General features: G+C 35.6%; 8 protein-coding genes and 1 pseudogene across 11 annotated transcripts in view; 4 read left to right on the top strand and 5 right to left on the bottom strand.

Annotated features, from left to right (window-relative positions):
• LOC133857250 (uncharacterized) overlaps window positions 1–3,776 on the bottom strand; it is a 4,357-nt gene extending 581 nt beyond the window's left edge. Inside the window, exons 1-3 of the mRNA XM_062292445.1 lie at window positions 3,192–3,776; window positions 619–702; window positions 442–531 (exon numbers count right to left, since the gene is read on the bottom strand). Coding sequence (XP_062148429.1) covers window positions 442–531; window positions 619–702; window positions 3,192–3,581 — 564 coding nt within the window. The 5' untranslated portion in view covers window positions 3,582–3,776. The remainder of the gene's footprint in view (window positions 1–441; window positions 532–618; window positions 703–3,191) is intronic.
• Window positions 3,777–5,720: 1,944 nt separating this feature from the next.
• Window positions 5,721–9,187, bottom strand: LOC133857990 (receptor-like protein EIX2). The gene is made up of 2 exons (XM_062293392.1): window positions 6,128–9,187; window positions 5,721–5,993 (listed from the first exon to the last, which is right to left on the bottom strand). The coding sequence occupies exons 1-2, from the start codon at window positions 9,178–9,180 to the stop codon at window positions 5,990–5,992; spliced, it is 3,057 nt and encodes a 1,018-aa protein (XP_062149376.1). The 5' UTR covers window positions 9,181–9,187; the 3' UTR covers window positions 5,721–5,989.
• Window positions 9,188–12,883: 3,696 nt separating this feature from the next.
• Window positions 12,884–13,523, top strand: LOC133856741 (E3 ubiquitin-protein ligase ATL6-like; annotated as a pseudogene).
• Window positions 13,524–22,392: 8,869 nt separating this feature from the next.
• Window positions 22,393–24,542, bottom strand: LOC133857375 (fibrillin-5, chloroplastic). Its single transcript, XM_062292627.1, has 7 exons — window positions 24,136–24,542; window positions 23,912–24,027; window positions 23,683–23,805; window positions 23,401–23,499; window positions 23,207–23,251; window positions 22,899–22,972; window positions 22,393–22,790 (listed from the first exon to the last, which is right to left on the bottom strand). The coding sequence occupies exons 1-7, from the start codon at window positions 24,392–24,394 to the stop codon at window positions 22,706–22,708; spliced, it is 801 nt and encodes a 266-aa protein (XP_062148611.1). The 5' UTR covers window positions 24,395–24,542; the 3' UTR covers window positions 22,393–22,705.
• A 3,756-nt stretch (window positions 24,543–28,298) lies between these two features.
• On the bottom strand, window positions 28,299–33,131 carry LOC133857999 (protein BOLA2). Its single transcript, XM_062293403.1, has 3 exons — window positions 32,973–33,131; window positions 28,755–28,777; window positions 28,299–28,642 (listed from the first exon to the last, which is right to left on the bottom strand). Exons 1-3 carry the CDS (start codon window positions 33,033–33,035, stop codon window positions 28,447–28,449), a joined length of 282 nt encoding a protein of 93 aa, XP_062149387.1. The 5' UTR covers window positions 33,036–33,131; the 3' UTR covers window positions 28,299–28,446.
• Window positions 33,132–72,582: 39,451 nt separating this feature from the next.
• On the top strand, window positions 72,583–75,221 carry LOC133857221 (trihelix transcription factor DF1-like). The gene is made up of 2 exons (XM_062292405.1): window positions 72,583–72,974; window positions 73,408–75,221. Exons 1-2 carry the CDS (start codon window positions 72,709–72,711, stop codon window positions 74,729–74,731), a joined length of 1,590 nt encoding a protein of 529 aa, XP_062148389.1. The 5' UTR covers window positions 72,583–72,708; the 3' UTR covers window positions 74,732–75,221.
• A 20,722-nt stretch (window positions 75,222–95,943) lies between these two features.
• LOC133857878 (uncharacterized) lies at window positions 95,944–96,659 on the top strand. Its single transcript, XM_062293248.1, has one exon. It carries the CDS (start codon window positions 96,036–96,038, stop codon window positions 96,606–96,608), a length of 573 nt encoding a protein of 190 aa, XP_062149232.1. The 5' UTR covers window positions 95,944–96,035; the 3' UTR covers window positions 96,609–96,659.
• A 2,354-nt stretch (window positions 96,660–99,013) lies between these two features.
• LOC133858105 (uncharacterized) lies at window positions 99,014–133,309 on the bottom strand. 4 transcript variants are annotated; one of them, XM_062293551.1, is made up of 7 exons: window positions 132,958–133,238; window positions 126,704–126,733; window positions 110,752–110,844; window positions 108,763–108,904; window positions 103,222–103,531; window positions 103,003–103,057; window positions 99,014–99,305 (listed from the first exon to the last, which is right to left on the bottom strand). In XM_062293551.1, the coding sequence occupies exons 1-7, from the start codon at window positions 133,096–133,098 to the stop codon at window positions 99,231–99,233; spliced, it is 846 nt and encodes a 281-aa protein (XP_062149535.1). In that variant the 5' UTR covers window positions 133,099–133,238; the 3' UTR covers window positions 99,014–99,230. The 4 variants fall into 4 exon arrangements, 3 of the variants coding, with proteins under 3 accessions (XP_062149535.1, XP_062149538.1, XP_062149536.1); XM_062293554.1 differs by lacking the exon at window positions 110,752–110,844 and having other exon boundaries at window positions 132,958–133,240; XR_009898435.1 differs by lacking the exons at window positions 99,014–99,305; window positions 103,003–103,057; window positions 103,222–103,531; window positions 108,763–108,904; window positions 110,752–110,844 and adding exons at window positions 117,501–117,770; window positions 117,834–118,309; window positions 118,400–118,744 and having other exon boundaries at window positions 132,958–133,309.
• Window positions 133,310–142,063: 8,754 nt separating this feature from the next.
• Window positions 142,064–144,179, top strand: part of LOC133857402 (uncharacterized) — a 3,830-nt gene continuing 1,714 nt past the window's right edge. Inside the window, exon 1 of the mRNA XM_062292663.1 lies at window positions 142,064–142,440. Within this exon, the coding sequence (XP_062148647.1) occupies window positions 142,174–142,440 (267 nt within the window). The 5' untranslated portion in view covers window positions 142,064–142,173. The remainder of the gene's footprint in view (window positions 142,441–144,179) is intronic.

Here is a 144,179-nt window from a genome sequence, read left to right as displayed (position 1 = left end):
GAGATAAAATGCTTTACTGTTTACTTAAAAACTAATTGTCTGGGATGCTTTCTTGACAAACTAGCTCGCGAAAGGATGCACTGACGCACTCCAAAAGGTTAATTTAAGAGGATCAGATGTCTTGTTGAAAATGTAGTGCATAAACGAAATTATGGTATACCCCAAGAGTCACCAAACTAATGTTAGCTCTGAACTTTTCCATGCATAAACATTTATAATTAAGTAAATACATATACATCACCAGAAAATTATTCAATAGCATAGTCCAAACATTTCACCCCATCAAGACAAGATTACATCATCCAGCCAAGAAAAGCAACAGTAATGACAGAAGCAAAAAATTCAATGCAAGAAAAATGAAGAGAGAATCGAGAATGATACCTTGGCTATATAATTTCATAGTCAGCACATAAAGCAGAATGCCCAAAAATAAAGATTTACCTCCAGATGAATTGGCCACTTGATTTGTTCAGCACCACGTCCCATCAATCTTACTCCATCTTTTATCTGCTTCCCTATTGCTTTTGTATCCTATTGTAATAGTTACAGCCAGAATGAGTCAAAATGAATGAAGGAAATGGTTCAAATTTTGGAAACTAGAGAAGGAAGTCACTGTACCTTGAGCGTTTTCATTGAAATTAATTCAGAAGAATCTATCTTCCCGGCATTTATAAGTTTGGCAATTTTTCCCAACCCTACTGGCTGCCAGGATGCAAACCAAGAAGACAAATGAACCGTGGATGCAAATAAATAATGAACAAATGAAAATAAACAAGACACCTTTTGAGCAAAAGCTTCTAAGCATAGTACAGTTGAACAACAACACCCTATTGTTGGAATTGTTTTTGATAAGCAATTAAAATATCATTGAAAAGCGCAAAAAAGCAACCCAAGTACACGAGATACACCTAGCTACCATATTGTTGAAATTTTAGCATGCAACAAGGTTACAAAGTTGACAAAAAAGTTATACTCTGTATTCTCTCCCAGCATTAACCACTGCCGAGTTATGGTCCTAAGCACTAACAATGGCTTACGTATTTTAGAGTTGTATGTAACATAGCTAACCAAAAGCCTAAAAAGTGTGTCCATCCGACTCACTAAACTAAATGCATTTAGCATTTGACCTAAGTGCTTCTCCAAATGTGGAGAAGTATTGTGCATCAATGTATAAATATTTTACGTTATTCTCTCTCCCACTCTCTTTCTTTATGATTTCTATCTCCCTTTTTTCTCTTCATCTCTCCAAAAGAATGAAAAAAGAATAAGAAATAATATTTAAATAGTATAGAGAAAGAATAGATAATCGGATGAGGAATGCATTTTAAAAACCATTAGTTGAATTAGAAAAAAAGGTAACTTTGGTTAGCTATTTTAGATAAAAATTTAGAGAATCCATTGTAGATGCTCTTAGGCTCTACAGATATGTCAGATTCCTTAAACATAGAGATGATTACACAAGCATTGATTGTCAGGATGATTTAATGACTAGCCCAATGTCCAGGATCTCATGTAAACTTATAAGACTCATTCTATGGCCCAATATCCAGCAGCAATATTGGAGCAAACTCATAAATCTTAGAAAAAGTCCAAAACCCAAATTCTAATATTCCCATCATATCATGTAAGACTAAGCTGTCCCAGTTTCACTGGTTCGATTCCTAAAATGGCTGTCCTTTAGGTCAACTGATGGTCCACTAAAAAAGCACTTTTATCTACCAGCCAACCATCACCAAGGCTTAATTTGTAAAACATTGACACAAAAACAAACACCAAGAGCAACATACTACAGTATTTGCCCCATTGTCCTTACTTAAATATCAAATGTTAACTTGTATTTGAAGAGTTTCCTATACATTCCAAGTAATGTCAAAGATGTTAAGTTTATATGATTCATTTTAAGCTTTCTCGGCTTAACACCCCCAAATGTTAATGTCAAGCTCAAACCAAATACACCAGAGCAGGCAAGGCAGAATTCCACACCAAAATCACATGGTTCGTATGCTTACGAAAACAACCTATCGGACATCCCACCAACTCCAAAACTAATAAGCTTTATTTATTAACTAGTGTAACAAGAGAGACCAATCTAAAATTAAAAGTTTCATACACCAGACAAATTTACCATTGCTTTGGACAAGAAATAATGGTGTAGAAGAAAATGAGATGTTAAAGACTGGGAATCTTACTTTCGTTACACATATCCATGAGGAAGGCAAGGGAAACTAATGTAAGGACTTATGTTGGATTAATATACAAGTTAGGTAGCAAGTTGAAGGAGGTTACTCCCCAAGTCTTTTTTTATAAGTAATAAACCAATCTCAGTGAAAGCGTAAGGTGCCCCTAAGTATACAAGAAGTATACAAAATGTACCACCTAACTAAAAAGAGCAAAATGAATAAGAAAGTCACTAAAACTAATCAACAGGAAAGACACAAACACCATCATCCAAAGATGCAAAGTTTCAAAGAACATAGAAACAATTTCCCCCATAGTCCTCTCCATGTCTTCAAAGTTTCTACCATTCATTTTCCACACCGTAGCACTCCTTGGCCAAGAGAATTTGCATATTTACCAATCACTCATCTCATAAGTCATAAAAACTAATTCATGGATGTGCATATAAGTAGCGGTTCAGAGTTTCGATACCCATGAGAAAAATGCTCAGAATGCCATATTCTTAAACCAATATGTAACACTTTAAGAATTATTAACCTCAAATCAGTATTTCACGACCCCTAAGCTGGGATATACCCTCATTATTCTTCATGTTTAAATCAGTTATTCACGTAGTAATTCAATGATAAATCATTTCCACAATGCCAGAGTAAATAAAAAGCTTAGAAAAATAACAATCACGTTGTTCCTTAGTAGCGACAGTAATCAGATATAGGGGAAAAAAACAAAGAAAAAGAAAAAGAAAAGCAACAAAAACAACACTCATTTCATTTTCCTCTCTTTCACTCAATTCCAAAATCTCAACACTTCAAAATGTCGCAAAAACTATCAAAGAAAACTAAAAGCACTCAAATTTTCAACTTAACTTGCAGCCAGATTTTTCAACTTAAAATTACATTTTCCTTCAACTTAAATCGCCTGAGATTCAAGTCTAAAATTACATTTTCCTTCATATGGCTCCATTTTCTCAGTAACGAAACAAATATTACCACGAAAAAAGACCAAAAATGCACCTGAAAAGTGAGGCTGAAAGGGTTATTGAAGCCACGCTTGGGCAAGCGGCGACGAAGCGGGGTCTGACCCCCTTCGAAGCCGAGCTTGCCGGAACCTCTGGCCTTCTGGCCCTTGTGACCCCTCCCGGCCGTCTTGCCCTTCCCGGACCCTATCCCTCGCCCCTTCCTCGTCTTCTGCTTTCTCGGCACCTTGCCCCTCAGATCGTTCAGGCTCAGAAGGCTGTACGCCCTATACCCCTCCAAAACCCGAGCCCAATTGGGCTTCAAATTCGAATTAGCGATAGGGCATTGAAGGAACTGCAGGGATTGCGGTGTGGGAATGGGTTTGCTGCGGAGCGAGTGGATGAGTACTGACGTGGAGACAAGGGAAGCAAGTCTTCTTCTGAACATTCTTTTTGTTTTTGTTTTTGTGGCGAAAGTCGCTGCGGGTTTTAGCGGTTCTTGTGGGTTGTGGTCATTTGGGGGTCTAGGGTTTTGGGGAGCGGGTGGACTGGTGCGGTGGTGTTGCCATGGCCGACGAGCTTCCTGGGGTTTTAGGAGTTTGTGGATGGGTTGGGATCCAGTGCGCTACTGTTTTTACTCTTGTCGTAGTATCAGTAATTTATATCCAATACGGCAATACCCCTCCTTCTTATTATTATTCTTATTATTATTATTATTATTAAATTTTTTTTTTAACAAGCGCCGATTTAAGGAAATTTAGGGATTAATAAATGTAGTGCCACATGAGTTTAGGGTGTGTTTAGGATTACGATTTCGTAGGTAAAATGTACAATTTTAAATCAAATCGTAGAAAATGAATCGTTTGGAAATTACTTTTTTAAAAAATTGTGATTTGAAAATGCAGAAAACTGCTTTTTCAAATCGCAAGCAAGTGGTGCTTTTTTGAAAACGTAAAATTTTAAAGGGTAAACTGCGATCTTACCAAATGCTTAATTGCATTTTTAAAAATCATTTATTCAAATCACATATTTTAAAATCGTACACTCAAATAAACCTTTAGTAAAATAAGAATTGAAATAATAATATAATATGTAACATTACTCGTTAACAAAAGACTAAAGGAAATAACCGCATCACCCTTAATGTTGAGGAGATGGTGAGTCATCCTCTAAGCCTTTATACTTTTCAAAAAATATATATATATATATATAAAAAAAAAAATACACATATTTCCCTTGAACGATGGCGTGATTCTCAATATCTTTTCAAAACTATCGATTATGCTAATACTTCCAATAAGTTACAAAAATTTGCAATGTCCCTGAATAACAAAAATATCTTTAATAAAAATAAATTAAAACAACTCAGGTGGTTGAACCACCCCTAACACTTGAGAGTGGTGGCCAAACCACCCCTAGCAGGTGGATCGGCCACCCCCAAACATTTTTTTGGATGTGGCTCAACCACCTCATCTAATTCGAGGATGGCCAAGTCACTTCCAAACAATGGCTAGGGGTCAAGCCACACCCTATGAGTTTTGGAGTGGTTGTGTAATACCCCCAAACATAAGATAAAATAAATTTGTTTATTTAACAAATCACTCTTTATTAACCAACACTCTTATCTTAGTTAACATTAAAAGAATTTTATGAAGTGTGATAAACCAATTTTTTTCCCCAAAAACAAATTTGTCATTTTCACCATTCTCCTTATCCGAATGTTCATCCCACTGGAATGTTCGATGTTTACCCAATCCGAACGTTTGACATTCCACTGGAACGTTCAAGCTATTGTTTCCCTGAACATTCGATCATTCTTGAAAAACATTTTAACTTTTTAGCCACCTTAGTCAATCTTATCTATTCCCCATGACACTACACCCTCGGCCCTTCAACCCACATCCTTCATTCTTTCATTCTAGCAAACCCTAAACCTAGAGAGAGAAAAAGTGGCATTTGGTGAAGTTCTATCTTCCATAATGAAAAAATATAGTTAAATCACAAACATGATGCAATATATATCATATTCACACACACACACACACACATATTAAGTGTATTATCATTGCTTAATTCATTCTTTGACTTGTTAAGTGTATCACTCCCGCTTAATTACTGGGTTCTTAAGCGTATCACCACCACTTAACCGTTGAGTTTGTTAAACATATCACTCCCGCGTAATTTTTGGTTTGTCAAGCGTATTTCATCGCCACTCAATACCTTGGGGTCATGTCAAATCATTTTCTCCCAACCATTTTTCATTTTGTAAAAATCATACTTCTCCCGTTCAACCTCTTTATCTCAAAATTCCCTTTTTATTCAAAGTTGCAACTTTAAGGGGCGGCCTCTTACGTTCCATAACCTTGGTTTCTATTAAACGCAAAGGTATTTGGCTCCACCTGTAACTGAATGTAGAACAGGCTGTTATACATATTTATAACAGGTATAACCCTAGATTCAATAATCTCAAACACATTGTCTCTCTGAAATTATAATCAATATTCTCTAACTCAAGCATCGGAGGAGTGTCGACACCCCCAACACAGTTATTTATTATTTTGCAATTCATGAAGAACCAGGCAAATCATCAAGCAATATGTCACCATACTGAAAATTGTATAAACATCTTTAATCCTACATATATTGTCTACTCAAACCACAAACAGTACGAAGGAGCTAAAGAGCAAGCTAACTATAGGAAATCCTTATCTATCAAAAAAGTATACTCTTTTTTGTTTATTTAGAATTTTGGCACACACTACAGTAGCTACTACATTGATAGTTGAAAAACTGTCTTCACTTCACCATTCACCAAGGATCTTCACCTTGTATCTCCATCCATTCCTCAATGTTCCTTCACCTACATATGAAAATGGAAAAATATAATATATATAGGGAGAGAGAGAGAGAGAGAGAGAGAGAGCTCTTTGTACATGTCTTTCTAAGAAATTATCATCCACAAAGAAGAAAGAAAAGGCAAAAGCAATTGCTTACCAGCTCCATTCTATTGGGTTGCTCCTGGACGTTCTATTTGGCGTGGCTACCTTCTCTTTAAAGACTGAAATTGTCCTCTCCTTGACGTTATCCACGAAGCTGAAATAAGCTTCCCTCCATTTCTTCTTGTACATCATGACACCAAGAACTCCCCATAGTGCACTCACATACCCTGCAGACATGGAGATGTACAACCCTTCTATTTCAGATTCATTTCCTGCTCCGCTGTCAGCTTGAGGCGGCGGCGGCGGCTCAGAGCTTGCACACTTGGATAGTGGAAAGCCACAGAGTTGATGGTTGCCAATGTAACTGGAATTAGCAAAGGTCTGCAGCTGACTGCCTGATGGAATTTGTCCCGACAGGTCGTTGTAGGACAAGTTCAAATGGCTTAGAGAAGTTAGCACAGACATTGTTTGTGGAATTACGCCAGAGAGCTGGTTTCTTGAAAAGTCCAAAGACTCCAATGCCGTTATCTTGCCAATCATGGCAGGGATGTTCCCTGTCAAATGGTTATTGGACAAGTTCAAGCCGTGTAGTCCTGCAAGGCTTGTTAACTCCTCCGGGATAGTTCCGATCAGTTTATTATTGGAAAGATCCATGTTAATTAGGTACTTGAGTGTCTTGGTGTACTCAAGCTGTTTCCCTTTCATGAACTGAACCATGTTTTCTCCATAAGTAGTTGACCATTTGTACAGACCAATGTCACTTGTTGTTGCATACCCTGAAGTCATGCCCTTCAAATTGCCAAAGCATACAGGGATTGTTCCTGGTAGATTGTTGTCTGCAAGGTCAAGCACCCGAAGCTCAATAAGGTGACATATTTCTGAAGGAATAGTGCCCTCAAACTTATTTGATCGTAGGCGAAGAATTTCAAGGTTCAACATGCTCTCTCCAATCCATCTAGGTATATTTCCGGATAATCCATTTTCACCACCATCGAAAATAACCATGCTTGTACAATTTCTCAAGGACGACGGCAGCTCTCCCCAAAGACTGTTGTTGCTCAAATGCAAAGACTGCAGCGAGGTTGCATTTCCAATTGAGGATGGGATGACCCCAGAAAAATTGTTGACCGAAAAGTCTAGAACAACCAAAATCTTGAAGTCGCTCCAACAATCTGGGATGTCACCAAATAGCATGTTTTTGGAGAGATCAAGAACTCGCAGGGTATTTATTTTGCACAATGAGTCTGGGATAGAACCGGTTATTTGATTGCCAGAGAGAAGTAAATTGTCCAGTGTAGGCGTCATGCTGCCAATATCTTCTGGAATTGGACCAGAAATTAAGTTGTTAGTGAGATCCAACCTATTTAGAATAGAAGGAAAAGTTGGCAAGGGGCCTTCAAATTTGTTGTTACTCAAGTAAAGATTCATGTAGAAAGAATCTGGTTTGGAAAATGTTGGCAGCCTGCCACTGATCTGGTTCAAGGATAGGTCCAAATAGGAAAAGTTGAGGTTCGGAAGCCACTGCGGCAGAACATCTGCTATGCTTGTATTGGAGAGATACAAGGTAATGACCCTTTTTTGCATCCGGAGCCAAGAAGGAAATTGAGGACCAATATTGCAAGATCTCATGTTTATGTAATTGACTTGAAATTGGGGCAACCAGTCAGATTTTATTCTCAAATCCAAAGAGTTGACACCAATGTCTAATTCTTCTAATCTTGAGAGGTTGGCAAGGTGGGCTTCTGTCATGGTTCCTCGCAAGAAATTGGTGTTCATGAGTAATTTCTCAAGCAGAGAAAGTTGCCCAAATGATTCTGGAACTGTTCCATTTAGACGATTATGAGAAAAATCCAACATTCTCAAGTTGGTCAAAGTCCCATATGATGCTGGAATGGGACCATAGAATGAGTTGTTGGCGAGATCAAGGACTTTTAGGTTCGAAAACTGTGAAAACCAATCAGGCAAAGGACTTATAAGCCTGTTCCATCTCAAACCCAGTTTCTCTAGACTGCTCCCAATGCACCCAGAAGCATCTTTAGAAGGCTCTGCTATTGTTTCGTTTAACCTGTTCATGGTTAAATCCAACACTTTCAAGCTACAAAGATTCCACAAAGAACTTGGTATCCCTCCCTCTAACGAGTTAAACGACAGGTCTAGGAGTACGAGAGAACTGAGATTTCCCAAAGCATTTGGAATCTCCCCAGTTAAATTATTAAAGCCAAGATTGAGCTGCACAAGGCTTTCCAGGCTACTCAACCATGGAGGAATTGTAAAACCAAAGAGATTGGCAGAAAGATCAAGGACTTTGAGCGCAGTCATGTGCCTAATATTATCAGGGATAGGACCTTGGAGTGCGTTTACACTAACGTCAAAGTGTTGAAGAAGCGTGGAATTGACATAATCATGGAACATATTAACATGATGATCACCAAGTCCACACGATGACAAGCGTAAATCAGCCAAAAGGGTAAGCTTGTTGAGTACCTGAACAATGTCAGAGGCGTTCCGCAGGTTCACCCAGCTCATGTCAAGGCGTGTCACAGCTGAAAGACGGGAAAGCCATTGGAGGTTGCTGACTGACAGCTGAAAATCATATTCGCTTGCACCGCTGCTAAGATCAAGAGCATGCAGCCCAGACAGATTCCCAAGCTCATCAGGAACAATCCCATTAAAGCGTGCATTGGAAAGATTAAGATATCGCAATCTTTGCATTGAACCAAAGAAAGTGGGAATCTGGCTTCCCATGAAATCGTTCCAGCTCAAGTCCAAGTACTCCAAATGTTTCAACTCCAGCAAAGACGGGTTGACAGCGTTGGCTTTCAAGTGGTCGGAAACTTCAAGGATATATCCATGCGAATCTGGATAGACCGGGTTTCGGAGGTCGAGCTTGACAACATATCCGGTGCCGTTGTTGCAGCTGACTCCTTCCCATTGGCAGCAATCTTTGCCTGTCCACGAAGCGAGCGGGTTCAAGTTGCCGGAGAGGCTGTCTTTGAACTCCAGAAGCGCCAATCTTTCTGCTTCTATGCAGGTTGCACACCAGCAGAAGCGTGAGATTTCTAGGAAGAAAGCAACAGTTGCAAGGACGGTAAAGGAGTACCACCCCATGCTCTCATAAATGGTTGAATCAATCAAAAACTGGCGATATATATATATATATATCCAACCGCGATCTTGGGCCCATGACTATGATGGGAGTGGCCTAATTAACACTATTTTGAATTTTTTTTTTATTACGGAAGTCGGTCAACTTTTTGTCTGGGATGGACTTTTTACAAGAGAGACGAAATTTCGAAGTGGCTATCCTTGCTTGAAACGCAATCAAAATGTCTATTTTTTTTTTTTTTTTTTTTTAAGGAAAGTTAACACTTCCAATAAGACATTAAGAGGGTACATAAACCACCGTAAAGTTATACATCATACAACCATTAAGGTGTACAAATTCCATCACTTCAAATGTGTGCACCTAACTTAAGCCAAACAAAACTCAGACAAATATAGATAGATTGCTACACATAAACCCTAGCCAACCAAAATGATATCTCTGCGCTCACATATAACTTTGCTTGATTTGAGAGTCGGTCACACAGTCTGAGCTAAATGCACTGACCAGGCTAATAACCACAAAGCAACCTGTTAACTGAAAGACAAACAAAACAAAACAGGAAAACTCACACAGAAACTGCCATTCGAAAAAACCACCACCGGTGACGGTTCGTGTGCCACACGCGCCGCCTCAGAACAGCCCCACAACAGACTTTCACCAACATCCTCCGATCGCCACCAACCACAGCCTAAAAGAACGGAGCGTGGCCATCCACGCGCGGTCCCAAGTAAAAAAACACCTTGACCACGCACCGAACACCACACCTCAACACCACCGTAGCAAGTGAATCCCGGACCAGAAGACGGCAGCGAACACAGCTGGAAGGAGTGTGTCAAGCAGAAGGCAGTGGAAAAGTGCAGATCGAGCCTTCAAAAAAAGTGGAAAAAGAAGAATACGACCAAAATCCACCATCGACACGCCGGGACGTCCCTTCTCCATTAGGCACCTCACGAGTAAGCTTTCCTGTCAAAGCAAAGAACACAAAACAACATAGCCCAAACGGACTATGAAAAAACAAACACCCATAGCCGGATCTAATCGGGGGGACAAAACTCCACAACCCTAGTAGTTGGGAGACTCAAACCTCCACAAGGGAAACCCTAGGGAGAAACAAAAGCCCCTTAGCCCAAAGAGTCTAAGGGGAAAGGCAAAACTGAGGGAGGGAGGCTTGAACCCCCCCCCCCGCACAGATCGATCGCTTGGGGGACTTTCTGGGAAAGAAGAAGAAAGTTCGAGAGAGGAGAAGGTTCAAAATGTATGTTGATGCAAAGTGTTAACTATCTTGATTTTTTAGATTAATATATATATATATATATATATATATATATATTAACAAACAATTCTTTTTACTCACGAACAAAAAAAATTTAAAATTCATTTAACTTTATATTACATCAAAACACTTTTTTGTTTTTTGTTTTTTTTTTTAAAAAAAAGAAAGAAAAGTACACTTTACCCCTATGAAGTATCCACACATTTGCATTTTGGCGTCTAGTGTTAAAAAATCGGCAATAGACCCCCTCCAATCTAGCCAACTTTGGCAAATAGTACCTTCTGTCCATGTTGTCCGTCTCTTTGGACTCCTCCATTGAAAGAAATATTTCTCTAAATCAACAAGCCACACAATAATCTAGCTGGATGGATATGAGACTAAAGGTTAATCTCAGCCATCCTCCGATCACTCCCTGTCTAGTTGATAAGTTTTGAAATGTTCTATTTAAGACCCCTTAATTCACATGTGTTATCCTTAATTTGTGTTGTAAATATGATGTTTTTATTGTGTTTTTATGTTTTGTCTTATTTTCAAGTCTTAATTGGAAACACGTTTAAATCATCAGAATTAGACTTGAAAATATTAATTGAAGAGGTTTATGCCAAGAGAAAAGCAGACAAGTCTTAAAAGCACATGTCGATCGATCGACTTTATATCCGATCAAGCGAAAATCGATCGTGCGACACAGGACATCCGATTGAGCGAAAATCGATCGATCAGCAGGCGAATTCGATCGAGCGATTTCAAATCTTACGGATAAATCTGCAGATATCGACACAATCTTTGTGCGATTCAAAATTCAAACTCAAGTGCGTTTGAAATGAGATGTTGACACTCTTCATTTATGCGGCTGAGATGGATTGTTTGGGATATATTTGATACATCAAATTCTCTATAAATATAGAAGAGCAGAGAGAGAGAGAGAGAGAGAGAGAGAGAGAGAGAGAGAGAGAGAGAGAGAGAGAGTTTTTGATGATTAGTTTTCTTTTGTATTTTTAGTTGCAATCCTTTGATGCAATCTTTTCATTTACATTTTCCAGAGAGCTTAGATTAGTTTATTTTAATTTTGTAAGTCATTTTAATTCCGTTTTATTCAAGAAAGCTTTGATTTTGTTTGATGCAATTCTTTTCCTTATTTTATTTCAGCAATCTTTTCTTCTTTCTTTAGTGTTTGTTTCAGTTTATTTTTTATATAACTCTGGAATCCGGAAATTCCGGAGAGCTTAACCTAGTATCTTAAATGCTTTTCTTTAGTTTTTCTTTTTCCAATTCCTTGTTCTTCATTGTTAAATTTATAGTTCCTAATTCCTCTTAAAGAAATGGATTCTTCTTCTTCTATAGGAGATTCTCATTTCTTCTTCAGTAGCTAAATTAATTATAGGGTATTAATGGAACTCCTTCCGATTACTGTGGCTTGATTATCTCATTCTTTGGATTTCTATATATGTGTAATGATTACATAGTTTAGAGGTTTGCAAAACTCTTGTGAAACGTTCTTCAATTCAATAATCAATCTTGAAAAGAAGGTTTTCTTATCCATGAGAACCCTTCAATTCTTGAATGACCTCTACGTTTCTTTTTTCTGTGATTAAGGGAACGATAGCTATGTAATGATGCTCTTTGACATAATCTATGTGAACTTGATAAATCATGCTAGGGAACATGTATTACTCCACATCCTTTTAGTTTAAATGCTTTTTAGATGCTTTTCATTATAGTATAATTTTTATGTGGATGATCCATGCAAAACTAAGATGGTTTATGTTTTTTCCATAACTATATAAATTATTATTACCTTTTAACTAAAGTAGTTTCATGTTGAGGTCGTTGTGTGACTGACAATTATAACGCGCTTGTATTATACGTATAAAGGAAATCCGAGATAGACATAATTTGCCATTGGTACGAGGATTGAGTAAAATCAATTCTCTATCCCTTTCATTCTATAAATCTCTCCATTTTTATTGTTCTTAGTTTGTGTTAACTTCGTTTTTAAAATTAAAAAAAATATATATCTTTTTCAATGTTAAATTAGATAACATCTTAAGTATTCCATAAAGCAAAATAACATACACAATCCTTGTGGTTCGACACCCTCACTATAGTGCAAAGATTCATACTATTGCGAGTGGTTTATAAATATTAAAATTCACGTAGTCGTTCAAAACCGATTTAGTTTTCAAAACCAAAATCTCAATTTTTAATCATCAGTAAAAACACTACCACTAGTCCTCTTAGTTCTCTCACCGCAGTCCCACTGCGCCAATGCACAGACGATTACGGAATTAGCCTCTATGAACGGACCAAGCCATAATTTCAGCTAGTTGATGGCGGTGGTCATCGAGTTCCTCATGTGCGCCTTCTTCTCTATCTATTGCTGCGAGTGATTGGATTCATGAGCCGCCAAGGCCCACACCACTGGTCCAAGAACCATGGTCTGGACCCCAGCCATGATTGAGACCTTCCCGATCCTCGTCTACTTCGCGGTCAAAGAGCTCAAAATGGCCAAGGGAGCACTCAAGTGTGCCGTGTGCTTGAACAAATTCAAAGACTACGAAACGCTACGTTTGCTACCAAAATGTAGCCATGTCTTTCATCCCGATTGTATTGATGCTTGGTTAGCATGCTGCTCGACGTGTTCAGTTTGCAGAGCTAAGTGCCCACACTAGTTCGAGTCGAGTCAGGAGAACCCGGCATCAGAAAACGGTGCGGGAGAAAACGACAACGTTTTGATAAATGTTGAGGATGATCATAAAAGAGACTGTCCAGCGAGGACGAGAATATCCAGGAAGTTCCCAAGGTGGCACTCAACGGGTCACTCACTGGTTCAGCCGGGAGAGAACATAGAGAGGTACACTCTAAGATTTGCCGGAGGAGGTGAGGAAGCAGATCGTGGTGAGTGGGAAGCTGAGGCGGTCAAGTAGCTACGACGTTGTTTTGGGCAGGAATATTTCTCTGAATGGAAGAGGGGCAAAATGGTCTCAATGCAGCCTTAAAAGGTCACGTGAAATCGTTTCCGTCCAAAGAGATGGACAACATAGACGGAAGGTACTATTTGCAAAAGTTGGTTAGATTGGGGGGATTTATTGCACATTTTTGAATACTAGACGTCAAAACACAAATGAGTGGATACTTCACGAGGATAAAGTGTACTTTCTAAAATTAAAATAAAATAAAAAATAAGAAAAAAAAAAAAAAAAAAAAAAAAAAAAACCCTCATGCAAAGGTTATCAAACACCATTAAATTACAGTCATCCCACCCCACGTTTGTGATGCAAACCGGTTTACACATGGCTTCATGCCATCTAACAAAATGATAATCATGAAACTAAATAGTTCAATTGAAGTAAAACAAATATATATTATTTCAAAATAAAGGTAAATTTGGTCGGGTTTGAAAATCTTATTGAAAGGGTTACAATTTTTTATTTCACAAACAATTTTCAATATCAATATTTTTGCTATATCAAAACTTGCGGTCAATGGAAGTCAAAATATGAAGCAAAAATCTCGCTCGTTCAAGGTTGCGACATAATTTTCGTTCGAACGAGAGTTGCAGACAAAACATTCGCTCGAATGATTTTGGACTTGAGATAAACAAGTTGAAGCCGGAGTAGGGATTAGTTAAAGGTGAATCAAAGGAATTATATGCTATATATCCAAAGTGGGGTTGAGCCAAGTTGATGGGTGCGGTAGGTCAACTATGGCTGCCATAGATAACCAGCTGGTGCTGAGGGCTATTGAGTTCGTTGAATATGTAGCCGATTCTCGTCTGTGGAAGGATCCACAGAAGGGGTTGCATAATGATAGCAGCTTTGGCATTATACGGAAAACAAGGGCAAATTAAAGTTGGGTTGAAATTATAAATGAACCAAATTAGACGAGTGTTGACAATGCAAAAGCGCACCTTCTAGACTTGTACTCCTCTACGGTACATCCTCATCGTAAGCTCTTTGCGTCCGCTATTTGTAATTATCTGTCTATTATTCCTATATGTAAATACGAATGCGGTTAACAAAAATTATTATTCACATATACGAATGCGGATAATAATTTTAAGGTATGCGAATATAGTTATTAACCGCATCCGTATATTCTTTATATATAATATAGACTATATATATATATTATATTGAGTAATGCTAGAAGAAGGATTAGAGTCTTTCTTATGTCCTCTCATATGTCATGTATCTTTTAAAATTACCATTAAATATGAGATTATTATTATTACATTTAGATTCAATTGTAATTTTAAAAACCACATGACATTTGGGAGGGCACAAAGAATACTCTAATCCTCCTTCTTGCATTACTTTATTATACTAAATAAATTAATCAAAACGTCGTTTTAGTATATCTAATAACAAAATGACATCGTTTTTTTTATTAGGTATAGGTTATATATATTTACATTGGTTTGATTAGCTGTGTTGTTTTATCGTGTAACACTGGGCAAAAAGGAAAAATCAACATGAAATTAATATATTTTCAAAAGACTATAGCTTAAAAAAATAAAACAAGTCCAAAATACTAAAAATATGTCTAAATATTTTTTAAAATCGTTTGAAATAAGCCCTATTAGAGACCCAACGAAAACTCATTACCTAATATACAGATAGTGAATAATAAATACATTTAATAACCGTAATAGCCGGGTAAATGCGATTAGTAAAAACATGATCAAAATTTGACTGTGGGTATTACAAATAATCATATCCGCATATACACCCCTACTAAATGAGATGTCAAAGTTTTCACATTATATGGAGGTACCAAATTAATTAAGTCGGAAACCATATATTATTAAATGGATTAAATACGATTAATTATTGATTAAATTAGAAAGTTGGCATCTAGAAGTGGAGCCACGGTCCAATTTACACCATTAAGAAGAAAAAAAACTATGATTCAATTCTGTGGGTGGTTGCCGAAATTAAATAAATATATAAAATAAAATAAAATAATTGGGTGCATGGTGGTAATGCATTCCAAAGTCAAAGTAATCTGATAAAGCAAATACAGAGAAATAAATAACTTAATTAATAAGATCAAGATTATAAATCATGAGAGACCCTTACTTAAGGCACCCATCATAATTACAAGGAAGCTTCATAATTTGAAGCAAGTCCATTGTTTCTTTGACATTAGCGGATAACTCCACTATAATTGTATTCTTACAACTCCTAAACAAGATTAATGCGACTCTCCCAACTAATTTTTAGATTAATTTGTCAACAAAAATGATTGAAGAGCTATAATGGATGTGTTTGGTAAATATTTGGGTTGTGATTTTTTTTAAAATAATAATAAGAAAAAGAAGTGATTGATGTAATATAAAGTAGATAAAAGTTTTGAAATTTTAAATGAAAAGATGAAAAAAAAAAATGAAAAAGTAATTGATTTGATATAAAAAGTGAAGAAAATTGTTAAAAAGTTATTGATGTGATATAAAAAGTGAAATGTTTTGAAGTTTGACTTGTTTAGGGAAAAAAAAAAACGTGATTTATGAAGATAACCCATATTCATCGTATCAGGATTCCTTACAATTTCTTTAAAATTGTAGATTCTCAAATTAAGGAAATTTAGGTCGTTTCATGCATCGACCGACATGAAAAATGCTACATATTAAAACTGTGTAATATGTGTCATTTTAATTATGAGAATTGAGTATATTCTTATCAGGTTCTTACACTTTATGTCGTATAAAAGGTTTGAGCAAAAAATGGTCTTTTGTTTAGTAAAGAAAAAACGTTTCTGCAAAAGTGAAGAAAAAACATTTTGGAATGATTTTTTTTTTTTTTTTTTTTTGCCTCGATAACATGTCATAGTAAAGTATCATTTTTCATGTCACAGCCTAAATTAACATAATTTAAAAATCTAATTTTTTTAAAAAATTGTAGAGAATCCTAATCCACATTCATCACTCATTTCTTAGAAATTTTAACAGAGTATGTTTACATGTACATTAAGTGTTCATCAAGTATCCATTAAAAAATGAGGTGACATTTAAAATCATCATCGGGCATGTGATTAATCAAATTATAATTTTAAAAACCACTTTATTTTTTTATGAACACTTAATTAATATTTAATGTACTATTAAAATTAATCATTTCAACTTATATCGGCGTAGACTTGGACTTGGACTTGGACCGGAACAAAGTGGAGCAGTTCGTTGGCCTTGAAGATGTACGTATTTTCTACGCGCGGGGGAGCACTAAGCCTACTTGTCTTGGAGAAGAGTCAAAAGATGGGGCGGCGCATGGAAAGGTCGGAAAGAGTACACTATGCATTAAATTTGGACTTTCCTAGATTATTTAATCTCAAATTTTAACAATTTATACCCAATCATATTTTAAAAAATACTTAGATAGATGACAATTTATTCACCAAGAACATATATAAGAGTAACAAGAAGCATTTGATAGCTGCAAAAGAGAAAAATATTTGGATCATTTCTCATTTGTGTTATTCTTTTGTAGAATATGTTAATCTTTTTCTTTCTCGTGATATTCCAATTTTATTTCCCGTAGAATTGATTATTGTGGAGTAAATGGAGCCATGCTGTGTATAAAAGTTAACATAATTGATGGCGTAGGGTTGTAAATGAGTCAAGACCAGGCCATTCAAGATCGGCTCATTCAAATTTATCACGAACTTAAGTCAAGCTCATGACGTGTTTTATAGGTTGAGCTCAGCTCGACTTCCTAAGGAGAAATGCTTGTGCGAGCTTGTGCTTAGCTCGAGTATTTTATATTTAAATTTTAAACTAAACCAAGAATGATTCCTTACTAGACCATGAACATGTGTTTATTAATATTATTGACTTCTAATACTTAAGGCCAAAGAAATAATTATTTTTTAAACACTGTTTTTTAGAACTCAAAATTTACTCAAATTTTATCAAACTTCTTTTAATTTTTATATTAAATTTTTTAAACCTTCAAAACATAATTTCAAAGAACAAATTAGTTTTACATTCATAATTTTAAATATTTTTCAAAAAAATTACACACCCAAACCATCTCAAAGCATCAAGGGCAAATTTGAGAATTCAAATCAAAACCCAGCCTTGACTTGTCTACTCACAAATAGAGGGACATTATTGTCAAAAATTACTGAAGTAAAACTTACCGACGGGCGTGCGCTTTATATAGATGAGTGAAGGTTGAATTTGTTGGTTTCTTTTCGATGTTGGATCGACAAGCCAACAGAAACACTTGAAAAGTGAAAACTTCTTTACTTATCGGTGTGGGACAAGCTAGACAAGAGAAAATATAATAATAATAATAATAATAATGATAATAATGATAATGGAAGAGAATAAATCCAACCAAAGGCCTAATCCTAATTAATGTTAAGCTATCTAGCTAATGACACCTATGAGGCAGCAGTAGCAATTACTATTGGACTCCTTATGTAGTGCTTGCCATCTGACCAAGTTAGCCCTCCAAACACATAGGCTTTTAGCCACCCCATGGGTACCCCTCGAGGAATTCAACGTCTCTTAAATTTATCTATAAAAATTAATGATAATAATGAAAAAAATGTTATCATTTTGATTCTATAGGGGTTTAAAGAATTAAGGAAACTTTTAAAAGAAAGTGATAGGGTAAAAATTGTTTTTTACCTTGAAACTTAAAATGAGCATAACTTGGGCATACAAACTCAAAATGATTTTATTCAAAGTTTATTAAGCTTGTATTTAATCCCTCACCTAATGGTATAATTTCATAACAATCTAAAAAAGACAAAATTTCAGACTTAGGGTGGATAACAGTTCACTTGCTAAAATGACGTTTTCACTAATTACCTTGTTATTTCTAAAATTGATGCTGACCTATTATGTTTCTTGACATATTATGACTAATTTTAGTAAATATATGACTTTTACTTTAGCGTGGATCACTATTAACTCGCTAAAAACTGAGAATTTTTTCAGACTTGGCATGAATCACTATTCACTCGCTAAAATGACGTTTTCACTATTTATCATGTTATTTCTAAAATTGAGACTGGCCTATTATGTTTCTTAACATATTAGGACTCATTTAGTAACTAAGAATTCTTCCAGACTTGGCATGGATCGCCATTCCCTTACTAAAATGACGTTTTTACTAATTTTCATGTTATTTCTAAAATTGAGCCTGACGTATTATGTTTCTTGACATATTATGACTCATTTTAATAACTAAGAATTCTTCCAAACTTAGCATGGATCACTATTCCCTTACTAAAACGACGTTTTCACTAATTATCATGTTATTTCTAAAATTGAGCCGGACGTATTATGTTTCTTGACATATTATGACTCATTTTAGTAAATAAAGGACTTTTACTTTAGTTTAGTGAAATCAAAATTTAATTTTGATAAATTCTCAGTTTTAGCCTAAAAAACAGTATCTTATTTTTTTTTGTCATAAAAAAGGCAAAAACTTTCTTTAATAGTCTTGAATATGTGCCCTCCTAAAGAAAGATAAAGCAAGGGCCGAGTGGACTTTTGGCATTAGGTGGAAAGACTTTTTGACTTTAACTTGTCAAGTACACTGACTTTGGGCAGGAAAAAACCAAATTGAAATCGGTCGAACTAAATAAAAAGATGTTTCATCTTTTTAGTCCCCTATCTACTGTCAAAATTTCATATCAATTGAAGTACGTTTGTCCATAAAAAAGTGGCTCAAAGTACACTGCCATCTATTTGGAAGGAAAAGCTAATTCAAATAGATGATATAAAGACTACCTTGTTAAAGCTTGTCAATCAAGTTGAGATTTTTATTACATTTGGCACCTTGTAACCCTTGAAATTTAAGTCATCAATAGCAATTAAAAGCTTTAATGAGGTTGTTGGAAAAATCTACCACATGCATTAATGGAAGACTTGGTGAAGACTTTAAACTTAAGCTTAGTTTTCCCTTACCATGCATGTTGCTCTTGTAATGGCTGGCCACCTATGGTGGTTTTCTTTGGAAAATAAGTCTTCATCTTGAATTAAAACCATGCAAGAAGCTTGTTGGCAAAGCTCGCCTAATTTTCCACCCAAGTCATCAATAGTTGACTAAGAAGACTAAGACTTGTTAAAACCCAAACGAATCAGTCATTACGCCATACATTCATTACATGCACTCTCTCCCTCTCTCTCTCTCTCTCGGAAAACCCTGACCCAACGTTTATAAATGAAATGCAAACTGAAGGTATAAAGTAACAAACCCTGACACAATGATTTTAATTGAATCACAAACTGAAGGTATAAAATTTAAATTTATTACGCGTTCATTTTCCTTTGAGCCAAGCTTGGAATGCCCATTTTAGAATCACCCCAAATCTCTTGAATTGGCCCATTAAGTGCTTGTTTGATATTCTTGGATCTTGCTCTAGTAATAGACCCAACTGGAACATGCAATGAATCATTTAATGGTGCATGTTGATTCTCATCAATATATATATTTTACCTTTCCCTCCTTTTATTTCCTTTGGTGACTTTTAATTGTTGATTTATGGAAACTTGAAGACTCACTTGTTTGTATATATAAATATGATGACGTCATCTTTACATAGACCACAATGCAAGAAATGAGGGTGAAGACGAAAATCCTTTCACCAATTTTTATAGTTTCTCAACCATCCTCTGGGAGCTCGATGCTTGTCTCTAAAGAGCAAACTTTACTTTGAGCTTGTTTTATATTATCTCTTTTGGTTATGTAGTGATATTTGACTATATTGTATATTTGATTTTAAGTGCCACCTGTGGCACATATTTTGGTTCACCTTGTGTGTACATTTTTTGTGTATTAAAACAAATGTTTTTTTTTTTATATATATAATTATAAAGTAATTCAGTCAGTTCTTATGTTTTATGCAAGGACTTTATAGTGTTTTAGAAAGAAAAAAAATATTTCACTGCGAGATTACATCTTTTATGTCGTAACATCACGGAGAAACTGGAGGTTTCAGCTTACGGTTTTGTTGGTTCAAAATCCGGGGGCGTTACACCATGTCCCCTAGCTTTCAGGGTCAACCTAAAGCTCTTCTCTTTTCCACGCGTCAATTCATGCCACACCCCTCTTTTTTAAAACTTAATATTACATTATATTATTATATAACATACAAACAATAAATGTTTATATTGTATGTTAAATAAACTATATACAATTAATATAAATTGAGTATTGTTACTTAGTAAGTAATATATTATGTAAGCTATTTTTATTAATATATATCCATGTATATTAATATATAATAAATATATATGAGTCGAGCTAATAAGCGAGTCGTGCTTTATAAGATCTTGTTCACCGAGTTACGCGCGAGCTAAGCTTTACCAAGCGAGCTCACATGTAGCTTTGTTCATTTAAACTCCTATAATGATGGGTGTTGATGTTCATACTTTTTTTTTTTTTTTTTTTTTTTTTTTTTTTTTTATGGTATTGAATGGAGACCACTTAGGCTTGTAAACTATGAAATGAGGATCATGGGATTGCAATTTCTAAAATCTAGGTCATTTATTCAAAATCAACGGCTTTGATTGACTCACCCAACATTAAAAAAATCAAAACAATAAGTTAAGGAGTGGTTAAATACTCCAAGGGAGTGGTGGTGTGGACCGACCACCCATGAATGAGTGCGAGTGATCGACCACACCGTAACCCTTTAAGAGTTGGGTTGGGGTGAGCGACCCACCCCCTCACCCATCTTTGGGGTAATCGGCCACCCCAAAGGGGTGATTAGGGTGGGTCTACAACCCTCGAAGCATGACCCTATAGAGGATCTTCTAGTGTAGGTCACACATGTTCATGTCGCTCTAGAAGTTATGTTTGTGCGATTCATGAGCATCACACGCTGCCATGATACTAGTGTTTATGGAAATTGCCACATCGTGTTTCCTTTCGAAATCGAGTGTCTTCTGGCTATTTCTCGAATAAAAAACAATATTCAATGATTCTATAAGCCTGGATTTATACGGTACTGGCAATGCGAAGCTATTTCACTTCATGCACTTTCACATACCCTACGAGATTTGCTTGTGCATGTGTCACGCGCCGCCGAAGCTAGCTATTTTGGCTAATCAATCCTAAAAATAGATTCAAAGGTCACCGGCCTAGTAAACGGAGAAAGGTTTCTAACTCATTGATGCACACGCCCTCAAACACTGCTTAATGGTATGACTCTCAAACGACGAGCTTCTTCTTGCTCCATGTGTCGCCATGTTTCTCTGTTAATATTTCTCACACATCCATGCACTCCTGCCTTGTAATACCCCAGTCCTAACCATAGTTAAGAGACAGAGTATTTTGAATCTTAGGGTTAGTTGGAATCAAGTTTGGACTATTCGGGTTGAGTTTTTGGGCCCAGAAGAACATCCAGGTCAATTTAAGAGACTCCAAGGATCGATCCTCAGGGGCCATAAACTCTAAGGATCGATCCCCCCTTTAACATGATCATCCATTTCGCGTCAGAATGCAATTTTAAGGTTTTCTGAAGCCCTAGTGCAGCCGTAACGTCTATATTTTCATTTCTAACCTTCACCAGACATTGTTTCATGAATTTTAAGGTACTGAGAGGTTAATTCACAATTTAAGAGAGAAGTGTTAATAATTTACAACATCGTTAACCTTTTTAATATATGAAATTTTCCAAGCCTTTCGATGTCTAGAAACGGCCTAAATTTCGTGATTTTAGAGTCTACAATTTCAAAGAGATCCAAATCCTAATTTAACTACTATAATTGAAAATCCTATAGCCACACAATCAAAATCAATGTGTATCTACCAAAAAACAAAAAAAAAAAAAAAAAAAAAAAAAAAAAAAAAAAAAAAAAAAAACAATTTGTGATTTTCAAAGCTCACATTTTAATTTTATGGAAAACGATTATATATTTTTCATTAAAGAGACTTTGAGGCTCATAAATTTATATCCCAACAACAAGAACATGAATTCGTATGTGTTAGCTTTTGAAAGTGGCAAGATGCCTTTGTAACCAAATGACAGATTTTGAGATAAAGTAACCATCCAATATACAACTCAAAATTTTGTGAAAACATAGACCACTTGCTTTCACTAGAATTTAAGTAGATATTGGGTCCTTAATCGAAACAAATTTTCATGCCCTAATATTTCCACTGGATTATTTTTTGAGATAGGACCTAACATATTTTGAACTAAATCACTGATGATTGTTATGTTAATGAAGTAATTAAGCCCTTCTTCCAAAATGATCTTCTAACTGGGATTTATGGCAGTGAATAATAAACAACACCTCAGGGTCCATTTTCTCTTGATCTCTCTAATATGAATATATTGCCTTTATCATCCCTCCCTATCCTGATTTCATCATCCACATATCTGAAGGAGGTTGAATTAAGGAACAAGCAAAATATCGATCTGCAACAAGTTTGAGATAATCTTAAATAATAAAACACAACAGGTTAATTACAGGGTGATTAAGGATACGTAATCTCGAGCCAGCCTTGTGGATTGAAGATGCCAAGTAGAAGTTCATAGTTTTTCCGGAACACATTCATCAACTATTGACAAAGGCAAGACCGAAATGATCAGTTTAAGATTATAACCAAATTCAATCGCTCCCGGTTAGAAAACAATCAAACGGAAGTGCTTGTTACGATAGTTGTCAGGTTTGGGTCGTGTCAAGACATGTATATAAGGCAATATAAGTTAACCCTAATCTAATTTATTTAATTAAACGGATCACACCCATCAACTCTAACATACTAATTTTATGTTAGATTGTATCAAAATACCTGGGTAGGAGTGATGGACGACTTGTCGTAAGTAATTTCAACTCTCTGTAGAGTAATAAACATAAAACAGTTTAATTAGTCCTGGGTATTAGTTGAATGAAAGAAAGAAACAAAATTAAAAATTTAATAAAAAATAATTAAAAAAAAAAAGAAAAAGAAAAAGGAAAAGAGGAAAGTAACGAGCTGATCTTAACTGATTTTGATGCAATCTTGAAGGATGCCTCAATAGTGAGCTGTCCATTCAACAAATTTAGTCCCTTTGCACTGAACTTGATCAAATTCACTGCTTTTCCCTCCATTTTGGAAAATTAACAAACATTCAACTTTGGTAAAAAAAAAGACAGAAACAAAGAATCACCCAAAAAAAAAGAGTTGAGCAGCAAATAGCATTTTCAAGAGATACCCCTGTTTTTAGGAATTTACCAAATATGGAATCGTTTTATGTTTTGTTAGAAGAACAAGAACATCATATGTACCTTAGAAACATCAATGGTCTGAAAAAAGTCTCCCAAGGAAATGAAATCTCGCAATCCGAGCTTCGTTCTCTTGGAACCCAGGATTGTAATGGAGCTGTAGACTAGCTTCCAGCATCCACCCACCTTCCAGTTTTGGAAATAAAATTCATGAAAAAGAAATATACAAAAACCTTCCAATTATAGAAGTGACCCAAAAGATATTGAGTTCACTGCAAAATCTCAAGCTCACCTTGTCTAGATTCACAGTAGGATCTGGAGTTGGATTCTGAGACTCTAGCAGCTTCACCAAACCTTCAATCTCAGATTTCTTCGCAGATGGGATCCCAAATATACCTCTATTTACTCCTTGAGAAGATATTTAGATCCAATCCATGTTAAACTTCACCTCAAATTGTCCACCATTTTCGTTACAGTAAAGCAATATAAAAGGAAAATTATATGTATTTGGCATACCTTGTACGGCCTGGGAAAGCTCTGTTTTGATCTGGGCAAGTGTTTCATCCCCAACTATGCCACTGCCAGAGCTCTGTTCTGTAACTTTGTTGGTGTAAATGGGAGTAAACCCAGATGGGCAGTCGCCCAAGATTGTGCTCTTGGTCCATGGATGTGTGGCCGGGAGAAATCTCTGCGTTTTAATAATTTTTGTGGCTCTTGGGTTTGGAGCAATTACAGGGGAAGCTTGGATTGGTGGCTGCAGAATCTTAGTGGCCATAAATCGAAGGCAAGTACAGCAAGCTTAGCTTCTATTGAGGTTTAGTCAGAAGGAAGAAGCTCATGGCCAGCAAGCTGGCTGGATGCGATATCTCTTGCTCGCTGATAGGTCTGCACTGGCCTTGACTGTTTGTTTGACGTTTGTGTTTGTTTTTTTTTTTTTAATCCTTTCCGAGTAAAAAAGAAAAATTGTCATCTGCTTATCAGCATGAATAAAATTTGGATAAAGTTTTTATTTGTTACATTATTGGGTGGATATAAATTTTTTAGAAATTGGGTAGGAAGATTTTTTTTTTTTTTTTTTTTTTTTTTTTTTTTTTTTTTTTTTTTAGGTTTTTATGTGTTACATTATTTGACGGATATAAATTTTTTACAAATTGGATGGTTAGATTATTTTTAATTGAGCGTGTCATCCGTTGTTTTTTTTTAAAGTGAATTCTTTGCATATCATTCAAGTAAGTCAAATCTTACGTCTCTCAATAATAACAATATCATAGATGATTTTTCTGGACTCATAAATGATCATTATTACCAATTGTTACTTGTTTGTATTTGTGTTTGTGTTTTACTGCCTTTTCCGTTGAGGACCTTGAGGTTGGGTTGGTTTGTAGATTGATCCCTTCCCCTTCCCCATATTTGAATAAAAAGAAAAAAGAAAAAAACGATATCATGGAGAAACAATGAGCATTCTTCTAATTAGATTCTTTTGTTATAATTCAAGATGATTGCTTTTTTCAATTGATTGTGTCATGTGTTTTTTGACATGTAAGAAGCATATGCTTTTTGTATTAATGTTATTAAAAAAACACATTATTAAAATATATATATATATATATATATATATATATATATATATATATATATATATATATATATATATGAGCAAAAGAGCAAAACATTTTTAAAAAATTATGTCCTTATTGGAAGAGAATTTCAGCTTGGTTGACTTCTTTGTGGATGTCTTTTCACCCCTCTTTTATTTCTTTCGTTTTAATATTTGAGGATAGATTTAAAGATATGCAAATCCGGTTGAGAATCCCCATCCCCTAATGCTATATGCGGTTGAGAATCACTATTTGGGTTTATTGTAATTAAATTTATTATCTTATTTGCAATTTTTCACCTATCACAATTTTTCTATAAATAAAAACCTTAATATTGTTGTAAATAAGAATTAAGTCAATAAGAGCTAGATGTAGCCCTTAAGACAATTCACAATGATGGACGTAAGTGTCTAATACTGAACACCCCAAATTCTTTTTTCTCTTTGCCTCCGCTATAACTCTTATATTTTATGCTTTATATAAAAAAAATTACAATTATTTTTGTTAATGTGTTTTGGGTGGTTTTTTTTTTTTTTTTTTTTTTTTTTTTTTTTTTTTTTTTTTAAGTTTTGGTTTGAAAAAGTATTCTAATATAACATAAATGTAAAAACCGTTTTTAAATTTATTAAGTGTTTTACATTTTGAGTTGTTTATTAATGTATTTGTCTTGATAAGAGAAAACAAAAACTTTAAGATTAATTATAAAAAAACTCCATGATATAACAACAGATTTTAGAATAGCCTCCTGAATTTCTAAAAGTCTGTTAAAATGACTCATCAAACTATCAGCATTTTCACTTCAAAAAAAAAAAAAAAAAAAAAACAAAACTACCACCATGTTTCAAAAATGCCATTTTTTTTCTCCCGAAAACACCCTTATCCTCTAGAAAAAAAAAAAAAAAAAAAAGAGGAATAAAAAACGATTTTCTTTTCTTTTCTTTTCTCTTTTTTTTTTTTTTTTTTTTTTTTTTTTTTTTTTTAAAAAAAAAAGGGTGGATTAATACCAAAAAACGCTCCCTGTAATTGACCTAAATCACAAAACGTTCCCTGCGATATACAAATAATTCAAAGGTCATCAGAGTAGGCCAAAATAACAATTTAGTCCTCACAGTCAAAACATTTGACAGATTTTGTTAATGTCCAAGTCAGCACCAATAAAATGATAACATGTGTCACTCTCAGTTAAAAAAAATAAAAAATAAAAAAAATAAAAAAAATAAAAATAAAAAATGCAAAATTAGTTCATGTGGCTTACTTGATTTACAATTAACTCTATGTGATATCAAAATTAATTCAGAGGTCCCATGGTATGCCAAAAATACAAATCTCTCATTCCAGTCAAATTCTGTTAAAAAATATGACAAATTCTGTTTGGTGCCACGTCAAGGCCAATAAGATGGCAACACGTCACTCTTAATAAATAAATAAAATTATTATTTTTTTAATTAAACAATTTAAATTTTTAAAGTTATAAATTTCTTTAACTTTTTTTTTTTTTAAATAAAAAAGATAGTTTTTTTTTTTTTTTTTTTTTTTAGAGGATAAGGGTATTTATCAGAAAAAGTGGCTTTTTTTAAAACAGGTGGTAGTTTAATAGGTTACCTTAACACTCATAAAAATTCAGAAGAATATTCTAAAATTGGATCTTTGTTTAAGAGGCTTTTTTATATTTAACCCAAAACTTTAAGGAAGATGACTTTTGGCCATATTTTTGCAATAAGTTCCATATTCTCATAAAATCTGAATTGAACAATTTGGGGGCGAAAGTAGGGGAATATGGTTTTATCATCCTACCATAAACCTCCTAATGCAAAAAAATGTAATCAAGCTCATATAGAACGTGATATCATTAAAAACAAAACAAAAAAAAGCAAAAGAAATTTCTTATAAGAAAATATTATAGCTACAACGTTTTTACTAATTATTGACATGTGTTCGCATATGATTGGAAGGTGTTAAAATGTTCGTAGTGGTTGACGTGATTCCAATCACATGTTGACTCATATCAACAAGGTGTAAAAAAGTTATAGGTTTTCATTACGGTTTTTTATAAGAAAAATGTTAGACGTACAACTCATTTACAACTTGCTGGCGTATATCAATATGTGATTTGTGGGTCTTAATTTTTTTTTAAAAAAAATTGATTGTCGTTGCTCCAATCACATAGTGACATATGTCAACAAGTTGTCAATGGATTGTAGGTAATGCTTTTTTTTTTTTTTTTTTTTAAAAAAAAAAAAAAAAAAAAAAGAAAAGAAAAGAAAAGAAAAGAAAAAAGACACTAAAACTATAAAATTATTTAAGACCTATTCTCAATTCCCATCCCTTAAAGCTCATCATGTAATTCTTTTTCCTTTATATATTCTTCCAACCGCAATTAGGGGGATGTTGTCCTTAAAAATGTTAAGGCAGTTTTAATTTTGCAAAAAATCATGATCAACTGGAATTCTTAGTAATTTTATTAAATATATTTTCAAAAAATTCCGACTATTGTTTTAATTTAGATTTACTGTATAAGTATTTACCATTTTAACAACTCAACATTTATCCCCCTAGGACTTACCATATTTTTAAATTTTTTAAAAATAATAAATATTGATAACAAAATCTCAACCATTGAATTTGAAATTAATGGTTCAGAATAAAGAAAATTTATATGGTAGAAAAACTTGGGAAATTTAGGAAATCTTGATCCGTAAAACACCTTAAAAATTATACAAGATCTTCATCCTAACTTTGCATACTCTCTCGACAAATGCGATCATGAATTCATGTCATCAGCATCATTCTTTTGATTTAAGATCATTTGCATCCGTTTGAGTTTGACATTTTAAAATTACAATTTTAAAATGTGTGATTTAAAAACGCAGATAACCATTTCGTAAATCGCAATTTAACCTTTAAAATCGTAAATGCGCTGTTATCTGCGATTTGAAAATGCTTTAAAAAGATGCACTCCCAAATTGTACATTTTCTATGATTTGATTTGAAATCACTTTTGATTTGCAAAATCACAGCCTGAAACGCAGTAAATGTCTGTTAACCATTGCAAAAACGCACAATCACAACTTAAACAGAAACTAGGTAGAATGACGATACACAGTTTTAGCAAATATACTTGGACAGAAGTGTATCAACAAGCTTAATTATGACATCTTCTCAAGTACTTCCATCCTCCACAGCAACAGAACACACTTTGTTAATGTCTCTACTATTTTAAAACCACGTTTTAAGCAGTGGGATTAGATTTTTCAGGCTCTTGCTGCTGCTTCCACTGCTCTGGGGCCAAAGCTTTCTTTATTGATAGTGCATGAATTTCTTTCATTTCCTCTACCAGAGCAGCATTCACCAGCCTATGCCTCTCCAGCAACCTCTTCCCTTCAAATTGTTCTGATACAATTTCAATTGCAAAACTTGCACCGCACCTGAAAGCCGGGTGACTTCATTAGAGTAAAAAGAGATTGCAGAACAAAACAAAAAACAAGGCAGAGAAACGTTCTGAATTCAAAGTACGTCGGCTTGCAAGAAAGAACTTACCCTCCAGATGTATCAATTACTTCCTGAAACAAGAAAATAGAAGAATAAATTTACAAGAAAGAGTTCCATATTCGTAAGTATTTACATGGAATATGAAAGGGAAATCCAATTGAAAAAGATACATGAAAAATGCAAATGGATATCTATCTGTGTAGTGAATAATTATAGAAAAGAAATTGCACATGAAAAGAAAAAATTAACGACTTCTATATGTTTTAATGGTCGGAATTGGGAACGCACCCCCTGCAATTTCTCTCTCTCTCTCTCTTCTACTGTTTTCCCCCTCTAGTTGTATTGGGTTGTAGTACACCAAAATCAAGTGAGGATATCTAGTTCGCCATCCAAAGGCAGCCTAACCGATTATAACAATTGCTTCTAGCGTGAAGGGACTAAGTTAAGCTGAAAACAAGGAAAAGAATCCAAGAGCTAGCACAAAATTGAAGGCTGAGCTGATTTACATACAGAGCAATAGAGAGAAATTTAAGTTTGACTCCATTTAAAAATTGTCGAAGTGGGATGCTAGGGAGCCAATCTCCTATCCAAAAGTGACCTATTTGGTCTTGTATGCCTATATATTAGAAATTGATTTCTTATGAGCAATTAGAAATTATCAACACTCTTTACAATTTTCCCTTACGAAGCATGATCACATACTAGTCAAAACTTGGACTGGACTAACCAGTTTACCGAAGACAGAAAAGGGGAAGTTCTTCCCAGAAACAAATCCACCAAGGAAAAAATAGCATGGGGAATATATAAGTGGGTAGATTAAGAAGTACAACATACAATTTGAGGGATAACAACATGGTGAATGTGTCAAGAATATAAAAACAGTATCAAATAAGTTCATGCTCTTCCCTGGAGATCTTGACAGAGGAAGGTTTTGGGTCTGACTCATGGCAGGTTCGGTGCTGGGGTTGCTGGAGGTTAGGTCTGAGATGTTCTCTAAGGATCACCGGTTGGGTAATGTGGTTTTGGGTTCCACTGCTCGAGATGGGCTTGTCCCTGTGAGCTCTGGTCCTTCTCTTTTGTCATCTTTGCTTGCGCAAGATTTAGCTTCGGCGTCTTTGGAAGCATCTCTCAAGCCTGAGGAGTCTTCTCCGGCTCCGGTTCACCTCTTCTCCAGTGGTTCCTCCTCGGGGGCTGCTGAGGTGGGAGAGAGGTTACGTCTTTCTCGTCCAATGGCATCGATCTCTAAGCCGTTCCAGAATTATTTTAGGAAGGCTAGGGAAGGTCGAGCTATGAAAATGGATGAGTGTTTATTTTATGATTATGTGGCGTCGATGAGGTTAGATTTTGCTGGTAAGATTCCTTTTCCTCTCTCGGGTGCCACTCTTGAGTCAGAGCTCCCTTTGGAGTCTAAGCTAGTGCAAAGCTCTCGAATGCCACCCCTTGTTGACAAGGCAACTTTTGTGAAGGATGTTATTAAGCAAATTCCGCCAGCGAAGGGTTTCTTATAGAGGGGTTTTCTCAACTCGAGTCTGGCAGGGCAAGTTTCACCTAAAGTGTCAATCGTGTCGCCATCAAACCTAGTTGTTAAGAAAGATGAGGTGGTAGGGACTCCCTCTCATTTGGGTCGTTGCATCTCTCCACCAGCTGAAAAGGGTGAGGACCTTAGGGTGAATGGTCTGATTGAGTTTCAGAAGTGGTCGGTTGGTTTTGGTCCGTCTGGGGAGGTTGTTGTGTGGGATCAGGGCAATGAAGTCTGGGATGGGGAGAATAGAGTTTCCCCTTTCCCTTTGGGCGTTTATCTGCTCGATATGCATTTGGATTGGGCGGGGGATGGTGAAGAGGATGAGGTTCCGCTTTTAGCTATCCTGGATGCCCATGTTAGCGAAGAGGAGTTTCATCGGCAATCTATGGTTGCGCGCCAAAAGACTAAAGGTAGGAGGGAGGTGTTAAATTTGAAAAGCCCCATTAATTATGGCGATGATTATGCAGCCTCCCGGCGTCAGAAAAGGAAGGCTCACATAAACATGATGTAGTGTTGAGTGCATGGGGCTTAAATCTTTTGGGTTTTTGAAGGGTATGCTTCTTGAGGGTTCGAGTTTGAGGGCTTTTGGTTTTTGAGGGTTTGTTGGGTTTCTTTCTTTTTGTGGGCTGCTTCGGCTGCTCCCGTGTATACTTTCTATGTACTTAGAGGCGCCTTCACTTTTTCAATAAAACTTTTATTACTTATAAAAAAAATAATAATAATAAGTTCATCACATCTTCCCCAAAAGAGGAAAAGGTTAACATATATTATGATGTGCAAAGAGCCAAAGAGGTAATCAAGTATGCAAATTGTAGAACTACATACTATTATAATTAATGCGTTATCTTCTTATGCTACCTTATTGCTGATCCCCTAGTACCCTGGAGAAGACAGGGACTAAGCACCTGCAGAATGAAAATGCCAACACTACAGTAGGGCATTAGTCAATGATTGTTTGTATATACACATATTTTGGTTCATAAGATTTGAACTTTACATTTACCCCAATATTATCTCATGCCTTTCTCACCCGAGCCATTTGTATATGTATGTGTGTGCGATGCAATGATATTATATGAACCCATTTACTTAACAATAGCATGATTTGAGGAAGTTTTGTTTCCATTATCACATAAAGCCTTGAGACACTACCATATTATTGTGTCAGTTCTATAATACAAACTTTTTGCAGAACTAACACTGTATAAGTGCTCTTCAAGTATTTATCCAAATAAAATCAGCTCTCCGCAAAACAAGTTTCAGCTACCGCAGATGAAAATGTACAAAATCCCAATTGAGTTACTGATTCCATATAGAAAAAGACTGTTCATCCTCCCGTTCATTATATGGAACCAAGACAAAGTAATCCGTCAAGCACCGGAACAGTCATATTCAAATACAACTTCCCAACAAAAATAGAACATGTAGAAATATACGAGAGACTGCTCCTTAAAGTGTCTCTTGCCTACTAAAAGTACCAACCTTAATCAAATTATCATGAACCCAATATTTTATTAGAATAAGGATTTTTCATTAGTTTTAAAACTTCTCTTAAGACTTGCATAGTTAAGCCTCCAAGATTGCAAACTACCTAAACCACTCTTCTTTTCATTCTGCCATAACGAAAAAATGTCACAATGAACTTACTAAAATGTAAAATGATACCTTATCACTTCATACCAAGTGCCTGAATTTCTCCCTCATGCCTAGAAATAAACTCAAACATGGGTCATAGGACAGCCTCACTACAACTTATGAACAGATGGTGTCACTCACCCCTTGGACAAATGGCATCGCCAGGGGGAACTGCCTGGAAACACCAAGCAAGGGGCACAAATGGTCACATTGCAACACCTCTGAGGGCATAGAAGCCACTCTATCCCGCAAAGAAGCATAGGCCATGTTGGAGTACAAGGACCAGCCATGTCTAAACCTAGAAGCAGGAGTAACAGTGCTTCATCTAAAAGCTCAATGACAGGGCTTGAAATGATGCAGCCTAACAACCTTAATTTGAAAGACCTCCTTACACCTCTATATCATGGTCAAGGATCACAGATTCTGATGCTAATAACAACACTCAACCTCCTTAGAGGTCACCTCTCTTTCAAGCAATAGCAGATGCTTTTGAGATTATGGCTTATGTACCGTCTATCCCATCTGAGACACATGACAAACGGCTCCCTCAAGACAATTGTTATGCTTTAGAACTTATTCTTGAAAACCAAAATAACAATAACAAAAATAATGCCGTCATTTAAACCATATTGCGTCTTAGTTGACACTATTAAAGCGTTTTATGACATCAAATTCGCTTATCTGCAAGTCATTAGGACAATTTCAGCTGTATTATATAAAAGCCAACAGAAGCCATAAGTGAAAATTTATGTAGTGCAAAATCTAGTGGAAGGAATCAACCTTAGCTGAGCAACGAGTTTGGGTAATGCTGTCTCTAAGGTAGTGTTTGATTGGTTTCATATTAAATCTGCAATTCTTGATCAATCTCTCTGCTCTTACATGTATGGGATTAAATGTGTATATATATATATGTTGGGGTAAAACCCCACCTGAGTAAACTAAGTGCAAGTAACAACGAGATGGAAATTTCAACTAATCACCCAATTCTGGAACAGATGGTAAATTGAAACTATATTCAGATCCCTCAAACAAAAGCAAATAATAATAATAATAATAATATGAAGCAAAAGTGCAAGAATAGAAGGCAGATAAACCTAAAAAGAGCTTACAAGGTGCGAAGGATTCATCTTTGCCTTCAATGAAGACTCTACTTGTTCCTTTGTCACCCCCATCTCCCTCTCTCTCTCTCTCTCTCTCTCTCTCTCTCTCGTGCTGTTCTCTGTTGTTCTGGCTTATGAGATCTGAAAAGCTGAACTCTGTTGGCAATTAATTAGGCAATTGACTCTTTTTATCTTTTCGAATCTTTGTCATGGATTTAGTCCACAGAATTTTTTTTCTTTTTAAAAATCGTTATTTCTTTTTTCTAAAGAATCGGTTAGATTTGCGATTTAAAAAAGTGCGATTAAAATGACGATTTTAAAATGTGCGATTTAAAAAAGTGATTTTTGAAAACGCTGTTAAATGTTTGACAAAATTGCAGTTTGGCCTTTAAAATCGCAGGTTAACATTTTAAAATACTGCATTTTCAAAAAAAGTACCAAGTTGCCTGCGATTTGAATAAGCACTTTTTTGCGTTTTCAAATCACAATTTTTTAAAAATGCAGTTTTCAAACGGTTCATTTTTTGCAATTTGGTTTAAAATCGCACTTTTTCTCTACGAAATCGCAATCTCAAATACACCATAAATATAAAGTGAGTAAAATTATTAATCGCTTCTTTTTTATATGATAAAGGCATACTTCCAAATACGAAGGCAAGATGAACAACTTTTTGTATGATTTTGCCAAAGGAAATGCAAAGTAGAGAGGCGTATAGAAGAAAAGCTACAAGGTAGTTTTAATTTCTAAAAAACCAAATATATTTTTTCAAAACATATGTTGCATATATATGTGTTCTCATGGATGTGGAAAAGACTTTCTTTTTATGGTACGTAGCTAATGACTTTCTAAGAAGTTATGAATATATGTAAATAACCAGCAATCATAACGTAAGATTGACCAAACGGTAAACAAAACGTCAATAGCTTGTAAAAACTTTTAGGGTTAAATACATTTTAGCCCCCCAAGCTTTCACCCTTTTTTCGGATGGCCCCCTAAACTACTAATGCTTAGATTCTGGCCCCCCAAACTACCACTTTCTAATTTTTTGACCCAATCCGTCTATTTATGCCGTCAATTCTAACAGAAATTGACCAAAAACCCAAAAATACCCCTCCCTTAACCGTGAGAATTTCAAAGTGTAGAAGGGGTATTTTCGAATTTCTGTTTAGAATTGACGGCATAAATGGACGGATTGGGCCAAAAAATCAGAAAGTGGTAATTTGGGGGGCCAGAATCTAAGCATTGGTAGTTTGGAGGGTCATTCGGAGAAAGAGTGGTAGTTTGGGGGGCTAAAATGTATTTAACCCAAACTTTTAATGACTAACGGTCAAAAGAATTTATGGTTTAAGCAAAATTTTAATGATCAAACTGTAAATTAAAAATAGAATAAATAAAAACCGAAATGTAAGCTTTTTTTTTTTCCTCATAAAACTCATGACGATGACTTAATGTCAAACAGTAAAAAGATAAACGATTGAATAATAAACAATATTTGTAACATTACAACAATCCCCCACATGTTACAAATAATAGAATAAGAAGAAATTTGAGAAAGCATACATCAATGTAGTATCAGAAGGTTTTAACCGTACTTAGGATAAATAAATAGGAATTTAATGAATCATGGTAGAGTTAGACTTGTTTAACCAAATTCACAAGTTGATCAAACTTATCATCCACAAAGCTTCTTCTTAATAAGATTGTTCAACACCGGGTTGGGGCCTTATACAGGCCATAAGTGCTCTAGAGACCCACCGTAATCTCAAAAGAGGCGACACCACCTTCACACTCACATAGGTGGCATCCATCAAGAGTATGTGCAGGGTACACCTCATCCTAACATGTAGGCACTATGGATCTATTAAGAGTTTAAAACCCATCCTTAACCATTCTACATCTTGTACTGTCTTATACAACAAGGATTGACTCATTACTATCTTCTCAACACGATAGTGAATAAATATAGAATGACAGTATCTCCTCGTGATCACTTGTTACTTTGTTTCCCATTAAACCCCAGTCATGGAATTTTCAATCACAAAGGTTGGGTATCAATCATAGTGTCATAATTTAGGTATCAGTCCTATTGTAACACCATGGTCCTATATTGGAAAGAGATGAATAGCTCACATAGAGTGAGTGGTTTATAAAGATACTCATGGCTGTTAAGTCTCACATTACCAAGTCTCACATTACCTAGTCACTAGATGAAACTGGGCTTTATAAAAGATTCTAGGAAAGCTCTAAATCGACTAATCATTTTGGAGTAATAGCGCAGATGTGGCTAGCGCTTTTCCATATGTCATTACAAATGATATCAGAACCACCTAGTAACTTTAGGTCATGTGGTACTCGAGCATCGCATGACGTGGCCCTGACGAGGACGTCAAGGGTTTAAAAGGGGAGTTTGTAACACCATGGTCCTATATTGGAAAGAGATGAATAGCTCACATAGAGTGAGTGGTTTATAAAGATACTCATGGGTGCTAAGTCCCACATTGCCTAGTTATTAGGTGAAATTGAACTTTATAAGAAATTCTAGGAAAGCTCCAAATCAACTAGTCATTTTGGGGTAATAGCGCAGATGTAGCTAATGCTTTTTTCTGGGTCGTTACACCTATCCCCCTTGATGTTTCACTCACCAGCCTTCTTGCTAGTGGCTTGGTCAAAGAATTTTCTAGATTCGTTTTTGACCTTGCAAATTCCATAGAAATTATACCATTTTCAATGAGTTGCCTTACAATATTGTATCTTAATCAGACATGTCGACTTTTCCCATTATAGATATTACTCTTGGCTCGAGCTATGGCAACCTAACAATCACAATGAACACACACAGGTGGAATTGGGTTAGAATATAAAGGCAAATCAATCAATAGGCTTCTTAGCCATTCAGCTTCAGTTCTAGCTTTCTCCAAGGCAACTAATTCTGCCTCCATTGTGGATCTTACTATGCAAGTCTGTTTTGATGACTTCTAAGAGATATCTCCTTCTGTTAGAGTAAACACATAGCTACTAGTAGGCTATAACTCATCTGAATTAGAAATCCAATTAGCATCACAATGTGCTTCTAATATAGCAGGAAAACCACAATATGACAACAAACCAAGATTAATTGTCCCCTTTAAGTATCTCAACAATCAAGAAATAACATCCCAATGTTCAACACTAGGATTATGAGTATATCTATTCAATCTACCAACAACATATGCAATATCAGGGTGTATACAGTTTGTCAAAAACATTAAACCACCAATGATTTGTGCAAACTTCACTTGTCAGATACTATTGCCACAATTCTTAACCAAATGTAACTTTGAATCACATGGTGTAAACATAGGTGACTAATCAAAGTGCTCAAATCTTTTAAGCATCTTTTCAATATAATGCGATTGCGCTAATGTAATACAATTGTTATGTCTAAGAATTTTAATTCCTAGAATGACATAGCTTCACCCATGTCTTTCATATCAAATTTAGAGTTAAGAAATCTTTTAGTATCAAGCACAACCTCAAGTCTAGTTCCAAAATAAATAAGTCATCAATATATAAACAAATAATGACTCTTTCATTATTATCAAATTTACTAGAAATGCATTTATCCGCACCATTAATCAAATATGCATTTGACAACATTACTTTATCAATTTTTTCATTCCATTGCTTAGGTGCTTGTTTTGAGCCATTCAAGGATTTCATCAATTTACAAACTATGTGTTCTTGATCGGGGGCTACATGTCCCTTGGGTTTTTTCATATAAATTCTTCTTCTAAATCACCATTTAGAAATGCAATTTTAACAACCATTTGATGTACAACAAGTTTATAAATAGAAGCGATTGCAAATAATATTCTAAGAGATGCAATTCTAGTAACAAGAGAATAAGTATCAAAATAATCAACATTTTGTTTTTGCTTGTAGCCTTTAACTACTAAGCGTGCCTTATATTTATCTATTGTTCCATCCGGTTTAAGTTTCTTTTTAAACATCCGCTTACAACCAATTGGTTTAGTTTTAGGGGGTAACTCAACAAGTTCCCAAGTATGATTAGACATAATTGAATCTAATTCATTATTTATCACTTCTAACGAAAAGGTGTATCAATAGATTTGATCGCTTCATCATAACAAGTTGGGTCATCATCAACAATATAAGCAATAAAATCATTACCGAAATTCTTTTCCTTTTTAGCTCACTTGCTTCTTCTCAATTGTTGCACATCATCAACAATTTCATTAGAAGCAATAGAAGGTTCATGCAATAGTTTTTCCTTAATTTTCAAAGGAAATACATGTTCAAAGAAAATGGTATTTTCTTATTCAATTATAATATTGCAATCTAGAACATCACTTTTAATAACAAGAAATCTATAACATGAGCTATTTCAAGCATAACTAATAAAAATACAATCACAAGTTCTAGAACCAAATTTTCTCTTTTTAGGCTCGAGTAACATAACATTTGCCAAACATCCCTATACTTTGAGGTATTTCAAATTAGGCTTATGACTTTCCCAAAGTTCCTAAGGAGTTTTACTGGTTTTCTTATGAGGTATTTTATTTTGGATGTGACAAGCCGAAAGAATGGCTTCCCCTCACATATTAGTGGGTAGCCCGGAATTAACAAGCATAACATTCATAATTTCTTTCAAAGTTCTATTATTTCTTTCGTCTACTCCATTAGATTCCGGTGAATAAGGAGGTGTAACTTCATGAATTATGCCATTTTGTTCACAAAATTCCTTAAAAGGATTAGACTCATATTTACCACCTCTATCTGTTTTTAGTCTTTTAATCATTTTATTCTTTTGCTTCTCAACTTCAATTTTGTATTTTATGAACATTTCCAAGGCTTCATCATTTGTTCTTAATAAATAAAGTTTAGAAAATCTAGAGTAGTCATCAAAAAATATCACATAATATTTTTTACCACTTCTAGTCATTGTGTGTCTCAAATTACCTAAATCACTATGTATTATCATTTTTTTCTTGTAATAGATTTACATGGCTTCTTAATGATTTTGGTCTCGGCACATACTTCACATTTATCCATATTTGTTTCACTTAGTGAATTAATGATTCCTGTTTCTTTCATTTTCTTGATGTAGCCAAGATTTACACGTCCAAGTCTACCATGCCAAATATTAATAGAAAAAATCAAGTAAGCGGAAGAAGATGAATTTTTATTAATAGTATTAGCTACATTTAATACAAAAAGAGCTTGATATTCATATCATTTACCAACAAAGGCATCATGCTTAGTTAAGGTCTCAATACAACCATCAAATAAAACTTTAGGGGTAATTACATTTTCCCCCCATGAACTACCAAAAAATGCGCAATGCCCCCATGAACTACCAACTCGACCAAAATAGAGCATTCAATTACCAAAGACAACCATTTTCTCCCCTTCCGTCAGTCAAAGGGGTTAAAACAAACGGTCAACAGGTCATGTGCCGTTTTATATGGTGGCATGTTGGAAGATGATGGTAGTTCATGGGGGGAAAAGAGGAAGATGGTGGTAGTTCATAGGGGGAAAAGAGGAAGAAAATGAGGGTAAAACGGCGTGTGACTGACGGAAGGGGGGAAAATGGTTATCTTTGGTAGTTGAATTCTCTATTTTGGTCGAGTTGGTAGTTCATGAGGGCATCGCGCATTTTTTGGTAGTTCATGGGGGGAAAAGGTAATTACCCCAAAACTTTAAGTCTAGCCTTACTGATGCGGACATCTTGTTATGTAATTTAGTTATCTATTTGGGCTTTATTTATTTAATGGGCTTCAATTATAGCCTTTATTTATTTTGGTTATTTATCTCACTTATAACCCTTCTAGGGTTTAATTAGAGTTGCTATTTCACTATTTAAACACTGTTTACTGGAGACTAAGGCAGTTTTAAAGCATATTGATTAATTGAGCGTGCGCCGCCATGTTTTCTCTCTAGTTTCTCCCTCTCTTTCGGCTTTCTTTCTTAATTTCTGCTTCTTTTCCCTCTTGAATTCTTGCTTTATTTCTCTGATTAATCACCCTACATCAAATTTGGTATCAAAGCCGATCTTATAGTTTTCTCAAACAATAAAATTGATTCTCCCACGCGAGTATACCATCTGCCATCGATCTACCGCATGTCGATTTTTCCACATCACAGAGACCTCCCTTCGATCCAAACCCTACCTCAGTTCTCACCAACAATCCATTCACCGGCGAGTTCTGATCCTCTTCGGCTTGTCTCCGTCAAGTTTCTGGCAGTTCTGTTGTGTTCACCAGCGATGTTTGGCCATTAACAGTGTTTTTGTGGTTTTTGGAGGCTTATGTGGTGTTTTCGGCGCCGTCTATTTTTCTCTAGCGAATTTTCGACGATTTTTGTGGTGTTCGGTTGCTGTTCGGTGTGCAAATTCTGTTGAAGGTGAAGAAGACGATCATGCTTTGAGCGTGATTTTCTTTGTGCGTGGACGCAGACAGCCCAAAGGCACAAACACAGACCACTGCTGAGTCACGGACCACGGCAAGATTTATCAACAATAAAGGGAGTCACTGCTCTTATTTATCTTTGGTTTTATGCTGTCAGATTATTATAGAATTGTGTCAAAAAAAAATTTCAGTTGTGTTGCTGTTATCTGCAGCACTTCATCCAAACCCACCTGATTGGAACCAGTGACTGATTTACTTTCCCTTAGTTAATTTTAACTATAGTTGCTACAAACCAATTTCTTCCACATTAACTTTTGTTTTGGCCTTCCACTGTTAGTATTCTCAGCCTCCCAAATTGTCTAAAAAAAAAAAAAAATCATCATATTGATTGGATTATCTTGGCTAGTATTTGACCCTTGCTTTAAATTTTAATATCTGCATTAATTGCCTGCCGTGTTTGGATTTACTTAATCCCAAAAGAAAAAAAAAAATTAATTGCTTAGGTTTATATTTTTCATTACTACCTCTTTTTGTTTATTGATCACAATCGCATTTCATTTAGTTGGCATTGCAGTGCATGCATTTGCATAGTGGTCATCTAGTTACCTTTACCTCTAGTCCCTCCACTATGGATCCTTCCCAATTGATGCCCTAACCCGTCAACTAGCCGCTAGCCAGCAACAATTGCAGACTCAATTCACGACTGTCCAGAATGAGATGGCTGCTACCTATGAGGAGAACAGGGGTCTAGCCACTAGGTTACATAATCTTGAGGAAATCCCTCACTCATCTGACACCGATAATTCTGGAGCGTCCCATGATAGACACTATCGACATCGACGAGGTGGTAGACAGCATGTTAGATGTGATCGTAGGAATCAGGGTCATGATATATGGGCGAGAATGAGACCATTACCGCCAGGGTTCGGTCTCCTACTCGTCATGAAGAGTGCTTATTTAAAAATATTAAGTTAGATGCCCCTACTTTTGATGCCTGTTTGGACCCTTGAGTTTTTACTCAATGGACTAGGGATATGGATCGATTCTTTAATTGGTATGGGGTTCCTGAGAATCAGAGAGTTCAATTCGCCAGCTTGAAATTAATTGGCACTGCCCAACTCTTTTGGGAAAGTGTAGAGGATCTCCTCGAGAGGCGCAATGCGCCTCTTGTTAAAAGTTGGGAAGAATGAAACGTCACTTGCAAGAGAAGTACTTACCCCAATCTTATAGGGGTAACTTGTTGGACCAATGGAATGCCCTTACACAGGGCAATCGGCCAATGACTAAGTATGTCAGTCAATTTGATGATTTTCGAATGAGGTGCCATGTAATTGAGGACGAGGCCATGACTTTAAGTAGGTTTAGACAAGGCCTAAAAGATGATCTTAGACGCTAGCTTGTCCTTTGGGACGTCACTACACTTGATCACGCGTGCTCTTTAGTAAGAGACTATGAGTCGATTACTAGGACTTCGTATGGAAAGCATAGTGATAATCGCCCTTCCGCCACCCCAATGCCCACTCTTCCCTCTAGGTCTCTTTTAGGGCCACCATCGTCTAGTTTTCCTGCACGAGAGAATAAGAATAAAGGGCCAAAAATTCCTAAGACTTCCTATCGCTTGCAGTGCTTCAACTGTAAGGGTTTTGGCCATATTTCATCCAATTGTCCTAGTCGAGCCCTAGTCATTGAGGAACGTGAGAATATAATTGATGGGCCATTGGAAGATCAAGTCTATGAACCTAAGCTTGAAGAGTTTGATGATTTGGGTGATGATGAGGACACATTCTTAGGTTGTATCCCGATCCTTTCTATGGATCTAGGTTTTAAGCTCCTTGTTTTCGATACAACCCGTTTAAGTGTTGTCCATTGTACCTTGACCCAACCCAAAGATTTTGATGACTGGCGTCGTCATGCTATTTTTCATACTTATATCAAAATTAATGGTAAGGGTTGTAAGGTCATTGTGGATAGTGGTAGTTGCATTAACGTCGTTTCGGTGACCACTGTGTCCCATCTGGGGTTGCAACCAACCCCTCACCCTTAACTGTATAGCGTTTCGTGGGTTGATACTTCTTCCATAGCTGTGAAAGAACATTGTTTGGTGCCTATCTAGTTTTTGGAGTATAAGGACCATATATGGTGTGATGTCATTCCTATGGATGTTGGTCATGTCATTCTGGGTTGACCTTGGTTGTTTGACTTAGATGTGACCATCCATGGTCAATCCAACTCATGCTTCTTTGTGTTTAAGGGAAAGAAGATCCATATGAACCCTTTACCCCCAAAATCTGTGGGTTCACAACAAGCAAAGAAGGTTATAGAACATAAAGGGTTAAATATCATTAACCCTACAGAGTTTGAGCGTACACTTGTGGGTGACTCTGTTGTGTTTGTTGTGGCTGTTATGGAGATTCCTTTGGAATCTCCAATCGTGGCCCCTGCTGAGGCCCATTCTTTTCTTTAAGAGTTTTAAGATGTCTTCTTTAAGGACCCCCTGACCATTTGCCTCCTTTAAGGGATATTTAACATGTTATAGATCTTGTTCTAGGAATGTCCCTTCCAAATTTGCCTCATTATAGGATGAATCCCACTGAGCATGCCAAGCTACAGAGGCAAGTAGATGAACTCCTTCACAAAGGATTTATCAGTGAGATTTTAAGCCTTTGTGCAGTTCCTGCCCTTTTGACTCCTAAGAAAGATGGTTCTTGGAGGATGTGCATCAATAGTCGTGCCATCAATAGGATCATAGTAAAGTATCACTTTCGCATCCCTAGACTTGATGATATGTTGGATATGATGGTTGGTGCCACAATATTTTCTAAGATTGATCTAAAGAGCGGGTATCATCAAATTAGGATTCGCTTGGGTGATGAATGGAAAACTGCTTTCAAAACGAAGGATGGTCTTTATGAGTGGCTGGTCATGCCTTTTGGACTAACCAATGCTCTGAGTACTTTTATGAGAGTAATGAAACAAGCCTTTAAGCCTTTCATGGGAAAGTTCCTCATCGTTTACTTTGATGACATACTCATCTACAGTAAAACCAAGGAACAACATCGAGATCATCTGACACAGGTTTGTTCTACACTTCGTGACGCAAGCCTATATGCTAATGTAAAGAAATGTTCCTTCTTTACCGACCATGTTATCTTCCTATGATTCATTGTCTCTTCTACATGAGTATCTGCTGACCTTGCAAAGATTTAGGCCATTGTCAGTTGACCTGAGCCCAAGTCGATACATGACGCCAGGAATTTTCATGGTCTAGCTACCTTTTATCGTCACTTCATCAAGGGGTTTAGCATAATCATGGCTCCTATCATAGAGTGCATGAAGAAAGGAGAATTCCATTGGACACAGGAAGCAGCTAAAGCCTTTAGGTTAGTCAAGAAGCGAATGATGGAAGCTCCCATCATGCGACTTCCTGACTTCTCCAAAGTTTTTGAGGTTGAGTGTGATGCTTTAGGGGTAGGAATAGGTAGCGTCCTTAGCCAGGAACGCCACCCTGATGCTTATTTCAGTGAGAAGTTAAATGATGCCAAACAACAGTACTCTACTTATGACAAAGAATTGTATGCAGTTGTGCAGGCCTTGCGCTATTGGCGCCATTATTTGTTGACCCAGGAGTTTGTTCTTTATTCAGACCGTGAGGCCCTTCGCTACCTTAACTCTCAAAAAAGGTTGAATTCTAGGCATGATCGTCTGGTTGAATATTTTCAGGCTTATTCCTTTGTTTTGAAACATAGGAAAGGTGTTGAGAACCAGGCAGTTGATGCCTTGAGCCGTCATAGGTTTTGAAAGGTTGAAGGAAGAGTATGATTCTTGTCCTGACTTTAAGGATATTTTTCTCGCTTTGCAAAGCGGGCAGTCGGACACCACGGATGGTTTCAGCCTTGAAGCTGGTTATCTTTTTAAAACCAACAAGTTGTGCATCCCTCGGACTTCAGTTTGGGACTTTATAGTCCGGGAAACTCATGCTCGAGGTTTGGCTAGACATTTTGGACGTGACAAGACCGTAGAGGAGGTAGAACGTCAATTTTATTGGCCTAGCCTAAAGAAAGATGTGGCTAAGTTAGCTAGCACCTATAACACCTGTCAATTGGCCAAACAAAAGAGACAAAACACTGGTCTCTACACGCTTCTTCCCATTCCTAGTTGTCCCTGGCAAGATGTCAGTATGGATTCTGTGTTAGGACTCCCACGTACCACAAAGAAGCATGACTCTATTTTCGTGGCAGTGGACCATTTCTCGAAAATGGCTCACTTTATTCCTTGTAACAAGACTTCAGATGCGTCTAGGATCGCTAGGTTGTATTTTAGCGAGATTGTCAAATTGTATGGCATTCCTAAGACTATTGTTTCTAATAGGGATGTTCGTTTCACTAGTCATTTCTGGAGAACTCTTTGGAATATGGTTGGTACTAAATTGAAATTCTCCACTACTTACCACCCTCAAACGAATGGTCAGACTGAGGTTGTTAATCGCAATCTTGGCAATATTTTAAGGTGTCTAGTCCAGGAAAATCTTCAAAATTGGGATTTGATCCTCCCTACAGCTCAAATTGCCTATAACAGCTATGTGAATCGATCTTTATGTAATGTCCAAGAAAATATTTTATGAGTTTATTAGGATAAAATAAAAATAAGTCTATTTGGTGTGGTTATTTTGATCATATGGACTTGTAAATGGTAGCCAAGAAAAAAAAAATGCAAGAGAATATTTTTAAAGTCTAAAGAAAAGAAAAAGAATTACAAAAATAAAAAGAAAATATAAATTACAAAATATATATATATATATATAATGGACGGCGCACAACTTTAAAAACGTATGACGGGCCGTACGGCCCTTCATCTTAAAAGAGGCAGCGTGCTGCCTCTTTACAAAAAAAATAAAAAATATAACGTGAGGCTCTCATGCGCCTCACTTAAAAGAAAGAGGAAATATGCATCCATCTGAACAATGGGAAAGAAAAGAAAAAGGGGGAGAGAGATTTATCATTCTCCTAATACAAAAATTGTGATCCACGAAGATCCAATAGTCGGATCTTCAACCCGTCTTCAGAAACGTGATCCTTGCACTCGAATCTACGTTTTCACCGATTGTTTTAAAGTAAAACACTAAACTCATGATTTTGTGATTTTTGGGTAAAATCCTAAATGTAAGTTTAATCCTCTATATTCTTTAGGTATTTAAGCTTATTGGAGCTTACTTGAGGCTACCCAAACTTTAGGTTAAAGTTTGGTGAATTTGGGTAAGCTTTTCCTCAAGCCTTAACTTTTGAGTATTTAATTTTTGTGGTATTTTATGAGATTAATCCTTAGTAAATGCCATTGGGTTAGTAATATTGTAATTGGGGTTAAGTTTGAGGAAACCCTAATTTGGTGGATTAGATTAATTTAGAGTTTTTAAGTATTTAAAAACCTAGATTGTTAATTGTGGATTAATTGTGATTATAGTGATAATTAATTCCAAATTAACCATGGGTTTTGTAAAAATAAATATTTATGGGGTTAGGTTTTAATGTTAGTAATTTGAATAAAATCGGGGTTTTATTTATAAGCCTAGGAATATTGTTAAGTATGATTTTAGGCAATTGACGGGTAAAATAGTCATTGAGCGATTCAAGTGATAATTTGTGTAATTATTGAATGGAAACTAAATAGATGCAATATGTTGTGTTCAGCGGCACTTTGTGGATTGAGCCTAGGAATTGTTAGTGTTGGTGTGCAAGCAGTTAAAGTGAGTATTCTACTCACTGAGAAACTACTATTTTCATATATTATAGAATTGCAAAATATATATGTTTTATAAATCCGAACCAATTGTATGTTGAATTTATCTGTTTTGATTGATTTGAGTAGTTTCAATTATGTTCAAATAATATCAATGATGTTATGAAATGATGCATGAATGAAAAGGTATTTAATTGATTTAAAGTGTTTGAATGTGTGCTGCGGTTGTGATTTAAATTATGCAAAGTTGAATAAGAAAATTACATGTTGATTGGTTTATTGTATTTGAATGAAGCATGATTTGTAAAGAATAGGAGTATAGAGTTTGAATTGTAAAGTATAAAGAATGAACATAATAATGAAAGAGATGGTAAGCCTCTTAATAATGAAAGAGATGGTAAGACTCACAATGAATAAAAAGACAATCATGAGTATGCATATCATTGTTTAAATTGTGTGATGTTTTCATGAGATAGAATATTGTAGTTTCTATGCTAGACGTATTAGTATGTCTAAGAATTTTAATGGCAAAGAGCTTATGTATACTTCTATCGTCTGGTTGCATGATTTAAGAAGATTGTACTTGATGTACAAGGGTATTTTCATTGTTCGAGAATGAATAATACCGTGTCCTGGGAGTAGGTAGATGGATTGTCATAGACATGAAGTTGTAATGCCCTAGGATTCGGTGTTAACCATATTCGAGAGATGATAGTATGCTCGTACTAAAGATCGAAACGACATGTTTTAAGCTTGTTGTACTTGGATGTAACGTTATTGGTTGGGATATCAATGTGTTTTGGGAGTAGGTAAATGGATTGTTGTTGGTACATCAGTAGAAGTGCTTGGATATCAGAATTTCACTCTAGTAACCGCATGGACAACTATGTGCCATAGACATGAAGTTGTATTGCCTTGAGGTACGGCTATATCACAGTTTAACATTAGATCTTTGTGCATTTGAGCTACCAACATAAAAGTATTATTGTAGATGGGTGTGTACGTAGTTGCTTCCAAGCCATTGGAACTTCTATGTATAGGTCCAACTACATATTATGTTTTAAATGTTTTCTAATAGTCGGAGTTCGCTATATCAACTATGAGGTTTTCAAACAAAAGTTTATAAATTAGTAGTTGTTATAGTGTACACAAGACTAAAAAGGAAAAGTTGGTTTATTGCGAAAACTTAGTTAGTTTAATTTCACTGAGGTCTCGGTATTATGTAGGCTTGACAATTCGTGCATTCGGGTCGGGTTCGTGTCAACCCGGACGACCCGATTACATAAACGGGTTCGACCCGAACCCGACCCGATTATTAATCGGGTTGTGACACGCGACCCGAACACGACCCCATTAATAATCGGGGTAACCCGATAAACACGACTAATAATCGTGTAACTCGTTAACCCGACCCGACCCGACACCAATTTCACATGTTTCAAGTTTCAAGTTTCAACCTTCAATTTTAGTTTTTACCTTCATGTCTTCAATTGCCGATTTCTTTCTTTGATATTTCTTTTCTTTCTTCATTTTCCACTCGGTTCGTAATTGATCACCATCTCTCTTTCTGTTACGGATGGGAGAAAGAAGAAGACAAGAGGAAGGAAGAAGAAGAAAATCAGAAGGGAGAGGAGGATGATTCTCTCTCTTTTCTATGCTGCGTGTTTGAACAAGAAGGAAGAAGAAGTGAAGAACCGAACAACTAAGAAGGGAAAAGAATAAAGAAAAGGGGAGAAGAGGGTGAACCGTGAACGTGAGGCGTGATTTTTTTTTTTTAATCGGGTTATAATCGTATTGGCGGGTCAACCCGCGTAATCGGGTTATAATCGTGTTGGCGGGTCAACCCGCCAAACACGATTATAATCGGGTCAACCCGATTATGACCTGAACCCGATTATAATAAACCCAACCCCGGTTTTTTCGTGTCGTGTTCGTGCCGGGTTCGCGGGTCGTGTCAAAAATTGCCAACCCTAGTATTATGTACTGAGACGATGAACTCATCATTTCACCTATACGGATGTGGCAAACCCCCACAACCGTATAGATGATGTCCCTTTGATTGCAGGTACACCTAACTTAGAGGAGGACCCCGTAGCTGCGTAGTTGAGATACTACGATTGAAGCACTCCGCGACAGTCGTATTGAGTTGGACTATGGGGTTCACTCTTTTGAGATATTTTGTATATGACTAATGATGTAGATGCCACATATTCTTTTGTGCATTTATTCTTTTGTATTAATGGGTAATTGTAAGTCTTAAGCAATTAGACAGATATATGGCTCTTTTGTATGGACCACATGTAGGCATGTATACAAGCCGGGCTCGAGCGAGTAGTAGTTGTCCGAGCTCGGCTTGTTTAGAATTTTCATGGGCTTGAGCTCAACTCGAGCTCGTGACAGGTATTGAATATTGAGCTCGGCTCAGCTCACCAAGAGTAAATTCTTGTCCGAGCTTGAGCTCGAGCTCGATTTTTTGACGAGCTGAGTGCCTTATCAAGCACTCGGCTCGTGAGGACAAATTTCAGTATAACCTAAATAAAGATAAGCCAACGCCTGTAAGAACAAAAGCCTCAAAATCTCAACATAAATCTAAGAAAATCCTACGAAATTAACATCATTTTCGAGTTCTACTCATGGTGGGTATAATGAAATCGAAAGTAAGGTCTTGAGATTTGCCTTTTCTTGACAGATTCTCACACATTGTTTCACCATTTTCTGACTTGATCCCGTTGGTTCTTCATTCGATTGCACCGGAGATGAAAGATAAGCTCCTTTGGACCGAGAGGATGAAGGAATCTCATGGAAGAAGAGGATGAAGAGGTTGAAGAGAAAGCGACAAAAGTTGGGCAAATATTCAAGTAGAAGCAGATAATGTGATGATCTCAACGTAGCCATATTCAGAGGTGCTTTTCTCTTGAAGAAACTGCAGATTGGACATGAACAAGGAAGAAGAGAAGAATCTGGAAGTTCAAAATGTCTTGCATACAACTGGAGTTCACACAAAGGATTAGGCAATCTCAAGAAGGTCTCTGCGTAAAGATGAGGCTACGTGGCATCCGGATCTTTCATTCAAAAGTAATGGGGAACAGCTGTAGACAACTTAAGTCAGCCAAGGGAAAAACGGTGCGTTGAGTCTTGAAATGGCTGCAGCAAATATTGGAGTATGATGTGTTGGATCACTTGCTGCCAACTCTAGCATCCACATTCAGTGTTGCACACTTGCACTAGTTTGTTCAAGATTCAAGAAGGCATTAATTACTTTTTTAAGTTATATATTTTTATATCTATAAATAATAATAACAAAGTGAGTTATATATTTTTATAACAGCCCTTTCTATCTTTTGTTTTATTTTTTTGTAATATGATCAAGATCTTTTATAAATTTTATACTATATTATTGACAAAAAATTTTAAATAAAATGTGTTTGGTGTCATTTTTTTTGAGTAATTCTAGATGTCATACCTATGTCTATCTTGTGACCTTCTAATAATAATGTAACTTTAAAAATCACAATTTGATCATAATTCAATAATGATCAATCACACGAGTAATGCTAGAAGTCATTTTTTTGTCACTCTTGTATCCCTCCAAAAATTATGTGGTTTTAAAACCACTTTTGAGCTTGTGATTAATCACTATTGAATTTTGATCAAGTTCTAATTTTAAAAGTTACATCATTATTGGAAGGACACAAAAGTGACAAAAAAGTAACTTTTATAATTTCTTTCAATCACACAACGGTGATTTTAAAAGCCACATCATTATTAAAGTGACATGGGTATGACATCTAGAATTACTCTATTTTCTTGCACATCTTTTTTGTAAATTCACCATTTAATTTGTGAAACCCACATGTGGTCCTCCAAATTCAATGGTAGATTTGCACATCTCATTGGTAAGAGAATGAAATCAAAGATTTTTCTTTTTTAAAATTTAATTTTCAAAATGAAATGATAAATTTGTTATTATATTAATATTTATTACTTCATTATTTTTTATTGATAATATATTTGTAACATACTGGTCATATATTGGGAAGAGATGAATAGCTTACATAGAATTAGTGGTTTATAAATATGAATAGCTCATCGTGTTAGTAACATATTTACTATTTGATATATTAACATATATAGTAATACACTAACATATTAATATGTAATTTATGAATTATGTGACTATAATTTATTGTTATAACCTTATAAGCTTATAACATAATTTATGAAGTTTATGAACCATATGATTATTACATAATTTACATTATATAATGAAGATACATTGTGCAATATCAGTATATCACATAATTGTCCTAACTTATAAGATTTAATATCATATAAATTGTTATATAACTTATATCTTATGCTGATTTAACTACTATAGTCTATTAGATACTTAATAGATAGATGGTATTACCATTTGATTAAATTTATCATTAAATTATATATATTATATAGATACTTATAGATATAATTATTTAATTATAAATTTATAGTTAATAGTTTATAGATATAATTATATGTTGTGTAACGCCCCGCTTTTACAAAAAGCGTAAGTGAAAATTTTTCGAATTTCCACAAGACACTACTAACTTATCAGAGGTAATTATTGGCAACGGAATAAATGTAATATAAATTGGGAATAGGTTGACACCTCAGAGCTACTACTGAAATACCTCAAAATATATAATAAGCCAGTCAGCATAATTATACAAACAGTAATACCAGTCATGCCTCACAGGGCTAGATAATTATACAAGCCAAATATCTACATATAACTGGAGAATTATAAGTACTGTCTTAAGTTAGGCTAATGAACTACAACAGGATAGTCCCAAAAGGTAGGCTATCCAGCCTTACAAAAACTGAACTAGGAACCATCTATGTGTCGGGATAGTCCTGATAATCCTCTTCTTCTTCATAGCCTGAACCATTACAAATACTATACAAAGAGAAGAAAACAACATAAACACTAAAGTGAGTCCGCTGTTTCCAATAATAATATGAGTGCTGATTTTTTTAATTAATGCAACACAATGCAATGGCCATATAATCACATGTATATACAAAATATAATCTATGATCGCGAATCATAGACATAAAGTAAACATAAACGTAATCATAAGGCAATGGCAGTTTTAAGTGTAGAGTTTTAGGTATTTTCCTTTTTCCACTACTCTGTTGGCCTTGGCACGGTTAGCGTGTTATTTGAAACCTTGGTTTCCTCACTTAAATTTTAATTATAATCTTTGGGAGCCTTGGCTCCTGGAAACCTTGGTTTTCCTGGTGACCTTGGTACACCAGTTTTTGTATTTATTATTCTTTTCAGGTACCTCCTCATTCACTGAGAACCTTGGAACTCATGTGAAGCCTCGCATACCCACCGTGGATCTTGATCCAACAGCTTGTTATTAGACAGAGTAATGCTACACATCATCCCCTTGTCCTCCTTTTGTCCTCCAAAATTTGATGTGGCTTTTAAAATCACCATTGAATTTATGATAAATCATTATTGAATTTTGATCCAATGGTGATTTTAAGAGCCACATCAATTTTGGGAGGATAAAAAGTGGACAAGAAGATGATGTGTAGCATTACTCTATTAGACAAGTTATTAAAAATAATAAAATATGCAAAATCACATGCGCAAATAAGTAAATAAAACAGTAAACATAATATTATAGGAAAAGTCAACCAGCTTCGTCCTCAGTAAGTATGGAGATACTTACTAGTTTCTGCTCCAAAAGTCTTTCTCTATAACTGCATAATTCCAATCATATAGTAATACTAAATTAGTGAAAAGATGCTATAATATGTTTACTATATTTATCCTTAAAGTATCATTTTAATCGTTGTCCTAATACTTCCGTTTTTGGTTCTCTTAATCAAGATATTGAATGCCATCTTAGGTTATTGAATAATGAAACTAAGACAGCCTCTTTTACTAGCCATTAACTCCAATTAGTATGTTGATATATATATAACTCCCATTTATACACATATGTAGCCAAAATAATACTTTCTACACACACACACATTAGCCATATACCCATATACACTTACTTACTAAGTTTATACTTTAATATTCTCATTCATGCAGGGAATTCCAGCATACAACACACACACACATTCACTTCACTCATTCCTTTTCATTAATCAAAACTCCTATATTTCAGCAACTCATTCCCACACAAAAGTATTAAAGCAAAGCTACTATCTTGCTTGTTTAAAGCTTCATGAGTGTAATTCTTTTAAGAGGAGAAACTACCCATGATCCTAGGGAACACATACTGAATTTTAGAGAGTAGAAAGGAAGATTTACTTACCAAAATTCGCACCCAACAGGTTGGATAGAAGGAAGGGGTCTAACTCCAAAACAAAGTGCTTGAAATGAGTTGGAAGTTGCTGGTTTTTGAGCTAGAATCAGAGAGAGATTTCAGATGCTGATTTTTGGTTTTTTGTTGAGAAACAAGAGGAGATTTAAGGCTTCATTTCTGGCTATAAGTGCTGGCTTTCACAGAAGAATGAGAGAGATTTTCCATGGGAGATTCAGCACCAAAACAGTGAAGGGAAGAGGAGCTTACGTGAGTGGTATGGGGAGGGCTTATGCTGGTTTTTTTTATGTCCCATGCATGCTATATATAATAACTTCGAATGGCTGAGATCAATCCAACACAAATTCTTCCAATGGTTGGATCTTTGACAGCAAGAGAGAGAAATATCCATGCAAGATCATCTAATATCCAAGATTAGATTTTTTTTTTCCATATCTAGTGTCATGATTAAATTGTACCACCATATCTAGTTCAATTTCAACCAAACTAAGCTAACTTAGGCTAACTAAATAAGTTTCAATCATTTGGAACCGTCCATAAGCAATGGGTTCAAAATCAAAGGTAGAAAATCACTTCTCTGCTGTTTACCCGTAAGCTGCGTCGCACTGGATAAAATCGCTCGATCGAAACTTAGTCGATCGATCGACATCGACCTATAATCGCTCGATCGACCAGAAAGTCGCTCGATTGATTTCAACTTTACTGATCTATTTCTTTACATGCTTAAATACATAATTTTTATTAGACTATATAGCAATTTTTAAGCCTTGTACTCATGCACATATCTTAATAACTTAAGTAGGGTGTCTTTCTCGGGTATTACATCCCACCCCTCTTACATAAATTTCATCCTCGAAATTTGCAATCATAAAAGACATAATAAAATCTAATAACAGTCAAGAAATAATAATTTCTTTCTTGTTACCTAGTCATCTTCATCGTCAGTGAAGATATCCATGGGTGGTGCCGCAGGGATCTCCTCTGCCTAATCAAAAGGAGCTTCTGCCTCCGGCGGATTTTCGTCTTCAGGGGCAAAATTTTCCATCGGAATATCCCAACCCATCTCATGATGTATCTGAGCCATCCTATCAAGTATTACTTCATTAAGAGCCTAATTATTAAAGTAAGTCTGCTGCAACAACATGAATTCTCCTACGGGGTCGAACACACCCAAAGGAATAGGTCCTAAAGCAAACAATTCTGGGGCCGCTGGCTGCTCCAAAGGAATATCAGCAGGTGCCGGTAGGTCCTCTGGAACATCAGGAGGTACTAACGAAAACCAGGTGGCATAGGATTCCCTTCTGGATCCATGCCTGAAAGTCAAGACAAATATATAACACAAAATGTATGACATTTAAAAACATAGCTAGTATTTTAATCAAATACCACAAAGAGTTTTCAAACCTCAAAACAAATGTGGATATTTGTTCCTCATTTCATGTTCAAGTTCCCATGATGCTTCCTCTACGTCGTGGTTTCGCCATAGAACCTTAACTAAGGGAATAGTTTTGGTCCTTAGTCGTTGCTCTTTGCGATCGAGAATTTGAATTGGCAGTTCTTCGTACTTGAGATTGTCTTGCACTTGAAGAGGCTCGAAGTCTATGATGTGATGCGGATCACGAACATGTCTTCTCAGGGTTGAAACATGAAAGACGTCATGGATTCCAGATAGTGCTGGTGGTAACTCGACTTTGTATGCCACGGGGCCGATCACTTCTTTAACTTCGAAGGGTCCTACAAATCTTGGGCTCAGCTTTCCCTTCTTGCCAAACCTCATTACTCCTTTCATCGGCGAGACCTTTAGGTAGACGAGGTCACCCACGTCGAACTCCAATTGACGGCGGTGCTTGTCTACATAGTTCTTTTGCCGGCTTTGGGCTGTCAGCATCCTTCTTCGAATAACAGAGATCTTGTCCTTCATGTCTTGTATCATTTCCGGCCCGATGAGATATTTTTCACCCACTTCATCCCAATATAGCGGGGATCTACATTTCCGTCCATATAGCGCTTCATATGGTGCCATTCCAATAGTTGCTTGAAAGCTATTGTTGTAGGCAAATTCGACTAAAGGTAGATATTTGATCCACTTACCTTTAAAATCCAACACGCACAATCTCAACATGTCTTCCAAAATCTTAATAGTTCTCTCTGATTGTCCATCGGTCTGAGGATGGTAAGCAGTGCTAATGTTTAGCTTGGTTCCCAATGCGTCTTGCAAGCATTTCCAGAACCTAGAAGTAAATAGGGAATCTCTGTCAAATACAATAGAGACAGGCACTCCATGTAATCTGACAATATCTCTAACATACATTTCAGCTAACTTAGGTACCGGATCGGTGATATGAAATGGAATGAAATGAGCACTTTTGAATCTTTGATAAGCCTATCGATCACAACCCAAATGGAATCTTGGCCACCGGGTGCCTTTGGTAAGCCTACTACAAAATCCATGGCAATCTGATCCCACTTCCATTCCGGAATACTTAAAGGTTGAAGAGGCCCTGCAGGTCTTTGATGTTCAGCTTTCACTTGTTGGCATACATGACATTGGGCCACGTATTCAGCAATGTCTCGCTTCATGCCCTGCCACCAGAATTTCTTCTTCAAATCTTGATACATCTTGGTACTCCCCGGATGAATCGTATATCGCGTTTTGTGGGCTTCATCTAAGATATCTCTTCTCAGTTCTACATTGTTAGGTATAACAACCCTAGTGTCACCCATTCTCAACAAACCGTCATCCGTGAAATAAAATCCAGAAGCGCTGCTGTGATTAGCCTTCCTTACCAATCCTTGCACTTCAAGATCATTCTCCTAGGCCACTTTGATTCTATCAAAAGTTAGAGGATAAATGACCAAAGTTGCCAAGACTGCTTGCTCCTCCGCAATGTTCAGTTGAATCACTTCTAGACGTTGAGCCAGTTGATCTGGGGTGGTGATAGAACTTAAGATCCTACCGCACGACTTCCTGCTTAACGCATCTGCTACAACATTTGCTTTCCCCGGATGGTACATGATATGGCAATCGTAATCCTTGATTAGCTCAAGCCACCTCCGCTGCCTCATATTCAATTCCTTTTTTGCGTGAAAATGTACGTGAGACTCTTGTGGTCAGTGTAGATCTCCACTGTCTCTTGAAGTAGGTAATGTCTCCAAATCTTCAATGCATAAACGATGGCTGCAAGTTCCAAATCATGCACAAGATAATTTCTCTCGTGGTCCTTTAGTTGTCTTGACGCGTAGGCGATCACCTTGCCTTGCTGCATGAGCACGCAACCTAGGCCTTGAAGAGATGCATCGCTAAAGATAACGAATTTCTCTGACTCCTTAGGAAGGGTCAGGACAGGTGCAGATACTAACCTTTGCTTCAGTTCTTGAAAGCATTCCTCACATTCATCGCTCCAGATGAAATGAGCATTCTTCTTCGTCAAAGCAGTTAAAGGCCTTGAAAGTTTAGAAAAACTTTCAACAAATCTTCGGTAGTATCCCGAAAACCCTAGAAAATTCGGTATCTCATTTACATTCGATGGTCGCTCCCAATTGGTCACCGCTTCAATCTTTCTTGGGTCAACTGCTACTCCATCTTTCGAAATTACGTGACCTAAGAATGAGACTTCCTTCAGCCAAAACTCGCACTTCTTAAGCTTAGCAAAAAGCTCATTCTCTCTCAAGATGCTCAGCACTGTCCTCAAGTGCTCTTCGTGATCTTTGCTAGTGGCAAAATAAACTAAGATGTCATCTATGAACACCACCACAAACTGGTCAAGGTACTTGTGAAACACTCGATTCATTAAGTCCATGAATACAGAAGGTGCATTAGTCACTCCAAAGGGCATGACTAAGAATTCGTAATGTCCATAACGCGTACGTATTGCCGTCTTTGGAATGTCTGCTTCCTTTACCTTAAGCTGGTGATACCCCGATCGAAGGTCGATCTTGGAGTATACCGTGGCTTCCTTCAATTGGTCGAAGAGATCATCAATCCTTGGTAACGGATACTTGTTCTTGATTGTCACTCGGTTGAGTTCGCGATAATCAATACACATACGCAGGGATCCATACTTCTTCCTTACAAACAGAACGGGTGCTCCCCATGGTGAGACGCTAGGGCGAATGAAACCCCGGTCTCCCAAGTCTTCGAGTTGCTTCTTCAGCTCCTTCAATTCTGATGGCGCCATACGATATGGTGCTTTATGAATGGGTTGAGTTCCTGGCATCAGATCGATAGAGAACTCGATTTCTCGATCAGGTGGCAACCCAGTTGAGATCTCAGCGAAAATGTCTGGATATTCGCGCACTACAGGTATATCTTCCAGCTTACGTTCTCCTTCCGACTCAGCCTTGACATAGGCTAAAAATGCTCGTGCACCACAGCTAATGCTCCGCCTTGCTTGAATAGCAGAAAGAAGAGGTGGAGTGGCTCGTACTCGAGATCCACAAAATTTGAATTCCTCTTCGCTTGGAGAGCGAAAGACAACTTCTTTCTTTCTACAATCGATATTGGCAGAGTGCTTCGACAACCAGTCCATTCCTAGAATTACATCAAAACCTAACATTTGAAATACGGCTAGGTTTGCCGGTAGAACTCTATCTCCTATGACGATAGGGCAGTTCTCAATGGATTTCCTACAAGTAACTACATTCCCAGTAGGTGTGGATACAGTTATGTTTTGGTTCAAGGGTCGAGGAATCATGCTACATAATTTAACGTATGTAGATGATATGAAGGAATGCGTTGCACCTGAGTCAAAAAGAGTACTTGCTACTTTACCAAATAGAGGAATGGTACCTGTTACTACATCCGCATCCGCATCCTCTTCATCTCCATCGACTCCTTCTTCTCCTCCGGGCGTAAGAGAATATACCCGTGCCTGAGTTCCGCTTCCTTGAAGTTTCGCTCCTCCCGCAGTATTCATAGGACAGTCCTTCAGAAAATGCCCAAGCTCACCAAATCTAAAACATGTGGATGCTCCTTGGTTACAATCCCCTATGTGCGTCCTTTCGCATTTGCTGCAGACGGCCTTCTGATTCGAAAAATTCTTTCCCAGGGTAGGCTTGGAGTCACTTCCAACAGCCTGCCTCTTGACGGGGCGCGTCATCGGTTGTTTCGAACGTTTCTTCAATTCATACGCAGCTGCTGATTCTCGTATTCCTCTTTCAGCTAGGGACGCCACTGCTACCAATCTGGCGTATTCCTTTATTTCCAGACAAATCACCCTTTCTCTGATGCGAGGGTTGGGGCCATTCTCGAATCGTTCTGCTTTCGTTTCTTCGTCAGGAATAAGATTGGCTGCAAACCGAGCTAGCTCCATGAATCTGGCGGAGTATTGCTCTACAGTCATGTCACCTTGGACTAGATTCAGGAATTCTATCGCTCGTAGTTGCCTCTGAGATCGAGGGAAAAACCGTCGATTGTACTCCTCCTTAAACATCTCCCAAGTAATTATTGTTCCTCCCCCAAGCAGCACCTTCCTTGCAGTCCACCATCTCTTAGCTTCGCCCGTCAACTGCAGTACAATGTACTGAACCTTCTGCTCGTCTGTGCAACCGAGGGTGGTGTACAGTACATCTATATCTGTGAGCCAAGCCTCTGCAACATTCGGCCCTTCTGTTCCTTCAAAAGTTCGGAAGTGATAGCTAGCAAAATCGCGTAGTGAACAACCCACGGGTTCGGCTCGTTCATTGGGTCGCAAAATTTGTGATATCACTTCGGCCAGTTGCCTAGTGGTGTCAGCTATAAGTTGTACTAAAGCTAGGTGTATGCCATCATTGAATGGTGGCGGTGGAGGTGGGGGTGTCAGATCCTCCTCATCATTTTCTTCAGGACGGGGGGCACGATTAGAGTCATAGAGGGGACGTCGTCTAGGAGGCATGATTCTGTGTTTTAAAGGAACAGTTATTCCACATTTGTTGGATACTAACATTCCTTTAAGCGACTATACAATGTTTAAAACCAAACAATAAACTAACAACCTGACTATTTAACAATCAGCCACTGACAAAGATTTCATAAACAAATCATGTTATAAATAATTGCAGCACTCAAAGTTACTCAAATAAACAATGATCGTAAACCACAAAATTCTAAGTGCACATATACGTCTATTTATTGAAGCGAGTTATTTTATTCTTATCTAACTCATGAAATTCAAATTAATATCTAGCATATATATACATATATATACAAGCAAAAATACTTTTATGTCCCTATAGCTCTGTGCGCCTAGATCTTATGCTAAGGTCAAACCTAAGGTCCTCAGAGCAAACCGCTCTGATACCAAAATGTAACGCCCCGCTTTTACAAAAAGCGTAAGTAAAATTTTTTCGAATTTCCACAAGACATTACTAACTTATTAGAGGTAATTATTGGCAACGGAATAAATGTAATATAAATTGGGAATAGGTTGACACCTCAGAGCTACTACTGAAATACCTCAAAATATATAATAAGCCAGTAAGCATAATTATACAAACAGTAATACCAGTCATGCCTCACAGGGTTAGATAATTATACAAGCCAAATATCTACATATAACTGGAGAATTATAAGTACTGTCTTAAGTTAGGCTAATGAACTACAACAGGGTAGTCCCAAAAGGTAGGCTATCCAGCCTCACAAAAACTGAACTAGGAACCATCTATGTGTCGGGATAGTCCTGATAATCCTCTTCTTCTTCATAGCCTGAACCATTACAAAATACCATACAAAGAGAAGAAAACAACATAAACACTAAAGTGAGTCCGCTGTTTCCAATAATAATATGAGTGCTGATTTATTTAATTAATGCAACACAATGCAATGACCATATAATCACATGTATATACAAAATATAATCTATGATCGCGAATCATAGACATAAAGTGAACATAAACATAATCATAAAGCAATGACAGTTTTAAGTGTAGAGTTTTAGGTATTTCCCTTTTTCCACTACTCTGTTGGCCTTGGCACGGTTAGTATGTTATTTGAAACCTTGGTTTCCTCACTTAACTTTTAATTATAATCTTTGGGAGCCTTGGCTCCTGGAAACCTTGGTTTCCCTGGTGACCTTGGTACACCAGTTTTTGTATTTATTATTCTTTTCAGGTACCTCCTCATTCACTAAGAACCTTGGAACTCATGTGAAGCCTCGCATACCCACCGTGGATCTTGATCCAACAGCTTGTTATTAGACAAGTTATTAAAAATAATAAAATATGCAAAATCACATGCGCAAACAAGTAAATAAAACAGTAAACATAATATTATAGGAAAAGTCAACCAGCTTCGTCCTCAGTAAGTATGGAGATACTTACTAGTTTCTGCTCCAAAAGTCTTTCTCTATAACTGCATAATTCCAATCATATATTAATACTAAATTAGTGAAAAGATGCTACAATATGTTTACTATATTTATCCTTAAAGTATCATTTTAACCGTTGTCCTAATACTTCCGTTTTTGGTTCTCTTAATCAAGATATTGAATGCCATCTTAGGTTATTGAATAATGAAACTAAGACATCCTCTTTTACTAGCCATTAACTCCAACTAGTATGTTGATATATATATATATATATATATATATATATATATATATATATATATATAACTCCCATTTATACACATATGTAGCCAAAATAATACTTTCTACACACACACACATTAGCCATATACCCATATACACTTACTTACTAAGTTTATACTTTAATATTCTCATTCATGCAGGGAATTCCAGCATACAACACACACACACATTCACTTCACACATTCCTTTTCATTAATCAAAACTCCTATATTTCAACAACTCATTCCCACACAAAAGTATTAAAGCAAAGCTACTATCTTGCTTGTTTAAAGCTTCATGAGTGTAATTCTTTTAAGAGGAGAAACTACCCATGATCCTAGGGAACACATACTGAATTTTAGAGAGTAGAAAGGAAGATTTACTTACCAAAATAAAAACCCAACAGGTTGGATAGAAGGAAGGGTCGAACTCCAAAACAAAGTGCTTGACATGAGTTGGAAGTTGCTGGTTTTTGAGCTAGAATCAGAGAGAGATTTCAGATGCTGATTTCTGGTGTTTTGTTGAGAAACAAGAGGAGATTTAAGGCTTCATTTCTGGCTATAAGTGCTGGCTTTCACAAAAGAATGAGAGAGATTTTCCATGGGAGATTGAGCACCAAAACAGTGAAGGGAAGAGGAGCTTACGTGAGTGGTATGGGGAGAGCTTATGCTGGTTTTTTTTATGTCCCATGCATGCTATATATAATAACTTCGAATGGCTGAGATCAATCCAGCACAAATTCTTCCAATGGTCGGATCTTTGATAGCAAGAGAGAGAAATATCCATGCAAGATCATCTAATATCCAAGATTAGATTTTTTTCCATATCTAGTGTCATGATTAAATTGTGCCACCATATCTAGTTCAATTTCAACCAAACTAAGCTAACTTAGGCTAACTAAATAAGTTTCAATCATTTGGAACCGTCCATAAGCAATGGGTTCAAAATCAAAGGTAGAAAATCACTTCTCTGCTGTTTACCCGTAAGCTGCGTCGCACTGGATAAATCGCTCGATCGAAACTTAGTCGATCGATCGACATCGACCTATAGTCGCTCGATCGACCAAAAAGTCGCTCGATCGATTTCAACTTTACTGATCTGTTTCTTTACATGCTTAAATACATAATTTTTATTAGACTATATAGCAATTCTTAAGCCTTGTACTCATGCACATATCTTAATAACTTAAGTAGGGTGTCTTTCCCGGGTATTACATGTTGCAACAAGTAAAAGCCTACAAATTATTAATTATATTTAAACGGCAATAATAATAATAATAATAATAATAATAATAATAATAATAATAATAATAATAATCATAATCATACTTAATCATTATTTTATACTTAAGCTAGAAGTATCAAGTATGTATCAAAATTATTTAAGTAATTATCTAAGTAACTAGATACTTAATCATTATAATTTATATTAGTTACTTGGTGTGAACTGTATACTTATGAGTTATGACTTATGTAGTTATAAGTTATGTCATTATGTGGTTATATATAATAATTTATAGTTATAGCTTAATTTTTAATTATATATAGTTATGAATTATGATTTATATCATATGATATGAGATTATTTATAATATGATATGGAAATTATGAATCATACTTAATTTCTTATCCTAACTTCCGTAGTATTTAATAATAACATTTATATGATATAATATAACTAGATAAACATTATCATTATAATTAAGATACGTAGGAAATAGGACCATATAACTGTTAGATTATATAATAAATATACATTGTGCCATATGACATGAAATTTAATATCCTATAAATTGTTATATCATACTTAAATTTAAGCAAATAAATTATTAGATCATATCACCAAGTTATTGTTGTTAGATTATAGTACGTACATTGTTAGAACTTAGATCACACTTAATTATACAATGATATAAAATAATATTGTTGATATCATTATTACATTATATAATAAAGATATAATGTGTTATATCACATAAGATTTAATATCATAAAAATTGTTAGATCATATGCATTTCATATAAATTCTAGTGATAATATATGATCATATGTACTTGCGGAGCAAGCCTTTTCTGGATGATTTTATAAAAGATCTATAATTTCTCAAAAAAAAAATCTAATGATTTGAATTCTAATAATTATACTTAATTTGTGATTATAAGAAACACATTGTTGATTTTAATGCTAATATATTGATTTGGGATTATACCAATTACATTGTCATTGTATAGGATATGATTATTTGAATAATACGATTAAGTATCAAGATTTTCATTAAATTATATGATTAACAATTTATTGTTAATTCAATAATCATTAGATATTTAATTATTAGACTTAGAGTCTTAGTCTCTTAGGTCATATAAGATATAATATATTAATTATCTTTTATAATTAAATTATATATTATATAGATACTTATAGATATAACTAATAATTATATATTGTATAACAATAATTAATTATTGTTAATATATATATATATATATATATATATATATATATATATATATATATATATATATATTTATTAATAAATATAAACGAGTCGGGCTAATAAGCGAGCCGAGCCGAGCCTTTTTAAGAGTATGTTCTCGAACTTTAAACAAGCGAGTCGGGTTTTATACGGGTATGTATCGTTTAATAATCAAGTATAGTTTTATGTCCACGAATAGCTCATTTAATAACCGAGTCGCTCACGAGCTGAGCCCTATCAAACCAAGCCCGAGCGAGCTAACGGGTAGCTTTGCTTCGTTTACATCCCTAACCACATGTTATTTTTAGATGTGCTTTCCGTTATGATTTTTAGTATTATAACTATTCCGTTGCTAAATATTACTCTAAATATCAGGTACATGATATGGAGCGTGTACGTATGTTGGCTGAGCGATATGTAGTTGTGCCACTGTGATGACTCGTTTTATATTTTATAAATGTTTTGTACAAAAAAAAAAAAAAAGGGTCGTCACACTTTATGAGTCCCTTTGAGGTTGTTCATGGTTATAAGCCTAGGAAGCCTTTAGACCTTATTCCCATGTGTCCCCATGCTAGTGAGTCTATGTCAGCTGAAGCATTTGCACAACATCTTCATAACTTGCATATTGAGATCAATAAACAACTTGAAGTAAGTAATGCATCATATAAACTTAGAGCTGATTTGCATAAACGGCAGGTTGAATTTAATATTGGGGATTATGTTATGATTCGAATTCGACCAGAGAGGCTTCCACCTGGATCCGCATCCAAATTGCAGGCTCGTAGTGCTGGTCCTTTTAAAATGTTTAAGCGAGTTGGTCCAAATGCATGTCATTGATCTTCCATCACATTTTGCTTACCACTCTACTTTCAATGTTAAGGATCTAGTTGCTTACAAAGGCCATTTAAACCCCTACAATAATCCTTTTCTACCTCCATCTGTGGATCTTGACCCTGAACCTATTGCCACCCCTACTCCAGTACCATCTATCATAGCACACAAAGATAAAATTGATGCTATTTTAGATGAATAGATTGTGTTGACCAATGATGGAGAGGTGCATTTGGGTAGATCGACCTGATTCAGACTGTGCCTGGATTCCCAGAGAGATAATCCAACAGCTTGATCTAGATTTATTAGATATTTATCGAAGTCAGCAGGATCTTTCTCTACCTGGATCACCACACACCCGATCCGGAGGAGTTGGTGGGGACCTTCGATTCCGCCTTCCACTCACACGTGTTTATGGACGTCGAAAAAGGCTCGCTCAACCACTTAGCTTATGGTTGGGTGATTGACTGTAGTTTGTTCAGACTTGACCACTCGATGGATTCGAGTTTTTCTCCCACCCCGGGAGAGTTGATGCGGACATCTTGTTATTTTATTTAGTTATCTATTTGGGCTTTATTTATTTGGGTTGTAATAATGGGCTTCAATTATAACCTTTATTTATTTTGGTTATTTAGCCCACTCGTAACCCTTCTAGGGTTTAATTAGGGTTGCTATTTTACTATTTAAACAATGTTTACTGGAGACTAAGGCAGTTTTGAATCATATTGATTAATTGAGTGTGCGCCGCCATGTTTTCTCTCTAGTTTCTCCCTCTCTTTCGGCTTTCTTCATTCTTTATTTCTTAATTTATGCTTTTTCTTCCTCTTGAATTCTTGCTTTATTTCTCTGATTAATCACCCTACATCACTTACCAAGCAAGTGTACCGAAATGAGACTGTGTCAAAAATAAGGAACATGTAGAACATTGGAGAGTGACAGGGTTTTACCCAAAGTTAGCTTTAAGAGAGTTTTCCCTTTGCCTATCACTGGCACAAACCTATTATCTCCCACGATCACCCCCTCAATGTTTTACTCCATTGGTGTATAGGAGGATAAGTCTTCTTTCTTTCCACAAATGTGCATAATCTAACATCCATCCTTTTACTTCATTCATCATGTGAGCTTCAGATACAATCGTTGTAATAATCTCTTCTACTTTTGTCACATTTGCCTTATTTTTTTTATGTTGATCCTTTGTAGTTGTTTGTAGCTCTTAGCCTACATATAACTGTATAATGATCTGCTTTACCACAAACAAAACAATTGACCTTTTTATTTTGTATTAGAGAATGGTTCGTGTTGAATTTCTTCTTTTTCTTCTTCTTATTATTATTCCAAGTTTTTCCTTTGGGCTTATGATCAAATTTCTTGTAGTATTGTATAGGCCTATTAGGTATCTCTCCCAAAATATTAGCTTTAGAAATACTTTCCTTAGCTTTGTTAACCTTTTCCAATAACCTATTCATTTCTTCTATTTTAATATGAACCATGGTATGTTGAAGACTCATGAAAGTTTTCTTTTGTTTGAAATGGAGTTTATACTCCTTCCAAGAGTCCAATAATTTTTCAACAAGACATTTTTTGGTAGACCATCACCTTTTTTGGTCAATTCGGCCACTATGTTATGAAATTCTTGAATTTGAGAAGTAATACTCTTCTCATCAGTCATTTGAAAGTGTAAGGAATTGCTAGCAACGAATTTCTTAGTCCCATAAATCTTTAGCAATAGTAAAGTTGCAATAGACATCAAACAATTCATTAAATAAGGCATTCAAAATAGTATTCACACATAGTTTATTAGCAATCTCCCAATTCCTTAATTCTTCGGGTTGTTCTTCGGATTCCTCATCCGGTCTAGGCACGGTTAGAGCACTAAATTTTTGTAAAATCTAAAACTGCAAGAACCTTTTTTTGCCAACGTTTAAAATTATTTCCATCAAAAGGTTCATTTTTTGTCGCATCTAAAAGAACTGTAGCAGCAGCAAGAATTTGTGCATCCATATCAACCTTTAAGATTGTTGTAAAATTATTTGGATGGTGCAAAAACTCTTTTTGACACTAAATAATATTAAAACCAAAAAAGAAAAAACTTGACAATGGATAAATAGAATGCAATTAAAATAGAGTAAAGAAAAATCTCACAATGTTACAGAATCATGCAAGAGCGTTGTCCTTAAAGGTTGATTTTGTGCCCTTTAGGGTATTCAACTCGGTGCGACTATGTCTCTTGACACACAACCTCCTATGATTAGACTACAACGTCTACCTTCATTAAGGTTGCACTTCCAAATACGAAGACAAGATGAGCAAACCTTTGTATGATTTTCGCTAAATGAAATGCAGAGTTGAGAGGTGTATAGAAGAAAAGCTACAAGGTAGTTTCGATTTCTAAAAATCCAAATGTATTTTCTCAAAACATATGTCGCATATGAGTAATGTTAGAAGTCTCTCCCGTATTCTTCTTGTATCCCTACAATAATGATGTGGCTTTTAAAATCACCATTGAATTTGTGATTGATCACTATTGAATTTTAATCAAATGGTGATTTTAAAAGTCACCTTAATTTTTTAGGAACATTGAAGAAACACGAGATAGACTTCTAGAATTACTTGTTTCATATATGTTCTCATGGGATGTGGAGAAGACTTTCTTTTATAGTATGTAGCTGATGACTTTCTAAAGGTTATGAATATGTGTTAATCACCAAGGATCATAACGTAAAATTGACCAAATAGTAAACAAAAATTCAATAGCTTGTAAACACTTTTAATGACTAACGTTCAAAAGAATCTATGGTTTATGCAAAATTTTAATGATCAAATGGTAAAAAAAGAAAAAAGAAAAAAGAAAAAATCAACGGGTGAATATTAAACAATATTTGTAACATTACAATAATATAGTGGTTTATAGAGGTGATTTGTTGCATCCTTCTAGCAAAGTTAGAAGTGCAAGAGATTTTGTGGAGGAATTTCAAAAAAGCTAAACAAAGCTTGAGCTTCTGAAGGCCACCAGTAACAAGATGGGAAAGGGCACTGGTATGAATGATTAGGATAAACTGGAATGCAACTGTTGACAAAAATAAGAAGCGAATGGGAGTGGGGATAATAGCCAAAGATCATGATGGGAACGTATTGGCCTCAATGTGCTCAACAAAGCCATATATTTCTGAACTGTTTTTTGCAGAGGTTGTGGTGGCTTGGAAGGTTGTGAAATTTAGAAGAGAGCTAGGGTTCCAAAATATTATGATGGAGGGAGATCTGCCGGAAATAGTTTATGCTTTACAAAAAGAAGGGTGTTGTTGGAGTATGTATGGGCAATTGATTGATGATGCAAGAATTCTAATGAATGTCTTCCAATCTTGGTTCGTGTATCATATAAAAGGGAACGCAATTGAAGCGGCACATAGATTAGCAAATGAGGCTATCTCTCGGACTTTAGACCAGGTGGATGGAAGATTTCCTGTATTTTATTGGTGATATTGTACTTGCTAAGGAAGATGTTTATATCTAATTTATTAATGAGAAGCTCCACAATTCTTTAAAAAAAAAAAAAAAAACCCATAAGAAAGGGAGGTGTGTGGCAGAAAAAGAAATTTATATATCTAACAAATTTACGTCCCAAGAACAAAGTAGTAAATTTTACTCTAAAAATTAATACTTTGAATGATATTTTTTGGTCCATGGTTATATGAGATGGAAAAGGAATTTTCTAATGTCCTATTTCATTTGTTTTATTCAAGAATTGATTACAACTAATTTAGAGAAATGCTTTTTGCACATTAATTGTACATCTTTTGTATATATCTTTTTTAAATTAATCATTAGATCTGTATGACTCACAAAGACACACATGTGGATCCTACAGATCTAATGATTATTTTAGAAAAAAAGATGTACGATTGATGTGCATGTAACATTATTTATACATTGGTTAAGCTTAATATGGTAATATTATGAATCACATAATAAGGATCATCATCAAGAAGTAGTCCCATTTAAATGCGTCTAGAGAGGTGTTAAAATCCTAACCGTCAATCATTTGTCTTAATTTTTATATAAACTTTTTTTTTTTTTTTTTTTGAGAGGAATTTTTATATAAAGTAATCATTTTAAGATTGAAACTTCTGTTTGTGTACTTTTATTTGGTAGCTCGAGACTTATTATTATACCACACAAAAGTTATATGATAAGAATACTTGTAATAACAACAACAATTAAAAAAAAAAAAATTGATTAAATATTATTTAGCCTTATAAATTAATTAACAGTTATTTTTTATAAAGCACTACGAACTAAGAAGTGTTATGATTTGACCATTTAAACTACAAATTTGTTGCAACTTAGCCCTATCTGTCATCTTGATCGTTATATTTGATTGAAAATCAAATTTGATCAAAATGTTAAGAAAATACCCTTATTTTGACCATTGAAAAATCAAAATTACCCTTTGTCCTTTTCTACTAATTAATAAATAAAAAGGGTAATTTTGAAATAATGGTATTTTTAGAATATTTTGATGAAATTTGATTTTTCATCCAACGTAACAGTCAAGACAGACGAAGAGTAGTAAATAATAACATATTAATAGTTTGAATGGTCAAATCATGACACTTTTTAGTTTGTGGTATTTCATAAAAAAATGGTTGTTAGTCATAAAAAAATAAAAAATAAAATAAAACGAATAGAGGGCCTGACCTAAATAGAGCCATTTTCACCGAATTAAGCTTAAAAAATAGACTCAAGCCAATCTCTTCTGAGTCCAAACCCTTCAAGCCGAATACCTTTCATGGCTCTAGAAAAGGATTTTAAAGGTCCAAGGCATAATTGAAAAGGGAGCCTATTTTCAAATCAATTGTGGCTTAAATTTATCACATGGAATGTTTTTCCGATCAAAAGCTCCGTAACAACATCTTCTAGCCATAACAACTCAAAATAACAGCAAACAATAAAATGACAATCTAACCCCTTGATTGTTGGCGACATCGGTTGCCGGAGACTATCTCCGATGACCGGCAGCCCACTCCACACGCCTCCGTGCGCGGTCATTCTTCTTCCTCCACCAAACAAAGGTGCAACTATAAGTCACTTTTATGTCATTATTTCAAAAATACTCCTATTTTCTTAAAAATACTAAATCTAAAATCAAAATTTTATGCAAATTCTTTCTATATTAATCGAACCTTACTTTATGTATTTTAGTATTTAATCAAAATTTCTTCTTTATATATATATAAATTTAATTATTATTTTTTTAAAAAAATATGGGTAGTTTTGGAAGAAATACAGAAAAGTTGTTTAATTGCAACAAATTGACAGTTCGATGGGTCTCTAAGTGTCACACCTATCAATTCGTGAGGCTTCACAAAAAATGGTTGTCAGTTGATGAAGCCAAATATCTTTAACCCATATTCTTTATACTGTTATGAGAGCCGTTGAATATTTAGCATTATCAATTGAATATTAAAAGCAATTGACTCCTTTACCGAGGTAGAATTATTCTTTCACGACACATTCATGACATTATTAATTGTCTTTAAAATTAACGTGATTTTTAAAATTATTATTAGATTAAAACTTAAAGGTAATATATTATAAATATAATAATAATTTTAAAAGTTTCATTAATTTTTTTTTTAAAAAAAAAGAAAAAAAAAATATGAGAAATGACGTATAACAATACGTACTCTTAGATTAATTAGTGGATCCATAACTTGAGATCAAATCATGGTGCATTGATCCTAAGCAACAATATCGTCGGTAACTCACTTGCATGGTACTCTAAAGGTGGAGAAAGCAGGGTAAACTCCACGTGGAATTTCTTTTAAATTCACCTAATTATAATATGATTACGTAAACTCGATCGGGTTTACGTGTTTGATAAGCATACCTTAAACCTTTATCTTATCATAATTATAAAATCTAAATTTACTCTTTAAAATCTCCTTGTGAGTTCGTGCATTTTTAAATTATTTGACCTGAATCGTTTTTATAAGATATCAAACATTTCTGTCACATTCTTACGGCTGTTAAGAAAATGTCAAATATATACTTACTCATGCTTTTTCCAACTTCCTTTTAATCAACTTGCACTATTTTTTCTCTCTCTTTCTTTTTCTAATTAACTTTTTTTTTTTTTTTTTTTTTTTTTTTTTTTTTTTTTTTTGAGAAAAATCATATTTAACCCTTAGTTTTCATCTTATTTGAATTTAGTAATTGAGTTTTTAATTTTAAGAATAAGGTCATTAAGGTTTACTTCAGTTTTAAAACCCATTTTCAAAATCTTAAACGGATGAATATTGATCCTTTTATCACTTTACCGTCAAAGTAAACGATTTTTTATTTGTCATGCGTGTTTCATTTGGCATGCCAGGGTCTATTTTAGCGTCAAAGTTAATGAATTTTTTTTTCTAAATGTGCGTTTGGGATTACGATTTCGTAGACAATATGTGCGATTTTAAATCAAATAGTAGAACATAAATTGTTTGGAATTACGTTTTTAAAAATTACGATTTAAAAACACAGAAAATTTGATTTTTCAAATTGTAGGTATGATGATACTTTTTGAAAACGCAGAATTTTAAAGGTTAATTTGCAATTTTAAAGGCTAAACTGCGATTTGTCAAACGCTTAACTGCGTTTTTAAAAATCATTTTTTCAAATCACACATTTTAAAATCGTTATTTTAAATCGCACTTTGTAAAATCGCAAACCCAAACGAACCCTAATGTTACAAATCTAGAAGATTAAGATAACAAAGAAGATGGTTTTTGTTTTTGGAGTTGGGGTCTTTTGTTTTTTAATAGATAATTTGGCTCTTAATGATATGACAGTGATATCAAGTGTTGATATGAACGCTAGTGTATCAATTGAGACATGCGTGACACAGATGGTAAACCATTCATTTTGACAGAAAAATGATAGAATGACCTATTTAAAATTTGAGCAAAACATGAGGATCATATTCTTAAAATTAGAAACCTAAGGACTAAATGCAAATCAGATAAAAACCTAGAGACTAAAAGACTCATATCGTGTATTTTTCATATACATTTTTAATAGCTTAAAAGACTCGTATCGCTTTTAAGTACTGATTTATAAAAAATTTCTGTCACGATTAAATATTTTTCGTAATTAAGTAATCTATTTGAAGCATAACAAAAAAGCTAGTAATCTAATTAAGCATTCTAAAGCTTCAAATTTCTGTTCCCCTCAACATATTTTCATTGCCCACGTTAGTGCCATCTCAGGTTTTGGCCAAAAATAATTATTTACTGCCTAACAAAAGAAAAGAAACATTTATTATTTGTCAATGAATTAACATTTTATTTTTGAAATAGCTGCGTGGAGCAAGCATGGGAAAAGTCCAATAACTAGCAACTATCGTTCTAATTGACAAATTGACATTAAAAAAAAAAAAAAAAAAAAACCCTAGAATTCATAGGGATTATCTTTCATATTTTGATCGCATCATGTGATTTAAGCACCCATGGTTGCTCTATCCATACTCTTTCCATCTTTTTTTTAAACAAGATTATGGAATTGCATCACTTGCAAACGAGACATGTCACTTTTATAAATTAGTTTATAAGAAAAATAATTAAAAAGTGATGTGTGTCATTTAAGTATTTGAGAAATAATTAATGCTAATACAAAAGGCACGTGAGAAGCACATATTATTAAAAAAAATATGTGCTTTTCATATGTTGAAGAACACATGTAAGCTTTTTAGAGGTTGAATTGTAAGAATTCTTACAACTCAATTTATAAGTAATTTCTATCATTTTTAAATCACACCTTTTGGAGCTTGCAATTTCAAAGGATGGGCAAGAGATATCTGGGATCACACGTTGGTTTCATGTGGTCTCACATATTCAATGGTGGATTTACTCATTTCTTATATGGAGATGGACAAAAAATGAGTAAAAGATGAAAACCAAACATTTATCATTTAAAAAATGAAAAATGATTGTTGTACAGCCGAAGACATAACTCCCTTCCAACTTTGCCTATGTGGCAATTTGTTTTTTAATTATTTTTTTCAAGAAAATGGCCTAGCATTTTTCCCTACAGTGGTTTCATCTTCTTTTTGAATAAAAATAAAAATAAACTATCAAGTAAGCAAAGTTGGACATGAGTTGTGTCTAAGGTTGTAGGGGTGAAAATGCGGATGCGGTTAATAACCACATATGCATTCCCTTTATATATAATATATTATACATATTTAATTAAATTCACTACAACAACGTTATTTTGAATTTGATAAGTTATGACCTTTATGTTATGTTAGGTATTTTTTCACTATCATCTCAAAGTCATACCTTAGTATATTTATTTATTTATTTATTTTTCTTTTCTTTAGGTAATCCAAATCCTTATTACTCTACGAGGCAATCACCCCTATGACAAATAATTATGAATTGTGTAATAAGTGAAATCTTAATTTATTTAAGTTTGTAAATAGTAATAACCACATTATTTAATTTTACATATAAATTTAGATAATAATCTAAAACGCTAATTATCTCATATATTGAATCATTGATAATGAATAATATCTGCATTTAATAACTGCAATAACCGCGCGGATGTAGACAACAATCGCATAAAGCGAGTGCAGATATCTAAAATTAATAATCGCATTATGTAAATATTACTAATAATTATATTTGTATCCGCATTCGCATTTTTACTTTTATAAGTTTTTACAACCAATATATATATATATATATATATATTTTTTTTTAAAAAAAAAAGAAGACCCTAATAAATTATATAAAAATTAAAAATCAAGATATTTTGGAGCAAAGGCAAGGACGGCGTGTCTTGAAGTTGATGGTTGCAATGAATAGGTCGCATTTATCGGCGTGGGATGCTTCAAGACCACACGAATTATCCCTACTTTTTTGTTGTTGTTATTGTTGTTGAAAATCTAGGGTTTATATTGGAATAAATTAAATAAGGAGGAAGATTGGTTGATGGGGTAATGTGAAAAGAGGTGCATCAATTCCAATTACGTACACAAATTCTGATAAAACTATTATGATGATGTTAATCCTTTCTTCTTTTAAAAGTAAAAGAGGCGTATAAATTTAATTAATTGCTGGAAGCATCCATAATGATTTCAAAAGCTATTATATTTCATACCTTTCGTATAACTTTCGGATGCCACTTGGTAGTGACAGATTACGTGTGTCGGATTTTCTTTTCTTTTCATTTTAGGATAAGTATAACGTAATATCGAATTTGCTACTATTTATACTAATTTATCATATGAGTTTTACATCGGCTTGACGTGAACAACTTCAACTAGCTTTCAATGAGGGTGATCGTTCGTGTTCGCGTGTCGGATTCAAGTCATATCCAAACATAAATATAAAATTATATAAGTTAATCCTAACCTAACTCATTTAATTTAATTTAATTTAATTTTTTAGATACATAATAGAAATTACGTCACAAAAGAAACAACAAACATGATCTAGGCATCCCAAAATAAAACATAAGAATGAAATTAAGCGGTGGCAATGCTTCCGAAGATGTAGGTCAAAAGAGTCGTGGCACGGATACGAAAACTCACCCAACTCATTTAATTAAGCGGATGAAACCACTCAATTTTAACCCTCTAATTTATACTGGGTTTGTGTTAAAAATCGTCTGTCATTGTGTCGTGTGTTGGGTTCGAGTTGTATAGAACCATAGGCACAAGATTATACAGGTTCTTCATAACCTACTAATTTAATTAAATGAGTCAAACTCTTGAACATTAATAACCTTTTAATTTCGTGTTACGTTCGTGGATTGTGTCAAAACTTATCCGCCATAAATTTTGATGTCAATCACTTCAAGAAAAGAGAAAGGAAAAAAATCACATCAATCAAGTAAAATTAGTGAGAAAGATTAACATTAAACATGAAGGGCACAAAAGTAATTTCACACACAATGCCGCTCCTGCCAAAGCCAATGGGAAAAGGGAAACGCCCAAATGGCAAAAGTCGGCTGCGGTGGGGCCACCGTTACCAAATTTAGCTGCCGCGACAAAGACTAGATTCCAAGCTTCCTCACTCTCATCTTTCCAATCTTACCCTTCCCCCGTGTTTCAGATGATAGATATTTAGTGCCGCTTATCTTGACCACAAGTCAAAGCCTTATTCGGATCCAAGTCCAAAAGTCAAATTAAACACAAATTAAAAAAAAAAATCTATTTCCGCCAATCTGAAAGCGCCACGTTTGTAACCCTACCTAGATCTCGCCCACTAGAGCACAACCAAAAGCCCATCTCAAAAACCCATCCTTTATTTTATTTACCCTTACCGACCTCTCTCCTCAAAACCCTAGAAATTCACCTATTCTTTTTTCTTCTCTTGGCCGTAAAAAAAAAAAAAAAAAAAAAGGAAAAAAGAAAAGCTTTTCCGGGAAACCGATTCCCATGTTGGAAATCTCAGCTTCGCTGGAAAAGAAAAACTTTTCCGGGGGCGCCGCCACCGGGAACCGAGAGAGCGAGGAGGGTGGTGGGTCGGTGTCGGTTGGGTCTGGAGATGAGGAGAGAGTGGGAGGCGAAGAGGGTGACCGGAACTGGGCCGGTAACCGGTGGCCGAGGCAAGAGACTCTGGCTTTGCTCAAGATAAGGTCTGACATGGACGATGCCTTCAAGGAGTCCAGCACCAAGGCTCCTCTCTGGGAAGAGGTTTCCAGGTCAGTCTATGAGCTTCAGCTTCACTTGCTCGTGTTTGTCTCGAGAAATATTATTCTGTTGCTTTCGTTTCCTGTTTGTTTCCTTGGAAATTTTGAACCCTTTTGTTGTTCAAGTATTTGAATGCAGAAGTTCAGTGGTACTTTGTTCGTTTGTATATTTGGTTGTTACGTCTATTATCAAAACTTGCCCAGACAAAACATTTGAAGACTTTTTATTGTGTTATTTTCATCTGTTTTTGAATCCCGTTTGCACTGAATTAAGACCCAGTTACTTATTGTTTCCAGTGGGTTTAAAGGTTGAAAATTGTGTCTTGTTTATGCACTGCTTCTTGTATGATATTTAATCAATTATTTTAGACATCATTAATTGGTTTTTGCTAAATCTTCCACAATTGAAGTCCAACAATGGGGTTTCTGGAACTGTGTTCTTCAGGAAATTAGGGGAGCTTGGATATAATCGAAGCGCCAAGAAATGCAAGGAGAAGTTTGAGAACATATACAAGTACCATAGGAGGACCAAAGAAGGCCGGTCGAGCCGACCCAATGGGAAGACTTATCGGTTTTTCGAGCAATTAGAGGCTTTAGATAGCCACTCGCAGCTTTCCCCAGAGAAAGTTGAGGCTTCTTTGCTGGAAACAGCGATGGTGGGAAGGAGAATGGAGCCAACGAATGTTATTCAGAATGCAATCCCACATTCTGTCTTTCGAAATCCAGATGGGAATTTTGTGGAGAATTACACTCCCACCACGTCTTCATCCAGTAAAGAATTGGAAGGCATGAGAAAGAAGAAGAGGAAGTTGGCGGAGTATTTTGAGGGATTGATGAAGGAAGTGATGAAGAAGCAAGAGAATCTGCAAAGGAAGTTTATAGAGGCGTTGGAGAAGTGTGAGCAAGATCGAATGGCGAGAGAAGAGGCTTGGAAGATGCAAGAATTGGATAGGATTAAGAGAGAGCGTGAACTTTTGGCTCAAGAAAGATCGATTACAGCGGCAAAGGATGCTGCTGTGCTTGCCTTCTTGAAGAAGTTTTCTGAGCAATCAAGCTTGGTGCAATTGCCAGAGGAGGCAATAGCGTTCGTGATGCCTGTGGAGAAAGTTGTGGACAGGCAAGAAAATGGTGACGGTGGAAATGTTATGGGCAAGCAAGACAAGCAGAATGGTGGGAATCTTTTGGACAAGCAAGAAGATAACAACGGTGGGAATAATTTGGAGATGCAAGAAAATTACAATTATGGAAATTCTACTCAGACGAGTTCAGCTCGATGGCCTAAAGACGAAGTTGATGCTTTGATTGAGCTGAGGACTAAACTTGATTTTCAGTATCAAGAAAATGGGCCTAAATCACCTCTATGGGAAGTGATATCACTTGCAATGAAAAAGCTTGGTTATGATCGGAGTGCAAAAAAGTGTAAAGAGAAGTGGGAGAATATAAACAAGTACTTCAAGAAGGTGAAAGAGAGCAATAAGAAAAGGCCCGAGGACTCAAAGACGTGTCCTTATTTTCACCAGCTTGATGCTTTATATAGTGGTAGGACTAAGAAGGGTGAAAATTCAGTTAATTCTGGGTTAGAGTTGAAGCCTGAGGAGCTTTTGATGCATATGATGAGTGGACAGGAAGACCGACAAAGCACAGAATTGGTAATGGAGGGTGGTGAGAGAGAGAATATTGATCAAATTCAAGGAGATAGGGAAGATGAAGATGCGGATGGCTATCGGGTTGCAGCAAGCGATCCTTCTTCAATGGCAAATGTGGGCTAAGCAGACACTGCTGAAGTGGGTGTTCCTGATTATTGAGAAGTGGGTTAAGGTCACAAGTAATGCTACTCTTCACACTAGATCTTCACACCACACCGGTTGATGTATTATGTTTTAAAGTGATTTTTCACGTCAACCACTTAAAAATATTAAAGTATTAATCACGTAAAACATTACACATTAATTGGTGCGAGGCTCTTGTGAAAATTTAGTGTAGATAGTAGCATTACTTGAAGATTATCGCTGAGAAATTCAGTGGGATACAATATGAATGCATCCTGTGGGAAATGGTATCTTCTTCCATGTAGTATATGTTCATCATTTGTTGATAAAAATGAGAGAGAGAGAGAGAGAGAGAGAGAGAGAGAGAGAATAAAATAAGGAGGCTCGTCTGTAATTAACACAGCTTCTCCACACCCATGTGTGCAGAAGTTGGAAAAGGTTGGTTGTATTTGTTGTATTAATAAAGACCATCATCAGCAGTGATGCAACAGTGAGAGCTGCTTTCTTTTTTCCCGTTAAACAAGTGCTTAGCGCTCGCGGGCGTGCAGAATAAATATGATGATTGAGAAAGGACAACGCAGCAATAGCTTTGACATTATATCCTCTGTGCAGTATCTCTTGTGGGATATTCTCATGATAATAATAGTATATAGTATAATCCAGATGATTAACACGAGGTCACTTGGGAAGTTCTATAGGTAATCAGGCAAACGATGCTAGTATCTCTCTGTGGTTTGGAACCAAACTTACGCAAACCTGGTCTCTTTGGATTTGTGGTTTCGGTAAATGTGATTTGAAAACACAATTAAGCTTACGGTGAAATCGTATTTTGGCTTTTAAAATTGTATTTTAGCGTTAAAGTTGTACGTTTATTCTTTTAAAAAAAAAAATCATTGCCAAAAAAGATACAATTTTAAATGATTTATTTTTTATAATTTAGTTTAAAAATTATATATATATATATATATATATATTTATCAAATATACCTCATGGATGGTTTGACCTTTATATTTGCTAATTTTATTAAGACCAACTAATAAAAAAAAAATGGTTTTTGAAGAACATAATATACATTGATGAACAAACACTTTACTAAATACTATGAATATTTTATGTATAATGTTAATATATAATAATATGCCCATTCAATTTTGGCCTTCTTTTACATAGGAGTGGAAGGTCACCTGTCACAAGACAATAGGATTGTCTCTCACAAGAGAGGGTGGCCGACTACCCCTCTTTATAAGGAGGTATTCTTTCACCGTCTTCACTGCTATTTTTTTTTTAAAAAAAAAAAAAAAAAAAAAAATTATTTTGCATTTCATATTTTTAGTTAGGGTAGATTTGTGTTTAAGGCAAATTTGTTACGTAACTTACGGGGAACGTGTAGTTGGCGCGTAACGTGTCATCGACTTAGTAGTATGATGAGGTACGTCATCAATTACTTAGACGGCATATTGATGAAAGAATGTATTTGAAATTTGGGTAAACCTAAGAATCTACTTGTGGAAATTGAAAATTGGGTTAGTAATTAATTACCAGAAAAATTAAAGCACTGATTTTGATTTTTTTTTTTTTTTTTAGCCAATACCCTTAGTTTGGAGAATATCATTCTTAAAGAGACTTGGTTAATCCAATATTCATATGATTGAGCCCTGAGCCCATATCCAATATCCACCAAATTGGTTCATGAGGCCTTGACCTAGGGGTGTACAAACAGTTGTGATTGTGGTTATTCACTGTTAACAGCAATTGCTTTAAACAGTTATTATTTTTAAGTAACTGCAACCTCTAAGCCGGTTAGCGGTTAACCACAACTAACAGTTATGCGATTATTAAAGGTCAATTATTAACCGCTAACCGCTTTTTCAATCTCATGTTTGTTAATGTTTTTGTTTTCTATTCTTAGATAAATATATGAACAAACAATTCAAAAGACAAATCACTTTTAAAAACAATTTTCACCATTACCACACTTACCATCCAAAATAGGGAACAAACACAAGGGAAGACCCTGCGACATTCCCAGTCAATCATTCTACCACCCGATCAGTTACAAACATGTTGCTTATACCTCCCAAACATATATATTCCAATGAGTGTTGTACTTGGAAAAACCATCCAAATGTTGTCCAGAAATAGCTGGCCTTATTGCAACTCCAAGAGCATACTGCATGTCTCTATGATAGGACCCTTGATGCACATGCCGCAAATTGTATAGCATGCACAAACACTGAAGTTAACAAAGAAACTGATATTCCCATCTTTTCCATATGTAACGCTGCTAACAGGTTGTGCAACTCTTCTTGAGTTCAATTTATCATGAGAGGAGCAAAATGGACATTTGGATGCTCCTGTGAAGTTGATAGGCAAAGGTGATCCATGAAATTAATCTATGCACATCAAATTCATAATATTGTCTTACATTTATATTTTTCTTAATAGAGATTTTCAAATGAGAAGTGAGACTAATAGAAAATTGGAAACCCTACTCAAATATTATTATTTTATAATTATATTTATTTGATTAATTATTTTATATATTATAAACTGATTAGCGATTATTAACCGCTTTTGCCTACTCATAAAATCACTAACCGCAACCTGCCTAGGTGGTTAGGCGGTTATTAACCGCCCGGCTTGTACACCCTTACCTCGACCCAAGAAGTCTAGCTCAAGCTGAAACCATTATCGTGTCGAATCAACTTATTTAAACATTTACACATGTAAAGCAAGAGGAATGGGTGTAGAGGATAACGAACCTGCCACATCATCCTGACCGCATGATATTCTCAGTAGAGGGTTGGGCAACAATTGCTACACCAAAGGGTGGGAATCCAATTTTGGTATTCCCTTGAGCCCACACTTGATCCGTGAACGAAGCCTGGCAACAAAGAGGTGAGAAACGGATACCCTTATAAATAGAATGAAAGTAACCTGAAAGGGGGATACAACCCCAAAATGGCAATAAGCACCAAAAAAGAAAAAAAGAAAAGAAAAGTAAATATAGAAATGTAAATTACTGTTTAAAGATAAAGCACAATAAACAAACAACCACAAATCAATACAAGGATTTTGGTTACGAAGAATAAACCCTTTGAAATCTCAAAGGTAAAACACTCTGAGGCAGCCAAACTCAAAAGAACACTTCATTATAAAATATCAAAATACAGACATAGACACTTATAACCCTTTGTAACACTAAGACTCTATATGACAAGAAGCTCCTCGCTTGCTTCTACTCCAGCTCCTCGCTGGCCGATCTTTGATACGTAAACTCCTTACCGACTCTCCGATAGACTTCAAAATGGTTGATGGAAGTGTATGGTGTGGTTTGAACAAACTCAGCTCCAAGAGAGGGAAAGCTACAATGACTTTACACAAAGCTCTCTTGGCACAACAATGGTGAAGTTAAGCAAATCCTCACAAGAGGTTCTAAGACAAATGAATAGTTGAAGCTTCTTTTCTCACAAATGAGACATCCTATTCTATTTATCCAGAAAGGGAAATCACCCACGTAACGTGTAAAAATGTTACATTTTTTGTAAGTACTTTTTTTTTTCCACGGCATAAGGATGGCTAAATAATGTCATTATGATCATTTAGGGTTTCATGGCTAACTTTTCTAACAAACCCAATAGCATCAACACCGCCAAATAACGGTCCAGGTGATGAAACTTTATGTGCTAGCAAACATCAACACATCAAGGTGACGGTGCTAGTAACAAAACTTTTTAGAAGTCCCTGGAGCACCAACGTCAGCACATCTAGGTAATGATGCTTTCTGGTTGCTCTTCAAAATCTTTATAATGAAATCTGTAAGCACGGTGTTGTGAGTTTTAAAGTACTCGCAAGTGCGTGAATCGTTTGCAATAAAGGGTTTTGCAAGTGCGAGGTCGATCCCACAGAGAAATTGGCAAAAATCAGTTTCTTGTTTAACTAATCTCATTTTAACCTAGTTCCAAATGTTGAGATTCAAAGATGCAAAATAACAACTGAGTTAAAGATGATGAAAAACAAAATATAAAAAGAACTAATGCTTAAGAATCCACCAAACCAAATCCAATAACACACACTCTTGTTTTCCATTTAAACACCCAAAGAACATTGAAGTTTTGCATTGTTATTCAAGTACTTAACCATATATGTTAGAACTATTTAATGAATCCAACTCAAATATAAATCACAAAGAGTACCTATTTGAAATCAAATCAGCCATTGTATCCATTCAAAGAACAAATCACAATGGATATCCTCTTTCAAACCGATAACTCGATGAATCACAAAGAGTACCTATTTGAAATCAAATCATCCATTGTATACATTCAAAGAACAAATCACAATGGATATCCTCTTTCAAACCGATAACTCGATGAATCCATCGGTTGAAATATATTAAATGCCCTACTACTTCAAGAAATGCACATTCACTCTAAGGCATAAACAATAAAGAGAATGAAACTTGAATAACATTTCAATAAAAGTTGGAATGTACAAATAGCATAACAAGAGTGTGAGTATTATCAATGGTGAGGTTTTATCCTCAACCTTAGTTGAGAGTTCTAGCCTCCCAGGACTAAAAACACCACAAAAGCTTGAAGAAATAACATGAAATTAAAGGAAACTTAAAAGAAAAGACTTACAAATGAAAAAAGCTTCTGAAACTAAGCTACAACAAAAGAGAAAATGGCCTAGCTACTATCCTAATTCGTTGGTTTACAAGGAGGGGATAGCTATGGCTTTATAGAAGAGCATTAGGGTTTGAGGGCCAAGCAAAAAGACTCATCTACCCCTCTCTAGGGTTCCTTTATCTTCCAAAAGACAACCAAAACACGAATGCAACTTGACTTGTTGCAAAAACCAAAGAAACAAGTGCTTTTGGCATGAGAAATTGTCTAATTGGAGTTATGATACGAGTTTGCATTTTTTTTAGTTCTGTAGAGTGTGCTCGAGCCCAATAGGTATGCGCTCGAGCTCACTCGGGCCGAATGTCTGGTCTAAGGTGCATCCTGGTGCGCTGAGGTCTGTTGAGGACGTGTGCGCTTGAGCTCAACAAGGGTGGGCTCGAGCTCACTTGACTCGAAGGCTCCTTTGCGGCACATCGTAGTGGGCTGAGGGCTATTGTAGGCACGTACGCTCGAGCTCAACAGGGTTGGGCTCGAGCCCATTGCCTTGAAATCTGAATTTTCAACGTTTTTGCAATTTTGTCTTAAAACCTCAATTTCTCACTTAATGACATGCAACATGCTAAAACACTAAAACTAGTAAAATACATCAAAAAATAACAAAACTAAAGGCCTAACTCATACAAATTAAGGGTTCCAAATATACAATATTTGGCACTTATCATATGGCCTGGTGACGACTATGTGACAAAATTACATAAAACACTCAAAGACTTAACTTCTTACACCAAAAGACTTGGGGTTCGTTTGGTTTGCAAAATATATTCCTAGGAGGAATAACTATTCATAGGAAGAACAATTCTTTTATTTGGTAAGAGTTTATTCTTAGGAGTATCTATTCCTCTAAAAAATGAAAGGAATAGACAATGTTTTCCAAACAATACACATTATTTTTTATTTTCTTTCAGAACTTTTTTTTTTTTTTTAAAAAAAAAAAGAAAATAAAAAAAAGCCCTAACATGTTGGAATTCTAGTAGAAATCAGGGATGGTTGTGACCCACTGAATTCATATGATATAAGTTTATATATGTGTAAATTCGAGTTTTAAAAAAATAAGAAATAATGCGGTTTTTTTTTAGTGTTATTTTGGTTCAATTCCAGTGAAATCATATGTTTTATCACCAAACTGAGAAATATGAATAATTATTCCATTCCACCATCCACCATCCTCCATCCTCGATTCCCATTAATAATTATTCATTTTCCTAATGGAATAGTCATTCCGCGTACCAAACAAGCCCTTAGGTGTAGAAAAACTTTTACAACCCAAGTTTTGATCATAAAATGAGGTCAATTTCTAGGACCTAACAATCTTCCCCTTTGGCCATTTGGTGACAAAACCAAAATACATCAGAGACAACTATTACAAGCAAATAACAAACCACTATTAGATTTTGGTTGATGGAACATGTTAATACATGTTATCTGAAATCACAACAAACTCATTACAAGCATTGAGATATAAAAAAAAATATAAGATCAATATATCCTCAAATAGAGATGTAAATAAATCAATCTGTTTGACAACTCGCTCGATACTCGCCCGGTTAAACTCGACCCGAACTCGAGCTCAACACTGTAGAAACCCGCTTGTTATTGTAGAAACCTGCTCGATTAGTAAGTGTTACATACCCGACTCGCTCGACAAAACTTAATAGGGGCTCGCGAGCCTAGATCGTTTAAAGCTCGACCCAACCCACTCGTCCGACTCGTTTAGGGGCTCGCGAGCTTAGCTAGCTCGTATAAAGCTCGCCCCACCCGACTCGCTCGCTCGACTCGTTAGCTCGATCATATATATATATATATATAGGTTACTCAATATTTGTATTTATATTACCCCATCTAATCATTATATCATTATCATATGAATATAAACCCACACGGTATTCACTATTCAGCATTCTCATTGACAGCTTGCATCCAACATGTAATGTTATAAACTTACAGTTGTATTCCATTTTCAAAAACAAATGGCTAGGATTTTTCAATATATAATCGTACGGCTTATATTAGAACTGAATGGCACGGTTTTTGAACATTGAAAAGTGTGAGATGCCATCATGTTAAGAGACTGAGAGATGAAATAAAATGCAAAAAAAAAAAAGAAAAAAAAAAAGAAGAAGAAGAAGCTATCGTTTCGATGAGCCTGAAACAGTGAAACCCATCCTTTCCTTTCCCTGAACTTGAAGCGCTAGCCTGAAATCCGTTGATTTTTCTTCTCATGCACTTAGGCTAGGAGCGCTAGGTAGTTCAGAAAATTAATGCTAGCATTTAATGCAATTGTTCACATCTCAACTACCCGTTCCTTCTTGTTCGAAATCCAGCCCTTGATTTTCATTTACTCATTTGATCGAATGGCTTCTAGCCTTCTACATGATTTGGGTTTGATACAATTTAGAGTTTTAAAACGAAATTGTTGATTTCAAACCAGAAGACCGATCAGCTATCCCATCTCGCCGCCAGATTCCGATTTTTGTAGCGAAGTTTTGTTCTTTTCACACACACCGATGAAAGAGGCAAATATGACTCTTGATATCTTGTACTTGTTTCTTCTTCCTCGAATCCCCTATATTACTAATACGACTCATACTTCTGCTTTCGATTTTATGAGCAAGAAGACTCTGAAGAGAGAACTCTGCCCCCGTCTCTTGATTCTTGAAGTAGATTACAAGGTAGTTACGTTTCATATACCTTATGATTTTTCTCTTACTTTGTATTTAGTAGTTATGTTTTAAGAATCTTTAAGTTCTATTGTTAATTTTTGGCTTTTAAACTTTCAGGAGAGGAGACGAACGTTTAATCTTTGCCACTTTGGTTTTGTTTCTCGATACTGCAAGGCTCCAAGCTACAAACCTGCATATGACACACTGACTCTGAAGGTATTTTCTTCTGATTCACCAGAAGTGATTACTAATTGTAACTGGTTAAAGAATACCCTGCAATGAAAATTTGTATAACAAAATAAAACTACAGTGCAAATCCAGGAAGTAATTAAACAGAAAATGTTTGTACAAGTATAATTTCTACTTCAAATACAAGTATGTATAAAGAATTTTTTTTAGATAACTTTCTAATTTTTTTATAAAAAATTCTTTATATAATCTAATTTTTTTTCTTTTTTATTATATTATTAGTAGATTTCATATTAAGATAAAATAAATTCTAACTATATAACTAACTATATTGTTGTATCTGTTTGTGTTGTATTCATACATACATGTTCACTGTAAAGAGTATAAATAGCATAAATAACATAAAGATAAAAGGATGTAAACATATATTTCTAAGAATGTTAGGGCAAACCCTCATTTGCAGGTGGAAGCCACATGGAAATGAAAACAAAACAAAAAAATATTTAAAGAAGCTTAACTAGGTGAAATCTAATAATAAATTGTATTACACTATGAGATTATTGATGTCAACCCAAGTGATTATTGTACTCTTGAAGTTGAGAGGAAGTTGAGCCTTTATGATGCCCCAACAGAAAGCGGATGAAAAATAAATAGATTTATCTTATTAGGAAAAACCAAGACACATTTCTGAGTTCATAGCCTCGTGAAGAACACTCAATTTACTACTATATGTCAGTACTCTTTGTTATAGTAAATTCATTTACTAATGAAAGTAAATACAGAAAATAGAAGGGGGCAACATTAAATTTACGACTAAATTTATCTTTGTAGGAAAATGGGGGACCATTTCTGAGTTCATTACATCCTGCAGAAACAGGGCCTAAATTTACTACTTTTTTGGTGATATATTTTTTTAATGTCTGCAAAAGAAGAAAATTTAAAATACAGGTTGTAATTTTCATTCACTAGAATCATTACATAGAGAAATTACAAGTCTACAACAATAAGGACCAAGAAAAGTCTTGATGTTTCTATATCTCCGTGCATGCCTCAATAGACTTATTTGTAGTCCCGCTATCTTTTTTTGGTTGATTTATTTGATTTGTGTGCTGATTCACACCAAGGAAGAAACATGAATTTTCTTCATTCCCTTTTACATTTCCTTCCCATTTGTTTCACATGATATTTTTGTTTTAGTTGTGTTTTCTGTCATGTTGTGTTAGTGTGTTTGTTCCTTATTTAAGTTATTTGTTTAGAAACAGCCATGTTCTATGCTACTTAAAAAATATGTCATGTTATAATTCACCATGTTAGAAGCTGATTTGTGTTAGATTAATATGCTAGTTTGTTTACTTCAAACAACCATGTTCTATGCTACTTAAAAATCTGCCATGTTATAATCCACCATGGTAGAAGCTGATTTGTGTTAGATTAATGTGCAAATTTTGAATTTATGTTTGTTTAAAATCTGCTATGTTAGAGTTTTTGTGTTAAATGGATGTAAGTTTTTTTGTTTTAGTTTTGTTTTTTGACATGTTGTGTTAGTATGTTTGTTCCTAGTTTTGGGCATTTTTGTTTCATACATACCTTTCACATCTTAATAGTTATGAAAGATACAAGTCGACCAATAGAAGTCGATCAATTTGTGTGTGGGGATGATTCGATGATAAGTCATTCCCTAGAAGATAAATCCCAAACTATGGGTCCTCTTGTTGATGAAAATCCTGAGAATAATGCGTATGGAAAGAGAGAGAGGCGGAAGACTTCGCCTGTTTGGAATGACCTGTAATTGTAGAAGTTGGTGGAATTAAGAAATCGCAGTGTAAGTGGTGCAAAAAGTTGTTTGCCATTTCTAGCTCAAGTTCTACCTCTACACTTGGTAGGCATTTGGTTGTATGTCTCAAATATGTGACTGCCAACAAGAAGCAAAAGTTCATTGCCCTTGATTATGATGCGATGGGGGATCTATCTATGTCAAATTATACTTTTAAGATTGAGAGATCCAGAGAACTTGCTGCTCACATGATTCTTTGCCATGATTATTCTTTTAATATAATGGAGCATGAAATGTTTAACAAGTTCTGTAAGTTCTTAAATCCCCTTTGGAAGAATGTTAGTCGTGCAACTATTAGGAAAGACTGCTTTACTACGTACAACATTGAGAAGAAGAAGTTGAAAACATTGTTGGAGGGTGGGGGTGGGGAGGTGGACAAGGTCAACATCACCACGGATATGTGGATAACTGCACAAAGAGTGTCATATATGGTGGTGACTTGCCATTTTGTGGACTCCGATTGGTTCCTTTAAAAGAGAGTGTTGAATTTTTGTAACGTACTACCTCCACATAGCGGTTTTGTTATTGCTGATGCACTGCGAAAGTGTTTTGGTGATTGGGGCATTGAAGACAAGGTATTTACAATAATAGTTAATAATGCTAAAGCAAATGATATTGCCATCAGAATTCTTAAAGATGATTTCGAGTTAAGAGAAGTCTTGTCTGTTGGAGGTAGATTATTTCATGTGCGATGTTGTGCTCATGTTACTAACTTGTTAGTGCAAGCAGGACTTGCTGAAATTTAAGACATAGTTGATTCAGTTAGAGAGGGTATCAAGTATATAGTGGCTTCTGAGGGTCGGTTTGAGAAAATTTAGTGATATTGCTAAAAGATTGCAACTCCCTGGTAAGAAATTGATTTTAGATGTTCCTACACGTTGGATCAGCACTTACATGATGTTGGCGACAGCCGTACAATTCAAAGAAATATTTTCTAGGTACTAGCAAAGTAATCAAGCTTTTTAGTGGTTAATAAGTCTTGAAAAATGTGAGAAGGTTGAAAATGTGAACCAAATTTTGTCAATTTTCAATGAGGTGACCAACATAGTATCTGGCAGTAAATACCAAACTTCAAATCTGTTTCCACTTGAGGTTTGGAGGATGAAGGAAATATTGTTGTTGAAGTGTAGGGATAATAATGACTACATTAGGGCAATGACGAGTAAAATGAGTAACAAGTTTGATAAGTATTGGGGTAATTGCAATTTATTGATGGCACTAGCAGCTATGCTAGATCCAAGATACAAAATGAATTTGATAAAATTTTGTTTCCCTCTAATTTACTCAGAGCCTGAAGCTTCTATGAACATTGATAATGTCTTATCCATTCTTCATGAGTTATATGAGGTATATGTAGCGTCTCATAATTTATCTATTATGCAACTGCAATAAAGTGCTCAGGAAAATTCCTGTTCTACAAGTGGTTCTACTAGAGTTGTTGCAGTCAAGAAATCGACAGGTCGATTAATATTTATGGAACACATAAGATCTAATGACGTTGTACGACCCATTAAAACAGATTTGGATGTATATCTTGAAGATGACGTTTACATATGCAAAAAGGATGACAATGGAGAAGACATAGATGCTAAGTTTGAGGCTTTGGCATGGTGAAAATTAAATGCCTTGAAGTATTGTATCTTGTCTAAGATGGTGCAGGATATTTTAGTTGTTCCAATCACTACAGTAGCATCAGAATCATCCTTCAGCGCTGGTGGTAGAGTCATTGATCCTCACCGAGCGAGATTATCCATCGAAATAGTAGAAATGATCTTGTGTGGGAGTGATTGGGCCAAGGCATTACATGGACTTAGAAAAAACTCTGTAATAGATGAAGATGAAGCTGTAAGTAAGACTTTTATACACATTTTTATTATGTGCTAATTATTTCTTTTAAGACATTATAGTAAGTTATTAACTTTTTTCTGTTTGTTTTTGTAGAAAGTTGTTGAAGTAGACTTACCAACGCCACCATGATTCCAAAAGTTCAAAGTTGCAGGGACTATATATGTAATTTGAATTTTGTATTATATTTTGAACTATTGTTTCATACTTTTATCTTAATTTTAGGTTTTTTGTTGAAAAATTCATGTAGTTAAGTAATTAATACCTTAAGTTGAGATAATCTTCTTAGTTCCCTATTATGCTTTTCAAATAATTTATGTGTTATTTTATTTATAAACCTCACTTGACATATTTCTCAAGCTTTTTGGAACTTTGAGTAAATAAATGCAAGGGAGTAAAAATATCTAACCTTTTTTTTTTTTTTTTTTTTGAGTGTATGCAGGTCATTTTCCTTTATTAAAGAAGTTTATCTAGGGAAAATAATGACTACTTTTCAGGATTGATGTTTAAGAATTTTGACATCCAGTATGTGTTGGTATTACAGTTGGCTTTTTGGTGGCCTTTTATCATCAATTTTTGATTGCTTTAGGTCCATTGTAATATCTCATTTCATATTTTACAAATATAGCTCATTTTTTATACTTCGAAGGATATGCTAATGCATGGTAGAGTATTACATAAATGTTGACAAACTCAATATTTTTTTCTCTGCAAATGCTTTGGAATTATATTGGTGGTTGAAAATTACGAATTCCATTGATGTAACATAAGTTCACATGCACTTCCCATTAATAGGTGGACTATTTGATGAGAAATGAACACCCAGATTTTTGAGGTTGTTCAGTTTGTAATGGGCTTAAAGCTTATGTTTTCTTGAATGCTTTTAACTAGATTATTGGTTTGGGACAATTCTTGTCTTTTTCCATTTGCTAAATATTGGTGCTCTTGTGAAGCAGAAGTTTAGGGAGGCTCTAGAATCACATTGGTTCAAAAGGTTTGTCGATTCTACATACTAAATAAATCTTAAGTGATGAAGTTTCCTTGACATGTTTATCAAGGTTTTTGGAACTTTGAGTAAATAAATGCAAGGGGGGAAAAATATCTAACCATTTTTCTTTTTGAGTGTATGCACTATACAGGTCCTTTTCCTTAAATAAGAAAGAATTTTGGTATGATATTCTCCATTAAGTATTGTCTTAACTTATAAAATATATGTTGGATCCAGTGCAACTGTGTGGAAAAAATGTATTGTAAAATTGCTGAAAGAATGAAGGATTAGATTAATTGTAGAAAGTTCTTTTTATAAAACATTTATTTTGAGTCAATAGTCCACATGGTGATTCTATCGAGTTGGGCATACTTGACAATTATGATGTTCATTTGGCCTGTATCTTAGTCTATTTACTGTTATTGGGTATCTAATCAGCCCTGTATCTTAGTCTCTTTACTGTTATTGGGGTTCTTCTCCTTGAATAAGAAAGAACTTTGGTATGATATTCTCCATTAACTATTGTCTTAGCTTATAAAATATATGTTGGATCCTTCTCCTTTTATTTATTTATTTATTTATTTATTAAAGAAGTTTATCTAAGGAAAATAATGACTACTTTTCAGTATTGATCTTTAATAATTTTGACATCCAGTATGTGTTGGTATTACAATTGGCTTTATGGTGGCATTTTCTCATCAATTTTTGATTGCTTTAGGTCCATTGTAAATTTGTAATATCTCATTTCATATTTTACAAATATAGCTCATTTTTATACTTTAGAAGGATATGCTATTGCATGGTAGAGTATTACATAAATATTGACAAACTCAATATTTTTTCTCTGCAAATGCTTTGGAATTATATTGGTGGTTGAGAATTACGAGTTCCATTGATGTAACATAAGTTCACATGCATTTACCATTAACATGTGGACTATTTGATAGGAAAGGAATACCCAGATTTTTGAGGTTGTTTAGTTTGTAATGGGCTGAAGCTTATGTTTTCTTGGATGCTTTTGACTAGATTATTTGTTTGGGACAATTCTTGTCTTTTTCTATTTGCTAAATATTGGTGCTCTTGTGAAGCTAAGGTTTGGGAAGGCTCTAGAATCATGTTGGCTCAAAAGGTTTGTCAATTCTACATGCTAAACAAATCTTAGTGAATGCAGGGTGGCAAGTGGGAAGTGCAACCCTTTAGAGTTGTATTTTGTCATGTAATTGTTACTTGGTTTTGCATGATTTTGTCCAGTAAAAGTGCAAACATGTGGGAAGTGCAACCCTTAAGAGTTGAGATTACATTGTTTTAAGTTGTAATTTGTGTTGCATTTTAGTTATTTCTGTAAATTTTATCTCTTAGTTCACTTATAGTTGTACTTCTTTCATTTATGTGTAATTGTAATTTTTTTTCCTGGTAATTCAAGATTTACTTTTTCAAAGTTGCTTGTAATATTGTGAATGCCTCATGCCTGAAATAAGTTATTTGGTATTTTTAGAATAAAGTTTGTATTTAATAATTTATTTATTCACATTTACAGATCATATCGAAAACAAACTAAACGAGCCCTAAATGAGCCGAGTTGCTCAAATTAAGGCTCGAATAACTTTTTAATCGAGCTCGGGCTTGGGCTCGGATCAGTTTCTTTTAAAATTTTAATTACATCTCGAGCTCGAGCCGAGCCTATCGAGTCCCAGCTTGGCTCGATATGGTTTACTTAGCGAGTTCGAGCTCGAGCCAAGGTATTTATCGAATGAGCCGAGCTCGGACAAGGATTCTAAAGCTCAGCTTGAGCTCGAGCTCAAGCTCGGCTCGATTAAAGGGCCTCCTAAACAAGCTAGTCCCGAAAATGTCAAACTCGACTCGGCTTGGCTCGACTCGGCTTGATTACATCCCTGGACCTCAAACAAACCAATCTCATAATGTAAGAGTTCTAATAAATGAAATTGACACAAGTAAAATAATCCATCCACATAGATATCCAGAAAACAAAATGTGTTAATACAACCAAAATGTCAAATGTATATCAGTACATCCCATGATAAAGAAAACAAATACAATAAAGATGTCAATACATAAAACTAAAATGAAGCACAACTCCCTAGTAGAATCCTAAAATGCTTGCAACATTCTCCCCATTTTTGTCACAATGGACAAAGGAAAGAATTCAAACAGTCTCATATGTGTACAGGGTAAAAGAGCAGGTGTTGCAAGAGGGTCCTAAAACATAGACGAATCAATGGAGATTTACCCGGACCGAGCAAAAAACCCTAAAAAACAATGGGGACTTACACAGTCTAAGAAATATTCATAAAAAATAATAATAAAAAAAAAATCAATAAATTAACAAATACTTCTTACCTAATCATTTATACGAGCATAAAACCTTCTACCCAAATTAGGTCTTGTGAAGGCTGTTCTTATGCATGTTTTGATTCCACATCTACACATTAGATAGCTCGATCTTGACTCGCTAACTTCACCATCAGAGGGCTCCATTATTCACCATTGTGGTCGTTGCTACTGGTTGAGAGGAAGAAGCCGGTCGAGAAGTTCGAGCCGATTGAGAAGAAGCAGAGACCAAGCCTCTTTTGAAATATTGTTCTGTTTTTTTTTTTTTTTTTATTATTTTTTTATTTTTTTATTTTTTTATTTGAAGAAGAAGACACCCACATCATTCAAGAAGAGACCATCCATGTGCTGTATTTTGAAGATTTTACTCGAAGGGATAACGGGGAGAACTGAATCAAAATACCACATGCAGCGCATGTGAGGAGACCTCCGTTATGATTCAATAGAAATTCTAACCGATGGGTGACATTGTAAAAAATTGGAAGTTGGATACACTGAATTAAATGTTTTTGAACTTTGAGGGGTAACTGCAAATGTGGTAAAAGTTTAGAGGGGTTAAGTTAAATTTTTCAATTTTTTTTAATATATGAATTAGGTTGGTATAGTTTTGCTTTCACATAAATATCAACAAAAGTATAGTGATTAATTGTAAATAATCATATAGTTTAAGGTAAAAAAAACTATAATTTAGGCATAGTTTAACCAAACTTAACAAATTCTAATTAATTTGAAACTAATTTTAAGGGAAACTTCACTTACCCCCCTTATGTTTTGTAACACTCAGATTTAATTAAGAAAAATAATTAAATGGAAGAGTTACTGATAGTTCTTTCCAAATTAACTAACTTGAGAAAGACTGTCCTTTAACATCTATCAAAGTGAATAAAATAGTAGAAAGCGGAAAACAATGATTTAAGCTATAATTAATATACCCAAAAACATTTTTTAACAATTAAAACCCAAAAATCAATAAAAGATAGCAACGACTAACTATCACAAAATACAATATTAAGATCCATTGATAAGTGCTTAAAAGTGCATATTTTCTCTATTAAAATAAGTATTATCATACCATGTTTTGTCATAATTCTTGCATTTAATACTTAATTGTGAAATAATGTTTAATTATTAAATTTGAGCTTAAATTGATATAAATGCAATGAATTGTATTTCTTTTTTGTAGGAATTGTTGTAGCTTTCAAGCGACTGGACCACTTGGTGGAATTGACAAAGAAGCTGGAAACTAAGATTGAGGTAGCAGCTCTACACGTTTGGCAAAAGGTTTTGGAAGAAAATCCTTCAAATTCCAAGATTTTAATGAAGTCGGCATTCTCACTTTGGAAAGATTTAAAGTCTAAATCAAATTTGACTTTAAGAAAAGAGAAGTCGACAAAATCTTTTATTTAGGAAAAGAATCCAGATTGAGTATGTCACTTTGTTTTCATCATAACTTTCGGCTCAAATATCGGATTGTATTGAATTTGGTAGCGTTGGAAAGCTAATGAAAAATGCAACAAATAAGTCTGAAATAGGTTTTTCCTATTTCGGACTTTTACTATGCCCAAATTGCCCTGCAATAAAAGAGCGCAAATCTGTGCGAATTTGGTGTCTTTTTCCTACTTGGATTGGAATTTCAAAGGATTTGTACAACAAGGGGACCATATCAAGCAGATTTCTTTCCAAACCAATTGCCTTCCATGCACAAGTTCATATTCTTTCCATATATACCTGGTGATGGACTTGGTGGAGCACAAATCAGAATGACTTTACATGATTTCTTTCCATAATTTTTATCAAGTCACACATATTCAAGATCTGATTTATTTCCATACTCGGGCTGCTGTGCAATTAACGCAAGAGTTGATTCTTTCCTTAGCTAGACCACCAAGAAAGTACCAAAAAGACCTCGCAAGCACTATAAATACCATGTTTTGGTCTTAGAAAAAAGGAGGCGAAAGGGGGGAGCCGAGGAGAGAAGCGAAGGAGGAAGCGAAGAAGCGAAGGGGGGAGAAGCCAGAGGAGAGGGCAATTATGGAGGCTCTAAACTGGTTTTATTGTTTGAGCGGCTAAATCTCTAGCTAAGGCTAGGGGTGAAGCCTAGTATTTTTATTATGTATTTTTGATACTCATATATTATTGATTAAATTTGGGGTTGATTTTTTATTTGAAAGTAATTTAATGAAACAAGTTTATTTTGATTCATTATGATTTTTGTTTATATCAAATGCTTACTTTATTTGATTTGTTATGATTCGACAATATATTGAATGCTTAATTTATTGTGTCATGTTTATGAAATCAAATTCTCAATCAACTCATGTTTGATCTATTTTATATTATGTCTCAAGAATATGTAATAAAGTACTAGGTGGATCCCTGAAGCCTTAGTGTTTTCTTTTAATTTTTCTTTTTATTAATTTAGTTTAGTTAATTTTAGTTTAGTTTATCATTTATCCATTGCTCCACTTTTTAGTGGAAAAATCAAGTCAATTTACTTTTCTGCACAATAATAGGAATTTTACTTAGTATCTACCATTCCCTGTGGATCGACCTCGTACTTACCGAGAATTATTACTTGCGAAAACCTACACTTGGGTTTGCACCCTTTGTGGTCCAACATCCACGAATACCAATCTATAATCAAACTCCTTACAACTTTCGCTCCACATTCAAGCCTGATGACATAATCTAAGCTCTAACTCGAACTCAAACTTGCTAAACTGCAAAACACTGAGGTGTTTTACAGAAACAATAGCAACTGCGTAAGTACACGACTTAGTAAGTAGACGTCACATGAAAGTAAACCATGAAATAAGCTCTTGATAAACTCAAAATGACTTTTCATAATACCATACAATTTTAAAAAGTTTTCATAAGTGTTTGAGAAAATATCTGATTGAGAATATAAAGTAACAAATTCATAAAATAAGGTATGCTTTCATGACAATTTCACTTTGAGGTATTTAAAAACATTTGAGTTTAAAGCATAACATATTTGCACATTCCATTTACTTTAAAGCCATAACTTACTCTCATCACATCATTTCCTCTTTCTTTCACATCATCATACCTGTATCTTAACCTCATGCAGTTGAGGTCACTTTATCAAGCCTTTCCATACCTTTTCATACCAGTACACAATGCAATGTATCGTGCTAGTACATTAACCTTTGTATTATACAGGTTGGCAAAATATACAGGATTCCATATAAGTAATTTGTGTCGTACCAGCTCCATTGCCACACGGGATTGTAAACATACCTGCTAGGCCATCTTACCGATATCCCATTACAAGGTAACCGTAGCTCATATTGGAGGCCCGTCATCGAGTAATCGTAACGCATACTGACACTCCATTACAATGTAGTCTTACTCATATTGGAACATGTTACCAAGTAATCCGTACCGCATACCAACTCCATTCTTAGGGTAATCGTACCTCATTTCATATCTCATATCGTTTCATCATCTCTCATAGTTAAAACATACTTAGTTCGTAAAACATAATTTAGCATTTGAAATATCATCATACAAATGAAAACGATTAGGGCTCACATTATGTCAAAAAATTATATCATTTTACGTTTAAGAATATCTTCAGTTTTCATTTATGACATCATGTAGGAAAATTTATTTATAATTCCACAGTCAATTTTCTTAACTCTAACGCTTATCCCCGGACATCTCAAAGCTCAACTTTACGATTCTACAAGCCATAACCCATATTGAAACCCTAATGAAAACTTAATCAAGCACTTAAAACCTAATATGGGGGAAAAATGGTCATTCTGTTTGGCCATCAATCGTTCAAGTATCGTGTTGACTGTTTATCCTTGATCGTTCGGCAACCCTCTTGAACGTTTGAAGGCCTGGCAGAACCTCCCATTTTTACAAAAGGTCTAAACTTTAGCTACCCTAACACGATCTAAGGCTCGATTATCATACTTAACACTGTCTTAACCACAAATAACATGCTCATGTACCAATTTTTTTTTTTCATAATTATTAAATCGCTAACTTATCACTAACCTCATAATAAAACAACCACTAACACAAAACGTAAACTAATGCTATAAGGCTAATAGCAGAAGGTAAACTCAGGAGAAACATGTTTGAAATGATAGTAGAGACGAGATTAGAGTAGGGTATTACCTCCCTTGAAAACAACCTCAAGATTCTCCTTCCTTCTATGTAATACCCCGATTATTATATAAGATTAATTGTGCTTTGGAATGGTTAATGAGTTTGAAAAGGTTTATTAAGGATCTTTGGAAGTAAGAATATTGACTTCTGGTCATGGACGAATGTTCGAAGTGCGATAGCCGAACGTTCAATGTTGGAAGTGTGAACGTTTGCTTGTAACCCTAGATCTGAACATTCGATGTTGGATGCTGGAACATTTGAGCATTTGTTGTATGCTACAATCAATCGTATATTAGAAAGTACAACCCATGTGTTTGATATGTATGTCAGATCAAAAACTGAACATTCAATGACTCTGTACTAAAAAATAACACCTCAGCCTTATCCACTCGACTCTAAAGCTTATAAATACGCACCCTTTCACCCCTTTCACCTTCATTCCACCCCTATAGTGCCTGACATTCCTAGTAAGAGGTGAGAGAGTGATTTGGAGAGAGAGAGAATGAGCTCTCTTGGTTCTTTTGCTTCTAAGAATGTAACATTCCTGATTCAACTCATTTCTTAAGATGTTATGTTGTTTAGTTAGTTTTCATGTCCTTGCTTATGGTTTTGAATCTCTAGTTGGTTTTTAGTTTTAATACTAAATTAATGTTGGATTAGTAATTTGATGAGGTTTGATGTACCAAGTTCTGGATGTAAGTATTATTGTGGCTTAGGACTCTGTTAGGAATCGTATTGACATCTTAGGACTTGCCTAGAGGTGATTTTGTTGGGTTTTGGTTCGAAAATGGGTTTTTGCCTAGTACCGAACGTTCAATGATTAGGCAAAAAGTCTATTTTGAGCTTATTAGGACTTATGACTTGTTTTAGCTCAGGATTAGGAGTAATGATAGGTTTTTTCAAAGATTTTGAGGGTGTGGAGTCTCAAGAGGGTTTTTCGGAGGAGCCTTACAATACAAGTGAGTAAAACTCACACAGATACTTAATTATATTTTATGCATAAGCATGATTATTTTATATATTTATATATATCAAACGTGTATGTTTACAACTCACATGAAATACTTTTTAGATAACTGTGAACTATACTTTGTAAAAATGAGTGATGAATTAATAAAATGATGATTTGTAAACGCATGCATATAAAAGATAGTGAAGAATAATTGCATCGAATGACATGGTACACTTGTACATGCGGGATAACGGCCATAAGCTTACTATCCAGGTTAACCCTATGGTCAAAGGTTTATTTTTATGTTTGTCCTTCAATCCAATAGTTCTTGTGACCGGCGCAACCATGTTTGATTGGTGGTCACTATAGATGGCCATCATTAGCGGCATAGGTCACCTGAAGTCGGACTCGGTCGGGCTGTTAATGATAGAGGTTAATATATGCGGGGCACCAATATTGTATTACAAATTCCTCAGGACAGCGCCAACCTTGTTGGGAATGGATTAATATCCTGGCTAGACTATATGGTGTTGATGTATAACATGATTATCTTATTACAATATATACCATATCTATATTGCATCCATTCGATGACATTATCGAATGATAAAATGCAACCTTGCATTGCTGCATGTGGTTTATAAATAACAGAGTTCATTACATGATAACCTGTAAACTATGTGTATTATTATTCACTAAGTCGTCGACTTACGCTTGTATCTTTTCTACCTATGAACTACGTATTGTTTTATAGTTGGACTACCTTTAAATGTTGGATTCAAGATGGACCTCAAAGCTTGCGCCCATTTGGCGTAGTGATATCGGTCAAGTTAATACTTGAGGACTAATTACAGGATTTTGAAAGTCACTCATGGTAATTAGTACTTTTAGATAATGTTGTATGCTTAGTATTTGGGGCCTGATTGTATATCAAGGCTTAGATTGAATAGTTTATATCAATGATATGTATAGTATGATTTCAGTTAAAGTGACGATTCTTGGTAGGTGCTTTAGTTGTAATTATTGTTGTTAGAATATCATATGTTTATTTTGTGTAGTATTATCTTTTTGAGGAATAGAGATCCTTGAGTCTTATTCTTTGTGGAATGGAACTAGGAGGAGAACCGTGAAACTAGCTACTAGTTAATTAATTTTCTGAGGCGTTACATTCTCTTTCCATTCTCTCATTCTCTCTCTCTCTCTCTCTCTCTCTCTCTCTCTCTCTTGGTTCTAATTAGGATAATTTTGTATTTTCATAAGTTTTACAAGGGTATAAAAAGACGTTTCACTTATCCACATTTGATTTAACCCTAAATTTCAACGGTAGAGAGGATGTAATTAAAATTGGTTAAAACATGAAAACTCAACTTTACAAAATTTTAAACTTTAGGAATATGATTGCAAAACGCCCAAACATTAAAGGCAAGTGAAATTTCCTCTAATATTATTATTATTATTATTATTATTATTATTATTTTTTTTTTTTAAAAAAAAAAAAAAAAAAAAGAACGTTACCGGTGTGCCCATCATTTCCCTTCTTCTAAACAGTTCAAAGCCTACAAAACCAATAAACACAGTAGTAAGATTCGAGCCCTTGTCTTCAGTTGTCACTCTACTACTCTGGCCCCTCGCTCACCAAACTCCCTCTCTCGTCAATGGCAGACTACGAACAATACCAGCAACGGCAACACCACCCAGCAATCCCGAAAGAGACGGCCCTCCAGGCCCTGAACACCATAATCCAGCTCCACTTCGAGAAGACCCTGGAGAAGAAGCGCTCCATAGACCTCCAAAAGAAGGAGCTCCACAAGCTCTTCCAGCTCTTCTTCATCTTCCTGGGCCTCATCTTCCTTGCGGAGACCCAGTCCTCCCGCCTCCAGTGCCGCCATTGCTGGATCCCCATCATAATCCTCTCCCTCTCCCATCTCATCTTCTACGTCTCTGTGGCCCAGACCCTCCGGTGCATCAACGGGTTCAAGTACCAGAGGCGCTGCCACAAGCTCACTCTCGGGCTCGCCACTGAGAAGCTCAGGGAGATGAAGATGAGAATGGGAGGCGGCGGGGAGCAGTTTGATGGGGTCGGTGACGATGAGTTTGAGATTCATTACCAGGAGCCCCCCGAGACTTACTTCGGTAAGTTTAAGAGGAACTGGGCTTTGCATTTTGGCTTCTTGATCTCGATCTATGCCTTTATGGTCTCCTCCTCTGTTGTCCTCCTTTGCTTTTAGCAGATGCCTTCTGCTTCTGGGATTTGTAGGAAATCTCTCTGATTTCGTTCATTTTCAATTTTTACTTGGATTTTATTTTCTTCAATCTCTCTCTCTCTCTCTCTCCCTCTATCTGAGTTTGACTGTATGAAAGATCAGCTGCAGCCACCATGTAGGGTTTAACCAAAATGACAAGGTTAATTGAAGCTTACTCTATTATTTTTTGCAGCATATTCAAATTTCTTGTCATGAGGAATTGTATTTTTTTTTTTTTTTTTTTCAGATTCTTTAACTGGAAAATTATTGTGATATTATTGGGTTGATACTAGCTTGTTCGACTGGTTCATGAAAGAGAATGATTCTTCTCTGTAAATTTAGAGATTGAATAATTTCTGAATGAGTAATTCTACTCATAATAATTGAAATCGTTTATCACGCTCATTTCACATTCACACCGCTCTCCTCGTCGTAGTAGTGCTCTTATCAATTATTTAAACAATTAAAAAGATACTCCATTAAAATTTACTGTTAAATCCTTTTAAAATTTTCAAAATACTCGTTTTTTTTTTAATATATATATATATATAATTTTTCAAAAATTTAAGCATGAGTATTTTTGCAAATTCTCTTAAATTCTAACTAACACCTAAATTTTGTTTCTTTTTCTAAAAAAAATAGGTATTTTAGGTATTCCATTAAAATTTAACAGCAAATCTTAACAGAAATACCCTTAAGTGAGACATTTGGAATGTAGATACTCAACTTTGAGACGTTTGTTAGTTTAGAACATTTATCTCAAAACGGCGTATAATACGATATTCTTTTGTAAAACTATTCCATATTCTTATTACACTTCTATCATACTAAATTGATGTGATAGTGTCCATTAATCTTTATTAAAAAAAAAAAAAATGAAGTACAGAGGGAGTGAGATATGGTAGTAGCATTATTCATTGATGAGAAATGCTATAATATCTCCAGGTGTTCTCCTAGTGTTCTTCTGCAATGACATAAATGTAATTTTTTTAATTACATTTATGTTATTGCAGGAGAACACCAAGAGAACACAAAGAGATGCTCTAACATTCCTCATTCATTGGTACATGTTATTTAATATGCTTGACTTAAAAAATAATCATTAAATTTCTAAGACACACGTAAGAGCTATGTGTCACTCCATCGCTTGATTTTTGAAAGTAAAAGATAAGAAAAGATAAAATATATATATATATATATATATATATATATATATATATATATATATATAAAAGTATTTTCTCTTTCTCGTTACTCTTTGTGTATTGCATGAAGACAAGAGAGCAGTAGTAGGACACAGTAAAAAGTAAAAAACTTTAATCCTCCGAGAAGGTTATAATTATTTTTGTATTATTTTAATAAAAGTTGTTTAAATTTGAAATTTGAAAGCAAAGGTCGGAGCTAAAACAGTGGACGTGACGTTGAGTACGGAGCAAGGACTAGGGATGATGTTATCATGTTCGGGTGTTGGAATCCCGAAGCCCAAACACATGGATTCTTGTTTTTGCTATCCTTATATTTTATTTTTTTATAATAATAATTGAATTCAGTAGTTTTTTTTAAAAAAAAAAAAAAAATTTGAATGTAATATTTTATAAAGATTATTTATTTATTATCATCTCATCTATGTTGGGATGTGCAACTATTTTGGGACGTTGAAACAGAGACCTTGACAAAGGAATCTTCATCCTTCCCTTCTCTCTCTGTCATCGTCTCTGGTTCTAATAAGTGCTTTTTCAACTTTCCTGCTTTTTTAACCTTGTGATTTTCGTATTATTTAAATATTTCTTTACAGAAATTGGTAATCATATATGGTTGGATATCGGAATAATGGGATCGAATGATGCCAGCAGATGAAGATATTGCATAGAGAAGAAAAGAAAAATTTGTAGCCAAACAGATTTGCATGATCGTTGCACTAATGTCCACCAAACCTATATGGTGACCATTACATGGCTGCCCGAATTTGCATGGCAACTGCATGTTTCCATAGAGAGAAATGCTAGGTTTTTCAAAATTTTAGTTCTCAAATGATGTGTCACCGTCCCATCACCTTATACTTCTATTTAGTATTTAGTAAAACAATAGACCACATGTAATTGTAACACATCATTTGAAAATCAAATTTTTAAAAAATAAATTTAAGAAATCTAGCATTTCTCTTTCACCAAACTCGCGTGGTCACTTGGATCCACGTGACAATCGACGCTTGGCTGCCGAAACCATCATCGTACCCAGTTTGTGTTACTTTGTTTCATCACTGTCTTTTGGTTGGTTAGGGGTTGTTGTTTGGGTTGCCCACCCATTTTGTGTTTTATCCTGTTGTAATTCTCCTTTCCCCCTCCCCATATTTGAAAAAAGAAAAGAAAAGAAAAAAGTGCTTAATTATCAAGAATAAAAATGGCTTCAAGGCCATTGCTTTTTTTTTTTCTATGGTTGATACCTGATAGAGCCAGTCAATAGAATTATATAACAATTGGACATTATTTATGAAAAAGCATGTAACTTGATATAAATATAAATTATACCCTTGTCTACTATTGCTGCTCCAAGGGTTAAAGCTAACCTGTTATGAAACGCAGCGGATTTGAACCAAAAACTGACAAATTAAGCTGGGGAGAGAGCACTACACAGGGACCTGTATGCATTAGCACATAGTTTGAATTTCTCTTCTGCCATTACCTGAAATATACATTGATTTCTTCTAAGACTTCAAAACCCAAAATCATGAAACAAAAACCACAAATAATTGGATAAAAGGACATGCATCAAATATGCATTGGTATATTATGATTGTCAATCTATATCTTCAATTGATCCACATGTACCAAACTGCTCACTCAATCATTTGAAAAAGCTGTTGATGAAATCACATACAGCTAGCACTGTAGTCAAACCAAATCTAATCGAATAGTTAGCAGCTAGACCAACAAATATATTGGCTTGAGCTTGAACACCCTTGTTTGAGCTCGACTCGATTAAAATTAGTCAAGATCAAGCTCGGCTTGATTTAAGTCAAATTCCAGTTTACACAAAAAAAAAGAACAAACAAACATAGATGACCATCACAAACAAAGAAACACAGATCTTAGGCATAAAAACAAAAATCCTTATGAAAATAAGAGGTCCTTGGGATCTACAATGGAGTCACAAACGACGAGCAAGTCAATGGTGGCCTCGTTCCCTAACCTTCTAGTTCTTGTGCAATAGCCGATCTTCTCTTGACAGTTTTTTCACCTCCTTTAATGATTTTTCTTCCTCTGACATCTTTTACTTGCAATGAATAAATAACAAGTCGTTTCTATCTATACCAATCTATCAAGCAAAATGTAGAGGAAAAGAACAAATCCCTTCCTCTTATTTCTTCCTTTCCTTTTTTTTTGGGGGGGTCTTTGCTGAGCACCGACAGTGAGAGAGAGAGAGAGAGAGGGGTATCGACAGTTATGGGAACATAGTACTTTGGTTGAACACTACAATTTGTAGGGCCCCTTGGTTTTACAATTATATATATAACAGTAACTAATATATATTTATATTACTCATGGATGACAGGGTCAAAGGGCTTGCCAGCAAATTTAACTGTTGTAATAGACCCCAAACAGATACTCTCAATCACTTGTTTATTCACAGCAACCTGGCCATGTGAGTGCTATCTTTGGGCTTAATCTCGTGAGTAACGAAGGAATTTGTAGCAGGTTTTTTCAAATCTTATCTTCCTATAAACCAGTTTGGCCATGTGATCCGCTCCAATACACTTATCTACCGCATCAAGACGAAAATCTTGGCTTGGTTGGAAAGCTTTTTTATAGAAAAAAACCGGATGGCTTGGGTCTTTTTGAGGTCAGAAGGATGGAGAATAGGGTAAATGAGCTCATTTAATAAATGAGCCTAACTTTCTGTTAATCGAGCTCAAGTTGAGTTTATACGAATCGAGTTCAAATTTCTTTGCAACCCTACTTACCGCAGTACCTGCATAATATAAGGTTAGGCCTAGGGTTGAAATCAAGCCGAGTATTTGCTTTTTGGAACTAGGCCTGAAAAACATATACATAGTAACATAGGCTCGAGCACGGCTTGAGCTCGAATTGAGCTTTAGGAACATATTTGAATTCGGCTCCATAAAAATTAACCAAGTTTAAACTCAACTCAAGCTCCGCTCGTTTAATTAAACAAGCGAAGCTCAAGCTCGAGTTAGATTTCAATTTTTTTAACTAGGCAAATTAATATTAATTCTATATTATAAATTTTACATATATTGTTAGTTTGTAATTGGTCTCATTCTGATTGGACAATATCACTTGTATGTAAAGATGCTTTTTAACAGGGATTCCGCTATTCAGAAGTGTTCCAGAGATTCTACACTGTTTGCAAGTCAAGAAATTTCGGTTTCATGCCAGCCGTGCGGATGACGTGTCATCCTGTCCGGACACTCATCTGTCCACAGTTCCATCCGTTCAGACGACGTGCCATACCGCCGGATGCCCGACAAACCAAGCATCATTCGTCCGGGCGATGTGGATTTCCATCCGGACCCTCCACTGTATCGTGAAGCTTCGGTTCCAACTTGCATCTGTCTGGACGTCTCAGCAGCCCGTCCGGACGACTTCCAGTGATCGATCAGCTTCAGATTTTCTTTCCAAGTTCAAATAAGGGAAAATTGATGCAACCGTCCGGACGACAGTCAGCATGGTCCGGACGCGCGTTCAACAGATAGGGAAATTGCGTATTCAACTTCAACCGTCCGGACGTCTGCCTATCATGGTCCGGACGTGCGCTAAACAGATATGAAAATTGCGTGTTGAAGATCAATCGTCCAAACGGCCATCCCCCTTGGTCCGAACGCGCGAATCCTTATATGGAAATTACTTGCAGCGGACGTGCGACCGTTCGGGGACATGCCTCACCGTCCGGACGCGGCTCTCAAACAGGAAAGATTTTCAACGAAAATCTCAAAAATTCTGTCACACAGTTGTCCGTCCGGACAGCTCACGTCCACCGTCCGGACGCGGCTCTCAAACAGGAAAGATTTTCAACGAAAATCTCAAAAATTCTGTCGCACAGTTGTCCGTCCGGACGGCGTCCGTACTTATCACAACAGTCACCCATTTGAATCTTCAGCTTATAAATAGAGGCCCTTGGGCATTGAGAACTGCAAGAATTCGGTATTGAATTCCATCAGAGCTTAGAGAGTTATTTTGTGAGGTCATTGGAGCTGATTTGTTCTCTCTCAAGCCATTGCAAGTGTGCTGTTGCTGTGCTATAACTGAAGTCTATCTTAGGGGTCGGCCCTAAGATAAAGAATTCCATTGAAGTCCCCTTCAGGTAGGAGACCTGGTTGGAAGGCGTTCGTGTTGGGTTACACGTTAGAGAGCAAGGTACGACCACTGCATCAGGGGTATGTGAGTGTTACTATCTTGTATCTAGTCTTGTCTTCTGAATAGTGATATCCTGGGTTTGGCTGTCCCGGAGTGGTTTTTCTCATATTGAATTTCCACTTCGTTAACAAAAATTTTTGTGTTGTTTATTTTTCGCATTGTTTATTTTTGTGCACACACACATAAAATATTAGTGTTATGTTAGTAGTTATTAGTGTTATACACTAACGTAATAACAAACACTAACATAACACAACTAAAATATAACTAAAATATGTTAGTGTATAAACACACACACACACACACACACACACATATATATAGCTTAATGAGCCTAGTCGAGTTTATGTAAGCATTATTCACGAGCTTAAAACGAGACGAGCCAAGTTTATTTGAGTTCAGCTCGTTTAATATTCGAGTAATAATTATTGTTTGAGCTCAACTTATTTATTAAATAAACCGAGCTTGAGTCGAACTTATACGGGCTGAACTTGTGCTGTTCATGAACAGCTCGGTTAATTTACAGCCCTAGTTAGGCCTTAGGCCCCTACAATCCTTGGCAATTCCCAATTCCTTGGTGAAGGTTAGATTTGATCTCAAGTGTTTGCTGAGACACCAAGAAATTTTACTAGCAAAGATACTGTTGTATAGGTAGAAGGTGCTGGTACAGAAAATAGAGAAAGAATTAAATCGATCCCTAAATGCCTTTCTGGACATTCCTCAATATCTCAGCTATTTATGGGAAACGTGAGAAGCAGATGAATCATTTGCTTCGAGAGGAAAATTGACAAATTTCTTGGGATACCGACCAGATACATTAGATAATCCGAAATTTATGTGGGTTGGAATCCTACTATAGGGCAATGCATACCAAGAGGATCGAAGGAACGTGCATAAGAGTATATAAGTAACCCACTACAACTGAACAACATAATCTTTTAGCAGTAGACATGCAAGAAGTTCAAGTACAAGATTAGGCAGAGACCAGAAACCTAAAAACTTACCTGTGAAGGGCCCTGATGTTTGTCAGGATGCCATTTTAAAGCTGATAAGCGGAAACTGCAAGGAGAACAGTGCCGAAAAATGAGGTGGCATTAGAGAAACTAGAAGATTTATCTATGTACATTAATATACCATGAAATTTACATATAAGTTTCGGTCACTCAACCTTGTTTCATTGTCAAGTTCATGCTAAAAAGTGCATAAAAGCACTAGAGACTTACGCATTTTTAACATCTTCTATCTTCAAAGGGCCTGTTGGAGGCAGACCAAGAATAGTTCTATCAGAACGTGATCCTCCAGCACAAGAATCTTCATCAGACTCAACTTCACTCTGAGTTTCCCATCTTTTAGCTCTACTGTTTTCCCAGCTTGAACGCTCTCTCCACTCAAATCCAGATGTCGAATTCTGGAAAGAAGATTCCTGCCATGACTTAAAAGTCCAAGTATACCATCTGTTCCGAAATGTTGCTTTAAAGATTGGCTCAGGATCATCGTCGAAGTCCTCAGAAAAACTCTTTTTTCTCAACTTACCTGAAAATGTTATATAAAGGGAAGCATCAGATTTGCCAGGACAACATAAAGGTAAACAATCATAACTGTCTGTATCGATTAAGCCGCCTGAGCTTTTACAGATGATATATAATTTGTCATTAAGACTATTTTCAGTTCAAGAAATGACTTCCTTTACATTTCCTAATACTTTGAGGATCACTTTAATTGTTTGCAATAACTATCAATTGGATTGAATACCTCTCTTTGTGAGGGTTCTCATATTATATAGAAAATTAAATCGGTAATTACAATGCTGAATATCAGCAATTACATGATTCTAGGAAACCAATTTAGATAACTATAATCAACCTATAATTACATAATATCTACTGGTATAAATAAGGCTAAATATATGCGGAATCAAATATATGCTAGTTGTACTATGTCTGACTAACATCCCCTTTCAAATTGATGTGGGTCAATCAAGAAGCATCAATTTGCCCACAAGAAACTGATGGCACTGTCGTGTCATGGCCTTCATGAAGACGTCAGCGATATAATACGTGTGTACGACTTTCCGAATAGAATGACAATCTACTTCAATATGCTTGGTACGCTCATGGTAAACAGGATTAACAACTATTTGAATGGCACTAGTATTATCAGCATGAAGAGGAGTAGAACCAGATTGAGAAAAACCAAGCTTAGCCAGAAGCCCACGAAGCCAAACAAGCAGCAGACATTGCCCGGTATTCGGATTCAGTAGAGGATTTAGAAACGCGAGCTTGTTTCCTACTTTTCCAAGAGATCAAAGAATCACCAAGAAACATGCACCAACCCGTAACGGACCGCCAAGTATTAGGACATCTGGCCCAATCCACATCACTATAAGTGACAAGACGAAGCGGAGAGCCTATTGGAAGGAACAACCCATGGCTAGGTGACCCCTGAAGATATCGAATAATACGGCGAACAACAGCTAAATGAAGGTGGCGTGGAGTTTGCATAAACTGGCTAACCTGCTAGACAGCGAAGGAAATATCAGGCTGAGTAATAGTCAAATAGTTCAAGCTCCCTACCAACTGTTGGAACACAGTGGGATCAACAAGAAGATCACCCTCCTCACTTCGATATTTCACATTGACCTCCATAGGACTATCCACCGAAGGCGAATCCTGAAGACCAGCCAGGCCAATCAAATCCTGGGTATATTTGTGTTGATTCAAGAATATACCTGAAGAATCTGTGTGTACTTCCAAACCCAAAAAATACGTAAGAAGACCAAGGTCTTTCATATGAAAAAAGCCTGAAGATTCTGCTTGAGGTGGGTAATCAAGTTAGAGTCAGTGCTAGTAATGACAATATCATCCACATATACAAGTAAAAGAACGAGACCAGTCGGAGTCTTGCACAAAAACAAAGAGGAGTCATATTGGCTTTGAACAAATGAGAGGCGAAGCAAAGTAGACCTGAATTTTTCAAACTACGCCTGGGGAGCCTGTTTTAAGCCATAGAGAGACCGTTTTAACTTACACCCGGCGAAAGACGGAGAAGAAAACAAACCCGGAGGAGGAGTCATGTAAATATCCTCTTTGAGATCACCATAAAGAAAAGCATTTTTTACGTCTATCTGGTGAAGTGGCTAGCCTTGGGAGGTGGCAATAGAAATAATCGTACGCACTATAGTCATTTTTGCCACTGGAGCAAATGTCTCTTCCTAATCCACCTCATATTCTTGCATGTTCCCAAGTGCAACTAAGCGTACCTTATACCTGTTCAGAGTCCTATCAGAGACGAGCTTAACCAAGAAAACCCATTTACAACCAATGACTTTAACAGTAAAGGGGCAAGGAACCACATCCCATATATGATTATCCTGGAGAGCCTGAAGTTCCTCATCCATCGCTTTGCGCCAACAGTCATGTTTAGCAGCCTCTGAAAAGCATTTAGGAATAGAAATAGACGACAAAGTAGTGTTAAAAGAAATATGGTAATCACCATACCAATCAGGAGGACGCGACACCCGGGTAGATCGTCAAGGACCAGGCTCAGGGGGCATTGGAGAACTGATCGGACTTGTCTCGGATGACATGTCAATCTCAAGAGAAGTTGCCGGAACAGTTTCAGATGAAGGGTCAATCTCGGGAAGGGGCAAAGTTGGTCAACGTTGAGTATAAACAATTCCAGGTTTGAACCGGTCAGGAAGAGGTGGCAATTCATTAAAACAAGGTAGAATACTAATCTCAGACAACAACATTGATTCTCAAAGAAAACAACATTACGAGGTATACGAAATTTGTTAGTACAAGAATCATAGCAAACATAACCTTTGTGGGAAAAACTATAACCCATAAAGGCACATTTAACAGAATGAGCAGAGAGTTTGTGATGTTCATGAGGAGGTAAATGAACAAAACAAACACATCCAAAAGTATGTAGATTAAGATAGCTAGGATGCTGATGGTAAAAACGATAATACAGAGAATCAAAATTCAAGACCTAAGAGGGCAATCTATTAATTAAGTACACTACAGTAGATAATGCCTCAACCCAGAATTTAGAAGGAACAAATGATTCAAGAGAAATGCCCCACACATTACTATGCACAATATCAAAGCATTTTGCAGCACGACTAATATGAGAAGGAAACGAAAGAGTCTTACTCTTACCAAGTTTGCATAAAGAACAATCAAATGACCAAGTGTTTAGAAACATGTTCTTTATTGCCTAACAAACCAGAATTTAACATACAAGACAGAACTACAGAGTTTGGATGGCCCAAACGTTTGTGTCATACTTCACTCGGAGTATTAACTGTCATACAAACCAAAGATAAACTACTAGGAATAGAGAATTGCAATGGAAAGAGTTTGCCAAATTCAGGCCCCTTCGCGAGTATCTTCCTTGACACCTGATCTTGCACGAGACAACCATCACAAGAAAAATGGACATCACAGTTTTTCTCAACTAACTGGCCAACCAAAATAAGATTATTAGGACAGTCCAGGAGATACATAAACATCTTTGAATGAATAATTGATATCTCCTATTTCATTAATATCTAAATGACTCCCATTAGCTACCTGAATTTGGGATGAACCATGATATGGACGAACATTGCACAACGTATCTAATGATTTGGTCATATGATTGGATGCAGCAGAATCAATAAGTCAAAACTTATGCGAAGTATTACCTTGAAGCCCTAAGGTGGAAAATGTTGACATAATCATTAGCTGGACCATCTTAGAGGTAAGACTTGAGGATCCGGCTGCAGCCGAAGAAGATGAGGACATCTCTGAAGCAGAAGAAGTGTTCGTTGTAGCCTAATAAGCGATAGCGTGACGACTTGAAGGTCGAGTGGGACATTCTTTGATAAAGTGGCCTTGTTTCTCACAGTAGTTGCAAACTTTCTTTACACAGTTGGCGGCAATATGACCATACTCCTTGCAGCCAAAACATTGGACCTTGCGCATATCCTTACCTTTCCCTCTCCCGTAGGCTGCATAGGCAACGGGATTCGGGTTGGCATCCTGCTGGAACACAGCCTGTGTGAGAAGACGCTACTCCTCATGAAGTAATTCTTCAAAACAAACATCCAAAGATGGTGAAGGATCCCGGTTCATTAAATTTGAGCGAGTAGCCTCAAATTCAGGGCACAATTTCATCTAAAATTGATCTCTCTTGCTCTGCTCATGAACAGCCTGAACAGCAGAGATAGATTCAGCAGGTACCTTCGCATAAACTACATCAGAAAATTCTCCCCATAAATACTCATAAATGAAGAGATTGCCTTGAGTTTAACTAGTAATCTCATATTTCAACTGAAATCGACGTGTGATATTATCCTGGTGATAAACCTTCAGCAAATAGTCTCACATAGTCTTCGCAGTCTTATAGGCCCTTAAATTGAGCACAATAAGAGGATCAACAGACCCTAAAATCCAGGACATCGCACGTGCATCCTTGACCTTCCACTTGGCCAACTCCTTAGGCTTCGTAGGAGCTGGATCACTACCATCAATCTAACCCCACAACTCTTTCCCCGTAACAAATAAGCAAAACTGGAATTCCCAAGCAGAGTAATTTTTTTCCAGTAAAACACACCCAAAAGAATCACTAGAAGACATGATGAAACCCAACAAAAGTGAATCAGAAAAATAAAACCTGATGCACATGTCAACTGCCTTATGCGCAACTTCCAAAAATATCACCAAAAACTCTCCTCCACGCTCACAACACCAAACCAGAACCACAAAATCACCCCACCAAACCACCGAAAAGCACTCCAAGACTGCACAGATCGCCGGAAATGCTCCTGCCCACCATAGATCACCGGAGACACTCCATTAAAAAGCACAAAATCAGCCGGAAACGCTCATGTCCACCACAGATCGCCGAAGACACTCCAAAAAAAAAATCGGCACAGAACTTGCCGACAGCCACCAAGAAACGGAAACCACCTCAAAAGAATTTGCCGACAGTCACCAACCAACGAAACCGTCGCTACCCACAAAATATTACCGAAAAACCTAAAAAACTGCCGTTACCCACAAAGAATTACTAAAAACCGAGCACCCACCAAAAACTGCCGACTACCCAAAAAATTACCAAAACCTAGAGCAACCCTTTGCCGCTACCCACAGAAAGGCACCTAAAAAAAATAAAATTAGAACCCTAATTCAGATGAGGGCTTTGATACCATGTCAATTGGAATGAATGCCTCTCTTTGTGGGGGTACTCGTATTATATAGAAAATTAAATCGGTAATTGCAATACTGAATATCAGCAATTACATGATTCTAGGAAACCAAATAAGACAACTATAATCAACCTATAATTACAGAATATCTATAGCTATAAATAAGGCTAAATATATGCGGAATCAAATATATGCTAACTGTATTGTATCTGACTAAAAATAACCACACCATATTTGTACTGATTATGAAGAATAAGCTTTTCAACTTTAGTCACAACCACATCCAACTTCGCATACCATACATGCATAATGGTGATTTCTATTACTTGACATTTCAAAAATATTTATGAGGATTATTTTGTCACTTTGGCCCTAAATCTAACCTCTGAACTGGTTAGTTCCACCACATAGGCTGGGATACAGATAAAGAAACCAAGAAAAATACAGGTAATTATAATAATGAACTCAAGAACAGACACTTTAATAAAAATACATTGTATATAGATTAGGAAAAAAAAAAAGAAAAAAAAAAAGCTAATTAAATGTGAAGTGGGGAAAATAATCTCACGTCTTATTTTCTTGTGGTGAATTTTGTCAGCATGATGAGCAGAAAGCTTTGATCCACCTTTCTTACCAGAGCTATATGAATCACCCTCCTGCTTTGCATGAGAGCAGGTTCCCATTTCAACTCTCATCGTCCTCTCTTCATCCTAGGTAAAATTGCAAACAGAAGCATATGTTAATCCCTGAAAGAGTTTACCCACAACTTTGACCAGAAATATAGAATACATAATAATAAAAATAATAATAAATATTTTTTTTTAAAAAAAAAAAAAAAAAACTATTATAAGCTTTTAGGCAAAGCTTCCACTTCTTGAATGTATTGAAGAGCATTATTTAGGTGTTGAAGACCAAACATTTGAATTAAGATTTGGAGGCACGAAATTATGAAAGGTTTATCTAGCATGTATACTTTAAAATCCTTGATCAATGAACGAGATGCTAGGGAAATAATTAAAACAAGCACCACAATTGATGGCATATGGTCATTATAAAGTTTTTTAGAAATGTGAAAATGCCATCAGCCTTTGTGAGATGATTGACAATCTTTTCAACACCCCTATGCAAACGATGGATAACCCGGTGGTCCATGTAGCCCCTAATACATTATGCCAAACAACAACAATGAACAAGCTGAAAATTTTGACAAAGTTGAGAAAGTTCAAAAACTTTTCCTTCTAGTTGAGAAAACTCCAACTAAATTCATGACTTAGGTTGTGCCCCCTTTTCCCGCTTTAAATATATTTGATTGCTAGTGCTTGTCCCGCTCAGTTGAGTTATTTGCAGAGTCTTTTCCTGTTGTTTGAAGCTGCCTCGAGATTGAAGGTTAACTTGGTTAAGTCTGAATTAATTCATGTGGGGAACATTGACCTAGTGGGAAGATTGGCCAGAATTCTAGGTTGTGGGGTGTCCACTCTGCTGGTTAAGTATCTCGGTCTTCCATTGGGGGCTTCCTATAAGGCGAAGCATATTTGGGATGGAGTCATTGAAAAGATAGAACATCAATTGGCCAGTTGAAAGATGATGTACCTGTCCAAGGGTGTCGGACCAGGCTCCTTTGAGGCCGGCCTTTTTCGCGTGTTTGGCAGCTGTAGGCAAAATCCTTACTTTGGGATAATCTTAGGAAACGTCATATGATTGTTGTAGACAGATGTTGCATGTGTAAGAGAGATGAGGAGTTTATGGACCATCTTCTTCATTGTAATGTAGCTTCTGCTTTATGGAGTGTTCTCTTTAACCGCTTTGGGATGTCTTGGATTATGCCTAGATGGGTTATCGACTTGTTTGCGTATCAGTGGTTCTCAGGAAGACCAAGGAGTGCTGCAGTGTGTCAAATGGTGCCCACTTGCATTTTTTGGACTATTTGGAGGGAGATGAACAATAGGAGCTTTGAGGATTTTGAGAGGTCCTTGAAGGATATTGTATCCTCTTTCTTCCATACTTCGAATTTTTGAACTGCGGCCTTTGTCCCCCCTGACGATTAGTTATGATGATTTTCTTGTTCACTTTTCTTTTTCTAGTTAGGTGTTTCCTCTTGTATACTCCCGGTGTATTTAGGAGCACCTTACACTTTTAAATTTTTAATAAAATTGGTTTATTACTTATAAAATAAATAAATAAATTATTGCTTATTAAAAAAAAAAAAATCACATTAATGATTCATCCTGTTCTTCCCTTGGCAAACCAGCCATTATAATAATATAAGCATGCAGCTCACTACCGAGAAGAAATTCGAGTGATACCGAAATGGTGAAACCTAGGAAACTGAAATACTCCAAAAACAAAGTAGATTGACTATATTGAACACGCTTTCTATGTGTAATTTTTGAATCAATTGGTATCAACAAGCTAAATATTGTGTACAACCATATAACTATATATTCCAACAATCTGTACAATCATGATTTTTTTTCTTTTTCCATTTACAGGTATATTCAAGCACTCTAAATAAAGAATAGGTAGATTTTCAACAAAAAGGGGTTTTAGAAAAGTGTACCCAAACTTTTGAGGACCCACTTTTGAACAGTAGGTCTTTTAGAGCTCTCTTTGCATCAGCACGCTTTTGCCGTGTTGCATATCTGATGTAATTCTGAATTGAATATTTGAAGTGTGAGAGGGATTGCAAAAAAATGAAGGGAAGTTACTAACAAAGAAACAAAGGCTAAACTTCAATTATGTGATTGTTGGCATGAATAGTTTTCTTCTCTTGTTTTTTGCTGTGCACTTCAACAGTTGTAAGAAAGAGGAAATCGCCTAATTAACACATGTCACTGACTCATTAGATTTAATTGCCAAGATAAGTAGCTATGTTGAATACTTCTGTCATATGGCAAACTAGAGCAGCGCTAAAGCTTAGCAAAACTCTCAAGAACCACAAGCATGCAAGCCTGCATATGAAGAAATGAAATCCTCTATGAAACCCATCATTTTTGGGCGCAGATCCCCATCTCGCCTGGCGAAATGCAAGACCTTTTTAGCTCATGAAAGACATCAGACTCAATTTTAAGGATGGAATCTTCTTTGAAAATCGATGTATATATATGCATCAAACCAAATATTTCTGAAGTGATATGAATATATGCTCCTATTTTTCGCAAAACTCAGCAATCTTATTGCATTTCAACAATTAGGAATTTATCACCCATCAGAACAGTAGAATTGGCACAAAAGCAGAGACTTACGAAATAACAGAATCTTAATTGGGTAGAAGAGTTTCTAAAACCAATAGAAACTCCTTGATTTATCAAGAGCTCCCCACTAAGTCCAAGAAATAAAGAAATAAGATATTTATACTGCACTGTCTACAGTTATCTAAATATGACAAGCTTCAAAATACTTCATATCATACTTCATCCCCTAGTAAATGATAGCTAATATAAATTTAGCTGAGTTGAAAACCCATGGAGATGCCACTGTAACAATAAAAGTTATATAAATTATTTCCAATAAAGTAATATACTCAGGCAGACTCAATGATTGGTAAGGAATACTGAAGTGACAGGGACAACGTGTCTCTACCACAAATAATGCCGCTTAAAAAGCAGAAAGAGACGAAGTCTGAAGAAGGGGGAAGGAAGGCAAGGGAGAATTACCTGGGGAGAGAGCGAATCAAAATGTTTTTGTTGTGGAAATATGACATTGGAAGAATTTTTTATTTCTTTTTGTAAGAAATCGAAATATCATTAAAAGTGTATTACACCCCCAGATACACAAGAAGTATATAAAAGAAGTCACAAAAATCATGATAATTAATCACCAAAGGAGAAACAAAGGCAGTTGTTCAAAGATACATGTGTTGAAAAATAAAGTCCTAATCTCCTCCAAAGTCCTCTCACGACCCTCAAAACTTCTATCATTGCTTTTCCATAGATATCACAAAAGGCACAAAGGCATCATCTTCCACACAACAGCACTCCAAGGTTGCCAATAGTCCATGAACAACCATACAAATCGACTACTCGTCAAGGCACAACTCAAGACAACCCAAATCGACTGAAGAAAACGTTCCAAATGTCACAAGAAACCTCACAATGAAGCAGAAAATTGTCCACAGACTCTCCATTCCTTTTAAATAAAAAAAACCAATCAACTACAATTGCATGCCGGTTTCGAAGCTTTATCCATAGTAAGGATCGCCGCCGACCAACCAAAACAGGTCACTCTCAACGGACACTTAGTGTGCCAAACACTTTTCTATGGAAAACGGATACCATCATGACAACCCATGACACTGTAGAAGAATTTAACACCAAACAACCTCTTTAGACCAACCACAACTTGTCCTCCCCTTCCCGTCTCACTCTTGCTAAATACAACACCATGAAGAACGAGACAAAGGCTTCCACCTCCCAATCATGAGCTGCTCTATTAAAGCTTACGTTCCACTGAGTGGCACCTCCAGAAAATTCCACAAGAGTCACAACAGAAGCATCCTTTATGCGAGAAATACTAAATAAAACTGGGAAGGCTTCCTTAAGGGCCGTATCCCCACAACAAAGATCATGCTAGAATCTAACCTTAGAGCCATCTCCCACCTAAAATCTAGTATGACTACCAAACTTCCCCCAACCCCTCCTAATATATTTCCATAAACCCACCCCATATGTTGAGGCTCCTTAGAACACCACCCTCCCCCATGCATTTTCATATTTAGAGTCCACCACCACCCTCCACCAGGCCTCTCAGTCAAGCTCATAAAGCCAAAGCCATTTACCTAAAAGAGTATGATTGAAACTCCACAAGTTTCAAATCCTCAACCCTCCCTCAGAGATCGGTGTACAAACCTTGGACCATCTTACCGGGTGATATTTGAACTCTTCATCTAGCCCCCCCCCCCCCCCCCAAAATGGAAGACCAAGATACTTCAAAGGGTTAGAGACGCAACCCCACAACCCAAAATTCCACAAGAACCAATTCTGACTTGGCTAAGTTCGCCTTCAAACCCAACACAGCTTCCATTAAAGGCGCATATGATTTGGGTCGACCCCACGAAAAAGTAAGGTATCATCAGCAAATAGAAGATAGGAGATACTCATTGCGGTTGTCCCTACAGAGAACACAGACAACAAACCTCCACTCAGTGCAGCTAAAATCATCCTACCCAACACTTCCATCACTATAACCCCCGGTTCTTCAGATCTCAACCTACTATCAAAACATTCATTGACAATAAGAATAGGATCTAGAATCTGCCTACCTCGGATGAAAGCATTTTGTGACTTAGAAATGATCTTCTCCAACGCCATCTTAAGCCTATTTGCTAGAGTCTTAGCAATTATCTTGTAGATGATACCCACAAGAATGATCGGACGAAAATCCTTGGGGTCGACATCCCCTGGAATCTTTGGAATGAGGGCGAGGAACGTAACATTAAGGCTTCTCTCAAACTTACCACAAGCATGGAAATCATGAAAGACCTTCATGATGTCCTCTTTCAAAATAACCCAAAAGCTTGGATGAACACCATAACCATCAAGGACCAACGCCTTATCACCATAACCCACACTCCTTTTCCTCAAAATCTCTCTCCAACCAACTAGCCACAACCTCATCAATAAAATCAAAGGAAAGATCGTCCACCACAAGCCTCCAACTCCGCTCGATAAACAACTTTTTATACAACTGGACAATGTGCTCACTGATCTTCGGTTGGTTGGTAGAAATAGTACAATCAATCAACAAGGAATCAATGGTATACCTTCTTCTATGTGTGAAAAAATTTCGTGTACCTGTCACCTTCCCTGAGCCACAAAATCCTAGATTTTTTCCTCCAATTCACCTCCTCCATGAGAGTGGATCTTTCTAGTTTGCTAACAATTTCTGCCTTTTTCAACTCACCTCTTGCATGAGAGTGGATCTTTATATTTTGAAGCCTTCTACTTATTCAAAAAATGCCCAAAACCATCTAAAATAGGCCCTAAAAAGAAGCTCAAGAAATGCCCAAAACACCAAAATAGGTCAATTTCTAAAAAGCGGTTATACGGTGTGGTTTTAAGTTTCAATAATGGCTTACCAGCAGTTATTTTAAAACCACTAACCGCCTAAAGCGGAGTGGTTGCAGTTAAAAAACAATTGGTAACCGCCTAAGGCGGTTGCAGTTAGAGACAATAACAGCTAACCACAATCACTTGTACACCCCTAACTCCCCTTGCCTATTGGAGAATCAAAAAAGTCCGACAACTTCCTCAATCCAGAGGCAAAACAACACTAACCCCGCCATTCCCATACCTTTGGGATCACAATGAGACCTCTATTACCACCCACACGTACTTTGCCACCTCAACATAAAACCAACTCACAAAACCCATCACCAATCAACTCCTAAGAACAAATCACCACGCGCTGACATGAGTTGAAAGTGGCCTTTTTTTTTTAGAGTCAAATCTACAAATCTGACTTAAGAGCACTCACAATGGCTTATGCAAATTTTTATGTAAAATAGCTAACCAAAACCCACTTTATCTAGTTTAGCTAATGGGTTTTAAAATGCATTAAACATCCGATTATTTATTCTTAACTCTATATTATTTAGATATGCTTTCTTTATTCTTTTTTATTACTTTTTTCATTATCGTATTTTTTTATTGTCCTTTTTTTTTAAATGCTCATATTTGTCAACGATCATTTTTTCTCAAACGACCATTTTTCCAATAGTCATATTTTTCAACAATCGTTTTGTTAAATCTGTCATTTTTCCAACGGTCATATTTTTAACAATTGTATTTGCCAATGATAAGTATAAAAATAATATGCTTATACTAATATCAAACATATTTATGAGAATATATTTTTGTTAAGAATTGTAGTCGAATATGCTCGTTATATTCTCAAGCATATTATGAAAATATTCCTTTTTGAGAATTGAAATAGAATATTCACATAATATTCTAAGGGATATTATGAGAATATTCCTTTTTCAATGACTTAATTTAACTATAGATTGTCCAAGTTATTGTAAAGTTTCACACATAAAAAAACACAAGCTTCTTTTTCACAATTCTCTAAGCTTTTCTTTTTTACACCCTTTTTATGAATCCTTCTTTTACAATTTTTGACTCTTCATCCTCTGATGACGAGTTAGATATCGTTTTAGCTTTTTCTGTTAAAGAAGAACGGTTGCGTGATGAAAGAGGCTCAACATCGCACCTTATTTCTGTTCAACGTTGTAGGTTCATCCGGCGTAATTCTTTGGAAGGGCACCAATGCCTTTTCTTAGACCATTTTGCAAAATCATCAGTCTATCCTCCTAAGAAATTTATGAGGCAGCTTTGAATGCAACATTCTCTATTTAATCGTATTCAAATTGCGATAAAAGCTCATGAACCATATTTCGTTCAAAGAAGAAATGCTGCTAAAAAGCTTGGGCATTCTTCCCTTCAAAAGATGATTGTCGCACTTAGAATGCTCGCTTATGGAGTATCAAGTGATTTTATGGATGAATATTTGAGAATTGCAAAAAACACTACAACACAGTGTTTGCAATATTTTGTTAATCGGTGATTTCAATTTATTCTGACGAGTACTTGAGGTCGATAAACAGCAATGACATTGTTAGACTGCTAGAGGTGAACACAAGACGTGGATTTCCAGGGATGTTGGGGAGCATCGATTGCATGCATTGAAAATGGAAGAATCGTCCAAAAGCATGGGCAGGTATGTTTTCTGGTCATATTCACGAAACAACAATTATTTTGGAAGCCGTGGTGTCATACGATCTTTGGATATGGCATGCCTTTTTTGGGTTGCCAGGGTCTCATAATGATAACAACGTATTAAAACATTCTTCTTTATTTACTGACCTCGCTGGAGAGCGTACCCCTCCGGTAACTACTCAATCAACGGTAATGACTACACAATGAGATATTATCTCGCATATGGTATATATCCATCATGGTCAGCATTTGTAAAAACAATTTATGCTCCGCAAGGAAATAAGAGAAAACACTTTGCAAAAACTAAAGAATCAGCAAGGAAAGATGTAGAACATGTATTTGGGGTGCTTCAAGCACGATTTACAATTGTGCGAGGACCTGCGCGTTCTTTCGATCAGGAAATGCTTAAAAACATCATGATAGCATACATAATATTGCATAACATGATTGTTGAAGATGAGCAACATCTATACCTTGTAGCAGATGATTTTGTTTAAGATCAAATCAATGAGTCTCTACGAACTAATGTCACACACTGCGAATCAACAACTTACAGACTTCATTGAACGTCATCATCGCATTTGAGACAAAGGGACTCATTCTCAGCTACAATCTGACCTCATCGAGTATTTATGGCAAATACATAGCCAATCATAATTTTAAATTTCATATTATCGCATTATGTTATGTTACTCTTCATTGTAATGTTGCTAGGGGCAAGTAGTGATTGGGTGTTTCCCATAGACACTCTTCTAAGCATTTAGATTTTCCTATATTTTGACTTTGTTAGATTCTAGTCGGCTAATCATACTCAACAGCTAGCAACTGGTCCCATCCTTGCATACTCATCTCTAGATTTCAAATAAGCCAACGGCTGGATTTTGCACTTTCCAAGCAACCCTTTTTTATGCCCAAATTATTCTAAGAATTCAATCAGGATGTAGCTTTTAGTCTCAAAACAAGCCTAGGAGAGAGATTCAGATGTTTTGGTTGCGAGCAAAGTTTTGGGTGACCTGGTAATTTAAACATTTTATCTTAATTCAAGGCAAAGTAGTAAGAAATACCATAAACTAAAATTAAATGTACATGCTACAAACCAAATAAGCAACAAACTATCGTGGAGAATGAGCCTATCAAGCTCCAAACCCCAAATGATCGTAGTGCATGTTAAGAATATTCAATATATGACTGTAAGAAAATTGTATCTCTCCACCCACCATAAACAAATAGTATAAAAAAGAAAGAATGAGTTATAAAATAGACAATAGAGACCATCCGAACTGTCATAATAGGCTGGTATCGATATAAGAAACCTGTATCTCTCCACCCACTGGAAACTAGTAGTAAAAAGAACTGACAGAGTAGCAACCGAATGTCTTCCTGGTGCTTAAACTACTGAAATTTCAGATGTAGCCAAATCAAAACAAATGGCAACCACAACTTATGTGGAACCAAAAGTAAATGACAACAAAAAAGAAATAAAAACCGAAATAAACCAACAATATAGCAAATAAATGTTCAACAAGCTGCAGATTCAAATCAAAACACAATACACAATTTTGGATGAAACCAAAACACAAAGCTACTGGCAAGTTAACATCTTTCACTAACCAAACCCAGATCTGTCTATGAAAATCAAGGAAAAGATACAGCCCAAAAAATACATCTTTCACTAACCAAACTAACTATTTAGTCCACAAAATAGACTTTCAACAAAATACATCAAACACATGTAAAAATATTTAGTCAATCTCAAATGGGAATGACCGTATGTTTTTCAATGATTTCCATTTGACGTGAACAAAAATATAATTTTTTTCATTTGAGACATGTTGCTTGTATCTATACTCATAATTTCCCTGTCCTCTCTCGATTGCTCCATCTCAAGCCTTTTTTTATTAAGAAGATTAGCCTTTTGTTCCTTTACCTCTCTTGATTGCTCCATCTCAAGCCTTTTTTTACTAAGATCAGCCTCTTTTTCCCTTTCTTCTCTCGATTGCTCAAACACAAGCCTTTCTTTTGTAAGACGAATATACTCTTGACGTTCTTCAATTCTCTGATCATGAGATTTCTTCTTTTGTTCCTTCATATCATTAACTACCTCCGTAAGAATTCGTAGACATATGATCTTGCCTCCTTCGTGTTCTCTCTCTCTTTTTGGGCCTTCTTGCCAATTAGCCTCTCCAATTCTACAACCACTGATGGAGACCCATTGTCGTCCCCTAAATGTATCGAATCTAGAGTATAAGAAGGTTCTTGTGCAAGTGATTTCCTTTTCTTTTTTTTGACTCCTTCAACCACAATTCGTTTCCATTTTGGATGAAATCTCAATGTATTCCAACAATGTTCAAAATTAAATGAGCCACCATGGATGTTGTGATACATCACATTCGCTTCCTCAATCTGAAAAATTAACAAAGATTTAATAATTAAAATATTCATACTAATTAATCATTGGCTCATTGACTTTAAGGTATAACAATCCATTCATACCTTGTCTTGTTCGGTAACACCACTTGGATACCTTGCTTCGATTTGAGCTAAGCATCTACAAAACTTCTTGGTGGCAACTTGAATCGTTGACCACCAATTCGTTAGAGAGTTCACGGAGCGTTCACAAAAGTTAGGCTTCTTATGTTCATCATACTCCGCATGAACTCTCATCCAAAATTTTGAGGCTTTTTGGTTGATACCATGAATTGCATCCATACTAGTAGTGAGCCAAGCCGATACTAGTACGTTGTCTTGTTCTACACCAAAGGTTCCTTTCCCTTGAGTTCTTTTAGTAGTGAATTCCGTTTGAGGTTGGAGTTGAGTGTCTTGGGAATCAATGTTCTCCTGAAAAGAAGCCGGCGTATATGCATTGTAACCATGATCTCCCTCATTGTAACCATCTACAAATTGTCATTAAAATCCACTACAATCTAGTAATCTCCATATTGTAGCAACATAAGCAACAAGTGATATAGGCATACTTCAGCAGACAGAAGTAGTTTTTAAGGCTTTTAGCAAAAGAAGAACAACTATAATAGCAATTTGATTTCTCTTTATTTTACCCATGGATGGTATCGATATTTTAGTCACACTATTGGAGCAATAGTGATTTGATTTCTCTTTATTTTACTTTGGAGGAGCTTTTATAAACATCTCTCTGGGTGAGCTCTTTTGCCTTTCTGGGTTTTGGCAATTATTGTATATCTACTACACCGAGAAAAGATCAGAGGGAGGAAATGTCTTCTTGTCTAATTTGGGATTTTTCTATTTTTTTATTTTTTATTTTTAGGGTGAAAAAGTCAAAAAGTTTGCAAACCCAGTGGAATTGATTAGGCCTTTTTTGCATGTATCAATCATCTCTGTATAATTTTGGATAATTTCTTTTTGTCAATAAATGAAACAAATACTACTCAAAAATCCATTCTGATTGTGTAACTATTGTTACTGATATAATTTTGGAAATCCATTTTTAGTCTCAAGACATAGTGGTATATGTGTTTAGATATTTCTGTTGTAATTGGTAATTTTGAGACTAAAAATAAATTAAGATTTGCATAGATAGCACTTGATAGGTAGTCTGTTTTAGGTTTCAGTTTTATGAGTAGCCTATAAATATGATAGGTAGCACTACATTAAAACTACTATATATTTCACTTGTACTGTTTTATTGTCCTTTCATTACATCACTTGTAATGTTTCATAGTCTCAAGACACAATGCATATACGCCGGCTTCTTTTCATGAGAACATTGATTCCCAAGACACTCAACTCCAACCTCAAACGGAATTCACTACTAAAAAAACTCAACGGAAATGAAACTTTGGTGTAGAAGAAGATAATGTACTAGTATCAGCTTGGCTCACTACTAATATGGATGCAATTCATGATATCAATAAAAAAGACTCAAAATTTTGGATGAGAGTTCATGCGGAGTATGATGAACATAAGAAGCCTAACTTTTGTGAACGTTCTGTGAACTCTTTAACGAATCGGTGGTCAACGATCCAAGTTGCCACCAACAAGTTTTGTGGATGCTTAGCTCAAATCGAAGCAAGGCATCCAAGTGCTGTAACCGAATAAGACAAGGTATAAATGGATTGTTATACCTTAAAGTCAATGAGCCAATGATTAATTAGTATGAATATTTTAATAATTGAATCTTTGTTAATTTTTCAGATTGAGGAAGCGAAGGTGATGTATCACAGCATTCACGGTGGCTCATTTAATTTTGAATATTGTTGGAATACATTGAGATTTCATCCAAAATGGAAACGAATTGTGGTTGAAAGGAGTAAAAAAAAAATCACTTGCACAAGAACCTTCTTATACTCTAGATTCGATACATTTAGGAGGCAACAATGGGTCTCCATCAGTGGTTGTAGACTTGGAGAGGCCAATTGGTAAGAAGACCCAAAAAGAGAGAGAGAACAAGAAGGAGGCAAGACCATATGTCTGCGAATTCTTGTGGAGGTAGTTAATGATATGAAGGAAAAAAAGAAGAAATCTCATGATCAGAGAATTGAAGAACGTCAAGAGTATATTCGTCTTACAAAAGAAAGGCTTGTGTTTGAGCAATCGAGAGAGGAAAGGGAAAAAGAGGCTGATCTTAGTAAAAAAAGGCTTGAGATGGAGCAATCGAGAGAAGACAGGAAAATTATGAGTATGGATACAAGCAACATGTCTCCAATAAAAAAAATCATATTTTCGTTCACGTCAAATGGAAATCATTGAAAAACATATGGTCATTCCCATTTGAGATTGACTAAATATTTTTACATGTGTTTAATGTATTTTGTAGGCTGTATTTTGTTGAAAGTCTATTTTGTGGACTAAATAGTTAGTTTGTGAACATGGTCCAATAGTTAGTTTGGTTAGTTAGTGAAAGATGTATTTTTTGGGATGTATCTTTTCCTTGATTTTCATAGATAGATCTGGGTTTAGTTAGTGAAAGATTTTAACTTGCCAGTAGCTTTGTGTTTTGGTTTCATCCAAAATTGTGTATTGTGTTTTGATTTGAATCTGCAGCTTGTTGAACAATTATTTGCTACATTGTTGGCTTATTTCGGTTTTTATTTCTTTGTTGTTGTCATTTGCTTCTAGTTCCACATAAGTTGTGGGTGCCATTTGTTTTAATTTGGCTACATCTGAAATTTTGGTAGTTTGAGCACCAGGAAGACATTCGGTTGCTACTCTGTCAGTTCTTTTTACTAGTTGTTTCCGATGGGTGGAGAGATACAAGTTTCTTATATCAATATCAGCCTATTATGTCAGTTCGAATGGTCTATACTGTCTGTTTTATAACTCATTCTTTCTTTTTATACTATTTGTTTCTGGTGGGTGGAGAGATACAGTTTTCTTAACATGCACCACGATCGTTTGGGGTTTTGAGCATGATAGACTCATTCTCCACGATCGTTTGTTGCTTATTTGGTTGGTAGCATGTTTAGTTAATTTTAGTTTATAGTATTTCTTACTACTTTGCCTTGAATTAAGATAAAATGTTTAAATTACCAGGTGACCCAAAACTTTGCTCCCAACCAAAATATCTGAATCCATCTCTTAAGCTTGTTTTGAGACTAAAAGCTACGTCCTGACTGAATTCTCAGAATAATTTGGGCATAAAAAAGGGTTGCTTGGAAAGTGCAAAATCTAGCCACTGGCTTATTTGAAATCTAGAGATGAGTATGCCAGGATGGGACCAATTGCCATTAGTTGAGTATGATTAGCCAACTAGAATCAGCAGAGACAAACGATGGTGAAAATGACAACATTACATAACAAAGTCAAATATAGGAAAATCTAAAGGCTTAGAAGAGTGTCCATAGGAAACACCAGTCACTACTTGCCCCTAGCAACAATACAATGAAGAGTAACAAAACATAATGCGATAATATAAAATTTAAAATTACGATTGGCTATGTATTTGCCATAAATGCACGATGAGGTCAGATTGCAACTTAGAATGAGTCCTTTTGTCTCTAATGCGATGATGACGTTCAATGAAGTACGTAAACATCGATTTGATCGTAAACAAAATCATTTGCACCAAGGTATAGATGTCGCTCATCTTCAACAATCATGTTATGCAATATTATGCATGCTATCATGATGTTTTTAAGCATTTCATTGTCGAAAAAATGCGCATGTCCTCGCACAGTTGCAAATCGTGCTTGAAGCACCCCAAATACACGTTCTACATCTTTCCTTGCTTACTCTTGAGTTTTTGCAAAATGTTTTCTCTTATTTCCTTGCGAAGCATGAATGTTTTTACAAATGTTGACCATAATGGATATATACCATCAGCGAGATAATATCCCATTGTGTAGTCATTACCGTTGATTGAGTAGTTCACCGGAGGAGCACGCCCTCTAGCGAGCTCGTTAAATAAAGAAGAATGTTCTAACACGTTAATATCATTATGAGACCTTGGCAACCCAAAAAATGTGTGCCATATCCAAAAATCGTATGACGCCACGGCTTCCAAAATAATTGTTGGTTCATGAATATGACCACAAAACATACCTACCCATGCTCTTGGACAATTCTTCCATTTCCAATGCATGCAATCAATGCTCCCCAGCATCCCTGGAAATTCACGTCTTACGTTCACCTCTAGCAGTCTAGCAATGTCATTGTTGTTGAGTGGCCTCAAGTACTTGTTAGAATAAATTGAAATCACTGATTAACAAAATATTGCAAACACTGTGTTGCATGTTTTCTACAATCCTCAAATATTCATCCATAAAATCACATGATACTCCATAAGCGAGCATCCTACGTGCAGCAATCATCTTTTGAAGGAAAGAATATCCAAGCATTTTAGCAGCATCTCTTCTTTGGACGAAATATGGTTCATGAGCTTCTATCGTAATTTGAATATGATTAAATAGAGAACGTTGCATTCGAAGCCTCCTCCGAAATTTCTTAGGAGGATAGACTGGCAATTTTGCAAAATAGTCTAAGAAAAGGCGTTGGTGCCCTTCCAAAGAATTACGCTGGATGAATCTATGGCGTTGAACAGAAATAAGGCGCGATGTTGAGCCTCTTTCATCACGCAACCGTTCTTCAACAAAAAAGCTAAAACGATATCCAACTCGTCATCGGAGGATGAAGAGTCAAAAATTGTAAAACAATGATCCATAAAGAGTGTAGAAAAAGAAAAGCTTAGAGAATTGTGAAAAAGAAGCTTGTGTTTTTTGTGTGAAACTTTACAATAACTTGGATAATTTATAGTTAAATTAAGTCATTGAAAAAGGAATATTCTCATAATATCCCTTAGAATAATATGAGCATATTCTGTTTCAATTCTCCAAAAAAAAAAAAAAGAATATTCTTGTAATATACTTGAGAATATTATGTGAATATTCCATTTCAATTCTCAAAAAGGAATATTCTCATAATATGAATGAGAATATTACGAGCATATTCTACTACAATTCTCTACAAAAATATGTTCTCATAAATATATTTGATATTGGTATAAGGATATTATATTTATACTTATCATTGGCAAATACAATTGTTAAAAATATGACCGTTTAAAAATTATTGTGTTAGAAAAATGACAAATTTAACAAAACTACTGTTGAAAAATGACTATTAGAAAAATGGTCGTTTGAGAAAAAATGACCGTTGAAAAATTTGCATTAGAAAAATAACCGTTTTAACAAATATGACCGTTTGAAAAAAAAAAAAAAAAAAAAAAAGAAAAAAAAAAAAGAAAAGAAAAAAAAAGAACAATAAAAAAATACGATAATGAAAAAAGTAATAAAAAATAATAAAGAAAGCATATTTAGATAATATAGAGTTAAGAATAGATAATCGGATGTATGGTACCTTTTAAAACCCATTAGCTAAACTAGATAAAGTGGGTTTTGGTTAACTATTTTACATAAAAATTTGCATAAGCCATTTGGGAGAGCTCTAGCCCATTGGGAATGCTCTAATAGTTCTTTGTTTTGGGCATAGTAGTCAAATCTCATTAACTCCCAAGTTCTATAAGGGTTAAATATTAGTTGCATACGTACATATGAATGTATGTATACCTAAACCCTAAACCGGAAACGGTTTGGGCATGAACCTTTTATGAGGCATATGTGGTGCCAAGGAAACCCTAACGGTGGCACTTAGTGGACCGGGTTGTTGGGAATTTGTTGGGTCGGTCTATTGGTTTTGGGTTCGGCCATAATCTTAAAGGCTTTCGTTTGGGCCAATTCATACCTAAACCCAAATCTAAGGAGACGATGGAGGTCTTTGAGGCTACAGGTCCTGTTTCGGATCCTAAAGTGGGTTCCATGTCTGCGAAAGATTTTCAACGGTCAGAGACGATGTCAGCGGTGGCCCAAGGTGGTCTTCATCTACTGGAGTCGATTTCAATTGTTCTAACCAGGTCAGAGAAGGCTGAAGTGGTTGATGTTTCTCCAGTGTGTTATTCCGGTAAGTTTGCTTTGTCCTCGTCTGCTTCTGGGGGACTTTCAGATCTGGCAGTCGAGTCTGGTCGGTGTTGACAGGTCCTGGGTAGATCAGTACAACGAGGGTTTCTCTTACATCTCCTTCATCTGGTCAATCTCCTTCACCGGCAGGTTTGCGGTGCTCTGTCCCGTCTTCCTTTGTGCACACGTCTTCCTTCTCGAAGGTGACGTCTCCGACGTCCTTGGGTGGTTTTTTTTCGACCAAAGGGGTCTGGTCCTTCGATGACGGTCATGGGCTACTCGCTGGGTGTTGCTCCGTCATTTTCTGTGTTTTCCCGTGATGGTACAAGGTCCTCCTTGTTCGGCGCCTCTTTTTCTTCGGTGATTGTGGTTGACAATGAAGTCACTAGTTCTTAGGGGTTTTTTCCAATGCTAGACTTTTCTGGAGCTTGGCCAGTCGCCTACGGTGCCAATTCTTCAGGGGCGGCTGATTTGGGTGAGATGCTCCACTTTTCTCGTCCGGTGATGTCGGAGTGTGGGGCTCCAATCTACCCCTCAAAGTCTAAGTTGGTTTTGAGATACCACTGAAGATCGAAGGTAGGCAGAGGAGCTCAAGTGGATGCTTTTTTGTTGGCCGAAGCTGTGGCGGCATTTAGTGCTCCAATGGTTCCGTTTTTGGGTGGCCCTTCTCAGCTTTTGGTTGGGTCAGTGGTCCAGAGTCCATCGGTTGCCCAACCCTCGTTTTGTGGCATTGGGTCTGCTCTTCTTTCTCTGTTCAGCGTGGGTGGGTTCCCTCTCTCATCTCAGTGGGACAGTGGTCTTATGGGTGATCAATTGTTGGGTTTTTCGCTACTGCCGCCTAGGCCGTTGCTCTCCTTGGTTATTGGGTGCTCCCCTCAATTTTTGCTTGGAATTTCTTGGAGGGAGCAGCAATCTCCTCGTGTCTTCAAGGTGGGCGTATATTCAAAGGGAAGCGATCTTGAGGGAGAGGCTATTGGTTACCCCGGGGTAGTGCAAGTGGCAAGGTCATGTTATCGCACTATGGGGGTCTCCTATTGGGGGAATGAGAAGGGTTTTTTGGACTTTTTTGCTCTAATTGATGAAGGGCAGCGCCAAGAGGTCTTTGTCTCTACTTCTAAACCTAAAGGATATAGAGAGATCAAAAATTTAGAATGTTCGATCAACTTCAATGCTAGGGGAGTTGGTTCTAGCCAGGAAAAAGGCAAGAGAGCTCATGCGGTTGTAATGTAGCCTAGGTGTCTTTGCGAGCATTGGATTTCTATAGTGGGGTTTTTGGGGGGTTTTCTATCTTCGGGTTTTTGAGGGTGTTTTCCTTTGTTTTTTGTTTTCTTTCTATTTTGGTGTACTTTTTGTATACTCCATGTATGCTTAGGGGCACCTGACACTTTTTAATACTATTTCTTTATTACCTATCAAAAAAAGATCTTGACTAGACGATATTTTCTTCTTCTTCATATGCCTCTTTTAATTTCCCAGACACATTGCACTTCTGCTAGGGTCAAGGCCGCCGCTCGGCCCTAAGACGGATCAAAGAAGAGTAGGGAACCTCTTGCTGGTGTTTGGAATTCGTCCAATCAATAATTGATCAAATTCCAGACCCAGTTTTGCTTTAATTCTTTCTGTCCAAAACAATAAAACCCTAAACCATTCCTAGTTAATTAGCACACAAACAACTCCAAAAGTGAAAACACTGTTCTCGGGTTACTGATAACAGCCCAGAACAACAACCCAAAGCTTGAGTTTTCTTCCTTGTTTTGCCTCCAAACCAACCTCTTTCCTTTGTCTATTAGAAATCCTAAATTCCCCAAACTTTTACCTACCTTTACCGCCATAAAACCTTAATCCCTTACTAAATCATACAAACAATTGCTGTCCTGAAAATCTAGCAACTTTCCTTCCTGTTTCCAGCCCCTTAAAACCCTTCAGAATTCAATCTTCCCTAGCCTGGTCTGAAGCAAAAACCTCTACTTGCTTATCCTATCCAATGGAAGTTTAAAGACTCATTCCTGAAGCTTTACCTAAATTAAGCACAGACGAACGTCCCTGGGCTGCTGTCCACCATTAGATTTGGTGTCCAAGCCCCCTTTGTCCTATATCATAAGGTTAAAGATGATCTAAACATACATACAATAACTCTGAACTAACCATAAGTTGCATTGATATTTATTTGGCACACTAAGTGATTGTTCTCATTGGTTTTTTTACAGGTAGACAGAACTCATACACCACTACGGGATTGAAACCTGTATATCTATAAATAAATAGCTATTCTGCAATGCCAACTTCAGCTGTTGTACTTCTAATTCTTTAGCATGTAAAATTAAACTTAATATTCCATAAGAATACTAACAGTAAGTACTGACTCGCATACCTTAGTTGGTTCCTGACCTCCTCTTATATCCTGCAAAAGTATTTAAACTGTCAAACTTCTTTAAAGATGGTAATACTAAATAAAATAATGGAAAAATATCAAATTCATTTCCTGTGCTTTCACTTAATATGAAAAAACTCGTTAAGTTTTCAATTTTATCAAATAAATCCTACAAATGAAGAATTTATTAAAGAGATCATTCCAATCATACTGTCAATTTTCCTCATAGAATACTTGTAAAATACAAATTATACCCCTAAAGGAAAAAAAAAAATTGCCAAAAAAATCCCTCTACGGCCATTCATGGCCATGAAGGTGGGCCTCCATGGCCATGGAGGTGTTCATGGCTGTGAACACCTCCAAAGCATGGAGGTTGGACCTCCATGCATGGACCATGGAGGCATGGATCTCTATGGACTCATGATGGAGCTCCATGGAAGACCCCCACAGCCATGAAACAGGTGTGGTGGTCCAAAGGTTGGACCTCCATGGCCTTGAAGATATGGAGGAGCATGGGGACCTCCCTATGACCATGGATGGCCATGGAGAGATTATTATTTTTATTTTTTTTTTCCTTCTTTTTTTCCTGTTTTTGTTTTTTAGTAATGTTTTCTTTGGGGCTATAATTGTATTTCATAATTATTCTGTTAAAAAAATTACAGAAGGATCTATTTGATAAATTCTTCATCTAGAGGGATCCATTCAATAAAATTGAAAACTTAGTGAGCTTTTTTATAATAAGTGAAAGCATAGGATTATGGTTTTGATATTTTCCCTAAAATAATTACTAGCTAAGATATGTAAGTATGTGTGTCTATGTATAATGCGGCGCTTCCATGCATGTGTGTGTGTGTGTGTGTGTTCACTATCAATCAATTAACAATAGCTTATCATAGATTGCAAACATATATAATAAAGAATCGTTGAGCAGAAAAAAATGTATTTAAACAGAATATCATATAAAGATGATCCAGCTCCTTCCTCATAGGTCTAACATAGCTTCAAATAGAGGGGAAACCATTAGGTTTACAATTGATTGTTCCCTTCTAAAATACCCAATTATCTCTATGATGCTCCCCAGCTCAAGTAACTATACATATTAACCGGTGTCCACTACATCATAAGTGCACAACTCTCTTAGACTCCTTTTGGATCTTGGAGAGGCCAGATAGAAAAGAGATGGAAATTGCTAAGTTGCTTAAGAAATGAGGTTTTTATTTTATAAAAAATTTACACTTATCCTTTATTTCTTTGAGCTTTCCACAATCCAAACAAAGGGTTAGATCCCAGATGATGAAAGTAATTTTGCATCAAAGAAATCTAAGCAGGGGGTTCAACACATACACGGGTAGCATGTCCACACACAGACATGAAAGTTTATGTGTTACATAAAAAGATGCAGAAGATGTGGAGAGTGGAGAAAGACACTAAATTACAAGCAAAAAAATAATTATGATCTAATCTTGAGCTAGAAAAAAAAAAGAAAAAAAGAAAAAAAGAAAAAAGGCCTAGAATAGTGATGGGCTTCCCCACAAACTCATCGTTGAGGCCAGATCATAATACAAGAAGAAGCCTCATATTTATAAGGGAAAAAAAAAAATAGTTATAAATCTTGAGGGAGGGAAATGAGAAAAAATGGAAGAATCTGAAACTTCGTTCTTTCCAAGCACCAGCAACATTTTCCCCCCTTTTTCAACACAAAGCTGAGTACAAAGAAGAGACAAAACCCTTAACCATAACAAGGAGATCAAACAAAGGCTCACTCAAGCATGGCAAAAATCCCAATATACACATTAGCAATTATAACCAAAGGAGCTCCACAAAGTTGAGGCTAAAATAAAAAGGAATACAGATCTTCCGATCCGAAGTTGCCACAGCACCCACCAACGACCCAGACGGTGACTCTAGGACTGCCACCATCTTACTCAGCTCACCCGCAAATCGCCTCTAACCCCGTCCATCTCGACCCTCAAGGAGCCAAATAGAGACCCTTTCCGGCCACCAGCTGCGAAAGAGGACACCTCCAGAAACCTACCTGCCTGATTTCCCCCTCTCCGAACAATCACCAGCTTCGACTCCTCACAAAAAGACTTCACAAAATCCATAATACCCGGCGACTTCAGCGCCTCCTTCACCGTGTCCACCAACCAAGCAGAACACAGCGAGCCCAAAACCACCACCCCTAAAAAAGACTTCCTTTTTTCCTCCAAACGCAGAACTGAAAAACCCAACTTCACCGAAAAAAGGAACTCTTTAGCTTCCACGACAAATCTACGCTCCATGACAAGCCTCAAAAAGTCAAGCTCCGAAAACCGCATCACAGAGTACGAACAAGAGGAAACAAAGCGGGGAAAGAAACAGCCTACCTAAACGGAGAAAGAAAAAGAAGGAAGAAATGGCGATCTAAGGATGGAAGCTGGCGGAATGCGCCTACATGCGCCACCGCTAGCGGACGGAGAGAGAGAGAATATTGGCCATATATCATTCGCACTTTACCCTTATATCATTCATGCTTTTAGGAACTTTGGTTCTTTCTTTTGGTCAACTTAATTGATCCTAAGCTTTTCAAGGAAAACACAAAGATGTGGGTTTTCTCACGCAGGGGTTTCTAGAGTCGAGCCCGTCCTCTCTTCCACAGGCAGATTGTGGTTTCTCAGGCGGGGCTTGTTCTAGTCGAGCTCACCCTCTCAATTCTGCGGGTGGCCTCCAGGCTATCTCTCCTTTGGAATTGTCTTTGGTTTGCTCTTTGATTATGGGGGATAAGGGAAATAAAACTATGGCTTTCCTCTCTGCACTTGATGAGGATCATAGGCAGTGGGATAAGATTGAGGATTGTGAGCTTTAGGGGCTTAGGGTTGGGTTGGTTTGTGGGCAATTCCTTGTCGGGTCGGTGGTGAGGTTGTTACTTCTTGTATACTCCGTGTGTACTAGGGGTGCCTTACGCTATTTTTTTTTAATAAAATTGCAATTACTTATCAAAAAAAAAAAGGCAATGAGATGATTTATTTAAACACCAAATTATCCTACTACGAAAAGGTTACATGCTTGTGAACAGCAAATGGATGAAAATTTGACAACATAGGAACTCTATGAATGATGCCCAATCTTATTTGCTTTATACATGTCACACTACATCTGTGATGAATAGCTAAGGAAAGTCAAAGCAAAGCCTTGTCTAACACCTAAGCCAATCATGAAATCATTCTGCTAAATTAAGGTCGAAATGCGATGGAGATGCTGCAAGTACTAGCCAAAGAGCACTATAATATTATCCTTGCCTTATGTCTAACTATTACTGAAATATAGGTTTCTTTGTTCATTTTTTTTAATAAGTGTAATATCATAAAAGCGCAAAGCGCAACCAAGTACACAGAGAGTATACAAGAGAAGCATATAAGAAGAAGAATAAAAAAGAACAAGGAAATCATTAAAGCTAATCACTAAGGGAGCTAAGAACGCAGCAGTCCAAAAAAAAAGAGAATAAAAGAAGAAGGTTTTGAGCTCCTCTATCGTCCTTTCTTGTTCCTCGGAGTTTCTATCATTTCATTCCCTCCACAAGCACTACAAAAGGTAAGAAGGAACTATCTTCCACACAACAGTACTCCAAGAGCGACCATCCGTCCACCAACAAGCGAATAAATCAACCACCCAAAGAGGCATAACCCAAAACAACCCAAAGCAGCTAAAGATAGCATTCCATAAGGCGCAAGCAACCTCACAATAGAGAAGAAGATAGTCTACAGACTCTCCATTCCTTTTGCACATACAGCACCTATCAATCACGATGTCATGCCTCTTTCTAAGATTATCAATGGAAAGAATCTTCCCTAAAGCTGCCAACCAAGAGAAAAAAAAAAGCCACTTTCAAAGGAACCTCGGTCCGCCAAAGACTCTTCCAAAGGAAAGGAGCTTCATCTTTATAAGCAAGGACCTTATAGAAGGATCTAACATCAAACTTCCCTATGTGAGAAGGGGCCCACCAACTCTTCCCTTCTCAAAATGCTGAATTAAGGTCAAAATCATTTTCTTCACTGCCCCACTTGCAGCCACTACACCCCTCTTCTCCGTCTCTTCCTCGATTGCTTCCTCCTCCCTCGTTGCCACTACTATCGCTCCCGTTGCCACCACATCTACTATCCACAACAAGAGTCAGGCAGAGTTTTTGTTCACTACCAACCCATAAAGACCAAACTTGGACCACATCCTTCTGCCTAAGTCCATTCTCTTGGGAAACCTCATTCCAATAAGTCCTCAATACATATGTTGAGCTAGTCTTCCCCGACTCTTTGGGCATGTCCCACTACCTCAAAATCATCCTACTCTACTTATACAAGGGCTCAATGAATTGCACTATCAATGGATTTTGTTGTGAAAGATATTCTCTCTCTGCCTCTCTCAAAAAACTCTTGTAGATCTGACTAAAAGGATAATGATTTTGGGGTGATGGATGAATATGATATCATATGCTCAAATAACACAATTACAATTGGATGAGTTAAGATACTGGCACTTTAAAAGGATTTTCCAAAACCATCAAGAGTACACAATAGTTTATCTACAAATAACCACTATTAGATATCCCCCCTCTGCTAATGGGCTTATTAATCATCTTATTCAATACCTAACGCAAAGGGATGACCACCAAAAAAAAAAATGAATAGTAAACCCCAAAACTTAAGAGAAGTTCTGTTCTCTCTTCTTTTCTTTTTTTCTTTTTTTTTTTCTCTTTTTTGTTAAGTGGAAGTTTCATTCTCAGTTTAGCAATCAGTGTAGTCCTCCGTCGTGATAAATTTTAAGATTCTCCATCGCCGAAACCTCTTAAACATATGTCACTGTAAATATGGACCTAACCTCCAAGTCATACAGCTTCATGCCCTTCTCCCCCACAAAACATTTGGGGCTCAAAGATGCTTAAAAGATTCCAATTTCATTAAAGCATTCCTAGTAGCCTCATCAAATTTTATTCACCAAAGTAGCTAAAAATCACTTTTCTCTATTCTGGTGAGCCACTTTTTAAAAATTCTCTCAGCAACCTCACCATTTTAACTGTTTATTATCATTATTCCATTTAAATAATATTTTTTCATATTTCTTTATTCTTTCTCTATTTAATCTTTTTACAAAGAATCCTTCGTATCCATAAAATAAGGACATTATCGTGTGAGAGAGATAGGAGATGGGAGATGGGAGAAGAAAATGAGAGAAAAAATGAAAAAAGTGTGCTGATCATATGAGAGAGAAAGGTGAAACAAAATTTGGTGAGTGAATATTACTCATCAGAATTGGTGAGTACTTTCACTCATCAAAACTTTTTGGTTAAAATGGTAAGGCTGTTGGGAGTGGTTTTTTAGTGTTTTCATCAAATTGGCTCACTAAAATAACTAAAAAGCTATTTTGATGAGGCTACTAGGAATGCTCTTACAGATAAGCATTCTAATATTCCAAATTCTACTTATCCACCCAGGCAATAATCTGAGATATATTCCAAATTCTATCATACATCCAGGCAATAATCTGAGACATAAAAAATAGCACCAACCTTCATGCTTGACCACAAAGTAACATATGATAATGTATAGCAAAGCAAGCTTCCATGTTCATACCAAGAGTAATTAAGCAAACAAACACAATAAGAAACTTTCTTTTTATTGTGGTGGTCCAGAAAACTGTTAATTTCCAATTTAAAATGTACAGGTCCTTTCTTAAGCATAAGTGAAGGCAAAGCTTGCTTTCAAACTAAAGGAAGTATGTCCAAAATGCTAACGACCCATCCAAATGAAGGTTTATTTGAACAGCTTCTGACACAAACCAACTTGATAAGTACAGTACCACTAGACTACGACCAAAAATTAAACTCGAAATCTCAAAATTTGAACATCACAAGACGACGGCAGAGTGATGGAATTTAAAACAAGCCCCACCTTAGCATTTTAAGAACTTAAGAGTACTATCATCTAACCTGCTCTCATTCTGAAATAAAATATCTCCTTTTCAATATTACCATGGCAAAATACTTATCAAAATATATATATATATATATTACAATGGCAATGACAACTTGATTTGCAAACATTTAAAATGTGAAGAACAAATGTTTGCCTGCAAATACATCATGAAATAAGTAGAACAAATTCATATCCACACAAAAATACAAACTTTCACCATTTGGGCAATACGCCAAACACCATTACGCTTACGGAAAAAAAAAAAAAAATGCTTCTTGAAAATGAATAAAAAACAGATAATAAACTCACAGACTTCCACTTGTTGCTCCACTTTTGACATGAAGTAGGGGTAGAATGAAAGGAAGCAAAAAGGGTTGCTGGTTTTGTTGATGAAATCAATGAATTTTTCACCACCGCCAGGTTTCGCCATCTGGGTATTTGAAATTGCATATTGATAATAAAAAAATAAAAAAAATAAAAAAAAAAAATGGGAGAAAAAAATGGCTATTTTCACGACGACGATTCGGTGGCCCTCGAGCAATCAGGCAAGGAAGGCTTCTCCTCGCTATCCGTGTTCCTCCTTTGGGCTCTGTCTCTCCAACGTTAGGAAATGTTTAGGAGTAGGCCGGGACTGTGTACTTGGGCTCTGCATCCATCTAGCTCATCGGCCTGTGCTTGTGTTCGTTAACTTTCCTTTTTTTACTAATTTTTGGGTTTGGTCCTAGGAAGAAAACAGAAGTTTGACACGGCCCACAAATTCAAATGACTTTAATAGAAAATTAATAAGTTAGAATTGAAGAGTCTGATTTATTTAATTAAATTAATTAAATTTATGTTTGCTTATATATTTTTATACGCTTATCTCAATATGTCGCAAATCCAACATGGGACATTTAAAATTGACAATTTTTTATACAACTCGCAAATTCAACACGAAATTAACGAGTTAGGGTTGAGAGGTCTGACCCATTTATTTAAATTAGTCGAATTAAAATTGACCTATATAATCTTATATCCATACCTTGACACAATCCAACCCAAAATGCGTTAACTAATTACTACCCATCCTATACCCTTTGGGATTGAGAAATCGAAAAAAAAAATTAGTCTGTCCATCTCTCTCTCTCTCTCCATAGATATACTTGCATAGTCTTGGGTTGAGATTTTATTGTATGTTCATAAATGGACGTCGTTTAAGCCCAAAACATGAAGGAATGACTAATACAATTGCCTATGGACTTCAAAGGTTTATTTTTTTTAAGTTATTAAAATGAGAAAAATAGATGAACCCAAAAAAGTAAAGGACATAGTTTTCCTCCATGTAAGAACACATAATCTAACAAAGATATGAGAATAAGAAATAGAGACACATGCATAGAATTTAGGTGGTTTGACATATAGCCTACATCCACACGTCAATAATTTATCATCTTGTAACTCTTGTCTTTTGAGTGTATATAACTTTTATCTCTTGAATTCTTATAACTCTTGTCTCAATACTCCAAACCCAATTTGGATAAAGTTATTCCAACCCAATCTATAAAAATGTCATGTGTCCATTTACATGTGAGATACACATGCATTTTTAATAGAAATGACAAAGTTGAAAAAAAAATTATTAAAAAAATATTTGCTTCTCACATGTCATTTAAAAATACATGTACATCTCAAATGGATACATAACATTTTTATTGAATGAAAACTTTGTCCATAAGTAAATGGAAGGCAAAAAAGGAGAAAATAAAGTAGAGAAGAGAGTAGTTAAAGCTATCCAGACGCCACAGCTTGCGTCTTATTGGGCCCTCTCCCCTATTAGTGCAAACATTGCGGATTTGTTCAACAAATCCTCTCTTTTCTTTTTCTTTTTTTTATACTAAAAAAGTTAAAACATTAACGAACAATTTTTCTTACAAAAACTCTCACAAAAAAATTCAAAATTTATTTCATCTTTATATCACATCAAAATACTTATTAACCAAACACTGCAACATCCTTGAGACAATGTCCTATGAGCTTGTGGTTACTCTACTCCTATTCATTTTAGGTTTTGTAGTTGTTTGGCTTTGTGTGTTGTTAGTTGAGTGATGGACCAATTGCTTAGGAAAAAAAATAAAATTAGGCAAGAGGCTCGACCACAAGAAGGATATAACGGTTCTAATGAATGGGTGACATTGCAAATACGAATCCGGCAAGCGAAAATCCTTTATTCGCTTGAGTGATTACTTGAGTTAAGCCTTCTTGACAATTTTTAAAAGATGACGACCCAACATTTAAATTTTTTAAAGTTTGAAGGTACGATTGTAAAAATGATGGAAAATCAAAAGTAAATGAAGTTTTTCAAATATAATAAGATGGTATGTCAAAGTGTTATTTTTGTTCCATTGCACGTTTTTAAGGAGTGTTTTGTTAAGAATGTGAGATTTGTGTATTAATACTTATTCTATCATTCTTCCAAAAAAAAAAAAAAAAAAAAAAAAATCCCATAACATTTACTTCCTAAAATAACGTGCTTAGATTGATCACACGATGTTACATGCATTGTATGTGAAATCAAATTTTAGTTACGAATATAATAATTTGGTCCAATGGTGTCTACAAACAAGGTAGATAAATTGGTACTAGTGCCTCAATCTCTAATCTCTGAACAGACGACTATATTGCATAAAAAGGTTGATGCGAGAGCTATTTGTCCTTCCAAATTATAATTTTTGATCTATCACCCACACGTCGCACCAGCCCTGTCTTTAGTAGATCTCTAGCATGCCAAATATTTCTTTGATAAGCGTTGAATGTTGCACATTCAAACCCCTTAACTCACATATGATACCCTATTAGTTTCATTGTAATATAATATTTTTTGTTGTTTTAAGCATTCTCAGGTATCTAGTCTGAATGATGGTTTTACAAAGGTTTTAATGAACACAAAATCAAGAGGGTTTGATAGGTCATGCTTATGAATGATGAATTGTTCTACACCCTAGTTAGTTTAATTTAAGGAGAAAAATTCATAATTGCCGAAAGATGAGTTATACTTATCCCTTGATTACGTGTATAATAATTAAGAGATTTGATAGCTCATACATAGGGAAGACGGATTGTACCGCATCTTAGTGGTTAGGTGGACGATCCGCGCTAACCGAAGATTGGTTGTTCTTATTTCTTAATAAAAGAATTTTCTTGACAACGCACACGAGTCATATCATTCATGTATGTGAAATTTTCATGTAAATGCAATTTACCATTATTATGAAGTTAGTGGTGAAATCAATCCCTTATATCTTTTCCAACTTATCTTATTTTTACTTTTACGTACACTCAAGGCCATATCACCCTGTGCCTTCATCAATAAGGTCATTTACTCGTGCCTCCCTCTCCAATCTCCAAACTAGCAACTGTACCACATAAGAAGGTTGATGTAAGAGCCATTTGTCCTCCCAAATTTTAATTCTTTATCCATCACCCGCACGCCACTCATTCCCGTCTTCAATAACCTCTAGCCTGACAAATACTTCTCCATGCATATCAAGGCTTATTTACCATATCCGAATCCAGAAAATTTGTGTGGACATTACTTCTCTTTAATAATTTGTGCTACAAGAGAGTCTAGTTGTTGAACCAATCACCACCCTTGGTTAGCCAATAGAGCTTTATTAAAATATTACAGTTCTCTAAACCACATACCACCCATAAATTTAGAAAGACCTATTTTCTCCTAACTCATCCAGGCGATTCTTGATTCATTTTCCTTTTGTCCCCACCAAAATCGGAGCATCAAAGAATTAATTTAGCGACAAAAAGCTTTAGGCAATAGAAAAACGCTCATACCAAGTATACTTATAATTCTATATTTATATAAGTTACTCATGTATATGGGTCATAGTATATATCTATAGTTAATATGTGAGCATAAATACAAGTAACTATAGTACAAGTACATAATATGTGAACATTATATACTATTGTATATAATATGTGACTTGTTAATATGTAATCACGGTAGCCATATATTATATTTTTATTTAGATTACTAAGCATATAACTGTATAGGTAAATAGTATATAACTATATGGCTATACCTATACACACACACATATATAGAATAGGGCGTTAGTAATTATATTTTGGGCTTGTTTGGTAAAGGTAAAAAAAATTTCCCTTCTCCTCTTCACTTATTTAAAAAACAATCAACTTCAAAACATTATAATTTTATATCACATCAATAATTTTTTATTATTATTTAAATAAAAAAAAATCATTACAAAACAAAACTTTTTCACTTTTCTATACAAATTCTTTTTACTTTATATCACATGTATCACTTTCAACTCCCACTACCAATTCTCATTCCCTTACCAAACAAGGCCTTTATGCAATAAAGCTCACTTAGCAGATTGCAACCATAAATGATTAATTGATCGATTCGTATCCCTTGCTATTTCCTATCCAAAGAGGAGGGGGTGTGGGTAATAATAACATGTGAGCTGTTAGAGAGGCCTCCTGCCCAAGCAAGCTTTCCTGTCCAAGTAGGCCCCATATTCGGGTGGGCCCCACGATGCGTCTCTATGTTCCAAGGGTTGGGCTATTCGCTCATTAAAGCGATACATAACTTGGACTTAGACCGTCAGGAGACAGTTCGATCCATATCTGGTGTGGGCATTAAAGCATTGAGAGGATCTTTCCTTAGTACGAGAGGATCGGGAAGGACGCACCTTTGGTGCACTAATTATCGTGCCCATAGTAAAAGCTAGGTAGCCAAGTGTGGAGCAGCTAACTATTGAAAGCGTCTAAGTAGTAAGCTCACCAAAAGATGAGTGCTCTCCTATTCCGACTTTCCCAGAGCTTCTAGTAGCACAATCAAGAAAACTATGGGTTCTCTGCCCCTGTGGAGATGAAGCGATAGAAGTTTTGAGAATTCAAGAGAATGTCACGATGAGACGAGGCGTTTATCATTACAGTAGGTGTCAAGTGGAAGTGCAGCGATGTATGTAGCTAAGCATCTTAATAAACCCGTAAACTTGAACCTTGTTCCTACATGACTCGATTAATTCAATCAGACACCCACCATTTATTTTCATTGTTCAACTCTTTGACTATATGAAAAAACCATTGTTCAACTTTTTGACAACATGAACAAATCAAAGGCATTCACCCTTCCATCCCTCGGATAGATAGAGAGGGAAGATAGGGCAGAGGCTTTTAGTATCCCTTCCAGTCAAGAATTGGGTCTCATAATCGCTAACCAATCTGCGTTTCTCTCGTGTCTTTCTTCGTTTAATTTATTGTTTGATAATATAGCGTCCTAGGTGTGGAGGAACCACACCAACCCATCTCGAAGATGGTGGTTAGACACTACTGTGGTGACAACACTATAGGGGGGTCTTCTGGAAAAATAGCTCGATGCCAAGATGATGATAAAAATAAAATGCTTAACAATCTCATTCTTATTATTTTTAACATGAAAAAGAAAAAGAAAATAAAATTAAAAGATCCTCTTATTCAAAGAGGAGGAGGGCATGGAGGGGAGAAAAGAAATATTTATATGCTTATTTGCTATATACTTTCCAGAAAGAAATCTCCTAAGTATAAAATAAAATAATGATTAATTAGTGAAATGGGAAAGCTGTAGAATGTGGAAGCATGAATGGATACAAGTGGAGAGAAGGATTAAGAAATTAGAAACACATGGATAGTTAAGTGTAATGGGCAACACGATGTAATTATAAGCACACCACAACTTTTGAAGCTCCTTTTGGAAAATTAATATACATATTATATTATATACATGCGAGACCATTTTTCGCCGGCCAATAACGGTACAGCTCCCTCACATTCTGGCTTTCATTACGTAATATGATAACAATGTCACGTTGCCAATTATGATAACAACCACAAAATATGACTTCCTCTTATTACAAAGGTGGTAATGTGGACAGCTGTGAGTCCAAACAATCTAGACAGGTACAACAAATTAGACGGAGTACGTACGAGTTTATGAACTTGTAATTTTTGACACGATTCGCAAATTCGATACGAATTCAAGACAAAATTAACGGGTTAGGGTTAAGAATGAGTCAGGTTAAAGTTGATCTATATAATTTTATACACATGTTTCGACACGCGACATTTAGGGCTCGCCATAAATCCAATACGAAATTAGCGGGTTAGGGTTGAGGAGTCTGACCCTTTTAATTAAAGGGTCAGGTTAAAGTTGAGCTATGTTGTATTATACTCATGCTTCGATACGACCTGATCCCGACATGCTAATACAAATTGCTATCCTTACTTAAGTGTGATGATTTTCAATTATTTTCAATCCAAACAATCTAAATATATAGTAGATGGGTACAACAAATTAGAGGGATACTGAGTTTAGGATCAATAATTTTTTGACACGACTTACGAATTTGACACAAACTCAATACAAAATTAGCGAATTAGGGTTAGAGGTTTGATCCGTTTAATTAAATGGGTTCAATTAGAGTTGACCTATATAAATTGTAGCTTCTACACATGATTCGTCACAACCCGAACTCGACATGTGACATTTGGGGTTGACAATTTTTGATACGACCCGTAAACTCACCATAAATCCAATACGAAATTAGCGGGTTATGGTTGAAGAGTCTGACCCGTTTAATTAAATAAATTGGGTTAGGGAGGGTTAATCTATATAGTATTATACCCATACCTTGACACGATCCGATCGAACTCGAATTGCCACTCTTACTTGAGTGTGATGAAGCGGGATGATTTAGAGCATAACACAAATGCTAGTTGATCTTGGACTTACGCGAGATTATTGATGTAAGATAATTAATTTAAGGTTATCAATCTAAGATAAGCAAGCAGAACCCAATTATTATAAAGTTTGTTAATGTTTTGAACCTAAAGAGTCGCTACTAATTCGGAGCAAAAGATTGGCCTCAACTCTCAAGTCTCTGTGTTTAACAAGTCTAATTTTTTCTGTCATAGGCTGGCTTTCAATCATTTAATTGCCCCGTCGTCATTGCCAATCGCCCTTTGCACCTTAATTTTATGTTAGTGGTCATACCACTATAAGGAATACCGCAATAAAAAAAAATATATATCAGTAGTGCTAGCTCATCACTCATCAACTAGATTGGTCTAGATTATATTTAATTAGAAAAAAAAAAAAAAAAAAAAAAAAAGAAGAAGAAGAAGAAGATTGGTCAAGATTTTTTCTAGGAAGATTTTTATTTTTATTTTATTTTTAAAAGAAAAAAGACAAAAAAGAAAAAAAGAAAAAAAAAGTGATTGGTATAGTATTTGATCTTATAATATTTGTTTATGTAATGCAAAGCACTCTGAACTGAAGTTGAAAAGTCATTCAAATCTGCCCTTAGAAATACTTTTTTTTTTTTTTTTTTTGTTATGCTATTTAATAAACTGTTATAAAATTGTCATACAACTGAGATAACGCTGCAATGAAAATCAATCATTAATAATTTTTTTTTGGAAATATATGTTTTCATTCTTATACACATCTCTTGTCTATATTTGTACAAAAGATATCTAAATTTATCATTGAATATATGAGATCCACATGTAGGTCTTACAAATTTAATGGTAAATTAAAAAAAAAAGGTGCACACACACACACACATTTTTTTTACAATTGTTTGATCCAAAGTTTAGTTTTACTGTCATATTATCAAATTGTATGTTTTACTAAATAACATTATTATTATTATTTTAATAATAACGAATTTAAGAGTTAGTTTAAACTATTACATTAATATTATAAAATAGTTAATAATATAAAATGTTATTTCTTAGTCTTTTACTCAATGAATAATGCTACTTTATACCCCTAATCTACTTAAATGGTATACAGATAATAAATAGATATACATCTGGGGTGAAGGACAAGATTCATCTCCTGTTCATTTCAACCGGAAAACATTTAATTCGTTTTATTTGAATGATTAAATTACTTTTTTACATTTTTTATAAATAATTTTATCCCTTAAATAATATGAACGGGATCCGTTCCGTTGATTTGAACCGGAGAGCACCCAAATAAAAGGGCGAAAGGGTCCTATCAATTTTCAGAAACTCAAAGAAATAGACTTTGTCAAAAATTCCATTTAATAACGGTTGAAATATTCATAAGAAATGTAATTTAATGGTCAATGGAGAATGACCACCCGACATTTCTTTCTGCTCTTTCCCAAAAAATCCCGTCTTCCATTAAAACGGGCCCCACAGCCTCATTACACATGGCCCAGGTCTCCTTAGGCCAACCTGGCTGACAGGGACCCACTTGCAGAAAAAGACATCCAACTCATTTCACAAGTCACAGGGTCCCACACCCCCCAATTCCAATTGCCTTGCTGTCAATACAAACCACGCCCGACCCCACCAAACTCCCTCGCTCCAACCGTCCATTTTCTCCTCATTCCGTCGACCCCAAACCCCCCTCACCTCTCTCTCTCCAAATTATAATTCTTAAATTTTTAATTTCAGCAATTAGGTTTTTAGGATTTTTTTTTTTTTTTTTATGATTTTAAAATAGGACATTTCCTCAAATTATTGTCAAATTAATTAATAATATATTATATCAATTCAATCAATTAATGTCATATAACTCTCAGTTAATATGTCATGCGCCAACTATACGTATTAACGAGATTTACGTTGCATTGATTAATTGGAAAAAAATTTCATTTATAATTCTTAATCTTTCATTACTTTTATAATTAAATACTCAAATTTTAAAAAGTATTAATTTAGAGTATCAATATTTTAATTTGTTTGAATTTCAACCATATGTTAGAATTTTTCGTTAAATATTGTCAGAATTTTTAAAATATTCCTAATTTTTTTAGAATAAAAGAAAAAAATTGCAAGAATTTAGGTATTAGTCAGAATTTAATAGAATTTATAAAAATACCCATTCATGAATTATATTTTTTTTTATAAAAAAAATACAGTGGTATTTTGAAAATTTTGATAGAATTTTATGAAAAATTCCAACTTAGGGTTGAAATTAAAAAAAAAAATTGAAAAATTAAAACCTTAAATTGACACTTTTAATTGCAAAAGTTATGAAAAATAAAAAATTATAAATGCAGTTTTTTCATTAATTGATTTAACATAACATACTATTAATTAATTCGACAGCAAATAGACATAAAGACGGAAAAAAAATTTAAAGGCCTAATGGCTGAAATTAAAAACATATGAATTAATTTAAAATTGCATGGAACTTTAATTTTTTTTTTCTATAATAAGAAATGCCAACAGTCACAGACACGAGACACCCCAAACCCACAGCCTGGCTGTGACCCTCAAACTTCTCTTTTATGTGTTTTAAACAAAATGAAAAAAAAAAAAAAAAAAAAAAAAACATATTTACTATTTTAGTATGGTTAAGTTTGTTTTCGTTCGCGGCAGAAGAATGTCGGGACTCGAACACAACCGCCGAATTCTGTGCCTATAAAAAGCGCTCTCTCTTGGCCTTACGAAAAGCTCTTTTAGAGAGAGAAACTAAAACCAGCGAATATGGGAGGGTGTGCGACCAAGCCCAAGGTCTTGAAGGAGGCCCCGGCTCCCGAGCCGGCTAAGGACCAGAAGCCCTCGGCCGCTCCCGAGCCGCCTGTTGTTGTCGAGACGCCTGTTGTTGTCGTTGTTGGTGTTACCGAGGGTGATGAGAAGATTGATGCCAAGGAGAAGGAGGTAGAGGGCGATAAGGTCAAGGAGATTGTTGACGATGACAAGGTTGACGACCAAGACAGCAAGCGCCGTTCCCTCAGCATCTTATTCAAGGAGGTAATCATTTCTTTTTTCTTCTTATTTTCTCCATGTAAGAATTCTTAGTTTTTCGAAATTTTGATATATTACTATTTGTTATGTGTGGATATATATATATTTTAAATATTTTGATTGAACGCATCAAACTGCAAATTGAAGTGTTTCGATTTTTGCGTTTGATCGTCTGCAATCCTATCTGCTTTGTGTTTCTCTAATCTGTGGGTATTTTGTTTTTAAGAAACTCAAATAGTCAAATCGTTGTTGTATAGGAACTTAGCAGTGTACATAGTTTTATCTGGTCGATTATTTCATTGAATTTCATCTTTCTCGTGCCGTTTGGTTGCTAAGAAAATGAAAATAGTTTCGAAATTGTTTTTTCCTCGTGCTTTTTTTTTTTTAAAGGCTTTTCCGGAAGTCGAAGCTATATGTTTTTCTTTGATCCCAAACAGAATTTAATTGATTTTTAAAAGATTCCAGATATACATATATATAAAATATCGTAGCTAATTAATCATTATCATATTCCGAAGGTGGAAAACTTTGGAGCTTCTCTCCGAAGTAAATTAGAAAAAAAAGAAAAGAAAAGAAAAGGTAAAGGTGACCCATTTCTTTGGATTAAGATGTTTATAGAATTTGTAATATATTCTATCAATTTTTTTTTTTTTTAAAAAAAATAAATTAAATGGTTATGATTGTTTATATCAGCATTTATCAAATTCATCAACCTATTCATTGTCTTCATATTTATAATTTTCATTAGATTAAGATGCTTTATTTGAAATTTATAGAATATTTTATCATAGAAATTTTCTTCCATTATTTTTAAATTAGAAGAGTAAAGTTTTTTTTCATATCAATATTAATCATGTTTGCCAGCCCATCTTTTAGTAACTTAACTTTATCACATTTTAGAATAATAAAATAAGTCTTGATAATAATAATAAAATTTTAATTACATAATCTAAAGATAATTAAAAATTATCTATAAAATATATCAAAATTTTGGACCACAGGTGACTTTCTGGCAGATTGAGATTAAAATTTAATTGGATAAATAATTTTTTCTTTTTCTTTTATAATTAGCAGTCTAAATTACCGGTCGTTTGTTATTGCTTGTCTTGACGTGATACGTTTAGTTGCATTGGCTAGAATCTTTTGCGGAGGAGAATCGATCGCATCGCATCTTCCATGTCACGACAAAAACACGTGTTAAATAGTGTCGAGGCCCTGGCCCACCAGCTGCTTTGGATTCCCTGTTTTAGTTCATATCCTTTTAGTATCCTCTGTGAAAGGCAGACCATGAGATATGTTTGCGTTTTTAACGTTTTGTCTGTGTCTTCGTGTCCCCCTGAGAGACAGCGAGGAGGGCTTTGTGTGCCATTTTACTCGGATATAAGGAAAAGATATTTTTGTAAAACACAATTGTACAACACTTGCACAACACAATATATGGAGGGAGACTTGTGCACCAATCACAACTCCAAGATATATAGTTGATGATCAGTGGACTGCGCTAAATCGTATTTTGAGATAATTATTGTTTATATTTAATTAGAGCAATGAATTAAAAGCATAACATTCCTGGAGATCATGCTCTAACGAATCATTATTCTAAGGATAAAAAATCTAGTCTTTGGGTGCGTTGCAAATGACTGTTGATAAACAAAAAAAACACGAGGACTTGCCCGGTTGGTAGGCACATAATTAATGCCCTGATTTGATGGTTTAGGTGAACGTCCCACAAAATTATAAGACTA

Source organism: Alnus glutinosa, chromosome 14 (assembly GCF_958979055.1).
Source record: "Alnus glutinosa chromosome 14, dhAlnGlut1.1, whole genome shotgun sequence".
Taxonomy (NCBI): Eukaryota; Viridiplantae; Streptophyta; class Magnoliopsida; order Fagales; family Betulaceae; genus Alnus; species Alnus glutinosa.
The sequence above is the reverse complement of the archived record's forward strand: the minus strand, read 5'-3'. Positions and strand labels throughout refer to the sequence as shown.

Coding starts and splice junctions, on each gene's coding strand:
- LOC133857878 (XM_062293248.1), top strand. CDS start 96,036: ATGGCAGACTACGAACAATACCAGCAACGGCAACACCACCCAGCAATC.
- LOC133857221 (XM_062292405.1), top strand. CDS start 72,709: ATGTTGGAAATCTCAGCTTCGCTGGAAAAGAAAAACTTTTCCGGGGGC. Junction 72,975..73,407: donor CTCTGGGAAGAGGTTTCCAG/GTCAGTCTATGA, acceptor TGTGTTCTTCAG/GAAATTAGGGGAGCTTGGAT.
- LOC133857990 (XM_062293392.1), bottom strand. CDS start 9,180: ATGGGGTGGTACTCCTTTACCGTCCTTGCAACTGTTGCTTTCTTCCTA.
- LOC133858105 (XM_062293551.1), bottom strand. CDS start 133,098: ATGCAATTTCAAATACCCAGATGGCGAAACCTGGCGGTGGTGAAAAAT. Junction 126,734..132,957: donor GGAGCAACAAGTGGAAGTCT/GTGAGTTTATTA, acceptor ATACTTTTGCAG/GATATAAGAGGAGGTCAGGA. Junction 99,306..103,002: donor AACATCAGGGCCCTTCACAG/GTAAGTTTTTAG, acceptor TGTATATTTCAG/GTAATGGCAGAAGAGAAATT.
- LOC133857375 (XM_062292627.1), bottom strand. CDS start 24,394: ATGGCCACTAAGATTCTGCAGCCACCAATCCAAGCTTCCCCTGTAATT. Junction 23,500..23,682: donor AGACCATTGATGTTTCTAAG/GTACATATGATG, acceptor TCCAAAATGGAG/GGAAAAGCAGTGAATTTGAT. Junction 23,252..23,400: donor TCAAGATTGCATCAAAATCA/GTTAAGATCAGC, acceptor ATTACTCTACAG/AGAGTTGAAATTACTTACGA.
- LOC133857999 (XM_062293403.1), bottom strand. CDS start 33,035: ATGGGGGTGACAAAGGAACAAGTAGAGTCTTCATTGAAGGCAAAGATG. Junction 28,778..32,972: donor AGATGAATCCTTCGCACCTT/GTAAGCTCTTTT, acceptor TTCTTGTTTCAG/GAAGTAATTGATACATCTGG. Junction 28,643..28,754: donor GTAATTGATACATCTGGAGG/GTAAGTTCTTTC, acceptor CCCGGCTTTCAG/GTGCGGTGCAAGTTTTGCAA.